This window comes from Channa argus, chromosome 18, assembly GCF_033026475.1.
Source record: "Channa argus isolate prfri chromosome 18, Channa argus male v1.0, whole genome shotgun sequence".
Taxonomy (NCBI): domain Eukaryota; kingdom Metazoa; phylum Chordata; class Actinopteri; order Anabantiformes; family Channidae; genus Channa; species Channa argus.
The window spans coordinates 9,927,249-10,071,427 of record NC_090214.1 but is presented as its reverse complement, the minus strand read 5'-3'; the positions used below and the strand labels follow the sequence as shown (position 1 = coordinate 10,071,427).

Here is a 144,179-nt window from a genome sequence, read left to right as displayed (position 1 = left end):
ACCAACACCTAATCCCTGCTGCTATAGTGGAGCTATCAAAAATATCTATGTTCAATTTTGAAAAATACTATTCCTTTTTTGTTTCTCCATTTGATACCATTATTCTGAACACATGATCTACTGTAATGTTCAGCATAGATCAGTGGAATCAACAAAGACAACCAACCGCCTTTACATGGCAGAAAAAAGCCCATTACAGTTTATTGGATACAGACAGTAAAGAACTAAATACAAACTATGTTTATATTTTATAGGTATGGTTGGTTATATTAGGAATGTTTATGTATATGTCTATAAATATTTTTGCTGCTTTCATAAGGGTTATGAAAACTGGCAAAAAGCATAGTTTCATCTGACTGAAGTGTTGTTTCACCTCACATTGCCTTTTGTCCAGGCCCAAAATTATCACTTAAACAAAGAGCACAGCCGACAGCCAACTAGCACTCACCTCTTGCTCCCGCATGAGAACAGTAGAAGACATAGGACTGCAGCTATACAATCTGTAAATCTCCACAGACTGCTATAGTTACTCTGAACACATAAAATGTCTGAATATGTAATGCTGTATTGGCTGAAAAGCCACAGATGAGGGTGCAACTAGTACCAGCAGTCTAAGATAACCTGACACTGGCTTAGTGTGTCACGGTTCCCTAAAGCCACAGATTGTTTTTAGCAGCATTTCAGTTTTTTTGTTGAGGAAAAAAATAATAATAATATAAATAACATATATATAATGCTTTAATTAGTGAGTAACAGCTGTTGCTCTGTTTTTTGGGGGTTTTTTTGTTGTTGTTTTTTTTTTGTTTTTAAACAGATTCCACTAAAAAAATGCAATATAAGTCTATCTATATACACATCTAATTCCCTGTCTAATATATTAGTGGGAAGTATTAAACTTGGTCATTTATCTGTTTTAATTTGTTTATCCATAAATGCATTTGTAAATGTGCCTTAACCTCATTTTCAGTCTGTGAATATGTGTCAGTCTCTATCACACTTGTTCATTTCTTCTCTTTTGACACCTCTTGCTTATCTTGATTTGGGAGCACAGAAGCAGACAGGTGTTCCTGATTGGTGTTACTTTCCACTGAGAGTGGTAAGGCAACACCTTCAACCCAACTTTTAGCCATTTATCCTAAACAACTGTGCTATAGTAACATAACCACTGTCCACTGTGTGTGTGTGTGTGTGTGTGTGTGTGTGTAGCAGTGTGTGAGTGTATTCTGTTCTTGCGTTTTGGGGGCTGGGGGTTAGATTTCATCCTGATAGCAGGGGCAGCCGTGGAGGAGGGCCAAACATATGTTCCGAGGGCCAGGAACAAAAGCACTGACACGTTAGCCTTTTCACGGAGATGACCTTTCCGCTGCTCCCTATCCCAGCCTCTCTGCCTGCCGCTGTCCTTTTGTCTGCCAGCTTGCCCCAGGCCCATCTCATGCGGAGCGCTAGAATTTCTCCTCATCTCCACAAATCTCCCTTGACTAAATGTCAGGATTACATATTTCTCTTCTCACACTGAGGGCTTTAATTAGCACTACTGTTTGTGAGCAAATCCTTTTGTGCATAAAAGGGTGAATAAATGTGTGTAAGTCTGTCAGTTTACTGTATGGACGTGTGTGTCATGTACACTTTTGTAACCATGAGCACTTCCCTGTGTTACCCGTGTCCCCAGCAGATTTCTCCATTCTCACTTACTCCAGGCCAGTGTGGCTGACAAGATGTGGGAGGGAAAAGAGGGAGAAGCAAAAGGTGAGAAAAAGATGGAGAATTACATTTAACAGTAGTAGCAGATTTGCTAATGTGCTAAAAAGCAAATGCACAAAGACAGATGAAACACAGGTTCACACTGAAACCTGAGGCCACTGGAAGGATGCTCATACAGATGCCATCATTTGTCCTATTAGTAGGCCTTCAGAACATCAGCAATGAACTTTCTTAAATACTGGTCAAGCAGCCATAGTAAGGAAAGGCATTGAGATTAGTATTTAACTTTTGTCCAAATGGTCAGGAAAATTCATCTGCATGGAGGAATGTAATTTATTATAGTAAAGGACAGGTTTTATAAATTGCACCATCAGATACTAGCCTTTTTCCAAATAGTTAAAAACGCTGTCCTAAAGGTCTGTTATGAGTCTGCATTAAAGCATCTGTAGCTGCAAAGGTCTTGGGGTTCCATGGCTGCGAGATAATGTCAGCGCGTTACCATAAAGTCAGCCACTAGTGAATCTAATGAAATAACACAGCAGAACACATAATCCTTCCTCCTGGAAATACTCCTGATCCACAGGAGATTTCCTTTCTTAATGTATGTGTATGTGTACTAACAAACACTCCCTTGCTTTCAATGTAAATAGTATGTGTTGTGAACAAGAGGCCATTTGTTTCTTATCTTCCAGATTTGTTCACTTTAATAATGACAAAATTTCAATTGTTCTCAGCTCAAAAGGCTATTTTGTGTCTAAAGCCTGATGTTAATTAGGGAACAATGATTTAATAATTCACGCTCTCCTGCCCTGCCCACTGACACTGTTCTCAGCAGCCCCGCCTTAGCATCTCAGCTTCACGGCATAATAACAAATCAACAAAATAATTCACACTACGCCGGCAATACATAACACCACGGAGACAAAGAAGTTTTATTGTTCCAGGGTTCCTATAAATAACTAGAGGTTATGCTAATAGATATAGGACATAGCAGGATGATTAGCGCGCGCGTGTGTGTGTGTGTGGGAGCGAGTGAGCGAGAGAGAGACAGTGTGAAGTCACGTCACATTACACTGTCAAGACAGGCCCTTCCTCTCCCCCCATACACTTGGTGAGGCTGGCAGTTACCCAGTCTCCATGAGCGCATGCCACGGACTGGTTCTGAACTGGTTCCCTCACTCGGGGCTAGCCTGGGACCAAACCCTGCGTCGCCTCTAATTAGGGGAGGTACCCAGGCGCAGGCATAACGAGCTGATGAATAATTAGAATTGGAGGAAATTGTGCAGCCAGGGTGGCAAATCTGGAGGGACAAGTGCTGAAAACAAGGCAAGCGGCATTAAGTCCACAGTCAGTCAAATCTGTGAACTTGGCCAGCGGCGTTAACACTAGGCCTGTGTGAAGAGGAATAAAGCTCCAGCACTGGTGGCCAGCCAAGGCCATAGTCAGACCCCCAGGGTCGATTAAGAGAAACAAATAGGATGTGGGTGATAAATGAATCCATAAATTGCCAGTGATGAATATTAATTCCGTAGTGTTCTGGCATTGTGAGAATGCTAAACCATGTGCAAAAGGATGCAGAGCTCAGATAGTATGTTAACATTTAAAAGTAACGTGTCAGAAACCCAATAAATGACTGACAGACAAATTTGGCTGCAAGTGCTTTTCTCACTTCCAACACACACTTTGAGGAGAACCCCTTTTGATGTATAAGAGAAGCCACATGTTGGCTACAGTGTTTAAATTGCCAGAACATGTAACTATATTTAATTTTAGGGGGATTTAATATTATTTCTGTAGCATCATCTGACATGTTGCAAGGTATGAATTCCCAAATTAGAATGCTGAATCATCAATGGAGTGTTGATAAAGTGAGGTGACGGTAATAAAGATGGTTGTGTTAGCAGGCTAGCATTTGACTGACACAGTTTGAGTCAGGCTTTTCCTTTCACAAACATCCCCTCATTACCATGCACAGGGCCGGGACTAGCGTGAGAGGGGGTGAATAGTTCCCCTGAGGGTTTTGATTGTGGGAGTAGCAGAGGAGTGACGAGGACATCCACCGGGGAGAATCTAAGGACTGTGCACCCTGACAGCCAACATGGCTGCCCAGCGTTAATTAGTGCTGGCCTTCCCCAGTCACCAAGGTTGTTCACATCCGTGGGTCATTTAACACGCTGCCTGCTTTCTGCTTGCTCTTTTCTCTGCCAGCTGTGCCACTTTGTCTTGCAGAGTGGAATCACGCCCAGTGATGCAAGGCATTAGAAGTGTGACTTTCATGTTTTCACCTAATGTTTGGTGGCCTGTTTGTCAGGTGGTGTCAGTATGTGAGCGAGTGACATGTTTGCATTTATAGAAGAGTTGTGACTTTTTTATTTGAAGCCTTAAAAGGACTTCAGACCTCATTTGCTCTCATAATAATGACCAAGGTTTTCTTTCACTGGGGTTTTGCCCTTGACAACACCTCTTTCATAGTGGCTGTATAAAGGCTATAAATCTGGATGGTGAGCAATTACTTATAAAAACATATACCATATGGAAAATTGTTCCACAATATTACAGCATTCAGCATATTGAGACAACTCTGGGATGGTTTCAAAAATGATCAGTAAAAACATAAGTCGATGTGTGTGCAAAGTCAAAGAAGAGACAGTATTCAGAAAACTGGCTATGTCTAAGTGAAGGACTATATACTTAAAATATGTCTTATATTCTTAAAGTCAGCATCTTCCTTCTTCAAGTTAATCACTACTGTTCAGCTAGCTTCTTTCTCTCAGTAAAATATTTTTTTCCTCCATTTCCCAAAGCATTCACGTAAGGTCAGCCTGCTTTTTTAAATATTATAGTCTCATTATGCGATTGCTGATATCTGAAAACATGTGGTTAAAATAATAAGCAGTCTTTGTGCAATGTGAAGCAGAAAACAGGACCAAATCATGCAACGATAAACACGACTCTCCACTCTTTCCCAATCTTCCAACTCATTTGAACTTAATGCTGCATTCATCATTTTGATAAGCATCAGTATGCAGCCAATATGGTAGTTGAGGAAAGCAGATAGGAGAGCGAAGCCAAAGCTCGTTAGGGCCACCTATTATAAAATTTAGGAGCGTTCTTAATAGAAACGTGCCTCAGAGCTGATGGCTTTTAAAAGGAGAGGAGATTTTGGTTTCCGTGCCTTATGTCATATCATTAACCACGAAAGGAGGAGTGCGGAGTGTCTCACGTCCCTGCTTTCCGTCCCTTTTCCACATACATTAGTGTCCTCATGTCACTTTTTATGTGTAGTGGAAGGGAAAACGCGTTGGTTCCCCAGTCGAATGTGGGCTAAAGGGAAAAAGCTAAGCCTTGGGCAATCAGAGCAAGGGAGAGACGTGGCATTAATGGTGATGAGTAGTGATCACAGACTCTGGTCATTAGACTAATAAGACTGTATTTAAATTAGCCAGGCATGTTTTTTTTTCTTCTTTTTTTACTCTTCTCCTCCTCCTCCAGCCCCATCCTGTTATTTTCATGGTCATGCATTGGAAGACCCATCCACATATTTAGATCGGACTTTCTCCCCCTTCATTTTCTTAACGAAACAACTAATTAAATGAGGCGCTCCATCTTAATTAATAATTATTTTTCCTCTGTCAAGCGGAAGATATATTTGGACTCTTTTTGTTATGTTTTGTAGGAGGGTACTGCAGAAATTCTGATACCATTTTCAAAAATGCATGTACAAATACATTTTAAAATACACAATGCAGGGATGAATTAAGTTATTATAGTTTGAATTCATGTTTAAATTATCAATCGAATAGATAACCATTACAAGCAACAAAGTAACTTCATGTCATAGTAATAATTTGAATGTCTTGGTTTGACTCATGTCTTCCTTATCCTCAACATCGTTTTTAGAAAAGCATTACAACACTTCTACTTCTCTTTCTCTCAATTCCTTTTACTGAGATAAGATAATGGCTACATGTGTACTAGTTTTATTGTTTATCTATCTTAACTTAGAAGTGTACTTTGTACACCATTCTGTGTAAAATGGGTGGGACCTCATCTATAGTAAGACAAGTATTATACAGGTAATTACATTTATTCAGTAATTTGATGATGTATGTGAGTAGTAATTTCATACTAAATAAAAAACCACAGTGTGTGAATGTGAGTAAAAATACTTTTATGTGTTTTGGAAATGATCTTTATCTTCTCTGTAAGCCCATCAGTTTCTATTATGGCTTATAATGCCACACATGAATTGTGTTACTGCAGGTAAAACTAACATAAAGGTCTCTGCGGTCGGTCTGTGTTTTAGCAGTGCTCAGCCTGTGTGTACAGTGATCACGGCCGACAGTACCATTGGCTACGGTGTGATCAACAGGGTGCCTCCAGTGATAGTCTGAATGCGTAAGAGACATATTCTCACCCATTTTTAGCCCCGACCCCTTTCTTTTAGCTTTCAACTTCCTCCTCACAGATGAACAAGCATGTGGGCAATGCTGCACCCTTAGCTCACTGCCTCTGCTCCCTCCAGCCAAATGCTCCGGGTGCTGGTGTGATTTTGCAGCCTGCCAATGACCCTGGCAGATACGGGAGCTCTCTGTTCCTCTCCTCTCTGAAAATGTCCTGGAGAGTCGGGGGCTTTAGGGGAGGGTGGTTGCTGGGGGTCAGGTTATACTGTGCCTCCCTCTGCCCCATTCAGCTGTGTTGTGACCTTGCAGGGCTGCTGTGCCCACTGGGGAGAGCAAGGGAAGGGGAAGTGGAGGGTCATGATCCCTGCGGTGCACGTGTTGGACACAGATGCTAACACAGCCTGACGAGGGTCTATTGGAAACATATTCTCCAGCCCCTTATGACTTTAGCCTGCTCGTGCAGTGTTTTTCTCTGACCTGATGGAGCTGAGCAGCGATAGCTGACCTTTTCCCTGACACTGAATTGTTCCACCCAGTACCATAGGATCACTGTTTACGCACCCCTGGCTAGGCCCTTAGGGGGGGAAGTGTGCTGCCTACACCACATAAGCACATGCAGACACACACGCACACAGGTCTCACCAAAGAGCAGTGTCTCAATATGAGCACTCTCTGTGTAAGTCCTTTGTTTCAGTAACTTCTTATGCAAGTTCACCGAGGAGACGTCTGAGGAGAAATGTCGGAATACATGATCAACAATGTCTCATTGTGCTGAACCAAAGGAGAGTTCTCATGTCTTATACGACTCATGCTCAGGGTCTCGTGTGCTGAAATTGTTTCTTGCAAACTCATATTAGCACCAGATACAGTGTCTTACCAAAATAGCCCAAGTGTGTTTTATTGCTTACACTATACCTCCCCAAAAGCAGACTTTTAAATTTCTTTTGTGCTTTTGTTTGTTTATCAGGAAGCTCATAATGTTCACCACTAAGACAAGAGGGATTTCCATCAAAGGGGAGCAGGGCAGTGGATGGATGAAGTAGAAAGCCTGTGATGCTCCAGTGCCTCACCACAGTCTTGTAATCTCCCATCTGGAATGTGTAAATCAAGACTGTATACGCTCAACTCTGCAGCCCTGGCAGATTTATACAGCTCCAGCTTGTGTTTCTAGAGTTCCAGAGGCAAAGAAAATGTAAACTTTTTGAAGCAGTTTATCACAAGACCAGTGATGTTTCAAAGGCTGAACTTCATAACCACTCTGGGTGAGAAACTGACTGTTTTCATGGTTTCAGGTTCATCATTAAAAGTCAGTGTCATTTTGGCAGGCACGGACATACACTAGAGTAACGTCCTATCGTAATATGAATTATGTTAATTAAGGGAACTTTATAAGTCAATGTCACACACACATTTTTTGATTTCAATAAAACAATCATGTATTTCCTCGAGTGCCCTTTCTATATTATCTAAAACATGGCAATTAGTTAGGGGTTTAATCAAAACTTTCCTCAGATGAAAACATCTCCTTCGCTTTCTCAAGTTCGAGGTCACAACTTTAAACAGCGAATGCGTTGTGTTTGGTGTCAGGGTTGGGGCAATTGAATGGAGGTGGCAGGGGAGCTGACATCTAACATGAAGGTTAAGTGACATGCGGGGCACAGTAAGGTCAGCATCAGCATGTCACCCTTCCAGACCTCTCAGGAAAAGAGCGGCAGGAAAAGGCCCAGTCAACTGCTTGCAGATGTGTCTGGACGCATGTTTCACTGACAAACAAGAGGCAGGCGCCGCTCTCTGATGGTACCACTGGTCACTTCTAATCTGCATCTTACTGGCAAAGAGGGCTGCAACACTCCAGTCAGGACTAGTGTGTGTAATCTCAGACACCCAATTCAACAGTTTTTGGCCCTTGACATTCAGAAAGTTACAACAGAAATCTTTCTGACAGTAAAAGCACAGATTTGTTTTCATCAGTTGCTATTAAAAATGCTGCCAGTAACATTGTGAACTTAACAAGAGCAGGGAGTATGAGTTTTAAGTTTTACTGGCAATCAGACAAAACATAAACGATGGAAAGTGTTAATGTCATTTGTGCTCATGTGAATGCGATTAACGATCCAGAAGAAAATGACTTGAGCCAGCAAGCTACATAAGGCAAAAAACACTAAGGTGATCCACTCTACTTAGTGATTACTTAAATAAACAACAAACTGTTGTTGGGGAAGAAAACATAATGAGGGCATCTGGTGGACAGGTAGGACAACACGGTGATCTGCCAAAGATAATGGGGGGCACAGATATGAATGAGCAACAGCGACTAATGCAAAAACAAGGGAGGCTTTGTCCACTACTGTTGAGATATAGGTTCATTGCATGGGTTATTACAATCTGTCTTTCCACAAAGACAGGTCCTGGCTTTCAAAAGCAACGTCTTCAAACCCCATCCCCTCAGATGTCTTCAAGGTGTCAGAGGAGGGGAGCGAAAAGGAGACTGGCTCTTTCCTTCCTGACAAAATGATGCGAGTGTTTGTGAAAGGAGCAGGGAGCAGAGTTCTGCTGATGTTGTTTGGGGTATGGGTACACACACCCGCATGCACATGCATGCGTGGGCGCACAAACAGCAGCCTAAAATGGTGAAAGCAACATGTATTGATGAAGCCGCAAGACGCACACACACACACCCCTCCCTTCCTCTCCAGCCCTTCTTGAGGCACTTTAGACAATGAAGACTATGGTTTGTAAGCAGCAACCTTGGTCTGAAATGAATAGCAGTGTTTGTGCGGTTTTGTGGTGTGCATGAAAAGACCCAAAGGTAAATCTTAAGATTGCCTCACCAAAAAGGAAAAGGAAAAAAAATGGAATATCTGTCAATAGTTTCTGTCCCCTGTCATCGACTCAATTTTTCCACCATTCCAAGTCTTGTTTTTGCCTGACTGTGTGCACCTATTGATTGACAACTGGCTCCAGAGCCACTCAGGCCTCTTAAAATACCAGGCCGGGGCTTCAGGTTTCAGGCCCCGGCCTCAGGCCCTGCTATTGTCTGTGTCTGGAAGGCTGGCTCCATTAGAGCCCAGCCCAGTCAGTCCCATTCAGCCTGCCTGCTTTGTGTACCTCCATCTCAGCCGCCTGCCTGCTACCCACATGGCCCCAGCTAGGTGGGGCTGACAGGGTGTCAACACTGACAAGAACATGGCAGTTAGGAAGAGAGACAGGTAGACAGCACAGGCCCAGGCGCCTATCACGGCAGCCATTCTTAAGAGTCTTCCCTTTTTGACACTGCTCACTCATCTTTTGTCCCCCATGGTGTTGGCATTCTGTTCTGCTTGTTACAGCTTCACAAGTTCTCCAGATGGCTTTTTTGCAGAGAGTACGATGGCTATCACACTCAGTGTGTGAATTGCCAGGGCTCACATTACATATATTTCCAATACAGTGAATGGCTGATGAATTTGGTACATGCAAGTACATACTATTTTCATATAGTTTAATCCAGTGTATATACATTGTCTTTCAATTGGCTATCTGAAAAATATTAGTTTTAACCCAGGGTTTTAACCCAGGGAGTTGAACCTGTCATCTCAGCTGTATGCCCTACCTGACATTTTAATCAGGCTGAGTTGTTGCAGTGCCACATCCTCTTAACCAACAGTCTCATCCGGAAAAAGCATGTAATGAAATTTGCCCTAAATCATGGACATCAGGCCGGAGGTCCAAAAGGTTAAGAGGAGTACAGGGTCAGGTCCTATATAATGCTCCCTGGGCAGAATTAAAAGGGAAAGGCTTCCTTTGTCCAGGCTGCCCTGCAGGTCAAGGAGGTCAGGAGGTCAGTGTCAGGAGGAAGGTCCAGCTCCTTCACCCTCAAAAGCTACAGCCTACCCCCCAAAAATCGAACACACCTCCAAAAAATTAGTGTTGTTTTTTATGGTCAGGGTTCAGCTTGGGGCGCACTGATATGATTCAGCATGCCTTAATCGGGAGAAGAGGAAGTCCATCTCTGCAAATACACACACTTCTGAGGTCAGAGGACAACACAAGCACCTGTGACATTATTGTCAGTGACAGAATGTGTTTGTGTATGGATTTAGATGACATAGGGACAAGAGGTTTCAAGGGGCAAATTGCATTCATGTCAGACCTTCTGCTTATTGATAAAGATGACAGATGCTCGTATAGGCATGGTGGACCAGATTCAGACGTTAACACAGTTAACTGCTATTTGCTCACAGTCCTATTATTCTAAATGGCATTATAGAGGGATGTGTGGCAAGGCATCAAGACATGCTGGTGTGCTGCTGGTGTGCTACTGATGCTGTGTGTTTGTGTGTCTGTACAAGTTTTAATGTCTGAACTAGGAGCTGCTGGTTTCAATATTGAATGGGTGTACAGACCAAATGGAAACAGTGGCAGCTGATTGAGACAAATGGTGCTGAGGCCTGATGTCTCAACTGGGAGAAGCAAAAGAGAGCAAAAGAGGGACACACTCTATGTAATGATATCATGCTGGATAAATGCCACATTAGTGCCTTTGCTGGCTACAAGGACATACTGAAATACTGTGTATTAGCTATATAGTTAGAGAGAACCAATAATGACTATATAAGAAAATGTGAAGTGTAAACGCGCATGTTCTCTAATAGGAATCTTCAGACCAACAACAAAACAGTCAGATAAAATACTTTGTGTCTGGCCTTGTGTCTTCAGGGCAGATCAAGAGATGTCTGCCATGTTTACGTGGAGTGACCCTTATTCTCCTTATCCGTCCCAAAGGCTCTCCCTTTCTGTCTCTCTCTTTGCGTCTGTCTGCCTTGCCCTCTCTTATCTGACTGTCTGAGCTTGTTGACCCTACCTGAGTTGGTTAGTCATCCTCTCCAGGCGTCACTAAGGCAATTTCAGGGATGACCATAAATCAGCTGACAGGCTCCGCTATCACTGAGTGACACATTCAACATCTAAGCAAAGTTGAATGGTGAGCTATAAACATTTATGAGAGCACCGTTTGTGTGCAACTCTCGGCTCAAGTATCTCTCCCGAACTCTATCAGTGCCTCCTTATCATGCACACAGTGTCACAGATAGAGTGAATGGAGACAAAATAGGCTATTTGGTTCACATGAATGCTTGGACCCACATAACCTAATGGTTAAGATCAGTGTCTTAACAGTGAGTATTGATTTTGTCTACCAAGGCGATTTAATTGTTGAATTGCTCTGGGTTAAAAGGCACTGATAAGAACACAGAAAGGTGTGAAAACACGGCTTTGAAATCAGACATATGCATTTGATCTGAGTAAGAGTAATATAAAGTCATCCAAAAAATCTGTTTTATACTCCCACTTTGTGAACACTTTAGTCAGATAATTGTAAAGAAAATGTTGCATTGTGTGGGCTTACAGTTCTTCACAGCTATTAAGTTTTAGTATTACTTCTTGCAGTACTATATTTCCTGGTGCAACAGTTGAAGTTTTATTAATAAATAAAGAAGGATAAGATATAATGTTTTTGTGACGCTAGTTATTTTCATTTCTTCAAGCACAGTCTAAACCTATATTCAATCTTTCATTTTTATTTGTTTTCTGTATTTTCAGAATCAATTTAGTTAAGAAATTAAAGTGAGAAGTATTTTTTCAATTACATCCTGTAATTCTAAAACAAAGACAGATATAACATTGACGATAAAAAGTAAATTCGAGCCAAAACACAATGATTCATATCAAAATACTACAATAAATATGAATAAACATCTAATTGATGACTCATGTGGACTTTCTAGTCGGTGACTCAATGTTTCATTAATAATATGTGATGGAATGCAAGTGGACATTTTAGACAGGCCCTCATAAAGCTGCAGACCTGCTGACAAACATATTAACACATTCACACCTTGGGGCAAAGGGACTGTCTGAGGGTACATGAAGATAGGACCTTGGCTGTTGTGAAATAACATTTAGCTGTGCACTGATTGGAGAGTACATGTTTCATGACTTTTGAGTCTTCTTGTATGTATGTATATATCTTTATCTTTATATCTATATCTTTTATTTCAATACACTGCATCATCAAACAAGATAATACATTTTACTATTCCTGTGCAGTTCAATTCAAATTTACCCAGTACTTTACAGTACAGTAGAGAACATACTGAATTTTTATCCAAGGTAGTGTCAGTGAGGGGGGCAGGTGTGATCTGGTGAGTTTAATTAGAGCGTCAACACCGCTGTGCTGCACTGGCCAGCTGATAAGAAAAGCAGACAGATGACAGGAGGTGTGCGAGTCCAGTTGGAGACAGGCTTATCTCAGAGCAGAGAATACTGCAGCCGCCCTGGCTTCCTCACGCAATGGAGGGAGGGTAACGGAGAAGGATGGGGGAGAGGTTGCGATAGGCCAATTACCTGTGACTCATCAGTCTCTTCTTCTCATGCTTTGCCCATAGTCGAGGCGAACTGGCGCATGTCATGTTGGTGTCAAAGGTTTACTCGGTTACCTTCAAGATCTCGGTGCCACCTTGTGTTGTAGGTATGTCTCTTTAGTTACTGATAGAGGATGCAACTAATCCATTGAAGTGTCTAGTTACCTTGAATTTTAGGTACAAATCACCTTGCTCTTTACCAGTTATGAGCTCCACTGCTTTACAAAGCAGCCTATTGAAACTATGCTGAATTAATACCCTGCTCTTTTAACAAAACTGCATTGAATTCAAAATGTGTCTTACAGTCCATGCTCTATCCAAGTTGCATCATAGAAATTACAAGTTCTCAAGGGAGAAAAGGTACAATGAGAATTTAGTGTGGAGAATAAGTGAAAAGAGAAAGGTGAGACAGCTGTTTTTTATCTAGTCAGGAAGAAAGGCATCGGATGAGGTGTGGGTGAATGATGACCAAGTATTTCTGTTTGTGTATGTGAACATTTATGGGGATATTAAGTCAGTGAGTGAGATATCCATAAAAAAGGGAAAAAAATCCCTATAGCCCTGCTGCTATGCCTGAGAGTGTGTGTGGGTGTGTGAGTGAGTGTGTCTGTGTGTGTGACACTCTGGCTCCTAGCTGTCTGCGCCTTGCTCCCAGCCGCTCACTGCACACCACATTATTTTTAACCCACTGCCTCCGAGAGGAAGCAGGAGACGCTTGGGCCTCTGAAGTCCAGCACAATGAGGAATACGCTCACACACATACACAGTCACTGAGTCCCGCTCATGTGCTCAAACAACCAGACACACACACCAACTTTTGTCATCCGCCGACAGACACTGCTAGCCACACGGTACCTGAACATACACACGTACACAGATAGGCATGACACACTTACTGTTACAGTACCAGACATCCATCCTCCTCTCCTCACAGACACATGTGACACTAGACTTTCACATAGACAGCCTGTCTTACCTTGTACCCACCCATCCCCATCATGGCACTGCCTGTCCCGGTTGACCCAGATCCAGGAGGTCACCCTGGGTCAGTGGACTGTAAATGAACTGATACTAATTAGAGTAAACAGCACCACATCGGAGCGGGTGTGCCTGCATGTGTGTTTGCTTGCAAGCATGCAAGCGGAGAAACTGGACAGGCTTAATTCACGGAAAAGGGAGGTCCACACGTCAGCACAGAGCAGCAATCAGGAGTCTTTAATTGTTCATGTTGATCATCTTGGGTGGGGGCTGTTTAGGTTTTAGGCTGAGGCCTCTCATATATTTTCTAACTTCCACTTATGAACACTTCATCTGCAGGGTGATATGTGTTTAGGTTTGGGTATCATGGGCTAAGTTATAAGTAACACATATTTTGCTGTATTGTATCTGCATGAAAAACCTGTGAGCCACCTGTTGAACTGGTACATGATTGCATTCCCTTCATCCCCCTCCATCTCACATGACTCCACACTGTCTAACTGACTCCACTCTCTGCAACTTACCCAATCAAACGCTCCCATGATGCCTCAGTAGGAAAGTGACTGACTGACTGAGTGGTGCCTTGTAAGTATTTAACCTCCTGTAGTGGCGACACACTCACACACACACACACCCACACACACCAAACTCAGTCAAGGCAGAAAATCAGATTGACTCGAACTCTAAAGGCAGTGCCATTGAAATCAGATTACAGATGAAGGAGCGCACAATTTCCAGAGCACCGCATCCACCGCAACGCTTTGGCCTTGAAAACATATACCTAGTTTTTCTTCCCCTGGTTCTGACATACACACTTTTATCCCACTAAACTCACATACACATTCACTTGAAAAGTGATCAACGGGGAAAGTGATGGCTGGGGGAAAATTGAAGGTAATTAAGTCCAGCCCTCCTTGTCTAAATCGATGAGATGAGGGGTCGCAGGCCCTTCTCAGATTGCACTTTCCTTTTAAACCCTTTCTCAACCCCTCTCTTTTTCTCGACCTTTCTTTTCCTCTATTAATTTGTTTTTTATGTGTATACTTATTTGTTAAGTTCTCTAAATGTTCATCATGGATTAATATTATCAAAATTCGTAGAAAAATGATTCCTTCATTCGTTCTTAAACTGCCTTATTATAGCAGTCCTCAGTTCTCTCCATGAGGGCTGATGTTAACATCCTGCTTCACAGCCTGTCCAGCCGCCACAGTGTGTAGCCAAACGCCCTGAAAGTGTCTGCCACATTGTTCTCCTACTTTAAAGTCAGCAAAGCTTTGTCAGCCTCCTCTCATATAGTCCTTTATCGTATTCACACGCCGTGCTGTATTTTTAGCCCATCCAAGCTTGTTCCCTTTGTTCCGGCAATTCTTGAGCAATCTTTCAGACCCCCCCTCCTCTTCCATTGTATTTTTAGACAAAGGTGAAAAATGGCAGACCTGACTGGGAATTATGAAAGACCTTCCCCTTGATGAGGGCTGCGTCTGTCTGAAGAGCAGGAGGGAAGGGAGGCTTGAGACTAGACAACCTGTCAGGACACTCAGCCTGGCTTGGATGCTACAGAGGGGATCATAGAAAGTTAAATAAGTCCATTTAAATTTCAATATGACTTTAACAAAAGTTATTTGTCACCAGTGAATTGAAAATTTTCATACTCTAACTGTACTTACCTAAAAACATTTTTGGCGAAAATGTTAAAGAAATTTTTGTTTTTCTTGATAAAGATTCAAAAACTTTTTGGATACCACTCCAGAAAATTATGTTACTCTTAAGAAAATATCTACCAATATTTCATACTTTATACTGATTCTAAAGGCCAAATCCCAAATCACATTTTTTTTTATCACTACCCTTCATTTTGAAGCCCTTCCTCATTTTTGATTTCCCCCTTTAGTTACAAGTGGTAGTGGCTGAAATATGCTCCTATGAAATCTGACACCCCTGCAATGATCCATATCAAATAGCCAGCATAGATAAAAAGTTATAACAAGCAAAATTTGTATTTTTGTTCCTGTTCCAATGGATGTTAGAGTACTGGTTTGCTTCTTGTATACAGAGCATGGTTTTGGCCCCATAGAAACAAATACATTCCATAGAAAGCATTTTACTTCAAAGCTTAATTATTTATTTTCTAGTTAGCTCTGTTTAGCCCCAAATACTGAGGAAGGGGGTATGGGGTTTGCTGGGGGGGGTCAACCACCCCTTCAACAATCCGTTTTAAGGCGACCGTGTTTCATTTCCTGGGGCCTGCCTTAGTTCCCCTTAAATAGCATTACCTGTTGAAGCCAGTTAAATCTCAGACAGCATGATTAGAAGACCACTGAGGACTTGAGCAACAAAGCACGGACTAGCCTTTAATTCAATTTATCTTTATAAATATACACATCTGCCTCTGATTTACCGCAAATTTTCAAGATGTCTTTTGCTGCTTTGACAATAATGTTTGGGCTCAAACTACTTTATAACTAAAAAACGCTCCTTTTCCAGAACCATACAGTACATATCTGGATATTGATCATTTTGCTTATAATAGGGTCTAAGGTAGTGAGTGCTACATAAAATAGTACATAAAATATAGTCCTAATGGTGTATTAATGACCAGATCAAAAGACAACTTTATTAGCCAGTATGATATAAATTTCCTGGGTCAGCTCATAGTTAATGAGGATATATATATTCTGTATTAGAGCAGATATAGTAAAATATAATTTTGATGAACGAGTGCATTTGTGCACTTGAGTACACGAGCAAGGACTTTTTTTATGCAATTGTAGACAAAGAGGTTGCAGCATTTGCTTTCCCTTGTGATTATACGCAGTGCCTTCAGTACTAAAAACACACATAGACAACATCAAATGTTTACCACAGTTATGTGCCTATAAGTGAGAAAATCTAAAATATTGTATAGAAAATATCATTTAATACTCTATAGAGATTCATAATGTGGGATTCGTGGAGGTGAGAGGAACAGATGGGTGCTGGAGGACATCAGCTGTGGCCCATTAGCCCGCTCACCACGTTAGCCATTGTCGCAGGCTGACTCAAGCCTCATGTCTACATTCTCAGGTCATGTTCTGGAAGTGCAGGGTCATGCCCCTTCACCTTCACCCCCTCCACTGAGTTAGGAGCCAAACATGATGTAATTACACCCATTTGGCTAAGGACCAGTCTTAGGACTGGCAAGTGGTCTGCGGTCTCCTGTGCGTCTCTCCCCAGACAAGGCTCCTGAAACATGGGCCATGACTTGCTTTTGTCAACCACAGATCTCAGAGATTACGGCCTGATCAGCAGACGATTGGCCTAGACAGTAGTCTTTCTGTTAAAAAAATGTGATTTTATTTTTTGTTTATTTTTATTTATTCTTAATATTAAGTTAAAAGATAAAAACTTGGGAAGCCGTTTCCTGATATGACACCACGGTAAGCCACAACCATGCCACAGATCATTAGGGTTTTATCAGTTGCTGCATCAAAGGATGGGCAGGGGGAGAAATGTAACAAATCCTTGGTGCTTTGACTGTGATAAGCATCATTTATCACTGAGAGTGCTGCTGGCCCATTAACAACCACGGCTCCATTAGTACTATCTGCAAGGCTTTTATAATGCCTTGTCTGCCCACATCTTTACGTTTGTATGAGGAAATCATTAAACATTGTTTGTGTGAGACGGATGCAGCTTTTAGCCTATCTAACAGCAAGGCCATGTTCTCTGGGGTCTGGAAACTGTTTTGATCTCCATTTATAACAGCAGTAATATAACTTTTTAAAATGATGCTAATGTCCTGTCTCCATATGTTTCTGTGGCTTTACTCTGCATGCTCCAGTCACACAGCTCATAGCATGCCTGTTCATATGCTTGTGTTCTAGACAGGTGACAATGCTGGAACAACGGCTAGATACAAAGATGAATGTGAGATAATGGTTATATACTCCACCTTCTAATTATTTATGATTTGATTTTAGCACAGAATCATTGTATTTGCATATTGTATGTGTTTGAAGTTGCTTATCTATCTATCAAAGCATGAGATATCAATCTCCGACGTTGGGGTCACTTTCGCTCCACCTTATCGTCCTTTGGATACCACTGAATAAACGTTTTGTCAGTGCCAGGTGCATCTATTAGAAATCTTCAGTCCAGCCATGACATGACATTGCGAGGTGTTTTCCCACAATCAATGTGCTGCTTAGATCACTAATTTTTATGAGTGAACAGTGGCTGTAAATTGATCAAAATTACAGTTTTAGTCCAGTGTTGTTTTTGACTTTGTAAGGTGAAAAAAAGGTTTCCCCAGACACCTGCCTTCCTATGTGGCGATGCTATTTAAACAAAAGGTCCTGTGGGATCATATGAGAGGCTAGAGAAGAACGATCCAATGAGTTTTAAGGTTGGAGGACTTCTTAAGCTTATTGGGTAAAACTCAAGGAGATCTAACTTTTGTATAAAGGAGTCCTGCAGTGCTATTAATTTGCTTTAATGTAATTACTAACATAGAAAAACAGAATTTAATGTATATTTTCATTCTAAACCCTCAAAATTTTTGATTGTTTCTAAAAAAATGTCACAGATTTCAGATATGGTTTCAGATTTTTGGACTTGACGGTATATGTTGCAAGAAAGAAAAACATAACAACAATGATGCCAAGTGTATCAGATTTTACCAGCCAGGAAATCTATGTTGCACATTATTAGGCATCACTCTAAGTTGTGGATTTTATCTTTAAAGTAAGCTACCTATAGCTACAAAGCCTATGAGTATTTAATGTGTAGTGGTCTGTAATCCGCTTTTGTCCATGACGTGAAGGAGCTGAATAGGTTTTGAGGGGAAGAGCTGAACAGTAATTACTTTGTGACCCCTGCTCTGGCTGATGGGGGTGATGGGGTGATGGGGAGGTGGGGTGTACAAGTAATGGGTAAGGATAGGGGAGGGGAGGCTTCTTGCTCAGACAGAACAAGACAGTTATGTTTGTATGAGCAGACACTGGAGTTCATTGTCCTCCACACTTCCTGCAACCCCCCCTCCCCGCCAACATAAAATGACCCACTACTCAGTCTGCCGAGGTATCTTCACCCATGAATATACGCACATGAACACACACAGACCACATTCTGAACGCACAAATACACATACCCGCACACATCCTCTTCTCCTGATCAGATGACATCATTAACAATCATTACTGGGACACCAGGAAGTGCAATGATCTCCAGCTCAGGGTCTGGCAGCATGGGATCAGGTTAGCCTGCTTGAGATGAGAGATTTGAAAAGGAAAGCACCCACCAAAGCTATTTTACCTCTGGATTTCATCAATGCTGCAGTTCAAACAGAAGGTACAAAGGAGAAAAAGTGAAATTTAAGAGCAACTTCAGTTCAGCATCACTTCTTCTGTACTGTGTATACATAGATTTTCTCAAGAATGTTTTTAAAAATACTTCCTGAATGCAATAAACGGATTTTCCTTTGTTCTATGCTTGAAGTTGTTTTCTTCTGATGGTTTTAAACATGTAAGAAGGGCAACCAGATGGTTGCTTGTTCAAATATTAAGTCATATTTACAGTATTACAAAGGCATACAGTTTATTTACAGTATATTATGTTTAGGATTCTTCTGATGTTGAATATTTAATTGGAGTTGGATGATCAGTGTTTTCTTATTCTGTCAATTTAAACTGGATACAGGACTTTGTGGTTTCTGTGGCCAGGTTAGTGAATTGGGCTCGGGCTGGTGTGTGTTGTTCGCTGGAGCCATGGTTCCTCAGATTGAAAGGCCTTCCCTTTGGGCCCAGAGAAAGCTGACACTCCAGGCCTGGGTTAGTCAGTGACATGCCCCTGGCAGGAAGCTTCTGTGAGTCCATGGGCGTCTCAGTAGCTGTTCTTGTATGACATTAACCACAGCTACCACAAGACAAGCAATACTGCAGTTGCTGATGGGAGCTATGTTACTGTGACACGATGCATGCAGAACTTTCTGTGGAACAGGGCAGAACAGTGAGCATGTATTGAAATTCACTCAATGTTGGTGACATACATAACAGTAGAAGGATGCTGAGGTTGGAGCTGCCAGGCAGGAGGTCTAGAGGAAGAACAAAGAGGAGATTTATGGATGTAGTGAGGGAGGACATGAAGTTAGTTGGTGTGAGTGAAGAGGATGCAGAGGATAGAGTTAGATGGAGGCACATGATTCGCTGTGGCGACCCCTGAAAGGGAGCAGCCGAAAGGAAAAGAAGAAGAAGAAGAAGAAGTTGGTGACATACATAACAATATGCATGCGGTGCTTTAAACACACTTACATGCACGTGCGTATGATTGAATCTTTGCCTGCCGGTGCGGCTATGTTGTTGCTGTTTGTTAGGACAAAGCTCTAAATATTTCACAAGGGAGGAGAGAAGAGTGACCCCTGCTGTTATAGAAACTACTCACCAGCTACACGCAATGTGGGTACAGGATAACGCCAAAGTGATTCACTTAATGACCCCAAATATTCTTTGAATTTAAGGTCAGTGTGATTACAGCTTATCATCTAACAAATCTCTAACATAATTTATTGTAACTGTGTGCAAAAGTTAAATCATCATCCAGTATTTCACAATGCACACAGTCTTTTACATGTGGGTTGTCTTCCCAATAGCCTTCACAACAGCCAACGATCATCAGTAAACCTCACAGCCAGAGAAGTACTTTTACATGTTCCATCACCGTCCACTTGAGCTTTCTGTTTTTTTTTGTTTTTTTTATGACTAGGGGCTATGATTGGAGCAGGGAGTGCTGGAAATCCTTTGAAAAGGGAAAACAAAAGGTCTCCTCTGCTATGATGAAGCATACCTCTCTAGAGACCGGGCCTGGGCCTGACTCAACCTTTCACACAATCGACGGCCAACAATACAACAAACCCTGCCCTTGTAGACCTACTATTGTACTGGAGCACGCCACAGCTGTGGAGAATCACATTTAGGTGTCAGAGGCAACAAATGTTTCTTTAATTGGAATAGTGTATTAGCTCATGTTTCCTCCCGGTGCTTTATGAATCCCCTGTGCCTATTGTTTGGAAGTTCGCGTCGACGTCGCCTTGGCGGCCCTGACTAATTGAGAGTGTGTGTTTGGACCAGGTTCAATAGGAACTAGTGTCTCTTGGTTGTGTGTGTGGGTGTGAATAGTGGTGTGTGTTTGTGTTTGTTTCCTGTGTCAGTGCTACGTGCAAGATCCTGGCACTATGCAAGTGAGACTGTCTGTGTACATCCCATATTTCATTCATTTACAGTAAATGTTGGACGTTTCATTTATTGTAAAAGAGCTACCATACACACTGTGTGACTCTAATGCTGAGCAAAGTAATTTAGTAATTTGACTCCATTTAAAGATTCAACCTGCCTTCTCACCACTGTCACCTAATCTGGTTCTCAGACAGATTAAATCAACACAATCAAAACAGGGATGATTTTATATATATATGATCAGGAAAAATAACCAGAGTCAAGATTCAGTTATAAACAGTGAACAGAATGTGAGTATCATTTGTTAAAATCTATGAATAATATTTCATATGGTAAACAAGCAAATCCCCCAGAAGTTTTCAACATAATCAGCTTTAGATTCACAATGCGAAGAAAAACCCACTGCACTGTGCAGGAAATATGATTTAATTCATATTATTAAAGCTAGACATAGTTTATTCATCCATGCCATATTTAATAGAAAATGTCAATATTTTACCTCAGTTTAATGTCTGGAACAAATCCCTATTGGCTCGATAAGTACCTGATTTTTTTGCACTCTCCTAATCTTTTATAATCTGAAGAGATAAGATTACTAGTAATCTAGGGCATCAAAGACACACCAATCCCTTTCCTAATATGGGATCTTGACACTGGATCAAGACAACTTGATACAATCCAGGTCACAGGCATGGATAAGAACGATTAAGAAAAGGAAGAAACTTTCGTTCCTTCATTAAATGGGTTTTATTTATCAAATATATTGTTGAACAGGGAACATGTGTAGCAAGTTCTTTGTGTCACCCACATGTAGCTGACTGCATATATGACCCCAGCAATAGGCATGTTTAGCTGATGTATTTTATAAAAATCAATTTGATACAGAGATACAGTAGATCTATTAAAACATGTATTCTACAGTATATTTTATTATGAAGGAAAGATTTGTCATATAGGCAATTAAATAGTCATCTGAGCTATCTACCAGAGACGACAACATAAACACAGCAAAATACCTGTGCCCTTAAGCAGCAGCTCTCTGTGTGTCTTGTTTTGATATAATATACAATAACAATGGCACTGATGAAAATTAAGTTACTTATCATATTTACAGTAAAGACCTTGCAAACTTGATAAATCGCATAATCCACATACTTATATCCAACAAAGTGTTTACAGTATAAATGTTTAATCTGCCATTTTATGAATAACAAGACAAGTCAAAAATCATCAAAAGAATGCAATGTTGTCTCTCATCTTGAGACAGAACAGGTGCTGTGGCATCTAAGATCAGTGTCAAGCAGGGATTACAGCATGTGGCTGAGGGACTGTGAATGCAATTCAAGAATTACTGTCCTAGGAACTGAGATTATAAATATAGATTAGGAGCAAAATAAGACGCAGATAGTGCTAAATTCACAAGGCAATCTGTCAGCATGCCTTGACAAAAATATTTTTAAAAAATGGAATTAGGATTGCTGTAGGGGTGTGTTTAGCTGTTTGTGGGAGATGAATAACGAGTTGTGGGAATTGTTGCCGAAAAGGATGCATTTCAATTAAGTATGGCATATTAAATTGTTTATTTTTAGTAGTACTGTATGTAATATCTTTAAATATTACTTCCACTGTGTGTTTTCGACTTTATTTTATTTTTTTTTTGGGGGGGGGATTGTGACCAAATGCTGAATCTGAGGATTGGTTGCCAGATCAAATGTGATCAGAGACACAGTTTGTTGGACTGAGTGTGTGTGCGTGCAGTATGCTCAGAAGTGAGTGGTTTGAAGAGAATTCATTAGCGTGTAGACAGGTGGCTTGTGTTACACTCCACTAGTGAAAGTCAGCAGCCTGAGCTGTCCCATTCTTCACGCTCTCTTTCTTTGTTGGTGTGTGTCTCTTTCCCTCTGTGAGCAGTAGAGTTACACTAGCTTGGATGGCATTTTCAAAGACAGCAGGCCACTGATTAGAAAATGCTCTGCACTGAAACAACAGCTTCCGATCTTTATCAAAGTTTAACATCCCCCCATTCTCTCTGTCTCTCTCTCTATTTCTCTTTCTCTCTCTCTCTCTCTCTAACCATGCTATCTATCCATCTCGAAGGCCTGTCTCTCTTGGGAGCCAACTATAAGTACTCCATCAGGCAAACCGCATTAGTGTAATTTCGTCCCAGGAAATTAGCAGAGCAGAGCGGCGCCAATTAGAAGTCAATAGCTGGCTTTATTAATCGAGGTAGCCATCGCACTTGATTAGATTAAGCTGGAGCTGAGCTCTGTGTGTGTGTCTTTGTGTATTTATTCATCTGTGTTTGTGCCTGTCAGTGTATGGCTTGTGCATCCTTGGCTCTGTGCGTGTGTGTGGCGTCATGCAGAGAGCGGCAGGTGCTGCTGACTTGCTGATCCTGTCTCATTGTGACTGTCTGCGGCTCTGTCAGAGCTCAGTAATATGTTGTTATTGACCCTGTTCGACTGCAGACTCTTAGAAGACACACTGCAGTGGGGGCTGAGGCTGAAGGCATCAGTTAATACAGAGACTAGCCCACCAATTGGATAAATTAAACTGTATGCTGTAGATTCATTTGTATAGCTCCAATTTGTGTGCCACATAAGGAGCCTAATAAGACTACCACAACATATACTATAACAACTAGATGGATATTATAAATAAATAAAACCGATTCACACTTTATACGCACTTCATCAATATCTACTATGTCTTCACTATCTACAAGTCTGTTTGTAGCCTCATGTGAACAGCTTTTTTCAGTCACATAAATCAACAGATCAGGGGATTTGACAACTTAGGAGGCATTATTCACCGACACACCAGCTCAAACAGAAATATCTTGAAAATATGGATATATCCTCTAGTATATCCCCTAGTAGATCCTCTGCATACAGATTAAAGTGTGAATTTCCTGTGTTATTACTTCCCCTGCCCATATGTGTAATCTCAAAATCTCAGCCTTCACCAACAATCCTTTACAAACTTGTCCTAATCCATCCGGCATATCTGCTGACTAACACCTGTTACTAAAGGAGCACAAAGCCAGGGAACTCTGGGAAGAAATGAGACTTAGGAAATGCCATGAAATGGAATTTTTAATCAAAAAGCTTAATTTCTGTCCATCTGTGTAAAGGTCACATTTTTTTTGTTTTGTTTTTTCTGTCAGTTAATAAACATATCTGTCACCCTTTAGTCCATTAGTTTACCACTTTTTTCCCTCAGTCCTAAAATAAATCATTGTATTTCACATCCTGAAAAATAATAGAATAAATGTGAAACACATTTGCTAAAATTGTTTGCACAGATTATATATTTAGAAATAGAACAGAAATCTTCATTTGTATGACAAAACTGATACATATATATCCTGAGGGCTAGTACAGGGTGTTAAATTTCCATCTGAAAACACTTGGAAATCCAAGGCCCCTGTGTGTCTTTAAAACATGGAGTTAAAGGAACCACAAAATGGTCAACACACCCAAACCACGGAAACCCCACTCCCAATACACACATCCTGTACACACACACCACCGCTGGCACCAGTATCACTGCTACTGATGGTGTCAGTCCTTAATCCAATCTGGAGATTCAGGCGCCATCAAATTTCAAACGCAGCTGGCACTCTTAGGTTACAATTCATTGCAATCCACGTTGAAGGAAGAAATTAGGCTATTTTTTTTTTTTTTTTTTTACACCAAATACAACTCATCATTGTAGATACCTACACACATGCTAGCATAGCCGACGCCCCAGTACAACAGCAGGCTTCAGTGGACCAGAAAGGACAGCTCCCCCTGGGCTATTCCTGAGGGGCTGGTGCCTAAGTTGCTCTGACAGCTACATGTTTTAACAGATGCAGTTCCAAACCAGTGAAGCAGCCTGTTTGGAAGTGGTATGGCAGTGGTGGCATCGCAAAGAGATGATTATGTATAACTAGTTGCTAACAGAACATAGTCAGGCCACTGTGATGTGTGCAAATGAATATTGACTCGTTATGTCTCTAACAATAGTGTCAGCAGAGAGCAGTGCTTCAAGCTGGATTTCAGAGTTTACCGATCTGGGAGGAATTGGGAAAAATATTCGGTCATTCAGGGAACTTTTTGTAAAACAGTTAAAATGTGAAACATACTATTTATCATAGTAAATTATTAACTTAGAAAGAAGGGATCTTTAAGAGATGATCTCTTTGCACCCACCAGAATGCAGCCATAAATCTTTTTTTTTTTTTTTTTTTTGCTAAATCCATCCAGTCAATATAAATGTCAGCTATATCCATGGACAACAGGAGCAATGAACTCTGCAGCAATCAGCTGTGCAGTGCAGTGGTCCAAGGTTTACGTCCCACCTACAGATCGGCTTACGGAGCACTTGCATCTCAAATCTAATCACAGAAGCAACAATAGCTGTGAGGGGAAACAAAGCAAAAGGCATTTCATATTCATCTCCCTTGTGTCAGGTGGACTAAGTGCCAGCGGGACTGAAAGGGCTGGCAAGGAAGCAGGTGATGTTGCTGACTGCAAAACAGTTTTGGGTTACCGAGTAAAACTGAAATCATCGATCAGTGCTGCCACGGGGGAATTGTAACTGTGCTGTCTGAAGACATAGAAAGTAAATGTTTCTGACAGGTGGAAGCAAAGGAATGAGGAGGAGTTTTCAATAATGTCTGTGGTGAATAATTTAAATTTCACTCTATCTAAAAATTATTGATGGAATTTCCTCACTGTCCATAAATTGTGTTGAGACCCGAATTTACAGCATATACTGTATAATTTTCTAAGAGGTAAGAGTTCCGTTCAGTTATATTAGTCATGCAGTTATTTGCAACTATTTTGCTGTTAACTAAGAAAACATTACCACAAGTATACATCTCACAATTTTAAAGTTATGGTGGGACATTGAAGTTTTGGCCTTCTTCATAAAAATCCCCTAAACTTGACAAAGCGCCTGTTCCTTACCCCTCCCCAACAAACAGCACCATTCACATTGGCAAAAATCATGTGAAAGATCGCAGAGACATGACCAGCTGCTAACCTCGTCTCTGTAGACTCAAATGTGCCTCAGGAAAACAATGTGAATGAATAAAACCCAGCATAAACAAACAAAGACATAATCTTTTTAACACGATCCTCACAGAATGGTTGATATTCCCAATTCTTGGTTTTCACATGCGAATCTTGAGGAGGACAAGTAAACATAAAATCAAACATTGGAATTAGACAAAATTGAAATTATCTGTCAGCTCTGCTGACTGTTCATGCAAACAAAATGAGAAAAGACAAGTTATTGCCATGCTATTCAAAATGTTACAATATGGAAGCTTGAGGGAGCAAACCTTTTTGCAATGCTTTCACTCACTCCTACCACCCACTCCCTTTTCATCTCTTGCCACCAAAAACTCTCCTCTTTTTATTTTATTTTTAGAGCCTTCAGGCCACATGCTCATGAGAGGGTGTATGTGTGTTTCTGGGAGAAAAACACCACTTATTAGGTGTCACGTCGTGTTAGAAGCTGTGACCTGTCAGGGCTCGTCTCAATACTTCCCCGTCACCACTTGCCTGTTCAGTGTCTGCGGGTGGCTTGGAATGATGCTCCTCAATACACATATTTGCTGTTCATGCGTAACCTGAACAACAGAGGGGTCACCCATCAAGATGACTCTGTCAAAACACAAAATACAAGTTTCCTAAACCTCTGGCTGCATGGTCATAATGAGCCATTTTAAAGCAAATTGCAAAGGTGCCATTTGTTCCAGAAAAATGTGATCAGTAAGTAAAGCCATTAATTTTGTTATGCGTCGGTACTTTTATGAAGTTGTCTGATATGTGAACAAAGACAAAACCAAGGCCCAAGTTCTAAAAGGTTGCCCCAGAATTCACCATTTTCCAAGCAATAAATCATGCTTGTGATGGGGCCATGAGTAACTGGAATGTGAGAGCGTGACAGTGATGGAGGTGAGCTGCCAGACAGTGCTTGAGGTAGCTGCCACGCAGGGTTGATCAACCCTATGACACACCGAGAGGCCCGACATGCCGTGCTGTCCAACAGGTTATGAAGGCAGGCAGGATGGCGTTAGGGAGACAAGAACCAGGGTCTGTCAGGAGAGAAACGCAAGCACGAGATGTCGTGTTCACCATGTAGACCAGGCGCCACCATCTTTGATTTTGCTTTACTGAGACAGCTGTGGATACAGTTTTCGCATGGCACTAATAAATGTGTTTGCCTTGCATCTCCAGGATGAGAAGAAGTGTCTGTTTGTGTACACGGCCAGTGTGTATTTAGTATCATTACGCAGGTGATGTGCATTAGGCAGGTTGATGTGAAATTTTCTAACAACTTATTTTTATGAGCATTGAGCTTTTGCTGTTCTTCGCAGTGTCACATTACCAGTTATCCATTCAATTATATAATAGATGAGGTTGATTTCTGAGGTTGGTAGCACTGTGGTGGAAGATTCCCGGTTTGAATCTATTTGGAGGTTGCAGCCTTTCTTTGTGGAGTTCTTCCCATTGTTGTGTGGGTTTCCTTAGCGTGACTCTAAATTACAGTAGGTGTGAATGTGAGAGTAAATGATTTTCTGTCTGTGTATGTCTCTCTGTGCTGGCCCTGAGATAGACTGGAGTCCTATCCAGGGTGTACCACACCTATTGCCCTTAGTCAGATTTTAGTTTAGCACTCATTCTATGGTCTGTCCCTGATGATGCCTGAGGTGCAAACTGTCCTTACCACATATATTTGGTACTTAACTTTTATCCAGCTTCAGCAGATTTATTCAGCCAAGCTGTTGGGAATAAAACAACGATTGTGAAATAGCAGAAATTCAGCAGTGTTGCTCAATGTGTTTCTTGTAAAGGATTCTCATGATTTTGAGAAACTGAAAAAGATGCCTTTGTTTGGTGAGTTCCTGTTCAAAGGCAGCATTCAGAATTTGTTTTCGACATCCTCTGGGGCTTATCAAAAACCTCATCGTGGTACAAATAATTTTATGTAAGACTGGCAGGGGAAAACAAATTTATGTTGCTCTCTGTCTGTTACTCTGTCTGTTATTGTGTGATGATTATGACCAGGATGGGGTGGGTGGGTTCAAGAACTAGGTGGAATGACAAGCAAGTATTACATTTAGCTACAGTGTTGTAGTGGCTCAGTTGGTAAAGGCAGTCGTCCACGGACTACAGGGTCAGTGGTTTGATCCCTGGCCCTGGCTATATGTCGAAGTGTCTCTGGGCAAGACACTGAACCCCTAACAGCCCATTCCCCTCCCCAGCTGTGCAGTGCCGGTCCCTGCAGAAATTGGGAATGGTTGTGCCAGGAAGGGCATCCGGCGTAAAAACTGTGCCAAATCAACATGCGGACAATGATCCGCAGTGGCGATAAGCCGAAAGGACAGAATAAATAAATACATTTAAAAAATTGTAGTTAAGGTTTTTTTTTTCTTTTTGAGTGAATTTTGATAATTGGTTATTAAATTAAAAAGGCCAGCGAGGACAAGTTTTGTTTTTCAATATAACAAGAAACTTGTTTCTGATTTTGTCATCTTCAGATAGTTGAGGAACCGGTTATTATCTCAGAGAGCCGATAAAATCTCTTTTACCAGATTATGAATAGTTTTTCATAATTGTCAAGTAAATTAATTTGTATTTATTACTCTTATACACCTGATAGCTATAGGAAAATGACTATGAATAGCTATAGGAAAAATAATGAAAACACGTTACTGTACAATAAGGTATGTTGAATCAAAAGGACTTATCCCAAAAGTACAATTATACAACTGATGTTAAAGCCCAAATAGGTGTTGAATATATAGAATACAATGGGTATTTTTCATTTACGTCCATTCCCTACATCTAACTTGGCATCTTTGTCTTTTCAGCTTGTTTCTGTCTCCACTGTGCGACATTAGTAAATGATTGATGATTGATGTGAGGACAAATGTACACATTTACAGTGTCAAAAAGTTATGCTTGATGTGATCTTGCAACCCAGTGCAATGCTTGGTGAAAAACAAGTGATGTTATCTGGGCCATCTGTTGGACATACTCCAGATGCAGAAGAAGTAAAGTCGTCAAGTCCACCCACCCCACCCCCAACTCATCACAGCACCTTAGGGCCACGTTTAAGGCGCCATGTGAACTTAGTGATAAGGACGTCCTCTTCCAGACATACTCTTGTGATGCTCTTAAGCACGTACTGGCAAAGACCTCACACAGTTAATCTTAAATGGATTAACACAGTACAGCAAAACCATGCACAAACAGACAATGCACACTGAGATTTAGGAGAAAACTAAAGACCTCATTCACACACAGACAAAACCCAACCCTCTTCCAGCCCCATTCTTTTCATGCTCTACATTAGTGTTTACCTAAAAGCCCATCCCTTGTAAATCGCAGCCTGCTTTTGACTGAAATGTTTAATGACAGCTGCAGGGCCTCATGGAGTAATATCTGCTATTGGCAGTCATTAATTATTCTCATCTGTGACTTTCTTCATCCTGACTTTGAAGGATAAGGGTTGAAGTCACGGTCAGAACCCCTAAAAAGGCTGTCATGCCTGTCTTTCCTCTCACCAATCACAAGACCTGTTTTTGAGAAGTGCTGGTGCACTTTAAGAAGGTCATGGGACGTACAGCAGAAGCATGACACTGCTCTGTGCCAACAGTGTACCACATTTACACACTGCTCTACATATTTGTTAATATTCAAGTGATACAGGATTCTGTCATGTGGCATATCAGATTTCACATTTATGTACTCACTGACCGCTCCTTGTATCCAAACCCAAACACTAGTTAGACAAGTTTACCTATACAAGTAAAGTATAGTGTTAGTATTAAACTTTCAAAATTAGTAATTTGAAGATGAATTTCAAAATGTGTGCTCATGCATATATATATAATTTCATTAAAATAGGGTTGAATGGTAGCCACTGTTCTTTGTTACTAAAATAACTTTTAGATCTTGCATAAGGCTCCACATATTAAATGTCTCATCGTGTAATATTTGAACCGTTGTCTCCATGTTAAACAAGCTGAAGAATAGAATGGGAGATGAACAGAGAAAGGCTTGAGAGTGAATTAGTCTGCGGCAAAGTGCTTCATGCAGCAACAGACAGGAGATCAATATTTACAGACACTCCCCTGCTTTAGACAGCATTCATGTCAGAATGAACAAACAGTCCCCACTGCAAAGATCATTTTTGTGTGAGTTTGTAGTGTAATGCCCACACATTTACACACAGACAAAAGTATACACTCCTTCTCATACCTCTTTCTCCCTCCCTCTTCCTACCATACAGAGACACTCTGCCCTGAGAGAAAAGCATAGGTAAAGGTTGACAAAAGGTGTCTATGGGTCTTTTGAGTCACACACAGCAACCGCTGTCTACATTTACCCTGCAATTATCTCCTTACAGGCCTAATCTTGGCAGGTAAGTGGCTGGCTAAAAGCATATGTACACAAACAGTGTCAGAGAGCAAGGTGGTGCATGCTGTTTATCTGCAGCTCCATCACACACATGACATACAAGGAAGCTACTCACTGTGACCTCACAGCAGAGATGAACTACAAACACAGTGCATGTGTGCCTATGCACATACACACAAAAACAAACAAGATTAACACACGTTAAGCTGGCCATTATGGATAATCGCAGACAGCTGAAGGCAAATTTTTGTAGTATACTTTGGTGTGTATGCCATGGGCCAGATTTGTTGTAGGAACCAACAACTTCTTAAGTCAGTGTAAGTGTTAGTTTCTGCACTGTTGAATCATTAAACATCAATTTAGGCAACTTAGTGGCTAGACCCAAGTTTAATCTGCTGTTGGAAGGAAACTTTTGCTGTGTTGAGCCTCTTAACATCTATTGACAAATTGGTGTCACTGACAAAGGTTCATGTAGATTTTCAGCACTCGCTTATAAAACTCATGCAAATCCTAAATCAGTCTAATTGCTGTGATTGCAAAGCGAGTATTCAGTTGTGGAACATTGATTGCCTGAAGAATTTCTTGGCTCCAGCCCATTAAAATGTTGCACTAAAGCCACTGGCAACTGTAGGTTAAAGGAAAACTTATAGGTAACATTTCTAAAACAAACAAGTGCTAAAAAGTTTATGGGACAAAAATAAAATTCCAACGCCTGAAAAGATGACTTCTTAGAGAAATGTGCACGAAATGCTTTATATGACAAAATAAGTAGAATGTTTGATTTTGTGCTAACTGATTCATTACAGAAAGTTGCCAAAATGGCTTTAACACATCCAGGCTCTAATCTGTGCATAAGCCAGGGGCCTGTCATTTTACCCTGGTTAAAATGAGCAAAAGCAGTTCTAAAGGGAGGGGTAAGAGAGGTAACTTGAGCCAGTGTGAATGGACTCATTGTTGCTTTGGCTTAATTAGGCGTGACAACCGAGGCGTGAACAGATTCCCATCATTAGGCCCCCTAAAAAGCCCATTAGAATCAATGGGCCACACTCCGGTCAGACTTTCTGTCTACCAGCCAGCAAGCCTCCTGCCCCTTTAGCGGGGCACTGGATATAGTTACAGCCACCCAGCTACGGCTAACTCAAACAAGGCAACTCTATAGCTGCGACCCTAACACCCGAGGTAATGGAATTGACGCCATGTTCAAGGGAAAAAGGGAGCACAATGAGAGCTAGCGTGTGAGTGGTGGTTTGGTGCAAGGAAGTGTGTGTACAGCAAAGTGTGTATGTGTGTGCCAAAGTGTGTGTCCACAACCACAAGCCTGTCTGCTTGACAGAAGACTGTACCAGACAACAGATCCAGGCAGCCAGTGTGCTGATAAACTGCAGGGATTAGCAGGCACTTCTGGAGCCCAAGTGGTCCTATCAATACAGGACCAGGACCATTGATCTGTTGTCTGGCCGGGTGCTGGGGCTAATTCCTGGACCTTGGCTCTGAGTGCTCCTCACTTGGGAGTGGGAAGGAGGGTGGAGGTGGGGTGGAGAGGAAGACTGGCTGGCTACTAGAGGCGCCATACAGAGACCCTACTGGATTTGAGGGCTCAGTGCTTACTATATACCAACTCAATAGTCCCATTATCACAGCCAGACTGATTAAGGCTTACTGATTAATTATTGCCATTTTATGCCACATTTATTGTAATGTTAAAAATGGAATTAAAAAGTTAAGTATTTTGGAAAAGAACTGTAAGATAAGTTCAATCACAGAAAAAAAATCCTAATGTTGAGTAATTGGACATAGAAATCAGAAATCATAGGATGTGAACATAGCACAAAATCTGAACCCCGCCCCCCCCCCACACACACACACACACATATATATACATATATATATACACACACACACACACACACATATATATATATATATATATATATATATATATATATATATATATATATATATATATATATATATATATATATATATATATATATATATATATATATATATGGCACATAAGAAATGAACCATGTCATTAACCAAATGAGTGTGCTTTAATTATATTTTACTGTAAGCAAATGACTCTGTCAAACATTTGTCAGCGTCTGGTATGTAAATTGCAGCATGTTGACAAATGGAGCTTATCTGGAGTAGAGCAGCCCCATTAGCACCCCACGTAATCCTTGTCCGTCAAAGATATGGCCAATGGAATAAAGGTACAGAGGAATTAAAAGGATGGTGTGATAAGAGGGGAGTCATAAGTGGTAAATACCTGGTAAAGAAAGAGAGAGAGGAGAAAAAAATATACAAAGGCAGGAGTACAGAAAAGACAGGGACAAAAAAAGTGAATGGTTATTTCTGCAGGGTAATGTGTGTAACAAGGAGTAGTTAATTTTTTTTCTTCTGCCAAGTGGAGGCTGTTGTTTCAGCTACATGAAAAGAACAGGCTGCCTTTGCAAGTGATATTTCTAAACACACACAGCACATAAGTCTGTGAGGCCAGCCCTGCAGCTGTAAAATTAGATTTCAACATAGAAGTGGAGATTAAAAATGGAGAAGCTATGAAATAGATGTGTCAATATCACTATGGAAAAAGAGAAATGGAGAAGAAAAAATGGGCTCAATAATGCAACCTTGAGCACTGATAAAGCTAGAAGATAAGCACCTACTGCTGAATATTTCATGGCTGAAACCCACTGTCTGCCTGTCTTACTGAATAATGGTCTCATTACTGTGGTGAGGTGCATGAATGCCTACACAGCACCCTGAGATACTGGTGAACTCACACATGCTATACACAAGGAGGCATACTATATATCAATGAATATATACAGAGCAAATACACAGAGCACGTGCATGCGCAAATCAGGAAATGGAACAATTAAGTGTTCTAGGAACATTATGATCAGCGTTCTACCTGTTGTTCTACCCTTATTCTAAACAGCTGCAGAATAATTTCACCTTTTGTGAAGTTCTTTCCATCCATCCATTCATCCATTAATGTTCTGCTTCTTATTCAGGGACGGATCACTGTTGCATCAGGACATAATACCTCTCCCCGGCCACGTTTTCCAGCTCCTCTTGGGGAATCCTGAGACGTTCCCAGGCCAGATGACATATACAATCCTTCCAGTGTATTATGGGTCTCTCCGAGGGTCTCCTAGTAGTTACACATTCTCTGAAAACGTCAAATGCAAGCGTCTAGAAAACATTTGAGCCAGATGCTCAAATCACCTCAATTAGCTCCTTTGCTTGGACTATGAACATTGGGGCACCCTCGTGGACCCAGACCTAGAAGCTCACCAGTGAGAGTCTGATGGTGGCTGAGTCTTGACTTACCCCGTGGGCTCACCACATGCAGGGAGAGGCATCAGGGTCAGGTGCTCTGTTAGTTGGGCAGCATTCAAGGTTGTGCTAATGCCCAGCTGTGCAGTTCTAGGGATGTTGTAGATAACGTAATGTATTGACACTAAAATTGCTAAAAGCACAATCCAAACGCAAGAATATATATTTGAACACAAACATGTTTATTAGACTTGAAAAACGTTTTCTGTCGTAGGTGAATGTTCTATATTACACTCCTGATCATATACTATAATATAGTGACACATTTATGCAGCACATAGAAAGAAGCCCGCCCCCGACTGTATGTTTGATATTTTATATGTTACTGGGAATTATGATATACACATTCCCCTGACATCTTAGCATATGAAGTAAACAAGGAAATATTTCATAGCTTAAAGAGTGACGAGTGAATTTGAATTTTAAATTGGTGAAATATGACAACAGGTGGAGCTGTGATGTAGAGTCTAAAATGTACTGCTGAATGTTACTATATGAATAGCTTATAGTCAGAAGTAAAGTATGTGTTCTCCTCTTATTTCAACCCCCATTCCACCTTGTCACCACTTTCCCTCATCTCTGCCCTTACTGGGCCATCCCCATCTCTCCATCAACTCTCATCTTTCAGTAGAACCATCTCCCTAAAATCGACTCAAAATAACTTTTCACCTCCAAATTCCTTCCAGAGACATCCGTTACCTCTCGGCTCCCTTCACAGAGAAGACCCATTCATATTTGATTCACATCTGCGAAGAAATGGCAGTAATGTCTCCTATAATCGCGACGAGTGTAATCAGGCGGGCTTTTGATGGACTTACAGTTGGACGCGCACTCTGAGAATATTATTATATTTGGCAGCTGTGTCACATTTTTCTAAAAGCTTTTCTTTGATTTGCAGACAAAAGCTCTTGAGATTCCACTGACATTTAGATCAGTTTTCCTTTGTTTCTCTACTTTTCTGTCAAAAAAGAGACAATAGTTCAGTTTCTCAAAAAGGCTTTTCCCTGTTTTATTTTTACAGATTTACTTTTTATATTGCCTTGTGTTAACAGTTTAAGCTAACAGTTTAAAATATATTTATTTTAGAAGAATTGTTTAGTTCATTGTGTAAGAACATTGACAAGCATGCATAACAACTTACGTACAGACCTAATTTTCTTTTTTGACTTTTTTGAAATTTTTTAATTGTTGTTTCAATCTCTTTAAATTATTCTTTATTCGTTAAATTATTCTTTAATCGTTTTGTAGTTTTGCATACCTGTTCAGCCTCCACTGAAAATAATGTGAAACATTACAGTTTGAACACCTATTAGCAGTACAAAACTGAAATAAGAATATACAATGAGCTGTATTATTAAAAATATTCAAGTCAGTGATAAATGGGGTTCAAGGGTACAAGAAAATGCCCCAAATGCTGAAAATAGCTACTTCAGGCCACACATACATCCTTATTTCCTTTTTTATACAATAGCCATTAAATAAATGACAGATATTTCAGATAAAGATTTTTATACTTTTTGACTCATTATCACGTTTCCTAGCTGTACCGCTTAGAGTCATACCTCTTCCTGGTTGTACTAAAACTACATACTGCAACTGTATATTATTAAAAAGGAGACACTCCTACAGGCGGAAAAGGTCTGCAATGGCTAGGGGGAAAAGGGGGGGAAACGTCATAGCTGAAATGGTTTTAATGTGTCATGTAATCACGACAAGTGTGAGATCAAGCAGGTTTTGATGGACTAACTGTTGAAGTGCTCTCCACTCACATGCCAGGAGTGATATTATATTAGACAGCCTTGTCGCGTTTTTCGTAAAAGCTTTTCTCTGATTTGCTGACAAAAAGGTGCTCTTGAGATCCTGACGACATTTACATCAATTTCCTTTTCCCCCTCTGTTGGGGAGGGGAGCCTTCACGAGCTTCAGCCAAGGAACTCTTCAAACACAACCGCCATTGATCTGAAACTGAGATCTATAGTTAATCACTGAGGATTATTTTATAGTTTTTTCCTTTTCAAGTAGAGGCATCATCTTCCTTTGTCTCCTTTAGCTTTGAGCCAAAACTTGTCAAGCTCTAGATTATATTCCCATTAGTCCATATCCTGTGTATATATGTGTATGTACATGATTGTTCATTGCATATGTATACGTTTTTGGTCGCATACTATTTGCAGTGTGTTAGGGGCCTAGGATCCTTCTAATCAGGCCTGACACCAGACCAGAGGCCCCATATGCCCTCCACTACCCCTCACTAATTTCAACCTCACCAGCAACCTCTCTCCACTATCTCTCCACCCGGCTGACAGGGGCCAGACTTTGGCTCCAATCAATCCACACTGATGGCAAATAGCTTCCAGAGCTGTGCCAGGGCTATTATTTTCCACCCAGAACCCAGGCAGGCTCACATGAAATTGGCCAAGCTTAAAAAGAAGAACGAGGGTCATTCTGGGGCTGACACATTTTACAAGCACACACTCAAAAACACACACATATGGACATCAGAGCAATCACCCAGCCATTCACTGAGATTCTGACAGCATAAGTGCAGTCATAACCACACACGTTAATGCTATCATATGTATTTAAGTTTACACACACCAGGAGGAAGCGAGGGTTCTGGCCTAAACAAACTCAGGATGCCAGCGAGTGTGGGTCTTAAAGTGCACTTCCACAAAGGATCAGGTGACTTTGAGGAGCTCTAGTTAAAGGCTTAAATATCCTTTTCAAGTGCATCCACATTGCCCTGATGATTATGTAGGGAAGTCAAGCCAGAAATATTACATCAGTTTTCTGTGGTTAATAACAGTGAAAAAACTAAATTGACTAAGAAATATGGTTATTTTTGCAATCTATCAGGGATAAATTTAACATTAGTGCAGTGTCATATGAACAGACACTGTAAGATCACAATAATAACTTTCATTAAACACTGGCTCTTTTTGGCTCCTGACTACAGCCAGCCGTGCATTGATTGACTACTTAATAGTCAACCACAGCACTTCCCATTTCGGAAGTGCTGTGGTTCCTGTCTTTTTTTTTTTTTTTTTTTTTTACAGCACTTGTTTAAAACTTGCAGTCCAACTGTCTGCCTGCAAGCAGTACCCAAAATGACCCAACTGTGTCTCACACATCATCTCCAAATTTGCTCTCTCATCAGAAAAGAATGGCATGTTTACAGTAAGAGTCAATGAACTTGATTCTAAGCTCCATATGAGCCTCTAAATCATTTCTATGACTGACACATAGCTAATACCTGAAATTACCCCCAGCCCAGCCCCTCCAGTCACATCTACAATAAACAGGGGTTGTTCCTCCTGTGAACCATTTTACTGTCCCTCATCCCTCCCTTGTTCAGCATGTTGAAGTGGATGTTGATGAAGAATTATGTTTTGTTTGTTTTAAGTTAAAGGCGAGAACATATTTCATGGTGTTGAAGGTCATGAGGCAAGCTGAATTCTATGTGGCAAGGGGAGGAAATATGAGCCTTTAAAGCTTTTTAAGTGATTCCCTCACAGTCTTGGCCTCAAGGCAAGGTGAGACTTGTTTCAACACAATAAACGGAGAAGGCCCAAAGCTGTGCATCGACAGGGAAGGGATTTATGTGGAGTTTGTGGAGGACAACATATGCTCACAAACCACTGAGATCAAACTATCTTATCTCAACATTAGACTCAATTTTGGCAGTATATCCTGTTGAATTTTTATATTTTAGGAAGTAAAAACATCAGCCTCTTTTTGTCTTTCATTATCTCAAACCCACTCTTACATTCACACCTGATATCACCTGATATTACTGTCTCCATAGGAGCACTGCACCTATACCTGTAGGTCACATCGGCAGATGTCAGTACAGGATGCAAGTACAGGATGCTCTTTACTAACTAGTATCATGCTTCTGAATAGCTCTTTATTTTTCTGCTATTACCGAGTTCATTTTAGGGACGTGACATTTTGAGTGATAAACCACCACTATCAGTATTGGGGGAAAAAGCTGGGAAAGCACAGTAGGGGTTTTCCTGCTTTGGGAGTCAGAGTAACACAAAAACTGCTTCTGATCAGCTGAACGGGTCAAAAGAAAAGAAAAACATCCAAGGACACGATAAAGGGAATAAATAAATGACTGCAGTGTAGTGGCTATAGTGCATGTGCATGCAGAAACCCTTGTGCCTATGCTGGCCCACTTCCAGTACAACTCAGCTGAGTTCTCGGACAAGGAGGAGATAATTGCTGCAGTGATCACCGTATGAGAGAGATTTAGTGTTGCTAAGAACCAACAAATGTCAAAACAACCAAATCCTTACAACCCGCCATTTGTTTCTCCTATGTGCTTAACTGAGAGCCTTGTGGTCAGCTCATTAGGGATTTCACACATGTGATTAGACGGTATATGTATGTGTTTTGAGGCCATGTAAGGAAATCTTTTCAGAGTCTGAGCGCAAAGAACAATTACTCTCACTGTTGCTCTCTTTCTCTGGCTCTCTTTACCTCCGGTCCCTGCTCTCTGTCTCCTTCACCTCATCACCTCTCAGTGTCTCACCACTGTGAGGGAAGGAAGCCATGAAGCGCATCGCAGCCTGATTTGTTTAATGGATTCACTTTATGGTGTGTGTTTGTGTGTGTTTGTGCACTTGTGGGAGACAATAAATCAGTCAAAGAGGAGTAGAGAAGCCAGATAAGTCAAGACATATTTAATACCATAGGATATTTGACATGAGGCTTAGGTGACGAGATGGGCAAGCTGGATGAGATCCATGGTAGACACATGGCACTCATACACAAACACACATTATCCCTGGAGTGTGCCCCTCCTTGTCAGCCAAGTGCTGCTACGCTTTGATCTTGACACTATGGGTTAACACACGCCCCCATCTTTTTCTTTCCTTTTTTTTCTGTCTGTCCTACACTTGCTCTCTCTCTCTCTCTCTCCCTTTCTCTCTCTCACTCTGGCTCTGTCTCCTTCCCTCCAGCCGTCGGGATGGCTGGCCCAACAGCCTTGGGGTGTTTAGGTTCTGGAGGGATCCCAATTTCCTCTTTTAATCATGACATCATTCTGCCTCAATAGGTTAAAGATGTGGCCAGGATATTCCTTGCTTACTTGTTCTGCAGCCTCCCATCAAATTGCACACATTACGCGTTGCCAGCCACAGGAACAGACTCTATTAGTCTGAAAAACAACCTGAACTGGCGCAAATCTGGAAGTGATGCATGTAAATGTGGTTTGGTTAAAATCACATGTAGCTGGCATCAGTACTTACAGTACCAGTGAATTTTGTTAGTTGATGCAAAGTATGTAAGTTTCAGTGCAGTACTTATCCAGGTCATGAGGTAATCCAATAGTGCCGTTCATCAGTAATTAGCATCTCAGCCTCGGACCTGATTAAAGGCTAACACTGATTAGAGGTGAAGAGTAGCTGTGGCCTGCCTGGCCTGTCAATAGCTGTTAACTTCACCTTTACCTTCACCAGCTCAAGTAATCACACCAAGAGTTGCTCATCTGGCCTTCTCGTCTCTTCTCCTCTCTTCTCATCTCTACTCGTTTTACCTCTTTGCTACATCACTTTTCTGCATTAAGTGAGTAATGGGAGAAGCCCAGATTCTAATCATTTCGGCCGGGCCGACATCTGTGCTTAGCCATCAAGCACGCAATAAAAAAGTGTCACTGACATAATTCTGGCCAATATAGGCATTGCCATCGTGAGGGTAGTTGTTGTCATAGCAATTGTTCGAATGGACCAAAAATGTAAAAATCCTTTTAATGTGAATGTTTGTGTGAAAGAGCATGAGATCGTTTATGTAATCTAATATAGAAAATGTCATAGCAAAAGAGAGTTCAGTATGGACAGTTATATTTATGGCGGATTTTAGAATAGAGAGGGGATCAGCTGTAACAAAAATCATAAAGAAAACATAAGGTTTTCATTTACCCAAAATATTATTTTAATGAATTTGGGCCTTTACCTGTTGGCCAGTAGATCTTTTACTTGACCCTGTTTGACAACTGTATCAATGCTGCACCTTTGGGCTCACCTATGAATAAGTATGTACATCAGATTTTTCATTTTTTAGTTTTTTCTTGGCATAGGCACATCTCTTAAATGCACATATGCACTAACAAACAGGCCCAAGTTTTGACTAGAGGGTCAGTGGCATAAATGCTTTTATTACTGCACAGGAAATGTTGCTGAGGAAAGTGAAGTGTTCCTACGTAAGCAAATCCAGGACATACAGAGGATAAATATAAATTGGTGCTGTACTGCACTGCTGCAACAACTATTACAGTATCTTAAAATCTTGACTCACACGAAGGCGATTTTTCATTGTTCTTGGTGCAACAACAATACCATAACAAAAAAAGACTAATGAGGGTTTATGGTTGCATGAAATTGAAAATGTTCTATAGTATCTCAGCTGACACACTTAACCAATAAAATGCTAAAATTCAAGCTTCTCATAGCACCTGCTATTTTTTATATTATTGGCAAAGACCAGAGACATAAAATACTTTATACTTTTTACAAAACCATATCTTTATATGTACAGCTACTGCAAATACCATGAGTTTGTATTATATACTCACAGTACCTAGGGGGTCTACCTTCACTGTACATGTTAACTGAACATCTGTTATATGTTTTCCTGGCAGTCATATTATCTCAGGTCTACTAAGTACTGTAGGAGACTGGTGTAGGCTCATGAATATGAAATAGCTGGTAGACATGCCAAGTTTTCCACAACTTGTGTTGTGATTTTTTTATTGTAATATTTTTAATAGCTTTATAATAGCTCTCCTTCTCTGCAGCTCCAACAATGCAGGTTTCTTAACAGTGAGGTTGTCTGTACCCTCAGATCAACCATCCAATGGAATGGCTCTATCATTGTGAGTAGTTAACATCCACATCCACCTGTTACTGCCACAGCTAATTGCAAGGTCTTATAGGCTCAGCATAGAAAAAGGTTCATTATGCACCCTTTGCCTAGAAACCTGAGCCCTGAATTTTAAGTCCATGGAAGGAGGTTTTCAACGCAAAGCAGGCCAAAAAGGATCTACAGCTCTTAAACACATTTCAGTGTGGAGGCCCCTTCAGTTAAGGGAGGAGTCCTCAACATCTTTGCCAATCTTCAACACTTCCAGTTAAAACTGGTCTGTGATGCTATTAACTTGTCAAAGTGCTCAACATACAGCATGAGCCTGTTGGTAAATCATAGATTTAATCTGCAACAATACCACTGTTGGAAAGTTACTTGTCAAAATGAGTATATGACTTATTACTGTTCATGAATAGTTATAAGTTACAACATTGCTTTGTAGAGCAGCTACTTTTTAGTTACTTTTGTCTAAAACGGGACCTGAAACTAATATTTGGTCTAAGACCAAGTAGCATTGGCAAGCTCCAAAGAACTTGCCAGAGGGGTTTTGAAGCCGTACTCCCTCTGTTTCCCTGGACAAGAAACTAAACCCCCAAACAGTCCAGCCCAAGACAGTGAGGTTGTTTTTCTGCACCAGTCCCTAGATGATCCACTGTGGTGACTCCAAACAGGAAAAACTAAAAACAACTAAAAACAACAACAACAACAACACAAACAAAAAGCAAATAACTCCTAAACTTTAATACATTTCTATGACTGGTTATAAATGTAGTCCATTCCAGAGCTCTCACACAGGCTACCCAAACATTAATGTGTCCTTATTTGCAAAGCCTGATGCTTAACCAGCCTCATCTACACAGAAAATGACCTGCTTCTAAGCAACTAGCTAACCAACAAGTCACCTCTTTACTCTTTTCTGAATCAGCCTGATAATAATTTTTATGGAAACTAAAAATACCACCGCTAAAACTGTCCACACATACTATACCACATATTAACTTACACTGTGACAATGTGACACACTTTTATTTGAGCTGTGGTCATAAAGACTTTATGGTGCTTAATTACAGGCAATTTGCAAACCATTTTAGAATTGTTTTCAGACCATTATACATAATATCATTCAAATTAGTTTAGCTTCAGTGGTGAGGAGTGTGAAAGGGATTTAATTCATTTATCCTTTCTGTGTCAATTTAGTTTTAAATGAATGCATCTCAGATATACATTTAATCACTAGAGGAAACTAGTGGACAATGTCTTAAGAGTCTATGGAAAGTTAGAGCTGTAATGTTTAGTAAGCTGCGTAGCACACAGGCAGAGTGTGTTTTACATTAGGGAATAAGAGAGTGATACTGTGCTTGAACCTGGCATGTAGTAACCTTTATGGTGGTATGAAAGGCGGTTGAAGTCAAACTCACACAGCCGTTTTTCATTCTTTTAACTTTTTCACCTTTCACTCAAGCTTGCTCTCTGGAGATTATGCTTTTCTCACAGTTGTGATGAAGAAAATGTACCGCGATGCTGCAATAACACCTCTGAGATCTACCGGTAAAAACAGAGAAACACTGATTTGGTAAGTAGGTTCACCTGACATTTATAAAAGAAAAATTTTAAGGTCAGTATCCCGACCCAACAGACAACATAGCATGGATTTGAAGACCAGTTAACATGTGTACTCATGCACTTACAAGCATATCTCCTCTTTTGCAAAATGAGAAAGGTGGGAGAGGTGGGGAATTGGATTCCTCCAAGCCTGCTGTTCCTAGTCAGTGTGGCTGTAGACAGCTGGGCGCCCACTACAGTTAAGATCAGAGGCCTTGATAACCTGGGCCCTGATTTATGGAGAGCAAGCGGCCTCTGCAATCACCTAATGAGGTAGAGAACGCAGAGTGTTTACATGTTTATTAGATAGCCAAAACCAGCTGGGGACACTGTTTTTCTCCACCTCGGTCTCTCGCCTTCTCACTCTGTCTCAACACTCAGAATGTCATGTCTCATTTTTTTGGAACACTGAATTAAACCATATGTCTTATATATATATTCACCTATCTAACTATAAATAATAATTCCCTGCTGAGTTCAGTGACTGTTCCACTGCATAGTGTGGTGCATAGCATAATATACATTATAGTATCGTTTCATGGTGGTTAAATACAGTATGGCACACTGCAATAACTAGTAAGTAAAATTTGTACCATTTGTACCATTTCTAAAAATCTAATGATGATTAGATTTTAATATGTAAAGCTGATCCAAAGCTAGTAGATGCCAAAATTCAGGGAAAACAAACACCCATTTTATATTGTTGCCAGTAAATTGTGGCGGGTTATGAGCAACACACCCACAAGCATTTAACAATGAATATTTGCTTTTGTCTAATCAGTCTGGCTCAGGTATTTTATGAGCAGCAGATCATATCTTCTGCTTACTACAACCACATAGCATCACATACTTTGCCGTTCTCATTACAGGAGGTCACGGAAAGTGTCCTCAGTAGGGGATCATCTACCTCAGGGCCTTTTTTTTTAGTTTGAAGAGACTGAAACTTTGATGGCAGTGCAGCTTCTTGGCTTCATGAATTGTGATGCCATTATTTAACATACATTACAACAATTTTACTTCCAACAAGCATAAACAACTTACAGCCTCCTCTACTGGTAAATTCGTTGCTTCTTTCTGTTTGCACATACTTGCGTGCATCCAAATAAGAACATTTTCAGAAACCAGTTCTCACTGGAAATTAGATCTTACAATCCCTGTTGCTGGCTAGTCTCTTAAAATTAAAAGGTGAAACAAGTGGTGGTAAAGGCAGCACTGGGACTTTACTGGTACTTGTATTATGCTCATGTGTGTGCACATGCAGATGACCTGTCTTTCAAGAATGTTCTCTAAGTTACAGTGATAAATGATAAAATAACACATGTGTACGCAGACACACAAACACAAGAACAAAATAACCCCTCAGCATCTCTGGAATCCCTCAGCACCTGGGAAAAACTCTTTGCTGTCCAAAAAAGTTAATGCACAACAGGCTGCTTTCTTTCTCTGTCTCTCTTTCTCCATTTGGCCTTGTAAAACCTCTGCAAATCAAATCCGCTTTCCATCAAAGTTTGCTAATTGTTGTTTTTGTTAGAGGAACAGTCGTTCGGAGGATTTTCAGAGCTTGTCTTTCAACTTGACAGGAAGTCTGCTGCCGCTTGATTTTGGTTATCTGCGGCTGTGTCCTGGAGTGGTGAGCAGATCATGTCAGAATTCACGCTGGATATAAAGGAGATCTTCAGGACTCATTTGTTGACAGTATCAACAAACTTGTTGTACTCCTCATCATTCATCCTCTTGCCTGTTTTTCTTTTTTTTTGTATTGATAACATACGAGCAGAATTAAACATACAGTAGCTTCGCTCAAATCTAAATGTTTATCTACAGTAGTTGTTTTCTGCAAAAAAGGCACTACATCATCCTTGACATCCAATATTCTTACAATGTGGCTGTGACAATGATACTAACTAAGACCATTGACCCTCTGGTTCTTTTGGATATGTACTGTACCTACATTACTCTTCTCCTTTGCCCTTAGATGCCGACCGGCCGGCGCTCCTAACCAGCCCCAACCTCCACAAATCACTCATTTTTATACAATTACCTCCCGCTCCCTTCCTGCGCATGGCTGGGTGCAAGTGTCGCCCGTCTGCCTGCCATTGTGTGCTAATTTTAGGCCCATTATTTGCTGTAACAAATGTGCAATGGGCAGAGTCACTTTCACATTAATAGTTTGCACCCAGAGGGGAAGTCTTCCCCCTCTTCATGGATCAAAGGTCTCCTCTATTGTATCTAACTTCCTGTTTCCCTTTTTAGCTACTGTGTGTTGTTTTTTCTCACTCTCTCGACCTGGACCAAAGTACTCAGCAATTCAGGACTTCAACACTGGACACTGCTATGAGTGAAAAGCATGAGGTGATATCTGTTTACCCTCTTGGTGAGAGCAGGAGAGCTGACAAGTGATTTGTGGAACCAGGAGGAGATGAGAAGATATGCCTAAACTGGAAGCTAACACTCTTGATATCATGTGTCCACAGATAGGAGCAGAAATATAGATTCCATTGTTGTACTGTCAGCAGAGGTGTCTGGCTTTAATGGTGTTCTGATAAGCTTTGATTGATCACCATTTAAGGTTAATGCCATCTGCATTTAATTTTTCATTCAAAAGGTTTTGCCCTCATATATCACTGCGAGTGAGTTACAACTTTGGAAGACTGATGTGTCAAAGGAAGCTGTACAGTGTATAGTAGCAGAGTGGTGAGACTGTTATATCACAAAGTTAAACAAAGCTCTTCTGACTATTGTGCTTTGAACAACTGACCTGTTACATGTCATCTATGAATCATGGGGGCAAGAAAATGGAGAATCAATAATAAGGATGGGAAAGTCACCATTAGTGCCAAAGTACAGCGTCTTGTCTCAAACCTGAACCCTTAATGAGGAAATTTTTTACATTTGTGGCAGAAATGAATTCATTTGTTTATCAACATAATGAAAGATTCTTAGTGATCTGTTTACAGCATGCTCCTTTAAGTGCTTCTTCTTTTTGTCTGATATTGATACTGTAAATTTGCCTAATGGAAGAGATGAAGAAGGGGTCGCTCTCTCCTGGATATGCAGCATGTTTACATATTTCTTTAGTACAACACGCAGCAGAACAATTTCATACATCCATTGGCTGTAACCACTTATCTTATTCAGGGTCATGGGGGGACTGAAGCCTATCCCTATAACACAGAGAGATATACACAGACAGACAACACTTCGCGCTGGAGTTCACAACTATGGGCAATGTAGAGTCACCAATTAACTTAGAATGCATGTTTTTGCATTGTTGAAGGAAACTGGAGTACCCGAAGGAAACCTGGAGAACATGCAAACTCCACACAGAAAGGCCACAGCCGCGGAGGTATTTACTAAACCAGGGACCTCCTAGCTGTAAGGCGCCAGCGCTAACCACTCTACCACCGTGCTTTCCAGCAGAACAGTTATACATTGAATTTTTGTGATAGATAAATAGCAGAATGTGAAACCAAATGAGACGTCCAACATGGCACAGTGAGGAAACATCTCTGATCCCAGTGAATGCTGGTTGCTGAAGGGATGACCTCTTTACTGATGGGGGATGGAAGGATATACGATCTGCCGGCAGTTTTACAGCTATAGTCATATGTATGTCATCTTCTGCCATGTGACTTGTCCATGTTAATATGGAATGTCCCCTGTGGCAGAGGGCAGGGACTGAACCCTGCAGATCTACAGAATAAGCAGTTTGCTCATGATACTTTAGGTCAAACATGTTCCTTTGAGCAGCCAAGGCTGATAATTTCACAGAAACTGTGTAGAGACCCACAGCTTACTCTGAGTTAGTGATTTATATATTTATTTATTTTTGGCCTTCCCTGCTGCTGTACCAAAGAAGGACAAGTCTAAAGAGAACAGATGAAACTAAATTAAGACTAAAAATACCAATTCAACTGGAATGCAGACATGGGATATTTTTGTATTTTTTAGGTTTTAACATAACACAAACAACATCTTTTTTTTTGTCTTCTTGTCATGCTTTTATCATTCAATTGTTAGCAATTTAATTGGGATTACAAACTAACACTAATTTGATGGATTTTAATTTATTAATGTAAGTTTGTTGGACCTGGACTCACATTTCCTTGACTCATTTGTGAACTGCAGCTTTTACAGTGGCTGTGCTGGACACAGCCTCTACAGGGCAGCATGTCTTTCTCTGTTACCCCCAAAATGATAACTTGCTATAGCCACGCTGGGCTCTGCCTGGAAAAAGCACAGACAAATTAACTTTATCCTCTTTTGTAAAGTTCAGGGGTCTGACAGATGGACAGACATACACAGATGGGGAAGAATATCTCTAAGCTTCTGTATGTCATGGAGTCATAGGGTATCTTATGGGGCATGTTTAGAGACTATTGAGTGCAGAGTTAGTGCTGTGTGGAATGGAGCAGAATGAAGGGGGGCAGGTCACAGTGCCTTCAGGCAGGTGGGGGTGGCTCAGGAGTTAATTGGTAGTTTGTGGCTTGATGCTGAACAGTGGTGACAAGTCTGTGTGGCCAGACCCAGTGGGCCCCCGCTGCATATTCACTGTTGCAGGGCATCGTGGAAACTGTCACAGCTCACCAAGCTGCAGAGATAGATATAGAGTAAGGGGCAGTGCGCGGAGGGAAAAGACAGATGAGGGTGAGAAAGAAATGGAGGAATTAAGATAGATTCCCCATTGCTGGCTTTCAGAGGAATTCTTTCTTGAAGTGTAATGTGACAGTATCCTACTAACTGACCAAAGCCGGTTGGTTTATTATCGTGTGAACTGTTCTTTTGTCTGGTAAGAAGGGAGAAATATGATTGTTTCAAAGCCAGTTAACAGGCTGGAGAAGGGCCAAAGTAGGGACCGGAATGAGGCTCCGTGGCAGAGTGACGTTGGGGTGACTCAGTGAAGCCCTGGTCTTAATTGTGGCCCAGAGAAACTATTGTAGCTGGGGTTTGGGTCACCCAGGGCCCCAGGAAGGTTACGCTGGCCCTCTTAAACCTGTTGTTGCCTAGCGCTCGCATAAAAATGACACCTCGTAAATATGGACAGCTAGGGAGTGTGTAAGCCAGGATGGGGTCAGTTACTTTTCTGAACCCTGCCTTTTAAACTTGCAGTCACCTTGGTCTTGTTGCCGTCTGCCTGACGTTCGCTCACAGCCTGCATGGCTGCTGTGTATTTACTGCCTTGTCTTTTTGCTAGGTGGTGAGCTGCAGCTCATGTTGTTCTTTAGCTGAACAGCACTGTGTTTAATAGTCAAGGCTTTTGGTATTGTCAGAATCAAATATGTGTGAGTTTATTTCAATGGGGGGTCCATTCCAAATCTCACTTTCCTCCTGCTTCAGTTTCTTTTCCAGTGTATAAAACACTGTAAGGAATCATTACATATACTGATCAGAATTCAGTGACATTTGTAGGCACCGCTTCACATGAATACTCTGTGGTCTGGTCTGTAGGGAAGGTCTAGCTTGGCCACTTACTGTATGCTTGAGGTGTACTACTGTATGTGCATATGTTTAGAACACGCCTGTTTGAATAAGGCCTCTTTTGTCATTAAAGTGAGTAATGGGGGCACAGGCAATAGAGTGCCCAAGGGAAGGCATCAAAACCTTTGTCAGTCTGATATTGTTTCAGAAAATATTTATTCAGCTTCAGCCTCATTACTCTCTCTCTCGCACACACTCTCTCTCCTTCCTTTCTCTGCCCATTTTCTCCTTCTTTGGTTTCCCAGGGACCTATGTGGGAACAATAGATGTGCAATTAACGTGGCCCAGGCACGGGAGAGCAAGCGTTTGATGTTCCTGTTGAGTGGCCTCCTTGCTGAGGGTAGGAAAGCAATGTTTGGCTGTGCTCAGGCTTTACTGTGTGTTTTCCTTCTTTCTGAGGCATATTAGCTCCCAGATTATTAAAATTCTGGCCGTAAATAAGCTGATGGCAGCTGCAATATGCCAGAAATCATGTTTACAAAGCCAAGGCCCTCATTATCTCCCCAAGGCCTAAAGTAGGAAGACAATGACAGCCAGAAAAAAAGAAAATGCTTTTAGCCCCCTGTATGCTCACTTTTAATCTACTCTTCTACACTCTCATTTCCTCCTGTGCCACTTTCTCTCCCACTTAGTGGGAGGTGCATGAATGAACAATTTGTAGTCAAGCTAATACTAAAGCAATGGTAACAGATGCAATGAAAATTTCCAGCACTCGTGTTTAGAGTGACTAAAAAAATAAAAACAGAGTATCAGAAGGTTTTGATAGTTCAAAAGCAACTTCCTCTGGATTATACACGTACATTGCATAGTGTCCATTGGATGAAACAATGGGACTGGACAAGTGCAGACAATATACGGATTCATTATTTAATTGTTCCATACACCTAATTGTAGTCAGAAAGTGGATGGAGTGTGTTGTGCACTTTACAATTTTAACCCAATATAATATATAATATATACAGTAATATCCGACCCATGTATGGTCCCATGCAGAAAGAAAACTAAGGTTAGCGTGGGTGGTAGGTCAGACTTCCAATCAAAATTTTACTTCCAAAGTTGTTTAACAATACATTCATTGTAATATATTTGACATATTAGTATGATCCTAAGTTTAATCATATCATACTTTCAGCACAAAAAAGAGAAGAAAGTGAAAGTTGGTTTAAGTTTTACAGTGTACCAAATTGTCTTTTGGCTTGTCCCTTCTTTGATTTGGCATGAGTGTTTTTGTTTTTTTTTACGCCGGATGCCCTTCCTGCCCCGGCCCTTCCTCCTGCAACCCTCCCATTTTATCCGGGCTTGGGACCGGCACCTAGGTAGCCCCTGATGGCTGGGCGAGCCCACACCTGGTGGTGTGGGATTCGATCCCGTAGCCTTCTGGATCCCAACCCAATGCTCTACCCAAAGAACCACCAGGCCCCCATATTCAATACAAACCAAATTAGTAAATGTCTGCCAAATATTCAAGATTCAATGGCATTGAAATAAACAATATTAACTCCAATGAAAGACATAATTTTCTATCAGATGCTTCAAAATGATTAAGAATTTTTATTTATTTTTATTCCCATTGCATTTTCAACAACAAATCAACTGACCTGCCTCCTACCTCTCTCTTAGGCTTAGATATTTGGGCTTTCTTTTGAGACATCATCAAGACAGAGAAAAACAGTTAGCGCAAGAAGAGGACTCCATCCATTGGAGTGGTGCAGCCAAATTAAAACCATGGCCAAGAGGACCAGAATCCTTCTTTAAATGTGGTTCAACTGAAAAAGGACACTGAAGAGCATGCCCAATTGTACAACGGCCATTTTACAGGGAACAACATTTTGGGACGCCATGATTTGGTTTCAATTGGCTGTCCTGGCAACCCAAGAAGTGAGCAGTAGCATTTATAGACATGGCAACCTGTGTCTCCTAAAAATTAAGTTTTTATACATCTAAACTCTACAACACAACTACATTGATATAAGCAAATGCATTAGGTTTTCTGATAATATAATATATAAGTATATATAGTGTGTGTGTGTGTGTGTATGTATGTATGTGTGTATGTATGTATGTGTGTGTGTGTATATATATATATATATATATATATATATATATATATATATATATATATATATATATATATATATATATATATATATATATATATATATATATATATATATATATATATATATATATATATATATATATATATATATATATATATATATATATATATATATATATATATATATATATATATATATATATATATATATATATATATATATAAAATCCCAGTCAGGCTTTTCTTTCAGTCAAAATGTCCAATCTTGCAGTTCAACACTATGGTGTGTTTTACTGCAACGTAATTATTTTGTACTAGGTTAAATTTAGGGAACAATTGCGACCTGGCTTAATATAGAAATATTTCACCAAGCTGATTTTCTAAACTTGTTCACACACAGGAGCCAAACTCCGGTCTGCAGTGTGACAGCTGAGCTCTCTGAAAGAGCCCAACAGCTTTTTCTCTGTTAAAAAATGTAGTGTTTCTTTAATTCTAAACATACCTCACACTATATTCTATCCACTGCAAGCATCATTAAAAATGTAATCACGTTCACAGTTTAATTGCAAAGGACAGCCATCATCCTAGAAACTTGTGGCTCTGGCCACTGCAGCAATGAGAAGATGCAATTTGGGCCACACAGACAACAGAATTCTTGTGTGTACGTGTGTATGTCTGTGTGTATGTGAAGTAATAAGCACAAACACTTAAATAGTACACACACACACGTACTACTTGCAAACACGCCTGCATACACTGCACAAATCAAGAAACAAACATAGTACATACACTTTCAGCACAGTGGTGGCAGGTGCTTGTTCTAAATTTAGTTGTAACATCAGTTTCTTTGATCAGTGGGGCTGCTGATGGACGGCAGTGAGGGTCAGAGTGTGTTTTCATAAGAGATGAGGGGAGAAGGCGCACACTGTGTCACATAAAAGCCTGTTGCTTTGTTGGGAAAGTAGAGTGAAGGAAGTGTATATTGAAGTGTGAAGTAATGAGGAGGGTGTTGGATCCTGACAGGCAAAGCATAAGCAAATGTGAGTCCGCACAGACGCTCACACACTAGTGTCACATGCTTTCTCACAACCGCACATTTGGTTCAATGAAAAGGAAAATGTTAGTGATCCACAGAATAAGCAGCTTGTAAATATTCAACGATTATATTAAAAATAAATATTAATTCTGTATTAATTTACAGAAAAGATGAATGATGCATTGATTACCTTCAGATTTATCTAATCTAGGAAGTGTAGTATTCTCATACTGATGAGAAGGCATAGAATTGAGGTTGGCGAAATTGATGGGTGCTGAAGTTTGCCTGACTCAAGTTACAAGTCCTCATCACAGAAATAAAAGTATCTTCTGATCTTGAAATTTTTGTTGAGTTGTTTAGCCTTAAGAAAAATTATGATCATGCTTTATTTGCAGATGCAAACATTGTAGCAGAACAAATGAGACATTTTCAAATGCAGAATGTGGAGACAGAGCACTACAGTTTAAAGGTTAGGTGTTGTACAATTTGAATATATATATTCAACATCAAATTTATGCAACAATGTTCCTATAAAAATGGGAGTACAAAAAGAGAAGGATTACTTTGAAGAAGATAAACAAAAAAACACAGCCCAGAAACAGGGGAGGTTTGGATAAAGGTAAAGGAAGTACTGTATTTTATCTCCAGTGTTTTCTTCTTTGTCTTCTTCTGTGATCCATCTCTTTAATTGTGTCTAAGACTATCCATTTGGCTGTCACTTTAGATCTGTTTCTTCTGAAAACTCATCTGCTCCTTATGGCAGCTAATGGAAGCAGCGTGGAGGTGTGGCACTCAGATGGCACATTGGCAAAGTGGCCTCAGTGTCAGCATGGAGCAATAGCTTCCAGTGATGGTTTTCAGTGTCACAAGCGAGGAACAGTGGGTTGGGGTTCTGAAAGTGAATAAGGTCACTTCAGCAATTCAGACAAAATACAGCAACATGAACAGGTCTTGTATGTCAGGGTTTAGTAATATGACTGCACAGGTATTAGGCATAATTTTCCTTTAAAACAAACAAACTGAATAAACATGCTTCTGATAGTATGACAACAGTACCAGAGAGTGCTGAAATATCGGTGGCGCCTAAACAAATTGGCAAAATGGAAAAACTTTAATATACTCTGCAGAGGATTTAATGAAACGGATACTACTCGTGCAATTGCTGCCAGCTGCAGGGCTCTGTTTGCAGCTGAAAGGGAGAGAGGATAAATCAGAAGTCAAATGCCAATACGCCATCGGCCAAATCTCTCAACCTGATGAAACACAAGAATAATCAGATTTGGAGACGCTTTTTGGGAGTGGAAGTTCTGGGGGAGTGGGAGCGTTGGGTGATGATATGAGCAGAAGGGACAGAACAAGCAGTGCTTTTTCCTGACTGACAGACGGTCCCAAACAAGCCTCTTCTCTGGGGCTTGGGGGGAGCACAGGGTTTCGTCCTCAGACGTGATCCTGCAGCAGCTTGGTGAAAAAAGAAAAACTCGGGGAAAAATGAAGTTCTTTGTGGAGGACCGAGGATGCGTTGGTTGATTTGTGGGTCAGATAAAGAGAAAGAAACTTAGGGGTTGACAGATGAATTAGTCTTGGCAATTTTTTGTTATATAATGCTTTCATGTGCTTTTGTGTTTGCTTTTTATACAGAGGGTCAAGTGAATTTGGGTTTTTAATATTCTTCTAGTGCTTCACATAGTATGGATTGCGTATTGCATAACATTACATTTCTTGGTGTATTTGTGTGATTTGTGTGCTTAAAAACACAAACATGTGATATTTCTCTAGTTATGGTTGTCCTTGGTGCCAAACCTGTGTATTTGTTTTGCTTGCTGCAACTTTTTCATCTCACTCTTCAGTTAACACAGATAAGGACAAAAGAAAAAGACTGAATACAACAGAAACATGCAGTAGTTGCCTCTGATCAAGCTAAACATGGGACTTCTCGGCTGTGATTTGTGCACGGCTCTGTGAGTCTTATCACACCATCACTTGGTCTGCCGCTGACTGTTTGCATACATTTTACAATGACATGCATTTATCTGTAAACGCTCAATGAAACATGAGATTCCTCTTGAATGGGGTATGTAATAATTCAGGACATGATTCATCTATCACAGGCAGAGTATGTTTAGACAGGAGAGTTTGTTACACCAGTCATACTGTTTTTTGAATTTAATACAGTGAGAATTTTATGACATGAATAAAAATAGCTGTAATTTTCTGCTAATGTGAAATTGCACAGGTTTGCAACTTTAAGCACACTAACTAACAAAACAAGCAAGCTCTTACATAAACCCTTTAGCTGAGTCCGTCCTAATATTTCTGTTTATATGTCACCTAATGTACAAATGTCCATAAAACTTCTAGTGAATCAAACATGTTAAAATTTGGTAGAACAGGTTAGTTTACATCTGCTCATGTTATGATAAATACCAAGGTTCCAAATTCCCCAAAATACATTAGTACCATTAAATAGTAATATTTTTAATAAAGCATAATAAACATATTAAATTGTGTTAGATGCATATTTGAATAAATATAAGAGCTGCCATTAAATTGTGATTTAGTTTATATTAAAATAAAAAATAACATTTAAACTTTGGCCAAGTGACACCAGAAGGCTTAAAGTTTGGACAAATGCATTTTTGTAAATCAGTTGTACATGTTCTGTCTAGGTTTGGTGATATCAGAACTTTGCCTGAAACATTATGGCTCCAACTTAAAATTATTGTTTGCATTTTTGACTAAAATATGAAAAATACAGCAAAAGTTGTTTTTCCTTTCCATCAGTGCATCAGCCTTTCAAATCATTTTTAAATGAAAACAGGCTGCCTTTTATTATTTTAATATTTAGTTTATCTGTTTGTTTGATTATTTTTCTGGACGTATTATTTTTTTCCCCAAAGATAGAGGTTTTAAAGCTTCTTGCTCCTTAGTGATTTCATGCTTTCAGCGGCCAGGCCCTGGAGACGAGCTCTCCGTGCAAACTGTGATAATGCAAACACGTTGGCCACACAGTGACAATGTCAGACTGAGGAGACGCTTTCAGATGATGTCAACGGGCCAGCTGTTTGTGTGACTCGTACTGATCCACACTATTCAACTCTGACAATGGGAAAGCAGTGGCAGTCGCGGCAGAAAGGGAGGGCGGGGGGCAGCAGGCTACTGTAATGTGGAAAACACCGGTGTATTTGCAGAAAGAGACGTTACTTCACTGTGATGTTTTTTTCCTTCTCTGTTTTCCTTTAACCTCTGTTCACAATAACACCGATGCTGTTCTATATTTTGTTTAGGAGTTGCAAAGTGAAGCATGAGCCCATGAGTATGTGTGTGTGAGTGTGTGTGTGTGTGTGTGTGTGTGTGTGTGTGTGAGAGGTGGCATGCCAACTATACAGTTTAAAGTATCAGCAGAAGCAGGTAGGAGGCAAGTATACAGTGTGCGCTGTGTTTCAGTGGAGCCTGGACCGACACAGCAGGCCTGGGTCGGATAGAGAACAGCCAAAGATTTATGAAGACAAGACAGCAGGCACGTATTTTTCAGCTTCACTTTTATGATTTGACGCAGTAAAAAAAAAAGTATTTTTTTTGCTGGATGCAGTTGAGTGTAAATATGCCTCGATTTGATCACACAATTAAACATTAAACGCATCTATAAATGGAGTCAATGTACCTGGTCATATTTATTTTTATTTCGTGTATTTCGTGTATAGCCATAATGATAAATAAGTTAACAAATATCTATTAGAGAGTTTTTTTAATTATTTGTATTTAAAAGTGAAAATAAGAAAGTTTCAGTGTCTTTTTATTGAAAGTAAAAGAAAAAAGCCTTATTTCGTAACTTCTCTCAATTATATTTTCAATTAAAAAATGATCCTGTCCTATAATTTAAAACAAGTCCATTGGCTATACTGTAATAATAATAAAGTTATTTGTACATTTCTATCTTTATCATAGTACCTCTATGATGCACTGTGTCCTGTCAAAATGGGAGTGAATGTGTGTCCTGCAGTTCCGTAGCGCCATGCAGTGGCAGTAAAACTCTTTCAACGTGGTTTCATTTCGTTTTTGGTGTCTAAACTGCCCAACAGTGATATATGCTCATCTTGTGTGTGACTGTGCTGTGTGAAACACGTTTTCCAAACAAGATATGATTCCTGTTTCTTACATGAAGTCCGTGCAAAAACTGACTTCATATATATATATCTAGATATAGATATATAAACACACACACATATATATCTATATCTATATATTTAAAGATATATAGATATGTCTATATAGAGAGATTCTATATTAAATAAAATTGTTCTTTATGGTTGTAATGTATGTATGTATTTATTTATTTATTTACTTTGGCATTGGCGATTTGAATTGTTAGACAATTATAGGCTTTTGCCCGCGGAAAAAAATAAATGCCTATTCTCTGACCTTAATCGCGTCTGGCTATATTTTTTCAAAACCAAAATAATCCTAATACTGAAACAACTTTGATGTCAAGAATCAAAACGGTTTTGGAGGAAAAACCCTAATAGCCTAATTGGGTCTATCAAGTAAAATTGATACAATAACATCCCTTCGCCCCGTTCAAAGAATGCCCAAAGAAAACAGTGACACTTCTTTTTTCTTTTTTTTTTTTTTGGTGGTCTAATGGCCCCTGCAATTTTCCTCCACCCGGACCTATTTGCCGAGGAGGGGAGGAAATATTACATGGGTCCATTTGAGGAGATGTTTTTTCTTTGAAACGGACTCTCCAGGTCGCTGATGGGGGGAGTTTGAAAACATGTCGAACTCAATTAGCGCTTCAGAAATCCCACACGAGTCCAGGAGGGAATTTTAACTCCAAAATAATGTCAGAGAAGTCTAAAATTTTAATACAAATTTACCCTGGTGTAACGGTAAATAACTTCAGTTTGGCATATTATTTCACAGTATCTAGATTAATATGTTTGTTAATTAGTATGTTATTCGTTTTTTTCCGCGTCATTGTTATATCGACACTATTTGAATGAATGTATTCGAAAAATAATAATAAAATAATTTGAATGAGAAAAGTACTGGCCAAAACGCATTATCGTATTGTCTAAAACTATTTCTGATTTTTTTATCTGCTACCCCGGAAAACGTAAAAACTGATAACATTTTAAGAAGCGTCGCCATTAAATATTTCCCCCATTTTTTAACAGAGAGTGATGAAAGACAAGGTGTTCTGATTCTTTCATTCTTAACATTATTGCCTAAAAACCCATTTTGTTACAAATCTTTAAAAAGTTGGTAGCGCATACGTTTATAATAAAAAACGATTAATTATCTGATCAACGATTGGTTAGCTGATAAACTTTAGAAGACAATTAACATCAGTTCACTCCACAGGACACACAACATTTCAGTATGTCAATGCCAGATTCGTCTGTACATTTAATAAATAAATAAACAGATAAAATCATAATTTCTGATTTGTTTTGCTCCTCTTTTCCACCTTCACGCAAAACGATATAGGCAGAAGGAATATGATTATACATCATGGCCATTTCAGTCACATTACATCAGTGATGATACTAGTATCATAGCAATCATTTACCCCAGCTGCCTATTAATCACCCTCCATTAGTGTCTTTTACTGAGCTTTCAGAGAGGTTCCAGGATGCCAGTCCATGTTTCAGGATAAATGAGTCATCTGGACAACCACAAAAATACAATAACTGACTTTTGTTTCTTTGTGGCACTCCTTTTTTGGTTTTTCTGTACAACATGAACACAGGCAATAACTAAAATATGTTTCCTTGCTACCATCAGGCCTGGACGTGGGACAGGATCTCATGGGATTCGAAAGGCCGATGTGGAGGGAGGGAAGGAAAGGAGAGAAGGGAGAATCACGTACAACACTTTAAAAGAGGAGGGTTCTCCATCTTGCTTTGTCAGGGGGCCCGCTGACATGGGGAAACATCTGCTGCGTAGAAATAGAGACTGATGACTCAAATTATATGCAGTCAGAGGGCCTGCCAGCTTAGATGGGGAGTGAAATGGCAGAGAATATGGATAGACAGGATCCGTTTGACCCCATGGTCCAAAAGGTATGAATGCAAAACATGGAAAATGCAATCTCTCCTCCTAACATCAGGATGTTGGTGTGTGTCAAAGATTAAAGTTAAGATAAGCCGGAACATGTTTACCACAAGTAGATGCACAAGTGTACCTGACCTTGCGTGCGTACTGGAAGGACCACAATAACACACACGTCAGTGTGGTTATTTGTTGTCTGTGTCTAATAATCAACCACTTTGGCATTTGATCTTTCAGCTGAGAAGTCTGTCTCTTGCTTGTTCCTTGTTGTGCTGGTCCACTTGAGTGAAAATAGAATTTTTAGGGGCACATTTACCTCTTGGTTTGCTCTGCAACAGCAGCTCGCTGATGCTTTTATGATTAGTACAACTAAATTAGAACCAGAGCAAGCAAAGCAGGAGAAAGACAAAAAAAAGAGAGAGAGAGAGAGAGAAACTGCTCAAGCAGCCAAGCGAGAATCACTTTGGTCTGCTACCTTTTCCTTGCATTGATACACACAAGCAATAAACCTTTGTGTCAAAGAGATGAGTGTTGTCATTGTTATTGTAATGGTAATCACTGTATATAGAGCTCATAGCACGAGGAAGTATTCTTGATGGCGTGTCAGCTGCTGTGCTCATCAAAGCATGCAGGTACAGCAAGAGTACTGTATTCCGTCAAATTTCTCCACCATAATAGTGTTAATTTACATGCAATTGTGCTTCCTCCATGTGAATAACAAAAAAGAAGCTGAAAAGTGAGAAAAGAGGAATGTGTGCTTATGTTCTCAGTTTCAGCCATCGTAGTAAGCTGATTTATCTTGCCATAAGAGGCAGGTCTTGAGAATATGCAAGGAGAGAAAGATAAAGGATCATTATTATGTGTTCCTCACTCTTCTTTCTTTCGAATGGCTGCAGGGCTTTGCAATTCTGGCTTTGATTTTGAGCCCATTCTCCAATGTGACTTGAGTGGACTAGCTGAGCTAAGACACAATTTCCAGGAGATTGCAGAGTAAGTGCCTCTGGCAAGACCTTTTTATTTATATGGCACTTGACTTTCCTCATCTCTCTCTCTCCTGTTTGAGAGACAGAAAGCACAAGAGGGAGAGAGAGTGTTTTTAACTGTTATTGATTGGGTTTTAAAGGGCGAAAATCACTATGAGATGCAGGTCAAAACAAATATTAACAGTACAAGCAGACTGTATTTAGTTCATTTTTGCACTCGGTGCTCGAAAAGAAGAAAATTATACTAATCTGGTGTTTAAAGGCTGGAGACTACACGACAGTTTCTTCACCTCATCATTTAAAAAAAATATTACTGTCACAACTAATAAGTGTATTCAAAGATTATTACACTACTCAATTTATTTGGTCAGAAGTTTTTTGAACAAAGGGGGTGTGATGGATATAAATTTTATACTGAGCTTCTGTTAAAACTATTTTATTATGTAAATGTATAGTTCATCTGTTGACTAACAACTCTCCCTTGTGGGCATGAAGGACATTGCACGAGCAATGAAATTGTCTTCACCTTCTATTTATGTGTCACTTTCTTTATTCTGCTCAAGTTCCATCATTGATTTTCCCTCCTTTATAAGAAATAACTAATTAGAAAAATAATATTTTGAGTAAATTAAATAAAAAAAATTGTTCTTACATGAAAATACAAATATTTCTCACTCCAGCTTATCTTAGAGATCAGTAAAACAGGGCAGTTATAATAGTACAATAGCCTCATTGAACTTTTGAATTTATATTAAATAATGATTGAATAGAACAAAAAGGTAAAACAAGGAATACAGTCAAACAATAGGCTGTTGCTAAAACACTGCAGTTGCTAGGCAACAAAAACAGGAGCATATAATTACCTGTGTGAGTGGAAGTTTTCATTAGCGTTCATAACGTTAAAATTCACTTGGATTTAGTCACAGGTGTACTTTTGGATGTTTTATGGCTGCTTTAAACATCTCTCAGTCAATCACAGCTGCAAACTGGAACCTCCTCTTAATAATTAGGTCAAGTAATTAATAAAATAATGAAACAATGAGTGTGGAGAGGCTGTGTTTTACATCTCAGAGGCGTTGATAGCCCTCATTATGCTACCATAAGGGCTGAAGTGTCCGATGTCTTATTGGTTATAAGACTGAGCAGAGACACTCTATGCTTCTCTCTTGGAACAGAATAAATGTTGACTTATGAGTCTATAAGTGCATGTGTACATTTATTATTCTAAAAATAATTAGCAATTTTATAATAGCATCATTTTGCATGCCCTAAATAATGAAGCAGTATGTAATGATTTTGTTTTAGCAATAGTTGCAGTGATACTTTGATGTGTCACTGAATGTCAAATAACTCCAACTGCAGCTTTCTAGCAGACTTACGTGGAACAGAGCCATTTCTTCTGGAAAAAATGCCAAAGCCACTCCCACACACATCAACCCGCTAATTTCCCAACTAAGAACCAGCTTCGCCTTGCTTTAACACTGCAGAATCTGAATGGAATTCTTGCATTGATTTACCAAGAAAAGGGTATTTGTGTCAATAACCTTACAGTACAGATCTGCATGCTTTGGGTGCCCCATAATCAGGAGTGATTAGCGAGGCAATTACCATAAGTTCCTCACAGAAGTATCAAAAAATAATAACTTTCATAGAAGGAACATCAACAGATGGTGTATTGCAGCATAACAGAAAATTCACAACGAATCTCATGTGTCCTCAATCATTTACATATGATCAATCCCACAGTTTATCACCTTTACCGGCAAAACAAGTGCCTTTTTATTTGTCAACTGTACTGATAAAAGTGTAATTTGGACCTTTAATGTGTGGAGCTAAACATTTATTGGACTGTAATTAGGCAGGGAAGAATCTGTGAGAGTTGTACTACATGTCCTTGTGGCAACAAATGGTCATTTTAAAAAGGAAACCTACAGGAAAAAATACATGTTTAATTAAACAAAGTTTAGAAGAGTTTCAGATATTTTCAAATTAATAAATAATAAATTTCACATATTTATATAATATTTACTTTATTTCTAAGGCACTACTGACTGTTAGATTCCTTATTATCTATCTATGCAACTGTTTACAACTCAAAAATCTATTACAATTACATTCGAAATGAATGCAAAGCTATATTAAGAAGCACAAAAGGCTGCACAGTATTATCAATTATCCTTGGTTCTTCTCTAGATAATAATTCCCCATTCAGTCTTCCTGGATCACGTATGGCATACAGTCATCAAGGGGATATAATATCCGACATAAATGACTGATTATTTTTTTCTTTGTGGTGTTTTGATGTCTGCAAGTGTGTGGCACACAGGCACTGCTTTGAAGTCAGCAAACCTTTTAACTTTCTTGATTTACATTGGTCAAGGTGTCATCCTTTGGCTCAAAGGATGTAATGCCCTGCAAGGAGAGGTTTACAGGAAGGGAAATGATAAAGTCTGTGCGCTCCTTTTGCGGGTCCCTTCTAACAAAAACTTTTTATTCAAATGCTAAGGCTGGAAATGGAAAGCCCTCCCAGACAAAATCAGATGTTTTCAAACAGGCTGCCGTGCTGAGTTGGCAGATGTTCTCTTGCTTCAGTAGGGACCCTCTAGACAAAAGCTATTGATGGCTCTCTACATTGAGTGTAAGCTGTGCCAGGAGCTGCACTTCCTTGGAGCCATCTGGAACATGGCTTAGGATTTGCTTGGCTGGAGCTGGCCTAGCACAGAAGCACTGGGAAAGTAAGGGTAAACAAATTGAAATGAATACTGATGACACAATAATAGAAACTGGACTATACTAATGTGAGCTGAGATGTTATTTCCACTTTTATTTTCATCAGTAAAATGTAGTGCGTTAATGTATTTATGTACATGGAACACATCACCTGGAGTGAATTGACTGCTTAGCAAGCAAACATAATACATTATAATAAAGTATAATAAAATAATGATCTACTCTGTTTGAATAAAATTAGAAAATAGACCTTAAAAGCTATAATTGCAGCTGCCGAGGACATAGGCCCGAGAATCAAGGCGGAATTATGTGGACCACTGCCACATGGGAAAGTGTAGACTTTAAAAGTGAATACTATTTAATAATGTAATCAGCTGCAGAGTATATCAAATCACATAAATCACTATTGCTTTCTTTATACTCTGGCAAATGGCACACGGGATAAGTAGCCTATGATGCAAGTCATACAGACATACAGTAGTGTACATCTACTGAATCAATCTATAATAATAAATTATAATTATAATAATTAATTATATTAAGTTGCGCAGTCAAAGATCAAAGTCAAACATAATTCACACCGCTTAAATTAGTTTGCACATTGTTGACAGATTGAGTGAAAGACTACAGTTGTATTTGTCCCAATATTTGTCAAACCTGCTAAACTAGTTGCATCAAATTAAAGCAGGTGTTATCAGTCTTTTAACCTTCAGCTGGCGTATAAGAGGTTCTGCTGAGATAGCAGCTGTCACATGACCATTGACTAAAGGCGGCTACAAACACCAGAAAGACAACATGCTAACCATGGGAGCAGGATATCGCTGTCCCTTTCAAGTTGAGAAAAAGCTGCAATGTTACCACTATGACAGCGTGAAGGTGCGGCCTCCAGCTGCCTCCACTTTGAACGTGGAGGACGTGTCGAAACAGCACATGCTCTACCCTGCCAAAGTCACGTCTGCCAGTAGAGCAGCCTCACGGGTCAATGTCAGTAACTGAAAAACTGTGGCCCTGATCCTTTACACAGTACAGTCGTACAGTATATCTACTATTTTATGAGGCCCAGGCGGCAGGACAGTCAACTCTGTGAAAAACCTGCATTCATGTAAATTACTCCTGTATATAATGTGTTAACTGTGTTAATGAAATAATGCGAAACTATATCAAGCTCTTTACAAAAGGTGCTACTGTGAGTGAGGCAGGAATTTGGCCCGTTGGACTCTTTTGATGTAGAATTAAAGCCAGGTTGTGTCATTTTGTGTCTTTTACTCTTGTTGGGATTCTGACTGAAATGTTTTGTTGTTGGCATCATATACCCTAAACTATTGTGATTCTAAATGTGTTTAAATCATGAATGCATATATTTCGGCAGTTTTAGAAATGTTAATAAAATAGAGTTTTACATTGTGTTTTACAGCAAGCCAGATTTTTTTTATTTAATTTTTTTTTTTGAACAACCATGTCATCTTGTTTGCTGTGCTGTAGGCAGTAACGTAAGACAAAATGTTATTGACTTCTAATTGTGTTTGTGCTTGTGCTATATCAAGCAAGACCCTGGACTCCTTTGTCCTGTCTGTAGGCCATTTGGCTGCAGCAATGCACTTGGCAAAGCCAGATAACAGGTGAATGGCCATGTTCTAATAGGCCATCTGTGGAAGACACATTGCAGTCAATTAAGAGTCCACTTCCTGCAATTGTGATGGCCATTAGACAGTCCCACCATGACAAGTGACTCTTCAGTGGCTTTTACTCTTCCGCTATCTGCTCCTTGTCATTCATGGTGTCCTCGAGCTGCCCAGTCCCTCAGAGATTGACTTCATGCCTAATTTTGTTGTCCAGTATGTTTTTCAGGGTTCTATTTAAATGTGGTTTTCCACTCAAGGTTTATGTGACCCTGATGGTCAAATAGAAACTCCTTTTAGGTACATTTAAAAAAAACTTAATTTGACTGACTGACTTTTGTATTTTTTCCCAAGCTCCCTGAGGGCAGTTAGCATGACATTGGTTTGTGAAATGCTGCTTTGATTAAAAGTTTCCAGCAGCCGTCAGTCCTGATTTTGTCTTCAGTGTGAGGACAAAATTGGTTTTGTAGCTATTCAGCATTTCCTCTGCTAGTTAATGTTTTTAACATACCAGCTAAAAGAGATAAGCACAAAGAAATGACTTATTTAACACAAGATGTTTATTTGCTTTACTTTTTTTCTAGAGGAATTTATTCAGCTCATGAGCTAAACACGTTCTAAAATTAGATGCTGTGGTTGGATTGGAAAGACGACAGATGGGTGATAATCACTCAGCAGTTATCATTCACTATTTTGATTTGCTTCAATCAACTAGTCATAAATATTAATGCTTATCTTCACACGTTCAGAGGACATCATCTCCACACAGTCGTATTCGAAATGACAGACATATTGCTTATTGTTATGGCAAACCCTTAGATGTTGGACATCAATTTCTTCTCTTCCTCCTTACACTGCTTGTACATGTTTGAGCTATTGAATTGTACTAAACAACAGCCATCATTTACTAAATATTTCTAAAATATATTACATTTAATTAATAACAACTAGTAAGAAGAAAAATAGCTTTGTGACAACATAACAAAACCAAATAACTGTTTTTTGAATGTATGTGGTTGTTTGTAGAAACTGTCTGACCCTGATACCTAGCAGTAACCCTCGGTATAGTGTAATGCATGCATTCTTTCTAACACACAGAGGTCAAGGCTGTTTATGTTTTATTATGTAATAGATCATAGGTTAATTGTTGTTGGAAATATTCAGATCAACACCACACTGTAAGAATACAGCTAGGATACAGATAATAGTGTTATATTGCATAGCAGCATATTCTGAGTCGCTATTTATTTATTATTATTGGTTTGTTTGATTGAAACATTTACTGTTTCAACCATAAAAAATATAATATGCACAGTCCATTCCCACTACACAGGATCTCGCCTGTTCTGCTGTTCTGCTTGTTTGCGAATCAATTATAATTATTTTTATTTATAATGTTTTGAGGTTTATTTTGTGTAATTTGGAGTAATGAAATTGAACACATTTTTAAAAGTATTAAGGGTAAGATAAATATACAGTAAAATGTATTTTCCCTCTTTAAACGTGACAGTTTAATATAATCAGGTAAAAAAAATGTGTTTTTAGCCAATTATTAAAGTTTACTGTTAGGTTACCAAATAATCTATGACAAACATAAAATAAAAATATAGTGTAGAAGTTTACAGCTTTGTGGACTAAAAGAGCACACTGAACACAACACAATAATCAAGAATTTTAATAATTTACTAAAAAAAGAGTGTAAAAGTAACAGATTGCTTCCACTAAAGTGGATCTGCTTGATATTCAAAGTGATGACAGATGTAACAATTTTTTGCAAACTTGCCCATGTCTGTACATTTGTGTACACTTAACTTGGCAAATCAACTTCTTGGCTGTAATTAAATGAGTTTTGCGCTGTATATTATATATCAAAAAAGATCACAGCAAAAAAAATACTTTGATATGAATCACTTGAAAGTAAACCGACCAGCATGAAATATACAGCTTTGAGAAATTCCAAAAAGACACAGCTGAAAAGTGTATATACAAACATGTTAGAATTCTAACAAAGAGCAGACTGAGTGAAGCTGAAGAGGCAGGCTTTCTAATGGTTTGCTTGACATCATTTAGGAGAGCCAATGAAATAAAGCATCATTCTTAAATATTTAATAACCTCCAAATGTTCAAATACCATGGTCTTCTATTGCCTATTTCAAGTTTTTTTTAGCAGAAGAGGAACACTTGATAAATATACAGTATACTGTATCTCCTGCATCAATTATTTTAATTTAAATTCATTAAATAAGAAGCTAAAATGTTCATTATTTTGTAGAAAAAAAAACATAAAACAAAACTGAAATGCATTTTCCTTGAATAACATTTATACTTGTGTTCACGTTTAAAGAGATGGTTGCATCCATCCACATCATCATTAAGTGCCTGCTTGTAAGAGGTAATATATATTTATGTATATACATATATATCAAATTCTATGACATGATATAATTTTTATAAATATGGCATCTTTACAATTGCATTAAAATGACAAATTTGGAAAAAAGGCCTTAATTTCTAATTTTCTTGTTTTAAATATTAAAAATAAGTCTCAATTCTTTGCAAATGTGTGTCTTACATCATAAACAACACTTCTGTCTTAACTGGTCAAATAATTTCCACTGTGTTCATATCTACAACACTTTGGAAGGTGAGGAAAAAGTGCCATTATCAAATGCTCCCCCTTTGGAGTAAATGAGGACCCCTTTCAAAGTAAAGAGAAAAGCTTCATTGTCCCACTGCAAGTCCCGAAAAGTTCAACAGTGCAGTTCTATACAAAATGTAAAAACATCATTGATGTAACAAAGCCACATGTTTGTGTTGTCATGCTGTTTTGCTGGTTGTACAATATTATGTGGCCATGCACCGATGTCCCTTTTCACAGGTGAGGATATAATGAGAATGATACAGAGCTTCTCTGTAAGTGTCATTCACAGATGCTTCAAATGCCAGTAAGAGGCATCATCCATGTGGGACAGCATGCTGTTTAGATAAGGAGAAAGACATTGTGATATGTCAGTAAAATGGGCATAGTTTGATAGATCCTCCTGTTTCCCACTCAGAAAGCACCATAACTGACACTAGGCCAGTTTTGAAAGTACAAACTGTACTGGGTTTGCACGGTGTCACAGTTAACCAAAGTTAATGTTCAGAGCATTTCACTCTACTTCTTCATTACATTCCAGGCCTCTGAGAGTCCAATTTGCCCTGTCCTTTACTTGGACATTTAATCCATGCCTACCCAAAACAAAAGAGCTCTAGTGCTCTCTGGTGCCCAGAAGGAGGAAGCGTAGGCACAGAGAATGTGAAGGTACTGTAACTGTCAGACCCTCAGACTTGTCCTCGAAGTTTCACACACCTAAAGCATGTTCAGGATGGCATTGTACATTTGGATCAGTACAGCCAGGTGGACGGGCAGGCAGGACTGGCGATCTTGGGTGGCAGGCGTGCACGTCAGCCAGGAGAGGGCATTGTACTGCTCCAATACAAACCTGTGTTTGAGAAACAAAGTACAATCAGTGACCATTTGTAAGAAATAAAATGTATTTATATAGATATCATTATACATTATAACGTAAATTGTCAAATTATTTTTTGACATTTAAAATCCCCCCTTGCTGTCCTTATTTTAGTGGACACTGTTATGAATAAGTTTTACATTTTTAATACTGGTTAAACAGAATTATTACAATTGTTTTGGTATCAGCAAACAACTGATGGCATTTTGCAGCTAATATAAAAAATAAAAAAAAATCATGTTTTTGTGTTTCATTCTGTTTTACTTGCATCGTAATTTGGCTAGGGTGTATCCTACCTGCCACTGGGATCAAGTTCCTGTTGCCCCACAACCCAACACACGGTAAGCGGAATGGATATGCATTTGTATATCCATTTACATTATTTAATATTTTAATCAGGATACTTATTTTTTAGGTTTTTTACTATTAAAATTAGACCAAAACAAAGCAAATCATTAATGCTAAATAATGGAACTTAATGGAACAATGGAAATCGAAACAATGGAAAAGTTAAACATACCCATTTCAGGTACTTCAATGGGTCACATACTTTTACTAGAAGGCTTTACACGTTGGTACATATGTTCCAGTATCTGTTTTCACAAGCAGTGTTATACAGCAGATCACTAAGAAGTCTGAGGGTTCAACATGTGGCATGCGTTTACCTGAGTACATCAGAGGTGGTCTTTGAGTCCAGGGGGTGAGGGGTCCTCTTAGTCTTGTCTGACACCAGCTCATCGGACTGGGCTATGGAGATGTGATGGTGGAGAGAGGCCTGGAGTGAAGAAATAAAGGGCACAATGTCAAAGCTTAAGCATTCTTGGATGTACAGTGACTAGCTGCACGTTTATGTATTTGTCCTATCATATAGTTTAAGCATTTCTGAATGGCTTCTTGTTCTAATTAGTATAGATATCAGTATTTCTTTTGACCTGCATATTTTCCTCTCTTAAATGAGGAAAATCTTTATTGGCAATTTCTCTCTCATTCTCTTGCATACAAACACACCACACACAATGTCTATAGTACCTTGAGGAAAAGTGGACACTGGCTCTCAGCCTGTGGGCAGGAGGCCCAGAACCAGTGAGGAAGTCCATTGGCTTGTGCAGTGGAGACGTAGTAACCCAGAGCCAGCGGTTGCTGCTTCAGCTCCTCTGGTGGATTGTCCCTGGACAGTAAGCGCTCTCCCTGGCTCTAAACACACATTAGAATGCCAGAAATTTAACACAACCACCATTGTGATTCGGACAAATCTTGGGTCATGGCCCATATCGTTCAGTCATCCATCCATATTTTATATTGCTCAACATTTTCACTGGCAACAGTACGTTGTTTTCCTTAAACATGAATACAGTACCTAAGTGAGTCATGTTCAAGGTTTTGCAAGAAAGCATGAAATATAGGTTCAACATACGTGAAAATGTTTGTATCCTCTTATTTTGCAATGCAAGAGAGTTTGTTTTTTATTTATTTTTATTAAAATAATATGAATTGCAGATCACAGTGCTCAATACTTCAACAATTTTAGTTCTCATTACAATACTTCATCAGAAATTAATTATTTTCAGTTCAGTTATTTCTTTTTCTATTTATCAAGGGGGATTCAAACTTTTTTACCCATGTGATTTTCATTATTTTACTATTGTTTTTTTATATACACCCCTTGACCATTTTTGTTACTTCTGATGATGAAAAAACATTTCTACTTGTTGAATATACATTATTATTAGGTTTAGGATTAGGCATTTACCCCCTTACAATGAAATGGCAAAAAAGCCTTACATCATTGTAGGAGTATATTTAAAATGTTACAGTAAAATAATGAAAAACATACATTGGTGCTTTACATCCCTCTTGATAAATAATTCAAATTAACCTTCATTATTTTCTGGTGAACATTTGTACTAGTTCATGCTGATGAAAAAAAATCTTTGTTTTACTGTTTTTGCCATTTGCAATCCTTGACGATCAAACAATATACACTATTCAGTATACTGCACCATAATGTGTATTTCTTTAGGAAATACAGTTTCCAAGAGGAAATTACTGAATTTATGCAATACACTATGTAAAACTTGCTGCTGGACTGCTTTAGTTTTTCTAGGCTGTTGCCAGTTTGTCAGTATTGTATGAAATGGGGGGTAATGTAGCTTGTCAACACGTCTCTTCTCCTGTGCCTCCAAGTCACATTCCTCTGCAATTACTGTTCTTGGCAAAACTAGAATTCTGATTTTTGTTTTAGTATATGAATTGTTGACTGTCAGTAAAGACCAGAGAAAAGCAGCTGCCTAGCTTCAAAGTGAAAACCAAATGTTAACCCTGATGAGGTATACATTGTAGTTTCACCCAAACACGTCTGCAGTATGCTGAATTGTCCATAACAATGACAGATCCCAATGAAGTTTTTGTAGTTTTTAATTAACACAATCAGGCCCTATCTATCTGCTCCTTCCCTGAAAGTCAGAGCATGAGACAGCCTTAATTCCTTCTTAAAAAAACAAGGATTAAGTATTATTGTTTACATACAACTGCTTTATTTCACATGCTTGACATACCATTGTTTTCCTTATTTATACAGTCTCATGTGTGTCAAACCTTTTTTTCCACTAATCTCTCACTCACCCTGGTGTGCTGGAAATGCGATCCCATTCCCATCCCCGATGGTGAGCCAGGTGAGGGCACAGGAGAAGTGTTGGGGGAAGGGTGGAGGTTCCCTGTGATCAGCATCATGTCATGGCCAATGTCATTCTCCAGTTCATCAGGAAAGGGCAGATCAAACATGTCATCTGTGGTACAAAACAGAAGAAAAAAAAGGTCTGTGCTTTAGTATTGATATTTTAGCACAAAGAAGGCCCCTGTTAGTATGTCAAAACTATTTTTATACAAAGGTCCAAATTAATTTTGTAACCACAGTATGACAGTAATCCTGTTACCATTATTGTCCTCCGTAGGGTAGGAGCTGGGTGCCAGCTGGGTGGTGGCAGAGGTTGGGAAGACTAGAATGTGTGTACAGGAAGCATCCTGAGGTGTGTTCAGCTGTGAAGTCTGCAGGTTCAAAGCAGTGCTACGACCAAACACAGAGCCCATTGTGACTGCATCTGGAACGAAGCAATAGTGAGTTGTTTATTAATACCAAATGCATATCACTGGTGTACTGTAATATCCAACATTGCTATCACAATAACCATAAACATCGCCACTGTCATAGCCATCACAAACAAGGTGGACAAGCTACTGCACTAACCAGGCATGATCACAAGGGAGCCCTGTGGCTCCATGGCAACCAGACAGGCGCTGAGGATGGTGGGAGAGTCAGCAGCTGAAATCCCACAAATACGACAAGCCTCCCTCAGCTGGCGCCCTATTGAATGGAGTGAATGCTCCCCAAGGAGTGAGCTCCAGTCTGTTTGAGAGCGAAGACGAAGGTGCGTATGTGTGAGAGAGAAAACAAGATAAAAGCAGATTTCTTTTAATACATTGAGTAGGAGCAATACATCTCTTGAGAAAAAAACAAAAGACAATATCATTAACAATTAAAAAAGATGACACATGAATGTTAGGAAAATTGCCAAGGCATTGTCATGGTTTAATATCAGAAATTAGGTCTGAGAAAATAAGGAAAGAAAAACTTTGCATTGAATCACAGAACTTCCAGCAGATGCATATTGAATGAGTAACAAGCAGTAAACACTGCATTATGTATTTAATGTAGAGATGTCAAATGGATACACGGAGGACAGAGTTTGCAGCGACACATTGGATGTTAAAATGTGTGTGGAGGCTTCTACTTTTCCCTTGCACTTGGGGTAACAATGTTATTATAAAGATTATAAAAACACTATATCCATATTAGAATGAAGGAAGCAGGAACCTTTAAGCTCTCCGTGCCCCAGTCGGCCTAATCTGCCAATCACAATCCTCCATGGCAGTGAGGTCATCTGGATGATGCCAATGCACCACTCCCACAGCTTCTGTAGTCCCATCTTCCTGGCAGAAACCTTGGGACGTCGCGCTCTGAGGTGCAAAAATAAAAATTCATAATGTTTTACAGCATATAAACATATAAACATATAAACAGCCATTTCTCACCTGTTGGGTACGTCGATGTTGATAATGCAGGTTTCCAGGAGTTCCCCCTGCTGATCGGTGCAGGACACGAGGATCCAGCGCTGGTCATGAGATAGGCAGTACCCTACAAAGAGCACGTTGTATTTGGGAGGGAGGTCTGCCCACGTATCACCAGATTCTGGCTGCTTGGAACGAGTTGGGCCAAGGATGAATGGGGGAGAGTACAGCTGTGTTGGGCTAGGATGCTAAAGGAGGAAATTGAGATTTAAAGAGTAAAAAAGTAAATTAACAGATGAATACGTTTACTACAACAATTTGCATTAAGAAACATGACACCCGTTCGTATTGCTTCTTAGTATGACTTATGTTTACCTCTGGACTCTTTAGTACACAATTAATAGTGGACACAGGTCCGAATCCAGTCAGGGACTTGATGTTTGTTTGCTGGGAAAGCAGCCGTCTGCACTGGGAGTAACAAGAGAAGGCTAGGGAGCGAAGGTGCTGCATGTACAAATGGCTTTCTCCACTGGCCGGCTGGAGAAGATACTGGCATGGCACCACCTAAAAAACAAAACAAAGAAAAACGTTAGAAAGGGTAACAATTGTCATAAGAACAAGTTTACGAAAATGTTTAAAACTGTTGTTTTACCTGTAGGACAAGTGCAGGTCTCATCAACTCAGGCAAAGTCTGAAGCATCTCTGTGTAGCAGCGAAGAAGCCCTAGTAGCCAAATGCTACCAGCCTCAACCTCATCACCCTCTTCTTCTTCTCCTCTTGAGCTTAGAAATGCATCAACTATGTAAATAACAATAGCTGGTGGGTTGGCATGGCTGTCCACTGAGTCAGCTACTGTCGGGATGCCGATTCGAGACTGCTCAGATATGCTACGAATAACAAAAACAAAAATGCAGCTGTGTTATGCCTGTACTGGTTCAAGTGAGTGGAACAACATTTGAAATGGAGGATTATCCTCCAGTAACATTCTTACAGTTCAGGGTTTTCTGCTGGTGGGTTGGCTGGTAGTGTGGCACTTGAAGGCCCTTTAGACTCGCTGGATCCTCCTTGGTTCATCTCCCCTGTCTGGCCCGAGGCTGTTCCAATTGGGGTAGGAGTGTTTGCTGAACCGACAGCACCTGGAGCTTGCTCACCATCGGGGGCCCACACCTGAGGCTGCCCAGAAGAGGCAGGCTGGGTTGAGGGTGTATTATTTGCAGGTGGTTGGACCTTGGGAGGCAGCAAAAGACTGCCGTCCAGAGGCAAAGATGACAGCTGGGGACCTAAAAGAAGGCAAAAATGCACTTCTGGCACTCTGCAAACAATGGTAATGCTAAAACAGATTCAGTCATAGATTTAGTTTAGATATTCTCACCTAGCTGCAGCTTGCAAGCATAAGCATAAAGTTTAAGTTTAGTGAGGTTGTCGGTGTGCTGCTGCCCAGCCCAGGGTCCCGTCATCCACTGCTCCACATCCAGCTCATCCAGTTTTTCTGGCTCCACGTCTTCACCTACACGAACAAGACCATCTCTCGACACCTTGGCCAGAGGACGGTGTTTCCCAAGGCGACACGTCTGCAAATGAAGTCATTGCTACTGTTCATTCTCTCATTATAAACAATTATCACATTAAATATTTACCATAATTTAAATACCCAATGTGTTTACATTCTACTATTCTTTTTACTCAGAAATCAACCTCCTACCTCATAAACCGCACTCAGCTCCAGGAAGAAAGTCCGGGCTGCAGACAGCAGAGAGGGTGTATTGGGGCACAAAACCACATATGCTACATCCCGCTGCCCGCCATAAGGCTCCAACAGTAACTTCTCCCAAAAAGGTAAAGCCAACGGGGACAACGCCAAGAAGTCCCTCTCTCGGTCATAGCCCAGTAGCACTGTAGGAATGGGCAAGGGCTCTGGTGACTCTTCTGAACCTTGGATAAATAGAAACGATAATATTTTCAGTATTACAGGTAATATATTGTTAAGAGAGAGAGAGAGAGAGAAAGAGCGAGAATTTACCTAAATTATTATATTTAAAAATTCAAAATGTTTTGGACTTACCATAGGAGCCTCTCCCAGCCATCTTGTGGAACTGCTGCCAGGTCAGTGGACCCTGAACATGCTGGATGTTTTCCCAAGTCCTCCCTGTTCTCTTCTTCTGGATTGCATCTTGAAGGAAAGGCTGCAGAGAGAGCAGCATACGAACCATATCCTGGGACGACAACATGCTCATTTCTAGCACTGTGGAGATTAGCAGAGATACGCATGTGTACACATACACACACACACACACACACACACACACACAAATATGAACAGAGGCAGACATGTTAACAAGATTCTATACACAAAATAAACAAACACACATAAAACACATTAAATCATAATTTAGATGACAGCTAGGCAGGTATAAAAATATGTTTGCAGCCAAACTCTTTATAAAGTAGGACTTGATTTAAGGGACAAACTATTATCCCAGTGATGCATGTATTTTCTAAATTGCTTCTTTAGCAGCCAATAGATGGTTCTTACCATTAGTGTGAGGCCAGGAGTGTAAAGCTGTACTTCTGACAACAGCTGGATCTACTTTCCCTCCTGTGGGGTTATCTACATACTGCAGCCCCTGTTCGAAAGCATTGTAACACTCCACACAGGCATCACTCCCATCTGCCCACTGCTTTTCAGACATCCAGCTTTGGAGCAGCGCCCCCTTGCGGCCATGACAGGAACAGCTGAGAGGGAGATGCAGTGATGCCAAGGAAGAAATGGGCTGGGAGCACTGTTCCCGCAAAAGGATCATGACTGATGGAGTGGCAGGAGCTGCATCCTGCAGTCGCTTGGCCCTGGGGTCCCCCATAGTTGGGTCCCGCCTGCAAAGAGCCAGCCTCCTCTCTGCTGCCCGGCCTACCTCAGAAGTCCGACCATAAATATCCAGCTCATCCTCAAGGAACAGGCCTGTGCCATGGGCCAGCCGCCTGTTTACAATGGCACTGAAGCCACACATACAGCGGTACTGATCTTCACAGGTGGAATCAGGGATATAAACCCCCACATCTGCCCCCTTGACATTCATATTGCAGGCACAGATGCAGCAGCTGTCAAAATTGCGATCCTTGAAGACATTGAGGACAGAGTCTGAGAGCAGGAGTATAGTGTACAGGCTGTGGGCCTCTGGCAGGGAGGGTCCTGGCCGAGCCATGGGCTCAACAGAGCTGAGAGGCAGGCTGGTGGAGGGTGTGGAGACTGGTGAACTGAGCTCAGTGCCATCCTGTTTCACAGAACCCTGCCCAGAGCTTGCAGCATTAATGCCACGTGGTGTGCGAGGCGTTCGTGGAGTGGGCACAGAGAAGCGTGGAGTGGCAGGAGATGGGAGGATGCCAACAGTGGTGCTTACAGAGGCAGTGGTGGCACTCATCTGGCCATATTCCTGGTCTGTGAGGGTGTTAACACTCGGGATGTTTCTGGAAACACACACATATAGAAGGACACAAAAAACAAATAGACAAATTATTATTAGTGTCTGAACAGAAGCACTTAAAGGTCAAGCTGCCTCTTACAATTAAACAAAGTAAATCATTTGAACCAACTGGGTTTAGAATCCTTAGAGGACTTTCTAGCAAGAGTTAAACAAAATCAGCATCATATATTAATCTTTACCAGAACATCTTTAATTATTTAAGTCTTAAAAAGCAACAAAAGTAAAAATCTGTGACTATCAAAGAAGTCGCAAAAGCTGGTGGTAGCTGACTACTCACGTGTATCCATCCCTGATGAATGTGGTATTCTGGGGATGCATGACTGTGGGGAAATGTTCCATTTTGGGCAGTAGGGCCCAGGATGGTCTGTAGTAGCATTGGTCAGGAATCTTAAGTGGTGGTAGAGTCTGGCTGGGTAGGCAGGGTAGTGGAGCGAACATGGAAGAGCCCATCTGTGGCTAAATAGAAAGAAAAGTAAATTGAATTATATTTGATTGAATTATGATAATTTCCATTAGAAGTTGGGAACTCTACTGTAGTTTTTGGTGCATTTGTTGGGGTCTTCTTCTAGCTAAAGAGTAAGTATTTACAACAGCATGATCTTCTAAACTGCCCTATAAGAACCAAAGCCCAAATAAGGCATTGGTTTATTTATGCCATATTTCAATCCTTTATTAATTTTTAGGTCTTTGGTTTTTATTATAAAATAATCACATTTAAAACTTTAACTACCATTAGCTTGAAAAATCCTGGTAAACTTCTCACCACACTCGTTTGTTAGGTGATCTTTCCCAGATTAGTGAATGTATGTATTAGTGAAATATGTTGATTGCATACCAGATAACACTATTAGAAGCTGTAATACAATATAATGAATATGTAATACACCTGTAGATACACATCAACACTCAGTTGTCAGTTGAATGTTAATTGTCATTAATTTACTTGTATCAAATCTAATCAAACGTTATATTGAACCTTTTAACCTTTTTTGCTTGTTTTATAATATTGAATGGTGTTAACAATACTTGTTTGTTGGAGTTTATCAGTGTTAACAAGCAGATGCATCTCATAGTGGCCACTAAGTGCTTTCTACTATAATTACTGTAGCATTTCCCAGCACTCAGAGCCTGCAGTCAGTACAGCTGTCTGACTCACAGCACAGAGATAGCTAATTAGAGCGCTACAGGTAAGAGTGAAACTATTTCCACAGGATATGTGAGCCTGACCAGCTGCTCAGTAACTCACTGCCAGGCTGTCAACAAGGAGCTGAACCAACTTCCCCTTGATGACAGAATTTCAAGTAATTTGTAAAATGTGTAAATGCATGTAATTAACTTGTCCAAGTTGAGTGTAAATCTTTTTAGTTCACATTTTATACACGATGCCGAAGGATAAAAAAAATAAAAATAAAATGTTACTGTGTGTCCTGGTAATTGGGAGTTTTTTTCAGTCTCCTGACCTTAATATCCTCCTGCCTGGGACTGGCCAAACTCTCCTCCATCTCCATCCTGTATTCAGTAAACTGGGTGGAGGTAAAGGGAGGCAGATGGTCAGATGCTCCGCTTGGGGCAGGAGGCTCCTGGCACAGAGTGTCACGATATGACATGATGGGAGAGAAAGCTGGGTGCTGTTCTAGAGAAGGTGGAGTGGGAAACATCCGCTGGAGGTCTGCTACTGCTGAAAGGACACAAAAATAGAGAAAGAGATGAAAAAAGCAAGGGCAGGAGAAACAGAAAGTGTAATTATCTGCAATATCCATAATAAATAAGTACTAATAAACATACAACATGAATGCAGTGGCTCTACATAAAAACTGTAGTAACACTGTAAACGTATAGATATTTTAGAAGTAAATTCTCATCTTAGTGACTCACTTGATGGATACGGTACTGCAACTCTCGCATCTTTCCCCAGAGGGCGATCTTCTGTCGACACTGGTAGCTTTGTTGAGTGCTGGTTGGGGTAAACAGTCTAAAAATTGTTGCACACAAGATTAAACTGTTTTATTTACATACAATAACTCGTGGTTCAGAGTACTGCAGCAAAAACATACAGGTTAATGGAAGAATTATTCGAAGAAGTAATATTACAACCTGAATCTTAAGTTTTTTTTCTTCTATGTTAATTACAGTAAATGTAGTTCAGGTGCAACTATATATATAAAAGCAAAATACACAGTATGTAAGAAATTGTTACATAAACCACATTTTCTCACCCCCAGCTCCTCCTCATCTTCATCAAATATGTTATCTAGATCAGAAATGTTGACCACCAGATCTTTTTCTCTGGTCAGAGAAGAGTTGGTCTTGGCAGCTCCATCATCCTGCCCTGATTCATCTGACAACACACAAACATCTTTACCTACTGTTTAAAGAAACACTGCCACTCTAAAATATGTGTTTTGGTCTACTGTAAAATATATATGATATTGATAGCAGCAGCTCTGGCCTACCTGACTTTGGAGCAGAGTTAAAAATGGACATAGCATCTTTTCCATCAGGCAGTGTGCCGTTGCTGGTGATTTCTTCTCCCTGGTAAATGAATTACAAGCAAACTCGGATGTTTACAGTTCAATTCCAGTCTACTTTTTCCACAAAAGAAGCCAGGAACGACTCTTTCAAAGAAACATAAGGCCTGTATGAATACAAAAAGCCTAATCCACATTAAAACGTAGAACAAGGTAGTTGCTAAATGCCCGACTATTTTACCTCAGCCTGCTTTCAGTGAACTGTGTGTTCTTTATTTCAAGTAGTTTACTGTAAGCAGTGTATTTACTAAAACGAGGTTGATAAGTATAAATCCCTCACTGTTAGTTGTGTACTTGACATTAATCTAATAAACTGGTGAAAATAAATCACGTGATCCATAGTTATTGTGAAATAATTAGTAACTAGTGCACTGTGTCTGCAAACTGTGTGCTGTCCTACCTTAGCCTTCTTAATGGGTTCTCGCCCTTGGCCCTTTAATCTTTTGGAAGTGGAGAAAGTGTACTCAATGTCTCCTTCCTTAAAGTCGTAGGGATCATCCCCAGGCTCCCGCAGTGCCTCCACACCTGGCTGCTGGAACAGGCCCAAGGTGTGGATGTGGTCCCTCAGGCTCTCCTCTGAGATTTTAAATCTCTTGTGAGTCTGTGTGTACAGTCTGGAGGAGACAATTAGATAAATGCAGTCACAAATGTGTAGAAGCAGCATCTCATTCTGCCTGTCTTACTTATGTGCGCTTTATTTAATCGCTATTGTAACATGCTTTCATCAGACGTGTTGTACAGCACCACTGCACAAAATTTATGAATAATTTTTTTGGCGATCATCCTCTTCCTTCTCATTACACTGACCTAATCTTCGCTACTGTGTTTCTCTCCTACCTCTTTAGAGGAGCTCCCTCAGGGGTCATCTCTGTCTTTACTTCCTCCAATGAATCAGGGGGGAGTTCAGAAGGTCTGAAGTCACTCTTATCAGTCCTGGGAGTCCTGAAGCCTCTCCACCACCCGGCCCCATTCTCTCTCTGCCTTAGCAGAGCTGTGTACACAGCTGTCTCACTGGCAATCACCCCTAACCCTGAAGCCCCATCTGGACAGACAGGCATGTCCATAGGCACATCCAGAACTTCTGGGTCCTGCACTCGAGGGTGCGGGCTGAGTGTGGGTGGGAGCGGAGACATTGGCGAATGGAGAAGGGACTCAGGGGCTTTCCTGCCATTGGAGAGGGGTTTGGGATACTTGCAGCTTGGAAGAGCAGCCAGAGGCTCCAAGGGTGGCTCCAGTGCTACAAGCCCCCCAAGCTGAGGCCCTCCTGGTGAGTCTTGTTCCAGAGGGGTCTCCTGTGTGACTGATACACGGTGGTGGAAGGGGATCATGGCTGGCTTCTTGGACTGTTTGTCAGCCTTTTCTGCCTTGTCACTGGTCTTGTGTTTGGGTACAGAGGAAGGGTACAATGATGGACCAGAGGACTGAACAGGGTTGGCACTACTCTGGGGGTTGGCAGTGGATGTGACGGTCAGAAGCTTTTGCTGCTTCAACCTGTAACGTCAAACAAAACAAATAGTATTTTAGTGTTTAGGGTAATGAGTACTGCAATCTCCCTATCTCTCAATCTGTATTTATCTGTCTGTCTATCAATTTATCCTAGGTCAGCTGGTAAAGTCTAAAGTTTAAAGTTAAAAAAATAGCATAGACGATTAACTGCGGAACAGTCCTTATTAATTGTGCACTTTGAAACTTCATAAAGGTTGCATGATATTAAGATTAACATAATGAACAGAGTATAAACAACATTTAGTTTGTAATTGCCATGATAACAAGTTTCGAATACTGGCTACAGCTCTGTGGCACCTGGGGCAGCTGCAGGGTGCCCGAGCTCCCAGATCGCTGAAGTCCCATGTGGTAACTCCATTTGGCACTTCCTTCTTAGGCGTCACATCAGTTGGCTGATTCGGTCTGTGGGGAATAAAAAAGATCCATGAAGGCACCAGCTCAGCTGCATTTCTGAAACGCCAATAATAATCATTCTAAACAGAGAAGACAAACTCAGCTATGGGTAAACGTACATGTGCTGAGGCTGGCTGAGGTAGCACTCCCGCCAAGCCTGATGGACCACCTGACAGGTGAGCTTCTTCCCAGAATGCTTGGGGCTGATGCTAGTGACACCCATGCTGCTATCTAGTGTTTGAACACTAGAAACAGAGGTCACAAAGCCACTGTCCGCTGAAAAATATGAATGGTAGAAAAGATGTAATAAGAGTACTGAGCACAGAATTGGATAAATTCAGCCCTGACTTTTTACTACATTCTCCACCTGTTCCGCAAGCAGTTTTTTATTTATAGCTGCATAGGTGGAATTTTACAGAGCAAATAAATTGTCAAAATAATGAGTTTCTAGAGAAATACGTGCGACTCATCCATAAAATATAGATTCAATTTTTCATTAGTCAGTAAACAGCAACACAATTCTTCAGAATAAGGACTAATTGCAAGTTATAACTTAAATATATACATAAATTGCTTGCAAATATTTTATTAATGGTTAACTGATAACATATCCATAATGTGGATTCAGTCAGTGCATTTCACATTGATTTTTCTGTAAGATTTTAACACAACTGTATAAGTGCATGAAAGGAGGGGTCTGTATACACATTAGTTACCTGAGCAGGGCTGCTCTGGTGATGTTGGTGGTGTGAGTGACACGCTGCAGTGGTTCGACTCCCTGTTGAGACCCTGAGCTGCAGGAACAGGTGGAGGCTGCTCCACTGGTAGGTCCCCCTGGGCAATCAGCACAAAAGCAGCTGGGTAGGTCATCCTCACTCCACCTGGAAAGAAGAAAAAATAAGGACATTTTTACAGTAATGAAACCACGGGATGGCTGCTGCTCAACTTTAACTACAGGCTTTGTTAAAACGGTTTGCTTTCTCCATTTGTAGGAGTCAGATGAAACAATTTCTAGTTATTTTCTTTCTTACACAACAACAACAGGAGAATTACAGTGCCAAAGCGGACATTACGGAATATTGGCCACAAGTACAGCAGCTCTGTACTGCAGTATATGAAATGCACTGCCCCGTTATCCAAAAACATAATCCAGACTTTTTCGTTCACTGATCATATAAAACATATGATCTCAATCCCCTTACACTCACTTCTCTGTTATCATTTCAGGCAGTTAAGACTAGACAGGCTTTCCTCTTCAGATGTAAAAGCCCCTGGTATCCCTAAGAGTTTTGATGATAATCAGGTCAAACCAACACTGTGAAATCAGACTGATTAGACAAAGTTGTAACTCCCTGGGGCTTTGCCCTCATCTTCCCTATCCTTCCTACATTCTCTTCTCCTCCCTTCCAGTCATTTCCCCTTTTCCACTCTGAGATGAGCTTAGAAGCTGAGGATCATTGCGAGCAAAGTACACTTCAATAGGACCCCATCCAGTAATACCTCAGCTCAAACTGCCAGGGAGTCTACATAGGGATCAGGGGTAATGAATGTGATATGGATCCCTCACTGGTCTAATGTGTTATCACTGTTTTAATGCTCAAAAGATCAGTAGCATTCTTTATTATGTACTGCTGAGCACTTGTATAAATGCCTAAATTACAGGTAGGCTAAAATACTTTCCATAAAGCAATACACACTGTTGGAAATGCTTCACACACTACATTCACCAAACATGTTTTTCATACCTACGATGACCTCCACTGCCACGTGACAGTTATTATCATAGGCCTGGCTCGTTTCTTCTTTTTCCTTTTCTCCACTTCCCTCTCTCTGCTGAAGTACCATGGGGTAGAAGTAGCTCCACTCCTCCATCAGCTTGCGTGCCGCTGGGTCACTCATCTTGCAGGCCTGACCTGTCAGAGTGCCGCTCAGACCATATGGACTCAGTATTACTACAGATGGATAAAACAAATCAGGAGAAAAATAATAGATAGTTTGTTCTAAGCACTGACTTTAAATCATTGAATTGACATCACATTTTATGTACAGCAAAGATACACAATAAAGCTCAAAGGTAAATACAGTGAATTAACAATTTGCGAACGTTGCCCATAATAACTTCATATTGTGTAATCAGTGCACTGTCTTAGCTAATTATAGTAATGGGAAAAGCTTACATGATATCCATAAAGGCCATTAAATATATTGAAATGATTTTTAATACCTATTTCTAAATGCAACTTCTGCAACAAATCTTTGTTCCATTTCATGTTATACTTCCACTCTAGTACAGTTTGGAGGGAAATAGTGTACTTTTTACTTCACCACATTTCACCACGTCTAAGCAACTCATTTTACAAAATATGTATTAAGCTTATAAAATAAAATAGGTACACAATTAAATCTTTATAATTCATTACATTTGCTCTAATTTGACAAAGAACAACAATATATTCTAGTGATATGTCAACAATAATAGTTAATTTCCTATTACATGGTATATTATGGTGCAACACAAATATGGAAACATTTAACTGCTTCATTAGTAGTGCTACATGCTTACAACACAACATTTTTATTGCAATGTTTTTGCTTGTAATGGAGTGTTTATATAATGTGGCACGCAATGCTATTTTACTTTTATTAAGTTAATTATCTGAATGCAAAATCAACTATTGCTGTTTTGATAATTGCCATTTTTAAAAATACAATACAAAACTTTTACACTAAACATTTAATTTTTTTGTTTGTTGTTTTTTCTGTATGTGCTTAAATGCAGTGCACGCTTACTTGAGAACATTTTGTGTTCTTCTATGTAAATAAACCATAGAGACAAAACAACAGGTTTGTGGTATTACCTTGTACTGGTGTGATGGAGATCTGTGCAAGGCGGATGTGGTGTTCTGTGATGTGGTATACAGGCTGGTGCTGGGCGATCTCCACGCTTGTGCACACATTGCTCTCCCCGTGGAGGAAGAAGGAGAAGGAACATGATAGGTGTTCACTGGGGAGAGGAGACAGTAGAGGTTTAGATCATGAGACCACAGACAGCATTTATCTCAAGTGTGTGTACAGTGACGTGAACAAAATCTCCCCTCTGAGCTTGAGCTTGCACACAACTTAAAAACAAATTAACGCCAATATGAGTTTGTCCTATAAACCAGATGCTGCTCTGTCAAATTTAAATGCAAGTGACTTAACCTACACAACTGTTAAAACTGAGATTTACACTGAAATGAAATTAGATTTAATTATGCTAAACTGGATATTAAATAAACCAACGAATCACATCTATTAAAAAAGAAATCATGAATATGCCCCACTATCAGCCCACAGAATGACAGATGATGACTGCTTTTTTCCAAACGGAAAATCAGCGAACAGCCCAGAATGTGTCTGTAAAAGCCTAGCTGAGCTCTGCCTTCATTGATCATCTTCAACATTTCCCCCATAGACTCCTTATTGCAGGTATAAATCCTCATTTGCTTATGAGTGATTGTGGTGACTACATGTGTACATATGCAACATTCTCTTTATTACATAGCCAAGGCACAGTTCTTCATGCTTCGTTCTTTTTTTAATCACAGAAAGGTAATTGCAATCTATACACCAGTGGGTGGGCTGGACATCATTAACTACAAAGACAGCTTCACTGATGTATTTGTTTAATCTATGAAACTCCTTACCACTTTGGTTGTATATGTCAGACTGACAATATAGTCAGCAGCTACTGTAATCTCCTTGTGATTACCCTGCTGCCTATGCAATATCTCCTTTGCCCTGAGGGAGCTGGACCTCCATTTGAGCCGTATTGGATCATCAAATTCAATAAAATGGCCAGTTCCACAGTTACTCATGGGAGGAACTAAACACAGTAATTCGAAGCCCAGTAGCTTGTGACAGTAACCATGATGGCCTCCAGATGGCGCAGAGTGCACTCAAAGAAAGAAGATGCCAATTTCTCAGCTTCATAAATATTCCTGATGCTCCCGGAGAAAAACCTCATAACAGCAGGTGTTTTGAACACAAGTCTGCACAATGACAGGAGGGAGAACAGAGCTAAAGCACATGCATATGCATGCACATGCATGCACACAAACACATACCCAGCACTAGTCCATCACTAGCACAATTCCCATCTCTACACAAGTCAAAATGCTTTCAATGTCACTGCCCTCCAACCTTGTCCTCAGTGCATAATTTCACCATACAGTATAAAGAGCTATATATAGCTGCATGTGGAAGTTCAGGGTAACAGCTGCAAGTCAAGAGAATGAGTCCAACTAACTGCCTGGCCCATGTGCACAAACAACCACAATTTACATTTAGGGACCTATTCTTTATAAAGCCATAAAACTGTATAGACAGACAACATCAGGGTGGTTTTTAATGTCATTTTATTGTCTGATTGGCTGACTCACTAATTGGTTGGTTGACTGATTGATTTTCTGTGTTTTACTTTGTTATACTTTCTGTTCTGCCTGCACTTACAGTCTTAACAGCTCTACACAGATTAAATAAGGCTGTGAAATGAAGCATCCATTAGAATTTATTTCCCTCTCGAGTTGATAACTCTGTTTATATTGTTATTTTATATTTTTATGAGACGTGTGTGTACTGATCAGGAGTGATGTGCGTACAAAAAAAAGTGCTCCCTTAAGACCTCCCATAAAACCTCAAGCCTGGTCAAATAGCAGGAAATCACTGTCGGTATCTCTTCTCTATTGTACTCTCTCTCTCTCTCTCTCTCTCTCTCTCTTTTAAAGCAGGCCAATCCTGCAGAATTAGGTGTGAATACCTCAGCATTTCTGCTGAAAGGTGCTGATGAAGAATTGTTCACCTCAGTGCTTGTAATTTTAATCTTTGATGAATATATATGGTTGTAAAAGAAAGGCTGAAAAGATGTGAGGAAGAGAGTAGAAAGAGTAGAAATAAAGACAGCAATCGAGACAGAGTGAACACAAGAGGTAGAAAAATTAAGTAAAGGCATGAATAAAACTGAGACAAAAAGGGAAAATAGAACAGCAGCGAGGAAGTTAGGAGCACAAGGAAAGAAAAATCCAGTATAAAATGAGGAGTGAGAACAAAATGAGTGTGAGGAAAAGAGGAGGAGGTGAATAATTCAGTGTCACGCACTGCAACTGCTGCACACATATCGATGAGATCAGAGTTTTAATAGGTGGCTACTGAGCACAATTTTATGGTGTAATCAATCAGGAAAAGTGGAGGTGGAGAACACACAGGCACATCACACATTCACACATGCTACTGTGTGTGTGTGTTTGTGTGTGTGTGTCATTTAACTTTATATGTAAGGTATGCCCCTATGCTTCTACAACACTGTAAGTGGCATCGCTTGAAGTTCAAGTTATTGCGTGTGTGTGTGTGTGTGTGTGTGTGTGTGTGTGTGTGTGTGTGTGTGTGTGTGTGTGTGTGCAAAAACCATATGCAAATGTGCACATGAAGCAGGAGACAACACATGCACATACACTTACAGTTATCATACAGGAAGAGGGAAGGAGCTATGTTCATGTGACAACATGTTTCTTTTCACCCCATCACAACACTACCAGCCAGCCAGACAGCAGGGGAGCTGTTTAATGTCCGACATGCATCACAGACTTGACACACACGCATCTGTGTGTACAATCACTTTCACACAACATAACAATGGTTATCTTGGTTGTGGGGCTACACTACATCTTCAACCCAGGGGGGAGAAAGATAAAAGATTAGATTAAAGGAGATAGAAAGCAATAAACTGTAGAACAACTGCGCGGAAGACACGCAAAGCTTATGCTTCCATTGTCAGGCATCTAAAACCCAGGGTGTTATAACTGTGTTTAGATAACAACTACAGTCATATACACTCAGCAGGGATGATAACATTTTCTTAGATTCAAATCCGGAAGATGAATCTGCACCTGAAATTCTCTTGTTGCTACAATGGCATTTTCCTTCTAGTGTCCTAAACCTTTCTACGCAATCTGAAATCATCTCTTGGAAGCACAAGAATGTAGTGACTCCTGTGGTGTGTGTCAACCAATGTAGAGGATGTTTACCCTCTTGTAAGCTCTCGTGAGCAGCATGTATACACATGCTCCACAAGTCCCTCCACTCTCTCTGCACAGTATATATATTCCATACAAACAAAGCCCACCAAACTTTGATAATATGCTTCGGATTACGCCAAGATGCATATGCCCCCCCCAAACACGCACACACACAGACCGGTATTAACACAATCGTAAAGGGGCTGCAGTCAGCTTGATGTATTATTCAGTGGCCCCCAGTGGGTGGCTTTAGCCAGTGTTGCTATCACAATGTTTGTGCTCAAACACTGCTCCACCTAAGTATATGGATTCACAGTGAAAAGGTGTCACGCTCAAGGACACATACTGTGCAGACTCGCGCCCTTTCTATCGGCACGAGATACACAATAAAATATCAGTCTACTGTAACTGAAATTAGATTTATTCTTAGTTCTGAAAAACAGGATAGTTTGAGTGTGAATGCCTTGTCACCAGGGTATTCCCACATAAATGCTGCTAAGAGAAACATTTTCCTATCTGCGTCCTAATTAAAAAAATAAAAATAAAATAATAAAAAGGGGGGGTGGGTGGGTGACGTTGGCAGGCTGTTGCTGTGATGTATCACCATACTCTTTATTGATCTGTGTGTTTGTTCTCTTCCTCCTTCCTCTCTGGTTTTACCTGGTAATATTATAAATCTGTGAGCTATCGTAGCATGGTTCTTTGCTTTCTCTCTCTAGGGAGCCCTAATACACATGTAGGTCAACATTTTTCAAAGGAGGAAATGCAAATATTTCAATAAACCAAATATTTTACCTAGTAAATTAAGAATACAATAGCAGCACTTATATTTGTATCTTTAAAGCGCAATAAATTAACTATAAGAGTACTGTTATTGAAAAACCAGACATGACATCATATGCTGTGTCATTCCCCCGTAGTAGGATTAATATTTTAAGAGTCAAGGTGAGTGTAATCAATCACTGGACCACTGTGTAAACCTACTGTAAGCTGCTGTATCTAAATGAAGTAAACCTCAAGCTCAGCACTCATTTCAAAATCTGTAGTCAGAATAATAAAAAGTGAGAAGAACAATGAATGGGAAGTCTTCTCCTTAATAGCGGTCAGTACAAACAGGCTACTCGGGGGGAAAGAAATCAGTCCACTATTCATTTAGGCAGCAACTTATTTAACACTTTGCATCAAGTTTGTCAGTCTGCAAGTTCCCATTTATCAATCTGCCACTCAAAGGTGCATTTTTCTTGTCTGTCACTTTTGCAACTAGGCAATCGGCTGGACCCTAATTCCCCCAACATAAATCATGCCCATTCTTAGAGAGTTGGTAAAATGTCATAGGTGATACTGGGATTTTGGGAGAGCAGAGCTGAGCAGGCCAGAAGAGAGGAGAGGACTATGGACTATGTAGTGTTTTGGAAAACGTTCTGTCAGGTTAAGTGAAGGTTTCTGGGACTTTTTAGAAGTACATTAAACAGGCATTGTTATTTGTTTATGTTATATGTGTCCCCAGTCCTGGATATATGTCGCGGTGTCTCCAGCTGTACAGTGCTGGTCCAAGCCCGGTAGAAATTGGGTAGGGTTGCATCAGGAAGGGCATCCAGCGTAAAAACTGTGCCAAATCAACATGCGGACAATGATCCGCTGTGGCGACCCTGAACTCACGGGATAAGCAGAAAGAACAAAAAAATTAAAAAAATTAAAAAACGTGTCAAGTTAGAAAAGACAGCTGTATGGGTCCATTAAAGGCACCTACAGATTACCAAATAAACCCTCTACTGTACTTGGCATGCATAGAATTTACTGAACTAGTCAAAGAGACAGACTAATACATCCATTCAGCCATCTATAGTGATGATTAATTTATGACCCCCCACCTCTCTGATCCCCACCTCCCCACCACACAAACTGAGCCTCCTCCCTGATCTTCCTCTGTCTCATGCTTCGTCTCTCACACTATGTCTGTATCCCTGTAAGTCTCTCTCTCCCTCTCTCTCTCTCTCTCTCTCGCTCCCCCCAGTGTCTGATGCAATCCGTTACCAACCCAGAGAGAGAGAGCTTTCCCTCCATTCAGACACAAAGAGAGCAGGAGTGTTGGATTGAGGTAGGGGGTGAGCAGAGGAGGAGATTGGTTTGGGAATCTTCTCCTGGATGTGCCAATCCTCACCGTGCCCTAGGGACACATATGAGATAAACAGCAGATAAGCCTGACAAAGGCAGCAGCGCCAAGGAGCAGGAGTTGGCACGGATTAGGGGGCATGGCGTGGATTTTAGCACTGAAGCGCCCCCTGTTGGGATAAAAGGCACAGTGTGGGAGTCAAGAAGAGACAAAGGAGCTGTTATAGCTGAGGCAGGAGGTCAGTGTATGAGACACAAAAACACTGAGGGGCAGGGATCTGCAGGGGTTCTCACAGTGTCGACTCTGGGGCAGGACTGCTATTCTGGGAACACGGGACAGTGTGTGAAAGCATTCAGGAACTTTGAGTGCGCTGGAAGGAAGAGTTGGAGTTATGTGAAAAAATATTTGCTGCAGCGTGTAGGGATGAAAAATTACAACTAGTGCACACATCTTCATAAGATTTGTATTTGTGTCTGGATGCTGAAGAATATATCTCCCTCTTTCTCTCCTTCTGCCTCTCTGACTCTCCTTCCAGGATGTTCAATAATTCAGACAGTACAAGTCAGGATTGGCTCAGCAGGGGGCGTACCAGCTGACAACATATTCATACAGAGCTGTGAAAATGAAGAGGAATAACATGAAGAGACACACACATGTAAATCAAAGCATACACCCAAATAGGAGAACCTTTACATTAAACATATGTATCGATGCATACAGTAAGTAGAAAACACAGACAAACTCAAGGACTAGAGTCTTCACCTTCCTACCGCCACCAAATATATTATTTTATTATTATTCAATCTCCAGTGGTGTTTCTTGAATCATTCTTTTACCATGCCCCCCTCCCTTTTCATTTTTAATCAGCTCTGTCAGTGACTCGCTCTGCTTCTCTCTCCTTTGTTTCTAATGTTAGATATATAGAGTGATATTTGCAACAGTTTCTTTCTTTGTTCCCATTAGAATAAAGTCATATGCTTTTTAAAGGTCTAACAAAGAAAAAAAAAGGGGGGGGGGGCATTCATAGTGATTAGAATTGGAAATCTAATGGACACACTGAACACCCTTTTTGTAGTTTGTAGTTTTGTAGTGGTGAATGTCTGTAATGTGTGCTGTGTTTTGACACATATAGACACAATAAACAGAATAAAGTGTTTCCAGTGTTTGATCAACGTGTTTCTCTATTAGAGTGCTTTCTCAGAACACCACGAGTTTGCAGTACAGGTAACACACACACACACACACTCCCTCGACATGTCAGCGTACCTCACTGAGGGACTTCCATCTGCTCTAAACACAGAAACCTGAGTTTGCTACAGCGCATCACAGCAGACTGCATTTGTGTCAGCAGATTTCTAGAATGAGAGTTTCCTGTGTGTGTCGCTTCATCTGCACCGCATTGAATGACAATGTAATTCACACAGCAGCTCAGTTAAAAAACTACAAAGCAAATACAAATAAATGGGTGGATTTTGTATTAGCTGCCTCTCAGCAATGGCTGTAGATCAGTCGGAGGAGCGGGGGTTTGATTGCCATTCCCTTCTGGCCATATGTTGAAGTATCTTTGGAAGCCCCAACTTGTCCCTAACAACAATTTCCTCATGGGATCAATAAAACATTTCGAATCGCATACATAAAATTTATTAAAAGTGATTTCCTTGGAGCCATTTTTTGTATGCCTTACTGTAACATTAGAGCATCGCTATGTTAGAGATGTAAGGAATGCTGCATCCTCACCAGCAGGAGAATCTGCAGTGGGCTGTGAGAGGCAACTGTAATGGCTGAAGCAACAAGTCGAGCTTCTGTCATCACACCCACCCCTCTTTTTACTCTGTTGCACTCTCTCTGTCTGTCTCCCACACTGCGTACACAGTTGCACAGTGTGACCCCCCCCCATCTAGAAAGAGAGGTGTGAGTGTTTAGGTAGGGCCTCGCCTCTAGCCACTATTCAAGGTTCTGGTTTTAACAGATCTTACACACCATGAGCCAGCCCAGCTGATAGAATATTGGCGATAGGGGGCTTGTCCAACACTGAATTCAATAAAAACCCTATGACACTGACTAGCTATGTCACCTGTTTACACAAACATTCATGATGACTAAAACTTTGTGGACACAGAAACAAAACATGCTGGGGAAACCTAACAGCAATTCTCTCAGCAATGTGTGTGCATCAAACGTTTACGTACCTGTTGCCCAACGATTTTTCCTCAAGTTCGTATGGCTTGAAGAACCACTTCCCAATCCGTACAAACCCCTTATCCATCAAACATCTGCAGCAGAGACAAAAATTATTCATTCAGCAAAGAAGAAAGAAAACTGTTTAATTTCTCCTTCTCATTTAGCTATGGGAGGCTTCATTAAAAAAAAAAACCTGGCCAATGTCAAAGGCTTCAGTACAAGAAAAATGTTTTCTTGTCAGGTTTTGATTCAACTTTATAAACTCAACATCTGACCCTGATGTGAATTTCAAAGCCTTCATGAGGAGAAACAGTTTGATGTTATTTATGTTTCACTGACCAAGTTAAATCACCTTTTTATCCATTTTATCTAGTGAAAAATACAAAATGTGCAATGCTGGACTGTACTGACAATCGCTCTGACTCTCTGATGTGTTTTATTTGTATTTTTTATTTCACTTATTACTTAGAAAGTGTAGCAGGCAGGGACTGTCCCACAGCTGCCTCTGTGAAAAATCTGACATGTTTGTGACAAGCGCACAGAAAAAGAGAAAAGGTTAAACATTTAAACAATTTGATATTATTTAAATATTTCAGCCAGGGTGTTCCTTATTTGGGCTATCCCAACATCTGCGGCCTCTTTCACCTCAATTCAGCCTCATTTAACAGAGAAAACTCAACAAGATCTAAAGTTGACTTGTCTCTGTGTGCAGGTGCCAGTGAATTCCTTTCTGGATCCTCTGACCCAGGTCAAGGAATTACAGAATGATTTTATGGACTCCTCACTCAGCTGGGCTCAGCTGGCCAAAGCTTTCAGCCTCCAGCTCTACCATCTTTGGTGCATTTGTTTTAACATTTGTATTTTTTCCATCTATGGCAGCTCGTTGCACATGGGATGGGTCTCCCTTGAAAACAATTCATGTTATAATAACATTAAGAAATAAGCTTTATTGAAGATGGATTGGCCACATCATTGTCGATACCCTAACTGTGTGTGAAATGCTAATCCTTTAGCTTCAGTTCACTCAGTGGGCCCTTTTACCGTCAAGAAGCTGGGTTCTTAAAGGTCAAAACTGCAGACTCAAAAAGAAAAGAAGGGTTTTACTCTTTTCACTTGACAATCTCTTAAAGAGAGGTATGTTAAGGAGAATTTCTTGTTTAATTGGCTGGTGTCTCAGACTATCGCACTTAGTCAACAAAATTGTGTCCTGTTTGTCCCACTTTGGTACGATGGCAACGGCAAAATATACATTTTCTGGCCACAGAAAGCCCATCCTTCAACATATTTATTAAAACTTATAGTCAATACCCCTTATGCCCCCATTTTTCTTTCTTTCGTCTAAATGTATGGTGACACTGTACCTCGTACACCATTAAAAGTGGGTCATTTAACTAAGGTGTTGACTTTGGTGAATATTGAATTGATCTATTGTTCTGTTCCATCTTACATTGTGGTAGTATCACATTCATGTGATGTCACATGACAACTCCTGAGTTTACAAGTAATTATATTAATATCTAATCACCTTATACAAAATCAGCTGCATTGAGTTTCTATAAATCCAGCTTCAGCAGCAGTGACAGATATCTGACTTCTCACTCAAACAAACATTAGTCTGTCTAAGTGATTAGCCTGGAGCAGGGTCCAACCACAAAGCCCATCACCTCCTCACTGTTACTGTATTTCTGTCTTGTAAAATATAAAGTACCTTCAACATAGTTCTCCTGACCATTACAAGCCATAACCAAGCAAATTCAGCAACATCTTATAAAACCTACGCTGTAAGTTTAAACTTCCTTTATTTGTAACCAAAATCTACAATAACAATAACTGTCTCAGACAGGGGTCAATTCCATCCCTAACATACAAAAGAGAACATGGAAAGGATCCCACCTGTGTTGAAATAGAAAGCTATAAAAAGGAGTTAGCTTCAAGGTAATAGGAAGGTTAATTCATCCTGCCCCCTATGATGATCACTGATGCTTAACTTAATAGAGAGCAAATATGTACTGCTTCATTTAACAGATGGCTCTGACTCAGAAAGGAGAGCTTTGGGTACTTGAGCAAGTGATTCAGCGCTCAGATTATAATTTCACTATAGTCAAGCTGCAGGAAGAAAACTAAGGCTGTCTATCAGTAAAAACTTTAAACACCTTTTTTGGGCGATTTTAAAATATAATACAAAACATTATTGCTCTTTATGTAAAAGAAAATAATTATTTTAAAGTGGCAGTGTAATTATAATTGCTCATAACTGTTTTGCTGAATTAAAATGTAAGTGCTAAGTTAATGTCAAATTAATGCTAATTTGAACTTTTTATAGTTCCTGTAATCATGTTAGATATTTTCACCACTATTGTGTAAAAAAGCTAAATGCAAAAACCTGACTACTTTGCAAAGTATATCCTCTATAAATTATGTATGTAACTATGCCAGTTATATAACACATTTCCATATTCTATGTAAGTCACTCACAGCCTGACGGCAGCCTTGGATGTGCAGTTGATGAAGTGCTTATAAAAAGTGACAATGGTTTTACCTTTCCAGCAGATTGTGTATGGCCTTGAACAGGAGAGTCCTGCACTCATAGGACAATCCACACTCCCACAGTCCCTCCTCAGCCACTAAAAGATAGGAAAAAACAAACAAATAATAACTCTTAATATTTTATCATGTCTATAATTAGCTTTTTAAATTATATTGTCATTAACAGCAAAACATCTGCAAACACCAGCTTGAGGGTAAACAACACATAATTCAGAATTATGTGTTTATAGCTCAACCTGTCAAAACATGATGCATGTGCTGATGAGAAAACCTGCAAAACATATCAGAAACTACAATTAAGATAAAGCCATGTCTCTCTCTCTGTGTGTGTGTGTGTGTGTGTGTGTGTGTGTGTGTGTGTGTGTGTGTGTGTGTGTGTGTGTGTGTGTGTGTGTGTGTGTGTGTAGAGATATGCACAGAGGGTGCTTGGCTGTCCAGCTTACAGGTTGGCTGCAGCGACAGCCTAGTCAAACTCTATGCAGTTGTCAACCCGAGTTAGCTGTAGAGAGAGTGTGTATACTTGTATCCATGCATGCTCACACACATGCTTGCATGCTCACACACATGCTTAGGTTTGTACACACACACACACAGAGTTTCTGCTCAACACACATTTTTCATTTGAAAGTGAAGACAAAGATGACAAAATTAGCTGCCCGAACCTTTGAGACATCAACAGCCAGTTCACACGCATGTCAAATGTGTTAAGAAAAATTTGGTGCCCTCCTGATTTCTGTAACCCGCCGACCCTACCCTGGCGCCACCCCACCCCGATGCCTTTCTGCCAAAAAGAGCGAACACACACAAACGGGCCACTTAAGTGTTTCTCTTTGTTCTTTACCATATACCTGCAGGGCTGCTGGCAGAACTGGAGGACTGTGGGTGGGTGTTGTGTTTGCTTATAGGGTGGTGGCAAACAAACCAAGTATCAGAGAAATACACAAGAAAAAAGGAATGAGAGACAGAGGCAGATTGCCTGGGGGATGGGTGGCATAAACCCCAGTAGAGCTTTTCTCTTCCCTCTTCTTTTATCTTTCTCTGATTTTTTGGGGTTGTGTATTTCTTTTTTGTCCTCTGTTGCTTTGTTGATATTTCCCTCCTATTTTTTTCTTCTTCTTCATACCAGAGTGAATGAAATTTCCTTACTCGCCAGAATTACCCTGTAACCATGGAAACGCTGGCGGTAAGAACATGGCGCCCTGGCATTCAATTTCAACACTGGTCCCTCCCGCCCTTCACCCTCCTCCTTCTCCTCCTTCCTCTGTTCTATAGCTTCCAACACCCCTCCACCACCTTCCCGCTCACCCCACCACCCACCCCTCATTTACTCCTGCTTCAGGGCTCAGACAGGAAGCTCGCTCTAGCCAGCTCTTCTACAGAGGAGAGAGACAGAGCGAGTATCATGAGCAGAATGCCAAGTCTCCTGCAAATCCAGCTCATTAGCTCTCACTGTCTCTATATCTACCTCTCTCCCTCTCTTAAAAACCCCCCCCAACTTTTTTTCTTCCCCCACTCTGCCAATCCTTCACAACCCATCTTCATTTACTCTCCTCATGACCAGCTCCACAGCAGGCTCCTGACCCCTATTACTAAAAAACTGTGTCACTGACTCCTCCACCTCGAATCGTCTCAACACTCCCACCCAAAAGTCGTCAAAACTGAACCACACAACCCTGAGACATCTTAAGGACACTTTTCCACATTTGCACGTCTAGTTTAAGCATGTAATTTTGCAGCTTTTAAAAGAGCAGATCGTATGTCTTTAGAAAATCACAACACTGGTAGCAGCACATGAAAGACATGCCATCATATTACGCCCGTTTATTCATATTGTAGTTGTCAAAGAGCCAACTCACTGCACCATTTAAACACAAGGTGTGACAAATCACTTTTGCAAACAAGGTCAAGCATCCACAGAAGCATGTACACAAACATTATAAATATAGTAAAAGGCAGCATCTAATAAAGCAATGATCTGGGATATTAAAACAGTCTTATGGGGGTGTAGGGGTGTGTGATGCACGTGTTTGGAAAAAAAATAAAAACGTCATTCCCCAAACAGTCGGTCAAGAACCACCATGTTCAGATGTTTTACTGCTTTTTAATCAGAGAAGGAACACAGGCGGTCCAATGGAACAACATGCTGCGGACACTAAATGCAGCTGAGAGCAACAGGGCTTTAAAGCATCATGGTCCATCATTCATCACAGCCTGAGCTACATGAAAATGCATTGTGCCTGAAAGATTTTAAAGCAACTAGATGTAATCAAACTCCATCTCAATTAGATCAAACTGAAAGCTCATTCATTTCAGTTTTTATTGAGTTTCACTGAAAAATAGGACACCTCTGTATGTTTTCATCAAAAAAATGTTGTATCTGCAGTGTGAATAGAGAAACATCAGAAATAATAATTGTCTGAATCATTATAATGTTTATATCAGTGTTCATCTCATGCTTGTTGTGTGCGTGTGTTTGTGTGTGTGTGAGAACCAGTTTTCAGTGTCCTTTAGTGCACCTGCAAGCGCTGTGCCTGACTTTGTGTGTGTGTTTACTGCACGTGTGTAAGTGTGTACAGTGTGGTAACGTCCTTGCAAATGCATGTTTATTTCATACAACCTTCCTTCCCCCCATCCCCTTTACCAGATTGCTCTTAACTGCTGCACCACCCGAAACACAAGCAGGCGGTAATGGAACTGGGTCGCCACCACCACTCACTGTATTTTCCTCTTTCCTGTATCTAACTCTACCTCTCCACTTCTCTCTGTTTTCGCCTCTGTCTTTTCCTAGTGTTTTTCTGTCTCGTTTTTACATCCATCATTCCCCCATATTTGCCCTTTTTTTGGATCCCCCAACTGTGCTGGACTCGAACCACTAGGGGGAGTGACCACTAACCACTACAATCCCATGCTACCAAACCAAAGGCTTGTATTGATCTGGGAGGAGAGAGGAGGTGAAGGCTGAGGTGCGACAACACTACGTCTCGCAAACGATGACCCTTCTCCACAGATTTTCTTCCTCCTTGCTCGGTCTCGCTCTCTCTCTCTCTCTCTCTCTCTGTTTCGCTCTCTCTCATTTGTTCATTTGTCCTGGATCAATAGCACCAGAAGCCATGGTGTCCAGTAGTGTCTCTGCAGTGTGCAGGCTATTAGCCTTCACTACGTGATGTGTGTGCATATAACAATGTGTGTGTGCCACTTTGGTAATTAGCTGCCCAGCTGCATGCCTGAGTGGAAGTTTGTCTCTCCCTCTCTGTGTGTGTGTGTGTGTGTGTGTGTTTACTGTACACTGTGTGCAGAATGTGGACATGGCAAAACACCTTAGTATCTTCATGTGCTTTTAAGACTGACAGAGACGAGTTACAAGGTTGCAAAGATGGATAGAAGGAAAAGTGAAAGAAAAGCTGGGCTAGAGCTGCAATTTACAGTCATTAAAAATCATAGCAGTATGTAAATGTGACATAACTAGATTAGCAACTTTCAGGCCCCTTTAGTGACAAAATTATGTGGAGACATTAGGTCCTTTTGAGGAAGTTCGCTCCTGTGGCTGTGACTCCTTCATTGACCGTGTTCAGTGTGTGTGTGTGTGTGTGTGTGTGTGTGTGTGTGTGTGTGTGTGTGTGTGTGTGTGTAGAGGGGAGGGCAGCAAAATCAGCTGACCAATCAGCAGCTAGAAAGACGTGTGAATGAGCTTTGAGTAAGTTGAAACAGCCAATTACTTATGCCCATTGTTTGTAAAACACACACAGATCATGATTGCCAGCATTTGGATTCACCCTGTAAATCATACTTCAGTCTATCCAACATCTAAGGATTTAATAGTAGATATAGCATATAAAGTAAATAAAGTAATAATACAATTATTACTTGACTTATGATAAATATCTTACTAATCTAAAAAGATACCAAGTGTTTAATTTACACACAGTATACATAAAATATGATCATGATGTTGAGAATAAAACTTAAACTAACTTGCACTTGAGAATGCATTTGACCCTAAATTCACACAACAGACTGTACACCACCTCCACCTGTGGTATAATGTAATTTAAGTGCTGTGGTTACATTGCAAATATAATTAGCAATGTTCTGTAATTATGTTAGTGTGGTGGAAAGCTCACACTATGCTCGTGTTAGTGGTTTACATACACTGCAAGGTGCTTGATGGGTTCTAAAGATATCACCCCAAAAAAGACAAACGCTATAAAAAAGCATGACAGGCATTAATCTTTAGAGCAGCACAAATAAAAAGAAAACGATGAGTCTGGGCACTCAAATAGATAAATAAATTAGCTTGTGCATCATAAGATTTATATTTTCCTCAATCTTAGTATAGTTTCCATCTATTAGGTTTTATAATTCTTGAAAGATTAAACCAACATAAAGTGTGTGTGTGTGTGTGTGTGTGTGTGTGTGTGTGTGTATGTATATATATATGTGTGTGTGTGTGTGTGTGTGTGTGTGTGTATATGTATATATGTGTATGTATGTATGTATATATGTGTATATATTTCTCTTCAACATTAATATGAAGCAGCATAAATGTCTTATGTAACTGTGGACAGATTTGTGCTCGGTTACAGCAGTGATAGCTCTTCGCTTGAGCCCACTCTTTCTGCCTTTACAGGAATGTTGTGAAGTTTAAGTAGAAAGAAAGACCATGTGCCATGTTTTCTCTGTGGTACATTATGAAAGAGATTGCACTACAGGCCCAGGCGGACTGTTATTACTCTTGTTCCTGTCTTCTTTCAATTTTCAGTCACATGAGCTTGGAACTGTCTGATGTGAAAGAATGTAAATGTTACACACAAGAGACCAAAAGAAGTCAATTAAACATAGATTAGTACCCGACTGGCTCTTTAATCCAGCAATTTGTAGATACTGTGTATTCATACAATCTTTGGTCACTGACCTAACATTACAGTATCAGTACTAATGCACATACATACATATAATGCTCAGTTCAAAAAATATTCATTTACTGCCCTATCTTATGCTTTACACATGCAAGTTATGTAACACACTTGTTGGAACTCATGTCATGAAGTATAATCGCTACAATTATGGGTTTTAATTTTCCACAATAAAATGTATTTCTGCAACAGATTAAGGAAAGTTAGCAGACTTTTAGACCTCATGTCTTTCTGCTCTTCAGATCATTAAACAGCAAACACCCTGCACCCTATTGTGACAGTCGCCCACACATTCTCATGCTCTAGTGACACAATTTCCTAAACTTTTCAGCGACACCTGTCAGCTCAACACAACACTGTGTCTGCTATGCCTCCAAACACCACCAACACTTTGCACAATTTAGAGGACAGTAAACAGGAAACTCTTTTTTTTTTTTTATTTAAACTGCACAATGAGTTCTCTCAGCATTCTTTAAGCCATGAACAGGTAAGATTTAAAACTTCTGTTAAAGTCAACTCCCCTTTAATGCTAATCATGGGACAGAACCATAAGGTGGGGAAAGGAGAAAAAGGAACCACATGACTATCACACAGTCACACCAAAATCTATATAAAACTCTAAACTGTTTACATTAACATCTTCAATGGTCCATATATATTGTATATACACAGTATAATGGAAAACAAGTTGAGTGCACAAATGGCAGGCACTGAGACCCTGTAAGCCATGCGGACAGAGTGAGAGGCAGCAATGACAGCAAGGAGGAGGAGGAGGCTCAGAGAGAGTGAAAGGATGAGGGGGAAGTCTGGAATCAATTAGGTGACTGAGTTGGAGCTGCTTGCATAGTTGTGGGGGTGAGTCAGGCAGAAAGGCAGGAGAAGGGACCAGGGTGTGAGTGTTGTGCCATCAGGGTATGTATTTATATAAACACAGGCACTGAAAAGCAACTACAGTATATAGCAGGCTGTTAAATATTTGATGGCACACCAAATTGGCCATGTGAGCACTCTGTTGCAGCCAGAAAAGCTGCAAAAAAGTAAACATTTTTTTAGGTCAAAGTTGAGTGTGAGAGTGGCCAGCTGGCATCAACTCAGGCCATGTCAACACAGCAGCTCTCCGTACTCTCTTAAAGACCTTCCCCTCATTAGTTCTTAGCACACCAAATTTGCAGCACTTTTGTTTTCTATCATTGGCTTTGACAATAGGGGAATTTGACTTGAAGAAAAAAAAGAGAGAGAAAAAAAAGCTGAAACAGGAACTTCGTAAGCATGTTTAAAAAACTGGCCTATGTCTTGCAGCTGAGGGTTGAATAACAAATCTGAATTGGCAGACGTGCATAAAATATGTCAGGTCACAACTTTAAATAACACATATTTATGGTTTATTCACATGGGTTTTGCTATTGCTACATTGCATGTGAAACTACTTCCAGCAATGACCTGAGGTAAACACTGGAAGAGAGAGTACCTCTGTATGCCAAGTGTAGGACAGAGTAGAGTGTTTGCTGCTGTAGGAAAAGACACTAATACAAAGAGTCAGAAAGAAAGACAGAGGTTCAAAGTGACCAGTGGGTGTAATTCTCTGCACATTTTATACACTTAAGAGGGGCGAAAAATCATTGTGGGTGAGCAGTAAATAGGAAGGAAAATAAATAATTGAACAACAGAAGAATTACTACATGCACAATGTTGCACCACTAAGCTCAAACACCAGAATACACCAACTCACATTTTCTTAAGTCAACAAGACAGGCAGGATCTATCACTCTGGGCCTGTGTTAACATGTAATTTGTGGTGTTAAACTTTCTAGAGCCTGAAAACATCTTTCTCTATATTTCTACATTTATTAGCTGAATGAGCATTTTTCATTTTATCTGATAAGCAGAAGTGACATAAGCCCCTTAATATATTTATTGTCTCACCAGTTGGCCCAGTGCGAAGTTGAAGTGATGCTGTGTGTGATTCCAATGCTCATCAAAGTGAGAGTGCTGACAGAGTGATATATAATTTACAGGATATGTACAGATTTAATGCAGAGTCAGGGGTGTAATGAGACTGACTGGAGAGGATCTAGCTTTGGCTATTTTACAACTCCAACTCCAAAAAAGTAGGGATGATGTGTAAAATGTAAGTAAAAACACAATGCAATGATTTACTCATCAACCCATATTTTATTCAAAATAGAACATAAGCAACATATCCGATGTTGAAACTGAGACATTTTATCATTTCATGGAAAATATTAGCTATTGAATTTGATGGCAGCAACACATCTCAAAAAACATGGAACAGGGGCAACAAAAGGCTGGAAAAGTAATTGGTGGAAATAAAAAACAAATGGAGGAGCATTTGAACAATAATTATGTTAATTGGCAATAGGTCAGTAACATGACTGGGTATAACAGGAGCATTTAAGAGAGGCAGAGCCTCTCAAATGCAAAGATGGGCAGAGGTTCACTAATCTGTGACAAACTACCTAAAAATTGTGGAACAATTTCAGAATTTTCCTCAACGTACAATTGTGAAGATCGTAGAAATAAGAACAGGCCTGATTTTCTACTGGACATCCCTTGCATATTTCAGCAAGAAAATGCTAAACCACATACTGCATCCATCACAACAGCATGGCTTTGCAGGAGAAGAGTCCGGGTGCTGAACTGGCCTGTCTGCAGTCCAGACCTTTCACCAACAGAAATATTTGGCACATCACAAAACAAAAAAATACAGCTACAAAGGCCCAGCTGTTCCAACTTTTTTTAGATGTGTTGCTGCCATCAAAATCAAGATGAGCTAAATTAGCTAAAATATGGGTTGATGATATTTGCAAATCATTGAATTTGGTTTTATTTACGTTTACAGATCCTCCCAACTTTTTTTGGAATTGGGGTTATGATTAGTCTCTAATATAACCTGCTATAAAAATGCATGCATCTGTGTGCAGTTGAAAGATTGTGAAAGACTTGGACAAGAGACAAAGAGATGGCATTAAAGTCATGACAGCGGGTGGATTTCTGTATAATGCAGAAAGGGAAAAAAGGAATGTGTTTGCGTGTGTGTGTGTGTGTGTGTGTGTGTGTGTGTGTGTGTGTTGTACGTTGGCTCCTCGCCAACCCTGACAATCAAAAAAAGAGCCAATTGTGCAGAGAAAAGCCAACAGAATTATCCCACACCCTTACATAATTTGACAGTCACTTAGCTCATTCAATCCCAGAGCACACACACACACACAAATCTTTTGATGTTTGTGTTGGTGCGGATGGATGGATGCTAAGTGCCAAGTGTTTTCACATAAGTCCCTGAGAAATAAATAAATGAATGGGACATGGTGTCTGAACTGTTTTGGGCACATTGTCATAAAAATACATTTTGTCCCTTGTGGTCTCATATAATCACAATTAGCAGATTTGATTTTAGCACAGAATTAAAAGTTTAAAAGAATTAAATTAAATAAAAATCAGTAAGTATCAGTCTCTCTTCTGAACAAGATTAACGGTGTTCCTTTCATTTAATTCCATCCGTCCTTTATAATTCTGTATTTTAAACATCATAATGGCATGTTCAAAGATCAACCACTTTCGGCTTGTCCATTTAGGGGTTACCACAATGGAATGTGTTTGATTTGGCATGACTTTTTATGCCAGATGCTCTTCCTGCCGTAACCCTCCCATTTTATCTGTTTTCGGGACTTCGGGTGGCCCTTGGTGGCTGGGAGGTTCCACACCTGGTGGGGTGGGATTCGATTCTGTGGCTTTCTGCATCCCAGCACGATGCTCTACCCATTGAACCACCAGGCTCCCCATAATGATATGTTAGTTTAGTTTTTGATTCTCTCCATTGGCTACCTTCTGTTTAATGAACAACTCAGCAACTTTCTCAACTTGTGTTTTAAATGCACAGTTGCTTGTCAATTATGTTGGTTAGATGACTAATAATGTGATTTCCCTTCCAGTTCTGACTCAAACTGCAGCTGAATAAACTGTTAAATTTCTCCCGTATTTTCTTCAACACTCACCATCTACTGTTTGCTCAGAATGAATCCTGTGAGTCTGAATGCACAGGAAGTAACAGCAATTGTTTATTTCTGTTTACATAGCTAAATGTGCTGTGGATTACTTGTATTTACAGTTTGCTATTTATGTGGAATGAGCAGATGCTTCTAAGCAAGTCAAGTGCTGGTCTGTATGAAAACAGACGCCCCAATATGTCTGTAGGTCCTTTAAAACCTGAATGTTACACATTTGTGCTTCATCTGAAAATAAAATATAGTGGTTTAGATTAATATTATAACAGATACTGTCACAGAGCTTTTAAATTTTTATTGTAAGCAAATTATGTAGGGAAAAAGGAAACACATCACAAAAAATGTTTTTATGCCTGACAGAGATGGAAGTAATGTATTAAAACAGAAAATGACAAAATGTAATAGAAACAGATTTAGGGAATTAAGCATGTCATTAAGAAAGCATGTGAGTTACTGTCACTTGTCACTGAAGAGATGAAAATTGTCTCAAATATCTGCAGCAATCATTTAAAATGTAACAATCCTCAGATAAATGCAATATTTATATAATAGTGTGAAATGCCTGATATTTGACTAGTGATACTGTCATTAACTTCACTGGACCTTTTCTTCTACTTTCTTTTCTTTCTGCCTTGGGAATGAACAAAACCGTGGACCTCTACTGAAGCATGTACCTCCGGCTCTTCTCTTCAGACTTATACTGTACCTATATTCTTTTTACCAACCACAACACAACCTTGACACTTTACTTTGATTAAAGGAATCAGCACTCACTTTGGACTTACTGTGCAACCACACAGTCTATACTCAGTTCACATCACAGCATCGCAACAGGGGAGATTACTGGCAAATGATTTAAAAAACAATGGGTTTGAGTCATCATTCCGGAGGAAGCGTCTGAAGTGGGAGAGTGACGGCAGCTAAAGAGATTTCTGTTTCGTGTCTGTAACGCCATCTCAAGTGCTTGAGCTCTGTTTGGGAACTGGATATTGTCAGTGTTGTTCAGGTGGACTGAAGCGATGCTTCCTTTAATGCCCGTTCACCCAGCACGTACCTGCAGCTGTCACAATAACATGTCATGTGTCAAGCAACTTGTAGTGCTGGGACATGCAAAAACCAAGTATCTAGAAAATTATAGCACCAAGAATCAAATCTGCTAATCTTTCTGGTTTTGAAATAATACCTGAGGATTTATTATATGTAAATATTGTAATTTAAGTATTTAATGTATGCAATCTACAGAAAGAGAATATTTTTATCTATGACTGGTGCACAAGCTCAATCTGACAAGCATTTTTACTAATGCACATTAAACTGAAACACTAACATATTACAATATAAGAGCATGATATCATTAATCACTTTAACATTTTCTAGTGCGGGTGGAGCTAGCAGTGTAAAAGGGCCCATTTCTGTGGTGTTGACCCTCATGTTAAGCCACAGACACTTGAGCACCTCATTAGAAGTGAATGGGCCTTGAGGTGGGAGGCAGGGCAGCTATTGAGAGGCTTAGTGGGACTCCACAGGGTTTCCTAACTGCCACTAGAGGGGAGAGGAGAGAGGCAGAGAGAGACTTACAGCAAAGCTCTCTTCCCAGGATGAGGGAGAGATGGAGAGTTCCCCCCGCTCTCTCAACACAGGCTAAGCAGCAGTTCTTAGGTCCTTCTACCTCTTTTAGTATGAGGGCACATTTTTCAGTCAAGCCTTGCATAGTACTGCCGAGATCAATAGTTGGAAGCAATGTCTGAAAAGATGTCTAGTCTCTGACATCACCGATCTGAACATGCTGAATTTATTCTCTTAGAGGCCACACGTACATTAAATGATGAGGGAGCTGCAGAAATTTATATTGAATAGTTTGTGTCTCTATGTAGCGGTCACAACTCAAACCATCAACCAAATTTTCCCACAGCAGAGTTGGGCATTACTTCTTCTTTGTTTACTGCTAAAGGATCATGATGTCCAAATGGCAGCCATCAAAGTAATACAAAAAAGTATCATATAAAAAGTATTTTACATATTTTGCTCATTACTCATTATTCCAATTTTTCTGACAAAATTCTTCAGACTTCTGTCATTTTAGCCAGAAAGGCGGTAAAGGAAGATTAAGGACAAGCTGATACCGGTGATCAAAAGAGAACTGTTGTGAGAATTTATTTCATTGGCACCAAACAGTGATTTCAAACCAAGCAAATGTGGCTGTGCACATTCCTGATAGACAGCGCAGGCTATAAGATAACATTGTACAGGCTTTCAGTATCTCAAAAAATTTTATTTTCATAGCTGTTAATTGTTTTAGCAAACAGGAGTAGTCCCTATAGGAGAACAGCTGGCTATTGTGGAGACATTGATTATGTGTTACTGCTACAAAATCAGCATTTCTATGCTGGTGATAAAAACACCAGGGGAAAAAATCAATTTGGCCATTGTAGACACTTGATGCAGCCTGAGAGGCCCCACAAACTGCAGATATCAAAGGCAGCTGGCTCATCTTCAAAATGGAGGATGGAAAGAAAACAACAACAGTATTGAGCCCATTTAATCCTGGATCATTCATTTTAAAATATATGTATTTGTAGCATCATTTTTGAGTCATTTTATGATAAAAGAAATCGGGTTTTAGTCTATGCATCACAATTCCTATGTCCCGAAGCACAAAATAAAATAAATCCAGTCTAAAATCAGAGTGAAATAAAATGTGGAGGAGTTTTCTTCTTATGTTGAGATGACAGCGTTTTCTGTTTGTTTGTTCTTTTCTTTTGAGGGTCAAAGCATTTTTTATTTTTTTTGCCACACGTTAAATCCTTGGATCATCATTAAAAAAAATAACTTCATACGTATGTACATGCAACTAATACTGCACAGTATTACATGACAACAATATTGTCAAACCAAGTTAACTTTAAGTATGTCTGGTTTCCAGTCTGTACAATATTCAGTGTGGCACACACAGAAACACGTTTTACAACTAATAAAATAAATATGTGTCTATACGCACCATTCCAGTACTTCCATTGTATCATTTTACTGTGATCACAGATGTTTAAACAATAAACATGAAACAGAAGAGAGCTGTAGGTTCCAACATTAATATCACCCCACGACCTTCTGTACATGTCTATCTCTAACTTTAATCCTCCATGCATACAGAAATTTCAAAGGCAGAGTTGAGTGAGTGAGTGAGCAGCACACTTGTGTTTATTGTGCTTCCAGATCATCCCATAAAAGGCTGTTACAGTGACTGAGAAACATGTTTCCTTTTTTTTCCGGACTCAAAAATGAAACACAGCTGCCTTTGTATGGAGCTTCAGAGACAAGATGCAGAATAAAAAAAATTGTATTTAGGGAATCCTATTAACCTTTATTTTATTTAAGCACTAGATTGTTGATCTTCATATACGCCACATAGAAATACTTTCTCTCATTTCCCTTCCTCATACTTCCATCCACTCTCAATCTGACAGTTTGCCCCACCCCTCAACTTTGCCTCCCACTTTTTTTGCTTTTGCATCCTTCCACACGTACACAGATCCAATTCCCAAACACCTCTTCTTTCCCTCCTCTACTCCTACACTCACTCCTCTCGCTTTTGCTCTATACCTCGTTTTGTCTGTCCATCTCGTTCTATCTCACTCTAAGACACACAAACATGCACAAAGCTCTCATTCAGTTTGTGGCTTTTCTTTTAAAACCGAAAGCTTGAGAAGGAAAACGTACACCCCCACCCCTTCTCTTTGCAGCTGGGAAACTTCACCTCTACCACCTAATTTCTTTCTTTCTCACACTCACTCACTCACTCACACACACACACACACACACACACACACACACACACAGTACGGGGTCAGGAGGTCACAGGCCACGCCCTGACAGCCCACAATGGGTGGGGTGAAGAAGAGGAGGAGGAGGGAAAGGAAATCAGAGATTCTCCATCTATAACCACATATTTAAGACAAGTAAACATGACTGAGGCAATTTTTTCCTCACTTTTCAGTTTACATCTTTCATTCCCTGCTTCCTACGTCCACTCTCAATGCAAACCCCCAATTCTGTTATGAAAAAGTCAGAGAAAAGACTTCTTGTTGACTTACTCTTCTCTTTTCTCGAACTATGGTTTTGCATGTGAATCTGTGACAGCATACTGTATATTTGTCAGAAACAGTCAGAGCTGAAGAACAGACTGATCCATTCTCACAGATTTGAGATGAGAAAGATGTGAACGGGAGGTGTGAAGTGAGCAATTTTCAAAATAAGTGTATGTTGTTTTTGCTGGCAGCAAGGCAAATAAGAAAATAAAGGAAAAACGTGCAGAAAGCCACACCAACTGCAAATCTAACTGCCCATAGAGGAATCGCAGATGTTCTTCTCTCCCTCCAAACAAACCACTTCTTTTCTTCTTTTTGAAGCATGAATTCCCATCTCTCTCTCTCTCTCTCACACACACACACACACACAAACCCCTCCCTTTCCCCCCCTCCAACTACATGTATCTCTTTCTTGTCCTTCTCCTCCCTCTTCTTCCCACTCTTCCCGCCCCCCTCCCTTCTTTTTCTTGCTCATGTCTTCTTTTGCCTTTTTTTTTTTTTTTTTTTTTTTTTTTTTTTTTTTTTTTGCTATCATGGAATTGCCGCTTTCCACGTGTGACTCACTTTTTCACCAGCCAAAGCCAGACAGGAAAAAGAAGTCAAATGCTTGTGTCTTCTCTCAGCCTCTCTGACTCTGTGTCCCTCTCAGTAGGTGAAGCAGCATTCCTTCAGGGGGCTCTTACAACATCTATAGGTCTGCCTTTTTCAGTAAAGTTGTTGCCTATTGAGACGTTTCAGCCTGCGACCTAGTTCCCGATTCACGGGGAAACTGGGAGGCTAATTATTCATTCCCTCTGTTTGAGTTTTGCTTCCGAAAGCTGAAACTGAGAGACAAACCCTGGGGGAATAAAGAGAAGGAGTAGGCCTTGATTGGCAACCGTATACCCCCACCTTTTATTTGCCAAGGAACTGAGTGTGTTCGCAGACGTTCGCCACCCTAACATCACAGAGAGCAACCCCAAAAACAAGGGAAGAGAGAAAAAATAAAGCACAACAAAGCCTGAAAGAGGAGGAGTAGCAGGAGGAGGGGTAGGAGAGGATGGTGAGAGGGCTGGAAGAGGCGAGCGTCAGAAGAAAGAATGAATGCAAAGCAAAACTTGTCGACACAGAAAAAAAAGCTAGGGAGTCATTTCAGATCGGGGTTATGTTTTTCATTAAAATGGAATCAGTAGAAAAGAACTTCTAGCATTTCTCTTTTAAAATATATTATCATTGCTAACCTGATGCAATAAAAAGGCAATAAAAACATGTATTTTTTTTTGTCTTTTCACGTTTGAACTTTGCTTTCATCATTAAGGGGATATATTTAAGTGCAAATGACAGTACAATCATATATTATGAGTCTGTGTAAGAGGTCAGCAGTGATGTTACTAACAGGCTGCTGCTTTTAATGGTGAGACAAGCCCATGAAAAATGCCTTCTACATTCACACAGGTGTCTTTCACTTTCATTGACTCTTATATTCACTCCTTTATTAAAACATGTGGCTAGCCTTCCTTTCATCCTGTTCCTATTCATAGTTTTATGGCTACAAGTCATAACCTTAAAAAGCCTTTCTAACAAAACCTGTGTGGAAAGAAATTACCACTTTCACCCATATTATCAGGTCAGAAACACACTTTCCTGTCTGCACACTGGCACCTGTTCTCTCCGACAGCTTTATTCAACATACATCCTGGGAGGATTGGTTTAATGTGTTTGCACGCCCCTCATCGTTTTTGCTGTGCATGCAGGGATCACATTGGTATAGTGCTGATCAGGGAGAGCTGTAAGCTCTTATAACATTATCTGTGACAACTTCTCCTGTTCTCTTATTAACATGCCACTATATGGTATCATTATGATATCAGAAACAATGGCTGGGTAGGTGGGGTGGTGACTGAAAAGGAATGAGAAGTAAAGTAGAGAGCCAAGAGAATCTGTCAACCCAGATACAATGTTTCCATTTGCAGAATACAGCATATTCACCTGCTCACCGTCATTGTTGGCTCAAAGCAGGGAGGACTGTGGTGTCAGTACTTCGTTACTCAACAAAGTGTTTAAGGGGAAATAATCCACAAATGAGAGAAAAAAACATTAGTTGCCGTACAGAAAGAATCTCCTATGACCGGCAGATTAGGGCTTCATCAGGTTGAGCTTCAGCTCAAAGTTTATCATGAAGAGCCAGAACTTTAGAATCACTGGTTTGAAACCAGGCTGCCATAATCATTGTGGTGAAATGGACAACTATCGTCATTCACTTAACAACTGCTGCTGAGATGCACTTCAGTAAAACACTTAATCCAGTGTACTTTCTGAAGTTTATGCTCTTCAGATTCTTTCAATATTTGGAAGTTTTGACACAAATTGTTTTGATTTTGTTGGGTAGATAGTGTAAAATTGACACAGTGCACCCGCAATAAGCCACTATCAGCTATTAGTTATCTTATTTAATTATTACGATGCCTGGTCAATTCATTGGTCTAACTCTAGTTCCATCAACTACTCTGCGTAAAAAAAACCCCACTGCATCCAGGATTATATGTAGTCTGCAGTCATTTGAAGTACACATTTGCTGTACTTCTTTTTTTATAATGAGCACAAACGGTTTGGCTGATGCCTTCCTCCTCGTGAACACTCAGTGATTGTCACAGCCAAACCTCTTTAAATGGGAAAGTAGTGTCAGATAATGCACATAATAAGAACTTATCAAGCACTTATCCAGTGTTTGCGTAAGACTTTCTATATATAAAATACTCTTCCTAACAGGAATTCATTCTGGTGTTGCATACTGTGGAAAATGCCTTCACTAAAATAATCATGCAAATATAAAATACAACTGATATTCTATATTTATATTTTAAATTGTGAATAGTCAAGTAGACTCAGGCAAGACATTATTTATGGCACATTAATAACTGAGGATCCTTGCTAGCAGATCTAGAACGGTAATAACCTCAATCTAACCTGTATTTCTGAAGCAGGTGGCAAGTGTTGAGGAGGGTTTGTCTCTACAGGCCAGATTATGGGTTCACAGCCAGACGTGGACAGATGGAGGCAGAGGTGAGCCCTTCCTCCTGCTCTGTGCTACACACACACGCATGCACACACACAGAGAGCAACTTTTTTCTTTTTGCAGGACAATTAGCTTGCGACCTCTGTCAGTCCACATAAACACACACACCTTTGGTCAATTACACACAAGCAATGGTAACAGTCACAATCAAGCCACACATGCAGAGAAACCTGTCATAGTCTCTACACACTCCCCACGATCCACAAAATATGGCAATCAGCGCAGGTTCTGAAGGGCACAGTACCCAGCTGCAGCTTTCTAACACAGAACACATTCAGGCTTCCCTACTCATTGCACATACTTGGCAGAGAATTTTTGTTTTCCGTTTGTTTAGACCCAGCGCCTGAAGTCATGTCCAATTCACTCTCTCCCTCTCTCTCTCTCTGTTCTGTTAATTCCATTATCTCTGATTATTTTCTCATAAGCATTGCTGCTCTAATCCACTTGTTGGTCACATATCTTTTTTGCACCAGCCAACCATAGAGCTGATAATGGATATGCACGACCCAGGGTTTTAATTCATTCCATCTCACTTTGCTCTTACATTAAGTGTAAACTGTGATGACAGCACAAACAGCATAACGATATTGAAGATCACGTTAAAGTAAGATAATGGGAAAAAAAAAAAAAAAAAAAAAAAAAAAAAAAAAAAAAAAGGTCCTTTCCAAACGAGTCTGTTCTTAAAATGTAAAATGATACAAATCAAATAGGGTGTTTAATTACTGTTCTACTGCCTTGTCTCCCTGTGCTATTTAGTTTGCAGTCTTTAAGATCATTTCTGAATTAAATATGCACATAATTTCTCTGAGATAGTGTGGTTAAGGCTCCCATCTCTGGAACAACATTCACCCCCAGCTAGGATTGATTCCAGTCACAATCTTTTTCTGCTGGATTTCTCCTACTTTGTATTCCTCTCAGCTTTCCTACAGTATCAAGAAAGAGAAGGAAAACTCAGGGTGGTGGAAAGCTCAGTCTTGGTAAAAAAAACAAACAAAAAAAAAACATATAGATATAGACGTGTCATGTATTAATTTGGAAACCTCAATATTACCAAGCACAAATTTCTTTAATACCTAAAAACATGTGTTACACACAGAAGATCCAGTTGTGATCCACAATATAAATATTTCAGCAAATTCATATAAGATTATTCTGATCATACAACACCTGCTACGCAGTGTTAAGTGACTGGCCCTTTCACTGTTCCTCCTGCTCCTGCATTCACCTTGACCACATGCTGTTTTGGTGGCACACAGAAGCACTGCCTATGGTGTTATCAAAGTCATCAGCCCTCAGTTTTCGGTTGTACACACTTCTAACTAGATAACTACCCGCATACTTTTCTATCTATAATCAATCCTGCAATAGTGCCCTCTTCTCATTGTGAATTGAGCATATTTGTCAGTTGACAAAATAAACTGACAATTCCATTTTTAGGATCTACCGCAACTGATGTTTTTATCTGAAGTAATTTGAGATGAGAGCAAGATAGGAATAATTTTAATTTCATAAATCTCCAACCCACAATAAAGGCTGCAAGGTTCAGTGACTGCACAGCATATGTAAGTCGTATTACTGAGACCCTATTTGTGATAAGGGCACCTGCAAATTGAATGAAAGCCTTGTTTATTCTAAACACATTTTTGTACTATCACAAAAGAAAACAATAAAAACATCAATATCTCAAAAATAATAGTTCTTTAGTAACATGTGTAAACAAAACTAAAGCAACAAGGTATGTTTAACTTTGTTGAGTTTTTACCCATTAATAATAACCATTAATATTTTTTAAAGTGAACTGGCCTGAAATCGCCAAAGTGGAAGAAACAAAAAAATAACCTGAAAGCTTTACTAAAAACAGGAAAATTTGGGAAGCTACAGACAGAAACCGAGATATGATTCAGGCTGTAGGTTTCAAAGTTATTACGGAGAAGGGGTAATGATTCATGCTCTTCCAACTCAGGTGGGAAAGTCATTCCTCCACAGGGAAGAAAGGAGACTGCAAGGCCACTGCAGGAAACGGGATAAATAATTGGACAATTGTACCAGAACAGAGTGCATGGACAGGACTCTAGGTCATGACATCAAAGTATGTATTTGTAAAGTTTTGTTTTTTTTAAGGCAACAGCAATGTTGCAGAATTTTAGGGACACTGAGGACTGAGGAGTTGTGGATTAAATCTGGATAAATAAGGAGAAAGGTTGGCAGTATTGTGTTTCTATTTGTGGATATAGTCTGATATGGACAATGTTGTTAGTTCAGATCATTGCTGTCATGAGGGGCCCCTCCGGCAGTTTCTTATCTGAGTACCTGCAATCCTTGTCAGTATTGATAGGGAGTTCGTCTGCAGGGTTTTCCAAGAGAAAAACAGCAGCACATTATTGTCAAGGTTGATTTTAGATTGTGGACAAGCATTTGACTGTAGATCTCGGGGAAGCAGGAACAGGTGAACACTACTCAAAATGAAAGGAAACTTTATCAGTCCCCAAGTGCCGTATTCCCAGATGTCAAAGGGTTGAACATATAAGGTCTATAAGGCTCTGGTCTCAGAGCAGCAGAAGACACCATGTGTTGTGGAGGCAGGGCCAAGGACTAGAGTGTAGAAAGAGAGGAGGGGTGGGCCCAGTAGTGAACCCTGGGGAACAACTGTGAGACAGTGTACACAGCCCCTCTCTGTAGTCTGTCAGGTTCTCACCAGTGATTTGGAATCAAACAGCTAAAACATTGCAGCAGAAGGAGAAGAGGCAATAAAGAAAATATATATTAAAAAATATATATAAATTTAGGGAAAATAGGGGGCCTGGTGGCTCAGTGATAGAGTATTGGGTGGGGATGCAGAAGGCCGCGGGTTCGAATCCCACCCCACCAGGTGTGCCCCGCCTAGCTAGGAAGGGCAACCTTGGTGCCCGTCCCGGGAACACATAAAAATGGGAGGTTTGCAACAGGAAGGGCATCCGGTGTAAAAACACATGCCAAATGAACGTGCAGAATGTGTTCCGCTGTGGCGAAAAGCAGAAAGCCCTTGATTTGATAAAAAGTGGGGATAATAAAACCAGTTACAATAACAATTTTGGCGAGTTACCTGTAATAATATCTCAAAAATGTGAAAGTGGTTCTAAGTAGTGACATGAACAATACATGAAGGTCAAGGTATTGAAAGAAAATTATGGAGATTTTTTTATGAATACGCTCTTGCACCATAATGTTACCCTGACTTTACTCCCTTAAAGCTATTATGCGATTTAAACTAGAAATATTTTTGTCCATATTCATGTCTTAGTCATTATCATAATACCAGAAATGAGAATGCAAAAATTACTAATTCAAGCTAACAACTACTACTACTACTACTACTACTACTACTACTACTACTACTACTACTACTACTACTACTACTACTACTACTACTACTACTACTACTACTACTACCAAAACAGTGTGTGATTGGTTTCTCTAAATCCCTTGTTGGTTAGAAGGGCGAGCCGCACTCCTGCCAGTGCTTTTCTGTGAGTCTTTTGGAGCATATTTCTAGTAAATAAAAATATCGTAAAAATGTTACATACACAGCAGAAAAGCATTTTTACTCTGATAATTCGCTGTAATTTGTTTATATTCCCATCATTTCTATGTTAAAAGATAGAGGCAACGTAGACATTATGTATCCCGGATGAACACAAGTTATTTTTAGTATTTTGTAATAGTATTATTACACATCACTCTAGTTGTTTTCCTTATACTATTAGCAGTTTCACTTTTAATTTGATAATGATAAATTGTGTAATGTGATCTGGTGATAAAAATGTTAGCAATCTGCCATCAACTTCCCACTGAGTGCAACACTTTGACTACAAAATTATGAACAAACCTAAATGTTTCCATGTGTGCCTTTGTCTACACTTCACAACATTTTTTTTCTAAGAGAAAATTATGTCTTTACTTTGAAGTTTAGGTGGTTGACCATGTGGTTTTATTGTGCCCCTCTTTGGTGACTCTGATGTGGCTGCTGACTGTGTGTTCTCATGCAGCCAGCTGTGACAAAAGACGTGTTTACTCTGGACACAAGACAGACATCTCTCAGAACAGCAACACCTTTATTTTAATTACTGCTGTCTACATCAACAGCTCTTTACAGGTGTACCCTCCAATACATGCCACAGTGTTCTGAAGCATCTCCAAATTTTTTTGTTTAGGTGTATAATTTAAAACCTATTCACAAGCTCCATTAAACATTTATGATGTCTTTATACAGTAAATATTTTGATATGTCCCAGCAGGAAAAACACTGTTTTAACTAGTAACATTAATAATGGCCTCATTCCATAAATGTGTATTAGTGCCAGTTCCCCAGTAAAAAGTTTACTGCAATGTTTCAATGGAAAGGAGCCCTCATTAATGTTACTGGTTACACCCTACAAATTATCCAACCTAAACAATCATACAAGTCATTTGTCCCTACCCTGTTATACGACCAATAGGAGCACATCCCAAAAAAAGAATGCAGGACATTTATTTTCATGTTTCTAATGAAAAGCTCAAAGTTCAGTTGGATTCAGGAACAAAAACAACTTGGTTACACTTAAGTAAAGATAGTGCTTTAGTTTACAAGTTTGAGGCCTTTTGGGGTCATGGTTTCAATAAACACCCAGCTAAAGCTATGTTTACAAAAAAAAAATCAAAATAACAAACAGTTAATTGGTTTAGAACAAGAAATGAACAACGGCCTCCCGCCTCAAATTCCTGTGTTTTGTAAAACTATTTGTCCACAGCAACCCCCACCCTAATTACTGCGGCACGCAGAGGTCACCTAACGTCTAAGTATTACGATGAGCTATACAGTTGTTTTTTTAGGAAAGGACAGTCTTATCCTAGCTTTTTTTTTTTTTGCTGTAAAAAAGGACTACACACGTACTTCAACAAGCCAATAAATCATTTACTTTTTTCTTCAGCCAGAGTCGTCATAGAAACCTCATATATATATATATATATATATATATATATATATATATATATATATATATATATATATATATATATATATATATATATATATATATATACACACACACACACACACACACACACACACACACAAAGGTGAATTACAAAAATCAGCTCCAGAGCTACAGTGAAGGGAATACACCTGTTTAAAAGAACTACTAAACAGATCTAATTAACAGCTGATTTGAATTCAGAATGGTTAAGTAACCTAATTTTGACTCATCAGTAACATTACCTAAACTCTGTTGGTAATTTTTTATAGTTTAAAACAAACTAATCACCTGTTACAATGCTCTTTACAATAAATTTATTGTGTCATTTAAATATTCAAATACCGTATTTGATGCTACCTTTCCACTCATGCCACATCCCCGTTTTTAAAGATGTGCTGATCTATTCAACCTTGTGATGAATCATCTGGTCATCACCCAATCCCACAAACACTGAGACAAGAAAGTGTTTTGCAATGTAACTGCACTATAGAGAGATAGAGCCTTTACAGGTCTGTGTATTTATGTATATCTGCTAAATGGTATGTGAAGCTTCTGTCAGATAATGACAATGTTCAGTCACACATTAACCACTGTGAGATGTTTATGTACTTTATAAGCTTGTGTGTATTCTTACTCGTGACTCATGTTCAAAATATGTCAATTTCTCTATGGCTGTGTTGGCAACATGCTGATGACTCAGCCCCATTCAACACATTAATCCTGTTTCCTCACAAACTGTTCTCAACCTGTACCTTGATTTAAAATGTTGTATACATTACAGGCCAGTGTCATCTGACTTTAATAAAAGCAACTGCCATGTTTTAAACATGATGTTAACATTGAACAAAAGGCAATTAATGTCAGAGAGAGCTGGTGCGCAGTGAGAAAGCAGCAGAAATGTAACACTAGATCACAGCTGCTCATGCTGCTGGTACTAGCTCAAAGACATGATTTATTTAGGCCCAACCTCTAGTGCAAAGATTCATCACCTAAAAACAATATCAAGTCATTAGATGCAACAATTCTGAACTTGTCCCATTCTAAAGGATTTGTGGCCTTTTCATTACAACAGCTGCCATCATCAATGTAATTTGATAGTAGATTTGGGTTTGGGTTTATTTCCAGTGCACGTTAGAATAAAAAATAAAAATAAAAAAAAAAGCACTTATGCAAGTCAGCCAAATTTGCTCAATCACTTTAGATCAAGTAGGCACTAAAAAGGTTGCTTTGTTGCAGCTGAAAAGAGGGTAGTTAGCAGTGCAGCCAGAGCAGGAGAGGCTCTGCCTGTATTACAGGATGAGTTTGTAGTAGTGGCCAGTAGTGGCCAAGTCACAACAAATACAACTGGGTCAAACACTTAACTTCCTCTCCTGCCCAACTGTGTAAACACATTATTCTGCATGAAAAATGAACAACCAAATATGTCAGCGTGTGAGGTTGCCATTTTCTAGCCGCACTTGTTGTGCACCTTACTGCCCATTATCTCAAAGTCTAACATAACTGCAGGGAATTGAAATGATGTCTACACATCTAATGACACTCTAATGTGGAAGTTGTTGAACGTCATTGCCCAACACTTTAGTTTTCTCGCTTACCAAGTTCCCTGTAAGGTTGTGTGTCATTTCACAGTAGCTTTTGGGTAATCCAAAGACAGACATCTGCTACTGAATCACCATTCCTAAAAAATACCAATGTAACAAATTATGATTTCTGAATGTCAACTCCAGGACATTTTATCGAACACAGGGTAAACTTTCACGCTATTTAATCAGTAATCACTGCTAATTAATGAAACCCTCCTCATGTCACTGAACTGACTCCCACCTGTTGAACTGCAGGCTCTGTGTGTAAACATGGGACCTCACTCAGTTTCAAAAAGCACAACAATATGTATTATGTATATCTTTCTTACAGCTGCCAGCAGTTACACAAAAATAATGAATATGGTGTAAATATAATTAGGCATCATTATTTTGCTAAAAACATAAACATCAGTTTGATGAAGTGAGTTTCCTAAGCCCATGTTTTAAATTGGCTCCTAATACTGGTTTTATTGTAACCTCATAATGTTTTTGGTGCTAATGATCACACTTCCTCACACTTCGAGCACTTTTTTAAGCTAGAGTTGACTGTGACATCAACTAGTAATTTTTTGCTACGTGTTATGTATATAAAAAAAGTATATCGTGTGTCACCTCTCTGACCACAGACATAAAAGTGAGCTGCCTAAAGAACTAATTTATACAATGTCAATCTGCACAATATAAAATATATTATTAACCTACTGAATGTTGACATAAAATGTGACTGCTCAGTCCAGTGTGTAAATCAACTTTTTTGGAATAGACAAGTGTCTTCAATGTAAGCATAAAACACATGGATGTGGATTTTTGGTGTATCAAACATAGAAACCATCTCACATCCACAAAATACAAAATAGAGGTGCTGATACAAATTATCACAGTTTGAGAGTGGAACTTGACATGGACTGTGTCTGTTTTAACTTGTTTTGAACAGGAGCTCAAAAGTGAAACTTGACACAGTCTTGTGCTTTGCTGAATATAGGGGATTTTCTGAATGGAAATTTGAAGTTCAAACAATTTCTGTCAAACCTGAAGTTTAACTAATTTCCGTCTTTCTCCTATAGTTCACTTGATTTATTCATTTATTTTTACACACACATTAGGGACTGAAGGAGCCAAATTTCCAGGTGTAGAGGAATTAATGTTTGCAAAAATAGCTAAAATATGAGTTTTAACCCCAATGTAGCATGTCTGCTTTTTTGACGTTAGATCATATTGTCTTGTCACAAGTTCAGAAAACAAGTCAGCACGTAATAGATCATGTCAACAAGTATATCATGTCATGTCAGCCAGAGAATGAGGGGAGCTAGGAACAGACAAAGGAACTGAAGGAGAAATCACATGAGAAACAGAGTGACATAAGTGAGAAAGAGGAGAGGAAGAAGTCAAGGCGACATGAGCAAGAGACTGAGTGAGAGAACTGCAGGGGATAGAAAGTCAGCACGTAAAACATTCCCACAGTGAATAGAAATTCAGCTGTGTAGACAAGGTAAAATGCTGTTATTCCCTGTGTTACAACTGATTCTAATTTGGAGGAAATCCAGCTTCACTTTAATTAACAATTATCAACTCCTCACACCCCAAGTGCTATTTTCAATGCTTAATAGGAATTATACAGAGAGACCCGTGAGATTTTACAGAAGTAAGAAATTCATATTATCATAATTGTATTCAGTGTGTGTCCGTGTCTGTTTATACAGATCTGTTATGCTGTAGAGGAATCCTCTATAAGAGTCAATTCACACTAACAGGCCATAATGTTTGATTTTAAATTAGTGATAAAGCTAGTACCTAAACACAGACAACTAATGACCTTTAAATTTGCAGCTTGAAGTTGTCATTCAATGCCCAATATTTATTTTTTATCTAAACTATTAAAAACCTGTTTAAAAAGAAACATCTAGTATAAAATGTCAACTGTTGTTACATTCAGTGATCACGATAACTAGATGAATTAGTTTTAATTTATGGTGAGGAGTGGGGTAAATGCGAGCGAAATGCAGAAATCCAACAGGCACCAATCTGTACATTACTTGATTATGAAAATAGTCATTAGCCCTAATTTATACACTTCACAAACAGATACAAATGCCACAGACATTATTTCTAAATACTAACAAAATGTGTCTAAAGTCTGAGCATTCAATTTTTTATGTGTTTAACAGTGCAATGGAAACATTATAAGCCAACACTCAAAAACAAATATGTAAATAACACCCAGTAAAACTGTAGATTATAAAGATTAAAAGGCCTTGTGCTACTCAAAGGGAGTCACAATAATGCTAAAATCCCACACTGCTACATGCCTGTTATAAGGGTTTAAGTGTTTTTCATCTGAATGATGACACCACTACACATGACATGATCAGTTTTTTTTACCTAATGACAGTTTTGAGGAAACATTTTAAAAACTTGATCTTAGGCAGTGTTAATGATGCAAACATCACTCAGTTGAACTGCATTTTGTATTTTTATCTATTGCACATTCTCACACTGTCTAAGCGAAGGGCTCCTGTCAAATATCTACTGCAATGCCTGACAGGCATTTTCACATCAAGTCAGTTTTAATAGGTAACTGAACACTGAAATTTGCTTCAGCTTCTCCAACCAATTTCCCTGCTTTTTTTCCCCTCCAGATTGTTGTTTAACTAAACCAAAACCAATATAATCCCTCTCCTGTTTCCTCCTCTGACTGTCTTCCCGAGGCTTAGTCAATATGTTAGACTTCCACACACGCAACAAAATAATGCAAATGTTTCTATAAATAGAGACAATAGTGCTGACAGTAGCACTCTTATCAAGTGAGATATCTCAGTGTAATTTTCACTAACACTCACAACCCCACACACATTCACAGGAGAAATCGAGTCTATTGCTATGTGCTTCATCATAGTGATAGTCCAAAAGCAACACCTAAACACTTGAGTTGCAAAGCAAACATATTACACATACTGTACGTGCTATATGGCTCAAATATATAACCTCCTTACACAAAACAGATCAATCTCAAACAAACAGCTTGAATCTACATAATGCTAAGCCCTGCTGTATATTAGACAATGCAGCTCAGGTATATCACATACACACACACACACACACACACACACACACACAAAGGCATATGCTTCTCGTACAACTCACATTCACGCTTTACATCTAGTTATAAAACAACACATATTTCACTTCTTTGTTTTATACAGAATAAACTGCCAGATGACTATATTCCATGTAATTATTCCCCAGTCTATATAATCCAAAGTGACATAGTAAAAAGCAACAGTAAAATTATACAGTCTGTGCAAGCCTCTAACCTAAACTTTCAGCACATAAACGGAAGCCAAAATGAGGACAGATGAGATGGAAAAAGAATTGGTGTGGATTGAGCAGATATGCCCCACTCATCCTTCATCTCTTTCATCGTCTCACTCACCTTCCAGCTCATGATGAATGATGTTTGAGAGGTTGGGCTCTTCACCCCACCAGAAGATCCACAGCTCCTTGGCATCAGGTTTGATTTTGCGTCGCCATACGCACAGCAGGTTGGCCTGCACGCATCGCATGAAACTGCGCAGGACCGGGTCGTCCTGGGCTGGGGCAGAGATCACTGGCCCGTACTCCCCACCACTGCGGAAGCTGTAGCAACGCCATTTAATGCCTGTCAACTCCGCCTATGAAAGAGAAGAATCACGATTAAAACACTGCAGCTGTAACCAGCCCATTAAAAAACTATAATATATTAATACAGCATTATTTAGTTTAGTGACTACAAAATAATTCCATTGTCTTTAGCTCAAACATGGTTAAATGTAACGTGAAAAATCATTCACTCTTTCACTGGTAAGTCAATCGACAGAAAAATAATCGGCAATCATTCTGATTTTCCATTAATCATCCGAATCATCGTTTCTGGAGCAAAAAGTCAATTTTGTAGTTAAATCTTCGCCATTGTGAGACAAAACTATTTAAAATAACCATACTGGGATGTGGAAAATAATGATGTGCATTTTTCTCCATTGTATAGACTAAACAATTAATTCAAGGACAAAATAACTGGCAGAAACTGAAAATAATTACAGCTGCAAGTATAAATATCAATATACAGTTGTAAATTCCTTAACATGCTAAGCACGTGTAGCTGTATTAATTTACCTTATGCTACTTAATTTTACTGTACCTCCTACTAAATCATATCCAATTCTTTTAAATGTTACCAACAATGACTTTTAGAAATGTCCATCTGAGATGTAGATGATATTAAAATACCATTATCCCTAAAGTCCATTATACTGTATTATTGCATTATTCACTTAAGTGGTTCACATAAATGACAGCCTCAAACAAAGCTGATTTGATCGATAACTGCACATAATCTGTCCAATTATATTTTCTTCAGTTTCCTGTTTACACAGCTTGTGTATGTTTCGTGTATTTTTGAGTACGTTTAATGTCTCCCTGTTGTCTTGTCCCTATTTAACTACAAGGAAGCGCGTGTAACGACTGCAGAGAGAAAAGTGACTTGACATAAAGGATGGCCTTCAATGAAATGAGAGAGAGAGACAGACAGAACTGAAATATCAAGGGATCTACAATGAGTAGGCGAGACATGAGAAGAAGAAATAGTGTTAGGTCAATGGCTGGAGTCTGGCCCAGCAACTGACATCTACTCCATTTAATCTAATGGCATGATAGGAGTTTATGTTGCCCACTGCAGACCTGGGTGAGGAGACTCTCTGTCATGATGATTTTGTGATGTGCTGGAAAAACAGACAACTACTCACACAGAGCTAGAAAGAGAGTAAACTTGCATGTTATTTCGAATTTTGTAAATGACAACACACAAGCCAAAACACGATAACAAGCCAAAACACTGTAGAAACATCAGTGAAGCTGCGGTGCTCGTGTGTGCTTTGGAAACTTTTTTTTTTCCATGTTTGGGTTATTGTGTTTGTATTTGTGCATGAACAAGTTGAGTGCACAAAGGCATTGTTGAACAGGACAGAGATTTGGCAGATTGGAATGGGGGGTCCTCTCAGTGCATCGTGATGCCCTCATCTGCTGTGTTCACCCAGCTGTGAGGTTCATGTTTAGCGTATGGGCCGGGCCACCAAGCTATCCAAGATCAGCTGAGAGCAGAAAAAATATTTAGCCATTTTACACAGGAGACCGATAGAAAGGAGCAGGTGACAATTAAAGCCTGCATTGTCTTGGAGAACTCCACAGCTCTGATGGCAGTGAAGAAAGAAACCAAATAGGTCTGGGCATATTTGAAGAGTGTGTATGAACCTGTAGATGGGATGTGTCCAAACCAGAACGAAAATCAAGCTAAAAGAAAGCATGTGAGGGAGATTTATTAAAACAACATGCAGGATACACTGTAGCATCTTTTGCCTGAATGCAATGGACACTGAGGTGTGCACATGACTGCAGAATGCACCCATAATTGCAAGCATGTCCCTCCAGTAATGACAGTGTGTGTAATGGGAGAAATAAACATTGGCACTGTGATAAGCCAAGCCCTAAAATTAGCCATGACAAGGTCAAGGAAGACATCTGCTTGCACTGCCTCGTCACTCCCAGTCAATGTCAAAAGTTCCTCCACTGTTTGACACAGCTGTCTGCTGCTACTGAATCAGTAGCGGAGACAAGGAGACACGTTGAAGTCAAATGTCAGAAAATATATTCACAATCGAGGCCTACCAGTCTTTTTTTAAAGGCAACATTTGTACTATGTAGAAATAGTTATTAATAATTCCCTTCAGACTTGTTTTAATACAATAAAAATAATCTGCTCTGAATATGAATTGGTTTCTGATCTGTTTTTCAACACACAAAAATAAATAACAAATACATAAGAGAGCAACTAGCAACCAGTCACCAAGTCTACAGCAATGCTAGGGCCTCTGAGAGGGTGAGCTAAATGCTCAATGTACTGTTTACTGCAATGCCTGGCCCAAAAAACAAAGCAACGGGGAAAAAAAACCTAGATTTTTATAAACAATTGGGTAAGTGATTTTCCTAATCAAACCTGTCAGAAGACATATCATCATAGAAAAGACATTACTCTGCTTGAAGCAGCTCCTTCTGATACAAAGAAAACAATCAAGTAGAAAACTGAAACTACTAAAATTTGGTTTGGAACTGTGCAACCCATCATTAAAACCTGGAAGGATAGTTGTGAACCATCATCTTCAAGAAAAACATCTTGAATGGTGAATTTAAATAGTAGAAAATCAAATGTAGAACTTGCAGCTACATTTAAGACTGAGAGTAACAACATTTCCTCAAGCACAATGTGTGAAGAACCAAAAGGATTAGGACTAAACCATTGTGCAGCCTTAAGAAAACCACTTATCAGCAAGGCTAATCTGGAAAAAAGGTGTCAATTTGCTAGGGAGCATAAAGATTGCACTCTGGAGTAATGGGAAGAGGTCTGTGGTTCAATGAGTCCAGTTTTTCAGTTACTGAGTGATGGGCAAATCAGGGTAGGAAGAGAGGCAGATGAAGTTATGTACTCATCAGGCCTAGTGTCTAGCACACAAGCCTGTGGGGGCAATATCTGGGGTCAGGCCAAGGTTCAGCAACCGTATCTGCTGGAGGTCAACCATCTTCCTGAAAACCCCTGCACAAATGCATTCCATCATCAAAGCTAAAGGTGGTCTAAAAAATTTGAAAGACTTCTTTTTGGCCAGGCAGTGTATGTTCAGGATAGCAGTCAGTGTAAGTATGCTAATATTTACTAATTAGCACTAAACATGAAATTCAGCAAAGGCTGACTGGAAGGTCATTGATCCTGCAGGTAATTTAGTCATAAAGTAGTAGACAAGTTAAAACTTTGACCTAATAGCAACACTGGAGAAAATGTCACCACAATCTGGAGATGTACTCCTCTGTAGACCATATGCTGTTTATCTACATTGAGACATTTAAGACAGAAATACTGGTCTTCCATCTGTAGACTCATGCTGCAAGCATTGCTAAAAAAAAAAAAAAAAAAACATGTATCCAGATTCAATAGTATCAATATGCAATTTTAACAAGTTTAAATACAGAAACATAATGTCTCCTTTTTCAGTAAAAGTCTATTGAAATGTTGCTCTAAATGCCTGGGGCTGCAATATGGCTTTCACAGCACAAACACAGATTCTGTGATTTATTTTTTTGTTTGTTTGTTGTTGTTTTTTTGGACTATGTGTAAAGCACTAACACCCTGCTGAATTTCTGTAGAAGATTAGCTGTGGCACAGTTGCAGGAAGAAGGACAGTGCCACAGTCACATGCTTGCAGGCAGAACCAAACACATGCCTGCACACAAACACTGACACACATGCACACACAGCAGCTGTGATGATGTGCAGACCAGGAGTGCTCTGAAACACTGACATGCATCAGGAGGCAGACATATTTTCCGGCTGATGTCCAGTTATTTTTCAGCAGTGACAGCTAAGCTCTGGCCATCTAACTGTGTGTATTTTTGTGGTTGTTTCTGCCCTGTATGTATGCAAGCTTATGTATGAGTGTTGTAGCCGATGAGCTGGTCTTGATATCAGTAAGGACTACACTGATACAGATTATGCCTTAAATACATGTCTCTGCCCACTTCACCTTCACTATATTTCTTCTGCAGTCACAGTAATTCCAGCACTAACAAAAAGCTAATTATCATATGTTGTAAAGTATAACTTATACCAAAAAAATGTATCAAGTATAGTGAGCTATTATCTCTGCAACTGTGGTGAATGCTCAATGTTTTAGCTGTTATTCTATTGTTTTTTAGTCCTGAAAGAATTGGATGAATAGGGTTGCTGAAGTGCAGAGAGGGTTAGTAAACTAGGATTGTTTCTTTGACAAAAGTCTGTGCTATCAGTGGTGATGATGAGTCTGTTTGGTAGGGTTCACGAATATTCCTCACAATAGCAGGAAAAAAAGCAGAGCAAGCATCTGTCTAAAGCAGCAAATTCCTCACCATCCTTCAGAAAGAGTACGAAAGAGCAAATCAACGATTATTCCAGGCAGCAGTCTCCGTCTCTTTTAAACACTACCACAGGGGTAAAAAGGCAAAGGGGTCAAGCAAAAAGACGGCGGATTTTGTTTCACTGTCAATAAAGCTGCACTCCTCCAAGCCCCTTGTTCTGTAGGTTGGCTGCTTCAATTTCTGATTGAGTGCAGGACCAAAAACAAGAGCTTTTCCTTCCATTGCGAAGATGGACCAAAGCTTTGACCTTACTTTCACCTCTATTATCTTTCTTGTCTCTGCTCTCCTTCTCATCTCTCAATGCTCTCACTGTAACAGACGCCTATTGAATCCACCCAGAGTGTCTCACTCTCTCCCTCTCGCTCTTTTTTATTCATCTCTTTATGTCTTTTTGTCTAGTAAACAGAGAAAAGATGACAGCTAACTTGCATTTCCAGAATATTTTTCTATCAGCACTGTGCAAGGCTGCTCTCCATATCTAGTTTTTCATAAAAATACATCTTTATAGGTGGCCTGAACATATTTCTTCCAGTGAGATTAATTCATTAATATTTTAGATGCTTCTGAATTTTATAAAATTGGATTTAAAAAGGAACTTAAACTAAAAAGAGATATTAGTTTAAGAGATAAAGGAGATATTATGACAATTTCCTAATGTAAGATGAACTTGAGTCCAGGCTTGCAAAACATAATCTGTATCCCAAGCAGAGGTCAACCTCAGTGCAGCAGACATGTGCTTGTAATCAAAAGAAAATATGGAAGTCAGAACTTTATTCTTTGACATATGCTGCTCAAACATAAAGTACTAGATACAGTTTAGCCTATGTTACTTAAACAGAAAATTGGCTTGCTTTGCCAGAGACTAAAAAGTTTTTTCCTCAAGTTGGTCTAAAAGATTGACACATATAAAGTACAATTTACATACTGTTAAAAAGCCCACAAGCTTCACCATGTAGAGGAAAACTTAATTTTAGCAAAGTCGAAAGGAAAATCCACTTTGAAATGCATTTTGCAGGAATGCGTCCACAGAATCAAAATATTTTTCATCCTCTCATTTGTTTCACAAAAACCTGTGAGACCTTTTGAATAGACCTATTGAGCTATTGTGCAGGAAAAAGCACAGTGACAAACACCGTTTGCAACTGCTCAAAGAAAAAAAAGAAAAAAAAAACATATTTAAACGTGATTGCATTTGTACTGAATTGTTAAGGACAGGATTCAGTACAAAATGCAAAATGTGCACATTAAAGTAAGAAAAAATATTCAACCTGTTTGTGTGAAACTACTTGACTTAAGAACACACTTACATGAAGCTTTTGTGAATCTTTGAATTCTTTTTCTAAGTGGATAGGTGCCTGATACTCTATCAAAGATGACAGAAAGCATCATCTAAGAGAGATGCCACTTCTTTAGGAGCCTCACAGTCTGATAGGCTGACAAAGGAGGCACTTTAGGCAATTGAAAGACAGCTTGTATCAGCAGATTTACCTACTCTGGCACAAGTGAAACACTTATTCTGTCAGAGTGGCATAGCTTTCTCATCAATGTCAAATCTGTTTAGGCCCTTGAAGAGCTGCCAATATTTAGGGTGTGTTCAGATCACTTGTGATGCTTGTGTGCCTTTAGATAAGACATGTCATCTTTATCAGGCTCATGCATCCATCTTCCTTTGATTTCAAAGAATGGGGACATCTAGTAATTGTTTTGAATTTATTTGAAGTTTCAACAAAGCAAAGTAATCAAAGCAAAGCAATGCTATAATCCCTAACACTGTATTTTCCTAAATAGTATTATTTCTGATGCTGTCTGCATTTTTGACCCATTGCTGTTTGTATTTATTTGCATTCTACGTGCACCACTCTATACAGTAATTTTCACTGTTAGTGGCAGAGGACACCATTCCTGTTCTTGATACAATTTGCCTGCACACAAGAAACAATTCATCTGTGTGAACCACTGTAACAGCAAACCACTGTTTGCAATATCATCTACTGACATCAGCCTCACTGTTTACTTTTCCCTATCTCACAGCTACATCGGGGTTAGTTCACATTAAAAGAATTCAACTGTCAACATAGTTTGGCTTTTACTGTTAAGCAGTCACAGGAAACTAGCTGGGTTTGTTAACACTGATGACAGCCATTACACGTGTGGGTAGAAAATAAGAAAAAAAAGTAATTCTTGGCCTTTTTTGACAGTATATACGTTTTTTACATCCTCTTGACTCATACCGGACTCAGCTGTTATGTGGAAAACTACTTGCTTCAGCCACAGCATGAATTCAGACTGCAGAAAGCCAAAATACTGACTGGCATCTTTATTAAAAAAGATGTGGTTGTTTGGCTGCACTTTAAAGAGATACACTAGTTGCTCTCCTGAATTTGCATTTGTGAAAATCTAGCTGCTCAGCAAGTGTTTGCTGTTCAGTTAAATTCTACTTTCGGTTACTTCAGTAACCACAGTGTCACCAAATCAACCAGGACAGAAATTATCAAAGAGACAAAATTTAACCTGTTGTGCTGAAGCTGTTTAATAAAAAAAAAAATCAAATGTGAAAAATGATTGACAAAGACATTAAACGTTGGCTGTTTTTTTTACTAAGTCAGTAGTGAGAAGTCACCAGTTAGAAGAACAAGTGGCAGAAATCAGAACAGCCTATGACTCCCCCTTCATCAATTAACCCGCTGAAATCAAATAAACCCACAAGGAGCCACACTCCCCTCTGGCATTTCAGATCACAAATGAAGAGTGATGCACATTACTGTGAGGGAGCAAGAGCAACACAAAAGCAGCAAACAGGTGTAGAGAAAAGGCCTCTGGGGCTGCAGACACTAAACAGATGTTTTTCCTCTGCCTTATGCCGACACCCTTACAAGTCCCTACAAAACAAGGGACAGTCATTTGATCTGTGTTCCGCTGTAGCATCCAGCCCTGGGAGGTGAGCAAGCCAAGCGACCTAATTAGAGCAGCGAGAGTCCCCAGGGCTGAGTGACGGATAGACCTGCCAATCACACCACAGAAAGCCTCCATCAAGCTATGACTTCTTACCTGACACAAAGAGAGGCGGGAGGCAGGTGTTGACAGAGGTGAAGACCAATAAGAAGAGCAAAACATTGTGAACAGTGGCTCTGCTGCATCTAAAAGGCTGACAAGATCCCCAGTGATAAGGCAAATAAAACAACACAAAGCTGCAGCATCCGGCTGCTTTTAAAGTGTTAGGGGACAGGCTAAAGCAGTGGTCCTGCTTAGCCTAAATTATTAACATGCAAACAAATAAACCAGTCTCTGCTTTACTGGTGTCTCTGGGCCAACTTAATTAAGTGTGACAAGCCACAGGGATAGAGAAATGAAAGAAAGACGCAGACAAAGAGAAAACCTGAGAAACACACAAAGAAGAAAAAACAGAAGAGAGAGAGAGAGAGAGAGAGAGAGAGAGAGAGGAGAGAAGTAAAAACAGTTGCTAGGCAACATACAACATCTGTAGGAATTCAACAAGGTATTCAATTTTGAGATTTCTGTCTCCAGGGTTACAGTGGAAATATAACATTTCAAACACTTCTTTGGTTCCTTACTTAACTTTGTATGTTAGATCTTGTATATGGTAAGCCCATTTAACATTTACCAGGTGGACAGTATTTACATTTACCAATAGTCAAAACTGTAATTTAAGATATGCAACTCCATTTTAACTAGCCAGAATTTTAATTAAAGATATCTGTAATTACATTTTGACTTGTCAGAATGTTCCATTGGCTTAAATGGGAAAATTTAAGATATCTACAAGTCAATTCTGATTATCCGTAATGTGAAATCCAGATATCGTTAATTACATTATGACTAGTCAACATTTAAATTACAGATATCTTGAATTACATTTTGACTACTCATAATTCCAACTGAGAATATTAATAGATATTCATTTTGCACATTTACAAGATATCTTTATTATCTTTTTGGATGTCTTGAAATTCAATTACAGATGCCTTTAATTCCAGTTTTAACTAGTATTGAAGATATCTTACATTTATGTATTGCCTATTCAAAATTATTTTTAGGATATCAAACACATTACAGATATCTTATGATACACATTACAGATATCTTATGAAGCGCTATATAGCGCTTTTCTACCTATTGGCACTCAAAGCACTTTACACTGCTTCTTATTCACCCAATCACACTCCCAATCACACACACTCATAAACCGATGGGGGAGCTGCTATGCAGCTGGCCAACACTCACTGGGAATAACTAAGTAGTGTCTTGCTCAAGGACACTTCGACATGTGACCAGAGGAGCCGGGGATTGAACCAACAACTGCGAGATTGGTGGACAACCACTCTACCTTCCTGCGCCACAGTCGCAGGTATTTATTGACGCGATTCTAACATAAAACGTAAAGAGTGACTATCAATATTTACATTTTAGATATCTAAAATTGCATTTTATATACAAATGTATTTAAAACGACAATCTGACTAGTCAAAGTTCTAATTTCAGATATCCATACATGCATTCTGACTAGAAAGAAGGACTTTTTAAAGATATCTAAAATTACATTTTGACTATTTAATTTCTTTGCAGATACTGGAAATGACATCAGTGACACTAGTCACATGATTTTGGAAATCTGACAAGCATCAGCAAGCTGCGTGATGATCTGGTCCATCATCATTGCATCGTTGTAGCATTAATTGGAGCGACAGAATTTAAATTACAGATACGTACAATGAAAACTGCAATTTAAGATATCTCCAACTACATCTTGAGTAGTCAAAATTCTAATTAAAGAATATGAAAATGAATTATTATTAAGATATTTACAATACAATTCTGACTAACCGTAATGTGAATTCTAGATATCTTTAATCACATTATGTCTAGTCAAAATTCAACAGATATCCAAAAAGAAATCATTTTAGATATCCAAAATTACGTCACAGACATCAGTGCACCGTTTTAGCATTGATTAGATATCTGCAATATATTTCCAATTATTCAAAAATGAAATGTAAGGTATCTGTAATTGAATTTTGACTTGTAATATCTTAGTTTGATATCTTTTAAATGTGCTATTGATTAAAGACATCTTCGATTGGAATTATGACTAGTCAAAATGTCATTCAAGATATCTGGAATTCACATTACAGATAATCAGAATTGAATTAAAATTCTGACTAAAATGCAGTTGCAGAAATCTTAAATGAAACTTTTGAGCAGTTCTAAATAAATTTCAGGTATCTGAATTTTGAATTATGTCTCTCCAATAAATGCTAAAACAGCGCAATGACAACAGTGACTTCATTTTCGATATGATCTGCACTTATATAGCGCTTTTCTACCTATTGGCACTCAAAGCGCTTTACACTGCTTCTCATTTACCCATTCACACTCACAATCACTCACACATTCATACACCGATGGGGGAGCTGCTATGCAGCTGGCCAACACTCACCGGGAGCAACTAAGTTGGGGTTCAGTGTCTTGCTCAAGGACACTTCAACATGTGACCGGAGGAGCCGGGGATTGAACCAACAACTGTGAGATTGGTGGACAACCGCTCTACCTTCCTGCGCCACAGTCGCCCTATATCCACAGGATGAATGTAATTGTAGATATCTTCAATTTTCATTCTTACTATTCAGAAGGCAATTACAGACATCTTGTATCATAAATTTGACTCGTCGAAATGCAGTTCTGGATATCTGAAATGTAATTCTGGATATTCAACTGAAAACTGTTAAATGTTAAATCGGCTTGTGAGCAGAACCACACCTTGATTTACAGCTGGAATTCATAAGCTCAAATTTGGCAAAAGATAATATCAAACACGTCATATATGCGTCAGGAAAGACCTGGGATTACCTGAAGCTAAATATTAACACTGCAGCATAGGATTAACTGAGTGATTTGAATTTTATTTAAAAAATTATCCTGCACAGTAATTGTACAATTAGCACTGCATGGAGGCCTTTGAAATGCCTACAAGTAGTTAATAGTCTGATTGTTCCTGAAATTGGGCAAGTGGAGCAGAAGCGGTATGAAAAATATCTCATTTGGCTTGTAATTTCCAGTATTGATTTTTTCCACAGGGATGCCATTGCAGATAAAATGACAGCTGTGCATAAGTCAGCATGACTTTTCCTTGTTCATTGCACACCAGATAAACAAAATATAAAACAAGGAAAACTGGTAAGTAGCAGCAGCACCTCTGAGTGTGTGTGTGTGTGTGTGTGTGTGTGTGTGTGTGTGTGTGTGTGTGTGTGTGTGTGTGTGTGTGTGTGTGTGTGTGTGTGTGTGTGTGTGTGTGTACAGGACGTGGGCAGGTCTGTGCCATCAGCTTCACTACAGGTCACACCTGAACAGGTTTCAACCTGCAGCTCACCTGGCTGCTGTCTCTAATCTATTATCTGCTAGCTAAGCAGGAGTGGCAGCGAATCAGAGCTTTATTACTTGAAGTCCTCTGCACTTTTGCTAACACATTAGGCACATACACACACGCACACATGCACACAGCCTTATGTAATCCCATGCAAGTCCTCCTCCCCCATCTATTCCCTCCTTTCAGCAGATACAATAGTACCATGGCATGTTCATGTCTCATACACCAGCCTGCCTAAACAATTGTGGCCTTAAAGCTCCATGATGCCTCAGTCATATCTGGTCAATTCTTTCTCTCATGTGTCTTTCTATTCTAATGTAATGTCCGTTTATTCTGTGAAGCAAGACAGGGTTGAAATTGAGCTGTACAAATTTTCATTAGCATCTGAAAAATCATGGGTGTCTGCCTAATTCAAGATCAAAGAGAGCGCCGTTTGGCAGCACAGGGAGAATCAATGCAGCACAAATGGCTGTAAATCAGCAGTCTGCACATAATGTGTTTGTTCTCATCAAGTACCCATCTGATTGGTCGCAGAAAATCTCTCAATGGAACATGAACACATGATAATAAGAATTTGCAACAGCACAGCAGACACCATTAATGTTTTCTCTCTCTCCCGCCTTGTTTTCAGTCACTAAAAGACACCCTCTAACCTAAGTGTGGTCTAACTACAATTGAATCCCAGCCAACCATGATATTGGCAAAGCTGTCTGGCTTGGAGAAAATATTTGCCCAGTTACAAGCAGGGTGAAATCTCCCTTTAAAGAAATTCTTTGTCAAGGTATTTGCAGTCAGGTGAAGAGACTGCAAGCAGATGTGTGACAGCACAGAGACCTGCTGCACCAAAAGCAAGTTTGATCTGTCTCTTGAACTTATCTACTAATCAGGCAACACAATGATTAGAATTTGAGTGTGAACCAGGCAGAAACACAAACAAAATTATTTCATGTGTGGGGACAATCACCAGCATTTTGTGAAATTTAAAGTACAGAAAAGAGTATTAATATATTTTAACCATTTACTAGTTTGTTCTTCAATATTTCTATTTTATGCACTACATATTCCTGTTTGGTGAGATAACTGTTTCAGTCTATTCAATTTAAATTACTATTTTTATTCTGTATTCTGTATTCTTATGTTGTTTTTTTCTTACAAAAATACATTTAGGATTTAAAAAACTAATTAGCATCTCATGCTAAGTTGGATTATTCACAGCAGAAAACCATAGTTATAATTAACTCCATATCAACCAAAGTAAAGGTTAATGAAGTACTGTTTACTTTCACTGAAGTAAGATGTTGTATAGAAGACCTTTAGTTGATCCAGTATTTGTAATGGAGGATTTGTGAAGTGTTGTATTTTTACTTGAGCAAATAATCAGTTTTTCTAGCACAAAAAAAGCACATTAGCAGCAACATGGTGGTAATGATGCATCTATCTATCTATCTATCTATCTGTCCATATGCCAACTAACTAGATAACTTTCCAGCTATCAGAAGCACTTTATGGCACCAGCTACTGTCCATTCCTGCCAATCCTCCTTTCCCACTCAGCCTTCTGTCGCCCTGCACACATGCAGGAACACCAGCAGGCGCTAAGAATAGAACACAGCTGGCACTGAAAGGCTTACATATTTCACACTCAAGCCACCGTGTTCCAAAATACTCTGCCCATCCCATCCCATTTCCAGCTCCGGGACCAGCGGTGGTTCCTTCCCTCCCTCCCGCCCTGAGCGTCTTTGAACCGTTCTTCACCTCTGTGGCAGGGCCCTGACAAGCTTACAGCTCAGATAAGATCCATGACTACACACAAGAGAATTTACTAGAAAAGAGATGTGTAATAAAAGAGCGAGAAGAGCCCAGTCTTCCTGTTCCTGGCCTATACCCCACCCTATTTCTGTCAGAGGCTAACCAACAACGGCGCTTGTCACAAGTCATTTTGTTATTGCAGAAAACTCAGAAACCTGTATTTGTGTCTCTGACATGCAGAATGCCATGTTCACACAGGTGGCCCACTGCCTGGTTGAGTCCTATTGCTATGACAAGGGATTCCCACAGCAGTGACAGGGGCAGATTAGTGGGAGGCACCACACACAGTCTCAAGGTGAACCAGTGCTAGCTGTCAAAACCGCAAGTGAGCAGAGCCAAAAGCACAGGTTGGGTGTAGGGGGTGGACTGTTCAGTGAGAAGCAACCAGATGGAGCTGCTCCGTAGGGCACGCAGCAGAAGACTTGAGCTGCTGCCTTGGAAACCTGGACTGATCCTCGCCTTGTGTGAGAGGACACACTCTTGCATTCAATGTCATCCTTAGAGATCTCAACACAAACTACACTTACATAGCAGTTATAGTTAAACACACATATTCCTCTGTGCCATAGACTTGTATTATTGCCCCAAAGTACTGAGACGATTAAAATCTCATCAGTGAGCCACTGGGTGACATAATTTGTTTTGAATCATTCCCACACGCAATACATTTATCTATTTATTGCTGAATCCCCAACAAATTCACAACTTACAGTGAGTAGAATTTGCAAAAACACTACAGCCCCATATTAGAAGTATGTTTATAATTAGATAGTTTCACATGCCTTCTCATTCAAATAGAACAAAAGTCATAAGCGGACTATTTTATTTAGGCACAATTCTTACAGTACTATTTGCATTTAAAGCCTGGCAAAGAATTTTGAGGAAAATATTTAATGTATATTTAAAATATAGCAACTTTTAGAATATAAAAAAAAATTGGGTCCTTGGCAGCTCCTTAGCTCAGCAGATCATGACGCACACTTCATCCAACCACCGGCTCTTTTTTATCCTTAAGCACCTGTGTGATATCTACTACCATTTATAACAAGGAAATGCAAACAACCTATATTAAAAAGGCACCGTTCTTGATTACCTGCTTCTTTTTACAAGCCACGGTTACTCACCTGCCATAAATCAAGACACGGCTGTTAATGGTATTCCCTCAGCCACATCTCATAGCACTTTATTTCCATGCCAGAGTGTATCATCATTATTATACATGCAAGATCTCTATTGGAATACAGTTTGGCTAATGAGCACCTCTTAGTTGATCACATTAGACCTCCACTTGAGGACACTTAATTACCAGTGTTGCACTCCACGCGCCCCTGTCGAGGGCACAGGAGAAGTCCTTCAATTAAGGTCTCTGCATTCTACCTATGTTAGTACAGGCCTGCGTCCTTGGGATATAGGATGTATTCACAGCCCAAATAAAGGCGATAAAACATGTTGGTGTGTATGCATTTGAGTGTGGGTGGAAGATTTACTGTCTTCATGTCTGTTGCATTTGTGTTACATATGTTTATGTGGGCATGTGGGTGTTTATTTTCTCTCTCTCCCTCTCTTTCTCTCTCTCTCTCTCTCTCTCTCTCTCTCTCTGTGCCTGCCCTTGTGTTTGTGAATGCGTCTGTGTGTGTATTTATGTGTGTGTATAATATGATGGGTGTTTGAAGTTTGTCTCCTGAGTCTGGATGGTTTGCAGTGTGCACAGTGCACGCATCCACATTCTCTGAGGCTTTCTGTGTCGTGAGGCTCTTAACTGTCTCCTCCTTGCATTACACATTCAGGCTGGGACTCCGTGTTATAAGGACCTGCCCAGTCCACAGAAAGATGACTGTTTTCGCTCTCTTTCACTCCGTCTCTCTCTCCACCTCTCTCTCATTACGTTCCTCCCTCTTTAATTTTCTCTCTTGCTCTGTCTCACTCTTCACTCTCAATTTCTCTCTCAAACAGGCTGAGGCTAGCAGTCAGGAAATGCACATCAGTCATAATACTTTCCTAAAATGAAAACAGATTCCACTGCAGTCTTTCAGCTGCTCGCTCGCTCTCTCTCTCTTGCTCTGTCTCTGTCTCTCTCCCAACATTCCTCCGTTTCTCCCCTCATCGTCCACCCTTCCCTCCTCCGTCACAACTTCAACTTAGCTCACCAGCTTGGATCTTTTCTCCCACTTAAAAGGGTCTCGTTTGCTTTTAGATGGACGATCAGCAGCACACAAGACAGTTGTTTTGTGGGTTGTGTGACTGCAGCAATCTCATGTAGCTGACAGCGGCCTCGCAGAGCACTTGACAGTAATCTGCTGTGCCCCTATAAAGTCCCCGAGTATGGGCACTTATACTTTTTAAAAGTGCATTTTTATGAATGCGGGTTGCAGTAACAGCCAGTAAATCAAGAGGTTAGTGCATGGTGGAATGCCGTCAGACTAGAGCGCTCACTAGTTAGCCACAAAATCCTTACACAACAACAAATCCAATATGACCTGGAGGACAGGGTGAAGATTTATCACGCCCACAGTGTAGGCTCTTATCATTTGTGAAACTTTTAATGGCTGAGTTAGGTCTGCAACTACTTAATATTATGAGATGTGTATTTTTTCCTGGAAACAAAAAGTATCCAACTTCAAATTATTGGACCAGCTTTTTAAACCCCCAAAGCATTTCCTTTTCCAATGATAACACACAGAAAAACATGAAAGAAATGAATAAGTGCTAAAATAGAGGAAACCATCTCTGTACATAATTTACATACATAGGTTTCCACATCTTTCTTAGACAGATCAATAAACACAACTGATTTGGTTTCTTCACTGCCTTAGCCTAAACATCTCAAGCCTGTATCACACATCGGTCTCACTGTCAACATCAGGATGTTCTCTGCGTCTCTCTAATTGTCTCCTCTATCTCTTTGTCTCAGTCGTACCCTCTAACAAGGAGACTCGGTGTGTCATTAATGTTTTCTTCTGTCGTGGACTTGCCTCTAAGAGCCCTGCCAGTGTGAGTAACCACTGTGGCACCAGCCAGTCATAAATATTCTCAACAAGCCAGCTGATGGATGGTCGCTTTCTCCCTGAGTTTGAATAGGATGTTACAGGGCCAACACAATGGAGAACAACACCACAGTGAGTGAATGAAAGCTTTTTCCACAAGGGAATAACCTCGACTGAGAAGCTGACAGAGACATAACCACCGTTTTCGACTCTTAGGTGTCAGACTGAGAGAATTTAAAACGTCTGACACTGGAGCGCTGTTGTATTTATTTTGGCATGAGCACACAGAAAGTCAAACAAGACGCTTTTGAATGTGTCTGAACAGTTTGTGAAATTATTTTAAATCCCTTTCTCCATTTCCAGTCACATTAGGTGTTTTGTCTGAAATTTGAGAGATTTCCAAAACTTTGTGTGATACCCACTGCACAAAGTTTGCTTCTCTTCTCACATAACAATTAAAATCCATAGCATGTGACGTTTGTTTATTTAGCTTCAGGGCTGGCTGCTGTTGCTGATTGACAAAACTGTATGCTCACCTAAAAAGCCCTTAGGACTCCAGTGTTGTTGTGGTTCTCAGCAGCCTATGCCTGAGCTCAGTCCATTGCATGCCTTTCCACTTGGATGCCCGTTGTAGTAGGAAGGTTAACTCGCTGATTGAAGGATAAAAACTGTGAAAACACACTGTTCAATCTGCTCTCTACCTTCAAAACCAGCGATTCCTGCAAAAATGATACTGGCTGGAGAGTCAAAAACACCTTTTTCAGATAAAATGAGTGTGAAAGTGCAGTTTCCGCTGTGGGCTTCATTCTCATGCTGCCGTCTGTCAAAATCTTATTAACCTTATTTTCTCTGTCAGACATAATTATTTTATCTTTTTCCTGGCTTTTGTGTGCTCCTCAGTTGACATTCAGACTAAAGTTCCCCTAATTTTCTCATTCATGAGCCGGTGAGCAGATTTTACAGCTCAACGCATAAAATGATTGTTTACTGAAGATCAGAAAATCTTTTTCTGCTCTCTGGCTGTACAAACATTTGTCAGACACAGCAGCACGCCTTTTCTCCAAGTTAGTTGCTTGGCAATGCAACAGAGTTCCAGATTTCCGAGGAAATGATTATTTGAAGGGGATGAGGATAATGGGCAGAGCACATTGGGCTCAGAGTGGGGAAAAAAAATTAAGATAAGCACATGCCAAAATAACTCCTTTGAATGTTTTAGGAGCATTTAAAGTGTCAGCACATCTGTTTTGGAGTGAAATCAAATAATAAAGCGGAGTTGTTTCTTTTAAAGTGCGTTGATTTGGGCCTCTGGTAAGATTATTATTATAATAACAGGCTTAGTGGTGAAATGTGGTGCTTTTTTTTCCCAGACCACTAACCCGTGTTAATGATTGCCTAATAACAACATCAGCAATTGGTTCACCTTTGCACAGCAGACACACATTAAAGCGTGCCTCCCACGGCTGGCTCGCGTGTCTGTAACGAGCATGATTTATTGATACTGTACCAGAGAGAAGATGTTGGAGTGGCAGTCCTCAAGGCTTGCCCCGTTAGCCACCCAATTCGCTGTTGTAGTCATAATCGTCCGCCGTTGGGGTCGTCAGCGCTGGGCATGTCGAAATCCTACATCGGTATCAAACACCGAGCAGGGGCTGACAAATCTCCAAAACAAACAGGTTTATAAGCCTCACAAGAGATCCAGATAATAGACTGGGGATGGTCGGGCAGAGGAATGGGCGTATTCAAAGAGAAGTGCAGAATGCATCAATAAAGCCCCAGCAGACACGATGTGGTAATGTTGTAAATCCGAGCGTGTGCATGGATCAAAACATTGTTACAATCCAGGTCAGACGCTTCCAAATCTGATCGCTGTCAACGGCTGAGAGCACAGAAATGTATCCATTTCAATCCACGCACAGAGGAAGATCAGCCAGTTTCCATATTAGTCTTTCCGCTGATAGTTTCAGCATTAAATGAGCATAATCCATGGGAAAACGACTCCTGCCTTCCTTCCGCGCAGAGGAGCAGCTCCCGAAATATGAAATTAGAGTCAGAACTTCTCTTTAAAAAAAATTACCACACGTTCGCCGCTCTGCAAAACAATTAACTTAGAGCCGAGACATTGCAGGCAGGATATCTGATTCCGTCTGCTCCACAAGCTGATGCACCACTTGTGATAGTTTTCGAGAATTGCATGAGCTATTTATAGCCTCCTTTCTTACCACAACCGCTCCTCTCACAATGTAGTCCAGTCTGCCTCACACAAACAGGCGCTGCGAGCAGGAATGTTTAATCCCTCTGTTGCTCTTGAATTAAACGCACCGCAGACGAGGGTTCGCTAAAAGAGAAAATATAAAAGCTCCCAGTGCTGCTCCGTGGCAGGGCGGACAAAGTCGACAGAGATCCCAGTAGCCTTGAATCATGAGTCAAAGCGATCACACAAGAAAACTATTCTTATACTCCACCACCAGGAAAACGACAAGCAGGCTTCTGTAGAGGGAGGTTTGAAAAAATCCTTCCTTCCTTTCAGTTTTACATCATTACGAAACGTCCTCTCACGGCCGCAACACCCTCAATCTTGCAGAAAATGTCTCTTAGGATTTTTTTTTTACATGCACAGTTCAAACAAAAGTGACAGTCCTTGTCTGGCGCCGATTACTGACATAAAGAATATGTTGCATGCTGCAGAATCGTTTATGAAAAAGCACACACATCGACATTTAAACGCGTATCCTCTTCTTTAGAAATGATTGGATTTTTGAATTAAATCCTCAATTTTGTGCAGCTTTTCCTCAGTGGCGATTCCATCTTCACTAATTATCCTTCACGGCGTGTTATTTTATTGGTAAATAAGCAGAAGTGAGCGTGGAGCCCGAGTGTGTCATTCTCACCCTCGGTGTCTGTTTGCTTTACGCGCAGCGCCGCTGTAGCATTTTTCGTCCTGCCCACCACGCATTGTAATGTAATGGCGGTCGGAAGCGTACTACAGAGACTCGCCTTCCCATTTGGCCAAGTTTGTGCTCACGTGATCAAAGTCTGGGATTACAGTACTGTTTAATGGCTTTTGATATGAGACTGGTTGCGACGTTGAAGACGTTGTGCCAGTGCGCGCCGACAGTCCGCAGTCACAGGGATTCCTCTATTGTTACACCTTTTGTTGTTAAATGTATCTTTGTTGTTTCTGCTCATCTCTCTGGCACGTCGCTCCCAGAGAGAATATTTTGCATATTTTTTCCATTACTGCCGGGTGTCATTTTGTCATGCATTGGTTATATAATGTAACTCTCACAACATAGGATGTGACAGAATTAGAGGTCAGAATGACTTCCTGAGCTCTTACAGTGTTTCATAAGAGAGGTCTATGTAGGTTAGTCTACTATATAGTAAAGGTCCAGGGTAACACTTAGTTGTCTTTATTATTTAAATAATATATAGATGACAGATTATATGCATCACATTCAAACCAGGTGTAAATAATTATCCAAAATTGTTATATCCACGGCAGTAGCCAAGGCTTTCAAAATACTGGGGTCATGGTGAGGAACCTGTAACCCCTCCCTCCCCCCCCACTAAAGTTACCAGTAAATAGCTGTTAATGGTTAAAAAAACAATGTGTTGTTGTAAAATGTTTTTACATGGAATTTTTGCTTCTTACATTAGCAGACACCTCAGTGCAAAAGTAATCCAAAATCATAGTGCAAAAAAAAAAAAAACTCGGGCTGGATGTTTCTTAACCAGCCCCAGCTTTGAAGGACAACAGCAGCATTAAACAATTGCATCAACATACAAATTTAGGAACTCAATACTAAAAAATTTTGTTGTCAAGGTTTAAATGTCCTTCGGCAGTTGACCTTTGCTGCTGCTGTTGTTGTTCATGTGGAGATGTTGGGAATTCTCTAAGAAAATGACTTCTTTAAAACTGGTGTAAGTCTCCATAATATCCTGATGAGCACCCCCACACATATATAAATATAAGTTCAAACCTCATACAAATGTTAGAACAAGTCAATTTTAGGCCAATTCAATATCTTTTAGCTATTGAATTGACCTAATAGCTCAGATTGGCCTATATTTCTGCAGAACTACTTGCAAATGTTCTGTAGTGCAGTGGGATAAACAAAGCATTTGGGTGATTAACTGCTAACTTAAAGAGATTTTGTACAATATGTTATTGTGGAAAAATTATGTTAGTGAATGTAATTGTATTTTACCCATGATGTATTGCAATATACAGTTAAACTTTGCAAAATGACAGAACAATAAGTTGTTATTTAGCATTTTAAATGTTCAGATAAGTATATTCACTAGCTGCACTAGCCTAATAAAACTAAATTAGCAACTGGCTGGTGAACTCAGTGCAGCTACAGGCCATTCACGCCTATGGAATCAAAATAGAGTAAATATTCCAAGAAATACTGCATGTATCTGTTGTCTTCATGGTGTAGTTTTGGCCAAGATACTGATTCACCAGTAACTGGACATTCTACATGCAGGTTTATTTTAAATTCTTTTAACATATTACACTTTATTGTGTGATGCAATCAAATTCCGATCAAAACAAATTCTTTTTTAATATTTTGGATAATTTCGTTACTTTGTAGAGATCTTTTTTCACTATGATATGAAAGAGGCTTTGGAGTTTATTAGTGTTAAAAAAAAGGCAAATTAAGGCGATGATTCAATGTGCCACAAATATTTATATATATAATGATTAATAGGTGAACATGCCTAATGAGGCTAAATACTTTTATATCTAAAGTATGCTAGAACTATAGAAACCACATGGAGGCCTGGCATCAATGTTTAAAATTGTGCCTGCACTGATGACTATCATCTAACTTTATAATGATGATGAATTATAATTTGAGCTATACAGATAAAATATGTTATCTAGTATTCAGTCATTTACATAAACAGTTGGTGGTTTTGTTTACACTATCTATTAAAGTATTCTTCAGCTGGTGCTTCTGTTCTCCCTAGGACAGCAGGTGGTGTCTTTTGAAGCTGAAAACAAAGGATTATTAATATAACCACAGTTTCCTGAGATTGACAGGAGTGAGTCCATCACAAAATGTGTTATAATCTATCCTGTACATCATATGCTAAGGTATGAGGAGTGGCATTAGAAATATTAAGACTTTGCTGTTTGTAGGTGCATCAAATTTGCTTTAATCTGTGGCAACCTGAATCAATTGGACACATCTGTCACATCTGTCTCGTCATACAGCTGTGGTGATAAGGACAAAGGTAGCCTAGTTATGTTTACTTGTTAACAATAATCTTTTCATTATATTTTCCTTTCATTTTCTTTCCTTATATTGACTCATGAACCAAATTACAATGACCATGAAAAACTGGACAACTTTACCTCAAACAGAAATTTTGTCCTGAATAAACAGGAAAATGAGCAGTCAATAGCTACAAGCCTGCACATGCATCCCCTAGATCTTTAAAAGATTCAATACTTAGTTTATTCAGTCAATAAGCTTTTACTCCACAATCACATTGTTGCTCACAGATAAATAAAATGTATCAAATTTAGCTGAACAGACCTTTTCATTTGCAGGCATAACGCTGCAATGATTTTTAAACGCTGACACTTTTTAAAAAACACCTAACCCTTATTCTGTGATGAGGCTCTCTTTGCAGGGTTTTTATTTTGCATTTCAGTGTATTGGCACAAAGATTCGGCAGAGACTATTTTTAAGACTAAATTAGCAACAGACAGTGACGAGTGAAATGTCTTCTGCCTGGCAGGTTTTCCACTGAGCTCAATCAGAGCCTGCACAAATAATAACAGTGCTCTCTGAACGTGAGATGTTGTGTTTAGATCAGCATCACAAAGGTGAGGAGCGACAGTGTGTCAGAGCTACTGTATAATCTCAGGTTGTAGAGTTACAAGTTGTAAGTTAATCACTGCAATTTATAGGGGAGAAAATAATGAGGAAACAGGTCTGGTCAACACTTTGTGTAATATGCAAATTGTTGTTTTGCTGATTACTGATACAGGTTTGACTGTGTTTTATGTAACTAATCTTTTCTTCATGATTAAATGTCATTTGAGCAAAACACTATTATTGAGGCAGCGACTCTCGATGCTGGTTTTTTATAGCAGCATTAGGGGTTTAAATTTTGCCAGAGACATTTGAACATTACCCAGTATTTGGTGCAGAGTTTGAACAAATGTACAGTGGCAGCAATTCTAGTTTATAATTTCTAATTTTTTTTACAGGAGGATCATTTCTACATGAAAGATACTGCGTGCCACTTCATAGTGTAAATCTAACAGGGCGCTATGTCTAGACTACTGTTTATTTTATTTTCCTGCTACATACAGGATAGAATAGATTTGCATATAATGACATATGCAATGCATTTTGACACAACTCTCACATTAATCACCCTATAAAGCTTTATGTATTCTAGGGACAACTTGTATATGGTACATATTGCCACCGGGAGGGAACCTTTAGTCCAGTTATTGCTCTTATATCTGAAAAGCAGTAGGGAAAAAAGATAAGGATCAGATGGATGAGCGCAGGCTTAGTCTGGCGGTTATTGATCCCTTTGCTCCAGGAATGATCCAGACCTCATTTTGAGACTGTTTTCCACCTTTTGTTCAATACATCCTTAAAGGCTTTGAAAAGACGTTCACACACAGTTCGGCACACTTGGTGTGGAGCTGATGGGATGAGATGCTATCAGTTTGAATAAATCTATTTCAATATGCCACGCATTTCCCCTCATCAGGCCCCCACTGACTTGATCTGTGTGTGAGGAGAAAAGATGCATTACTGCCCTGATTTAAGATAATGTGTTTGTCTAGACAATGTGTTTAGACTTGTTCAGGATGAAGTGGATAGGTGTGGGTTTGTGTGTGTTTATTAAAGGGTAGTAGGGCTTGTTAAAGTATTTTTGTAACTTTCATTTAATCTTCTGTCATATAAACTGACAAGTCACCATAAACTATTAAAATATACTGTGAGTACCTACATTAATACAGTGATATATATTGGGTGCATGTTTTTTTGGAATAGTTGATTAATTTGAAAAGGCATTTTGTAAAATTGTCACCTTGTTAAAATGTTAGTTTCTCTTATTTTCAGTTACATGAGTGAAACTACCTGTCAGATTTTAAAAGGAGGAATGTGTTAGTAACTGTCAAAGGGCCCTGAAACAATTCTTTATAGTATGCAATATTCATGACGGAGGTTATATATTAAAAGTTTTACTCTAAAACATATTATGTTTTTAGGGAGCCATAGGTCAAATGATCCCAAGGTGTAACACTGTTAATTTTAGGTGCATTAAACTACAACACACTACATAAACTGGTTCTCACAGAGATAATTGCTACTAAAACTCTTGCATAGCAACATAGCATAGCATCAGCTTTCATTTACAGAAGTACCTGTTAGAGTAGCCTATACAGTAAAATCAGAGCTTAATTTAAATGCTGCTGAATACAGATGTAATCTGGGAATTATTTAAATTGCATTCCACAAAAACAACAACCAAATTTATTGTTGTTATGTTTTATAGCCTTGGCTATCGTAGTTTAATTAGATAATCATTTATTTAGTAAATCAACAAACTAGAAGTACCATGAACTTTACTCACGAAATTGTACTTTTCACAAGTAATCAAGTTTTCACCTAATCTTATTCAATGTAATTCAAGCTATCCTGGAGGATCTGAGTCAATGTGTCATTAGTGCCAAAAGAATATTCCCAGGAACTGTAAGATATTATAGGTAGGCACCTCTAGTAACTGTAAATATGTCTCAAGCAAATGAGGTGAAGCAGGTTCACCAAGGGAGGTGGTAGGAGTGGATGCTATGTTTCCACAGCTTGAGTCCCATGGCTTTGAATGTTTAGAGCATATTAAATGAATAAATAAACAGTGAAATTGGCCACCATTATAAGCAACGATATCTGCTATTTAGTTGTCCTGGCACCAAGAGGAAATTCAGTGGGTCATGGGGAAAATGACTTTTTTGGATGCTAAGATTGGTTAGCTAGCTGCCATTAGTGCCATTTCAAGACATGCCTGTTTGGGGCACTATTACACAATATTTCAAAAGAAGCCTGTTATTTATCACATGGATGCTTTTTCAACAAGGCCTGCTGTCATGGGGGCGCTATTTCACCTGTGGTTGATGGCAGAGTGAGAACAACAAACTTTGTGGTTGTTTAGGTTGGAGTATTTTTCCTATCAAATACAAGCAAAGAACCTCACAACTGTTATCAGTTTTATGCAACTTTTGCTAGAAATCTGATGGTTGGTGGATTTGACCTTTTACAATTTTACCTTCTAAGTAAACCCTGGTCCTGCCAAACTGGTTCAAAAAATACAAACAAAAACAAAGAATATAAAAATCTATAATGTAAAGCCATCAAACCTGTTGTTTGGCAGAAACCTGTATGCTCTTGTAGAGACCCATAATTTGTAGTAGGGATTTAATTGAGAAAAAAGGTCTTCAGGTCATTTAAAACTTCACAAATAGGTCATGATGAGAAAGGGTGCTTCAACATGTTTTCTAAATGTTTTTGCATGCAGCTAACTGTTGGAGCACTCATTATTAATTTAAGATAAGCATATTGTAAGGGATTATGCTCACACGGACATTGAAGAGTGTTAATTATTCTTACCTAGAGAGAGGTGCGTTTCTTTTTAGAAAGAGCTGTAGCCTAGCAGTATCTTCATTAGTGATTGATGGATCACTGTGCACTAAGTTAACACACCTAGCAGCAAATTCTCTCCCTAGAATCAGATGAGAGTTTCTTCTCTCTTCATGTCTCCAATACCTCTCTGGCATTTCCTGGAGCGCAGAGAGTCTGGCTGAGAAGAATAGATGGTGTGCATTATAATGAACATGGGCTGACACCACCTCATCTATCATTCCACCCAGGAAAATTATAGCAGTGCCAGAGAGAGAGAGAGGGAAAGAGAAAGAGAGAGAGAGGCTGGGGGGGGGGGTTGGCGCGGGGCGCTTTAAATCACACATCTTCAGGCCTAACTCCTCTTACACTGTCATCAGCTCATTGTTGTTGTTTTTTAACAGCCTGTTCCACTTCTGCTTTTGCTCTCAGAAAAAGACTGTCTAGTGTTTGTCTTCCTGTCAGTTTACTCTATCTCTACTGTAAGTCTCTGAGTGTGCTTTATCTTGAATATTCTTGCTCGCTTCCACTCACCTATGTGCTCGTGTTGTGCTACTTTCCAGCCAGCCTGTATTGTTTTGCTATTTATGAAATGTGACCTGCCACTAATGATTTTCGCCCTAATCTGTCTAATAAAGTCCTCACATTTCCAGTATCCAACGTGACATCTTCATAATGCTTCTTTCATCCCACCAAACAATCTGTAGCCTGAAGATCTAGATATTTCAGAAGATGGAAGCGGAGAATTATTATCCCTATAGCCTTAAGGGTCATTTTATTGGTCCACCACTTTGGTCTAGATATTTACATAAATATTAGATAGGTTTCCCTGAATTTATGTACAGAGATTCATTTCATGTATTGACAATTATTGACATTTGTTACATTTGTTGTCTCCAGAGGACAGATTAGCAGTATTGATCGTCTGAACTTCAATGTAGGACCACCAGTAACAATATTAGGATGATATTGCCATTATGCAAAATGTATTGGAGATGGTTAAAAATTCTATATCTTAAACAACAGGATGTTATCAATAAAATTGGGAGCCCTAAAGCACTGCAAGCCAATCTTTTATATTTTAATATTTTGCTCTTTTCTTTTGCTTTGTGAGGCTACTGTAGATGTTACCTCCCTCTGTACTGACCAGGATTGTCTCTCACCTGTGAGTCCACTACCTGCAATTTAATTCATCCATATTCTGGTTTTGCTCTTGCATAACTTTAAATGCCAAATGTTTGTCTCTGGCCACTGGAATATAATAAATCTTGAAGAGCACTCTTGTGCATCATGGGCTATTAAATTATTCTTGTTACATCAAATAGTATTCTGGAGATGACAGTGTTTTTGTGTACCTTTATCTGCAAGTGTATATCTCTGACTGCCTGTGAGTGCATGTTCATCTGTGATCTCGAGTGATTCACTTAAGCACTGTGAAGACTGTTGTAATGGTGTTTCCGCAGCATATTGATTTCACGATGAGCAGATGATGTCTTTGTAAGATGACTCAAGAGATGTGAAATTAGATGTTATCTCCTAACAACAGAAGATGAGGAATCATATGGTATGTTATCAGATTTTGCAATTATGTCAAGCTGTCAAGCTCACTGTTAAACAGCATGTGTGCTGAAAGCCTCTAGTGTTGCAAACAAGGATGATCACCACAGACACACTGTCACTAGTAAATAGTGCAAAAAATATGGACTCAACTGCAAATAGTAACTAGTAGTACTTGATGCAATATAACTTGAAGGTAAAGCTTGGCTGTTGTCCTAGTAAACCTCTGTGGCTACTGTAAAACCTGGTTGTATTGCATATTTTAGCACTCAAGAAAAAGAACATAGCTCAAGCCATATGTAGCACTTTCATAGAAAGATTACCACAGATAGTGTACTCTAAGTGACCAGCGAGTGTTTCCACTTGGCTGCACCTTCTGATGCTACCTGAACAAAATTCAGTAGGAGCCTTCCAGCTCTTCATACATAATGTATTGCTGAAGGCCTGCTCAGTTTTCATGTTCTCCTAATTCTTTTCACAAAGAGAGAGAGAGAGAGCTCTGTCAGCATCCAGAGCCTATATCACACTGTACACTGTCGAATCCAGAATCCCCATTTCAACACTGACACGGTTCCTTTGTTCAAACAAATACTGTCTTGCTTTTTGTTTAGTTTTATTCCTGGCATCATTAAATCTATATGACAATCCAGATTTCCCAATTTATATTCTATTTCTGTAGTTGCAAAAAATGTATCTTGATTATCTGTATGTCTCATTTGTGCTAATGATTATTTGACCCCATTTTTACCTCACGTGTATTTAGGTGTATTTATCGTCTTTGTACCTCTTCGTACCTTTGTCCTTAATTTTCTATTTTAAAGTAAAACACTTCTACAATACCAATAACATGCAAATTCCCTTCTTTACGAGCAAAGAACTGGATCAAATTTGTATAACATTCTACTTTCACAGTATTCTCCATGCTCTTTGTCTTCTTGTTTTAGAAACAGAAACTGATATTTATTAGTTTAATGCTCAGTGACTGGCCTTGCCCTTGATTTTTTGTGTTGCCTTCCATTTTTGTGCTGTGATTTGATGTACTGTGATTGTGTTTTGTTTCTCTTTTGCTCACAGCACAAAATCATTCATGAAAGTCAATCCAAACATAGCCTGCTCTTCTGTTTCTCAAAACGTAGCCTTCTGCTGACCTCAATAAATCGACCAGTGAGCGTTAAACATTTTAGTTAGTGCCCTTAAAGTGGCCTTTCCACAAACATAGTCCTTCACTAAAAGGGGGGGACGGAAGCTGTCAGAGAGAGATACGCAGACAGAGAGCAGTGTAGTAACCACCATTGTAGCATAATAAAATTATGGCCCAGTGCCCATTACTAATGATTGTGTCGGAACATTTTAGTTCATTTTACAGGGAGCGGACTTGTCTGCCATTCATTTCAAAATCAAATAAAAGGAAATGGTTTTAACTAGAACTCGAGTTGTTCACAGGAAGTCAAATCACATTTAGGCACTGGTGAATCTATTTGCAATTTATGGCTTACTAAGGATGGCAGCGTGGGTCTTTTCTGTGGGTCATCCATTGTTGCATCCCGAAACAGTTGCTGCACAGATTGTCATGATATTCCATACCAATATCAATTGTATATTAAAGAAAATGACTGGGGGGGGATTCTCAATAAATTGAGCTCTGTTTTCTCTATTAAATCCCCTAAATTGAATTGGTCAGGAGCCTTTGAAGGAACAGGTGCTTGAGAGAAACAATAGAGAAATATGCAAAGCTGAGAAAGTTTCCCCATCAATTTACAATATGTCCTGTATTGTCACACACTAAAACATTGCAGCAGCCCTTGATGCTAGTAGTGGATCACATTGTGTTCGTTGTTATAAAATGTTGGGCAGTATAAGGCTTTATAAGTTAATCTATAACTCTGTATACACAGGGTTAACTGAAAGAAA

General features: G+C 39.6%; 1 protein-coding gene across 4 annotated transcripts; it reads right to left on the bottom strand.

Moving 5' to 3' along the window:
• Positions 1-63,726: 63,726 nt before the first annotated feature.
• Positions 63,727-135,003, bottom strand: LOC137103524 (mediator of RNA polymerase II transcription subunit 13-like). Of its 4 annotated transcripts, XM_067483962.1 has the most exons (32): positions 133,559-135,003; positions 116,340-116,577; positions 90,253-90,337; positions 87,722-87,805; positions 80,225-80,370; positions 79,112-79,318; positions 78,083-78,247; positions 77,486-77,642; positions 77,271-77,375; positions 76,305-76,958; positions 75,868-76,081; positions 75,393-75,471; positions 75,156-75,277; positions 74,815-74,911; positions 74,400-74,617; positions 73,217-73,395; positions 71,994-72,922; positions 71,523-71,702; positions 71,163-71,392; positions 70,833-71,031; positions 70,452-70,740; positions 70,113-70,347; positions 69,836-70,024; positions 69,485-69,708; positions 69,267-69,409; positions 68,640-68,798; positions 68,329-68,493; positions 68,018-68,181; positions 66,425-66,589; positions 66,061-66,170; positions 65,236-65,368; positions 63,727-64,859 (listed from the first exon to the last, which is right to left on the bottom strand). In XM_067483962.1, exons 1-31 carry the CDS (start codon positions 133,628-133,630, stop codon positions 65,236-65,238), a joined length of 6,336 nt encoding a protein of 2,111 aa, XP_067340063.1. In that variant the 5' UTR covers positions 133,631-135,003; the 3' UTR covers positions 63,727-64,859. The 4 variants fall into 4 exon arrangements, with proteins under 4 accessions (XP_067340063.1, XP_067340062.1, XP_067340064.1 ...); XM_067483961.1 differs by having other exon boundaries at positions 63,727-65,368; XM_067483963.1 differs by having other exon boundaries at positions 63,727-65,368; positions 74,400-74,614.
• Positions 135,004-144,179: the final 9,176 nt, after the last annotated feature.

Coding starts and splice junctions, on each gene's coding strand:
- LOC137103524 (XM_067483961.1), bottom strand. CDS start 133,630: ATGACTACAACAGCGAATTGGGTGGCTAACGGGGCAAGCCTTGAGGAC. Junction 75,278..75,392: donor TAACTCTGCTCCAAAGTCAG/GTAGGCCAGAGC, acceptor GTGTGTTGTCAG/ATGAATCAGGGCAGGATGAT. Junction 68,494..68,639: donor CTCCCTTGTGATCATGCCTG/GTTAGTGCAGTA, acceptor GCTTCGTTCCAG/ATGCAGTCACAATGGGCTCT.